Below are 144,179 nucleotides of genomic sequence, written 5' to 3'. Positions count from 1 at the left end.
AGCAGTAGTGCTACAGGGTGCCTGATCACCCAAAATTACAATTCTCTCCTTGTTCTGCGGCAGAGGAGCTTTTGTCCCTGCTGGACCTGCTCACAGTATTTAATTGTTCAAAAAAGCCAGAAGATAAGTATGGACATCCCTTTGGTAGTGGTTTGTAATAAACACACCTGCTACCAGCCAATAAAATATTTGCAAACTTCTCTGGCATTTGCTAAGGATTTGCTTGTCACCTTCAATGTGTATATAATTTAGATGGATTCATCAGTTTTTGTATCATTACTAAAAAAAAGTTTTTGTGGCCAAGCACTGTAAAAGCAGATTATACTTATGAGTGATGTATCTGAGATAGCAGTAGGGTCTGCATAAAAACTTGGGAAAAGTCAATGGGATACGTTCCAAATGTCATATAAAGCACCCACGAACGCTGAGACTGACTTGCTATAACAGCTGTTGACTGTCTATGAACAAGTATTGTTTTTACAGCTGGATGGCTGTTCACTTTGACGATTAGCTTAGGAGGTTCATCTCCTTCCCCATTACTTTTATTCTTTTTTTTCAGAAATTGCATATAAATACTCACCATACTATGGCTGCAACGTATATTTAATCAGAAACATATGTTTCTTAATTCTGCTTTTACGAATGAGCGACAGAAAATGTTTCATGGGTCAGTACATTTTGTGTCCACTTTGGGCTACTGCGATGGTCAACATCACATCAAGTTACAAAGTGAAACAGGTAAGATCAACTGAAGAGCCATTGGCTGCTAACATTTTAGTGAATCTTGGCACAGTCCTACCTTCAAAATGTTTCAAATTACATCTCATTAAACCCTACCTTTCCACAATACTGCATTTAACAGGACAGTCCCAATTTACAGGCATTGTAATGCCGAACTGCACCAATGTCTCCCTTCTGCAGGCAGTGGGGTTCAAGGGGCTGTAGAATTGTTGGAGGTATGTGCTGTTGCACATTACGGCTCCTACAGGGCCACCTCACAATGATCTGTAACTCAACTTTGCTAAGTAGCTCTTCTGGTAAAGTCCTGCTTCAAGCATCACCTCCAACCTTGGTCTCCCACCTCTGGCCACTTCATCCAATAAAGGTATCCCAGAGTGAGGCTCTTCGTTCCGCTCCCTTGAAGATGCAACATGATTCTCCAGGGGGTTGGGCTCACACAGTCAAAAGAGTTCCTCGTGTGGAAGTCAGTCCCATTGAGGAGAGCAGAGCAGATTGGGCAAGGATGTCAGGAAAAAGTAAAATAAACAAAAAATGATGATGACATGATATTAGTGGGGGAGGGGTGGCAAAAGTATACAAGTAGGTGGGGGCAACAATATACAAGAGGGGGCTAGCTGGGGTGTCAAATAAGTCAATACTAAAGGGGGTGCTGACTGGGAATATAACTACAAAATGTAAAGCTGGCTGGGGGTTATACACAAGGGTGTGGGGGCATCAACTTACAAGGGGGCTGGCTGGGGACATCAAATAAATCAATACTAAAGGGAGGCTGTCTGGTGGGATAAATACAAAATGTGGGGCTGACTGGAGGGCACAAGTACACATGGGGGCTGGCGGCAACAATACACAAGGGTGAGAGCTGTGGCCATCACATAAATCAATACCAAAGGGAGGGGAAAGCTGGGGGCATAAATATACATAGGGCTGGCAGGGGGTGATACACAAGGAGCAAAAACGCAAAAGGGCAGTCCACGACAAAGCAGTGTGGAAAATATATATTTTTATTGTTGTAGCTTAGCCCGTCCAGATGTCGCAGAGACTGTCCTGATGTGTGTTTGTTTAGATGTAGGTATGGGAGAGCCTGTCCTGGTGTTTGTGTGTCTGGGTGTCGGTGTGGCAGAGCCTGTCGTGGTGTCTATGTGTTTGGGTGTCGTGGCACAGCCTGTCCTGGTGTGTGTGTTTGGGTGTCATTGTGGCAGAGCCTGCCCTGGTGTGTGTGTTTGGGTGTCGGTGTGGCAGAGTCTGTCCTGGTGTCTGTTTGGGTGCCGGTGTGGTAGAGCCTGTCCTGGTGTGTGTTTGAGTGTCGGTGTTGCAGATCCTGTCCTGGTGTGTGTGTTTGGTTGTCCGTGTGGTAGAGACCTGTCCTGGTCATCTTTGGTCATCTGTTTCCTGGCACTTTACTTACTGTAGGAATAAATTGAACTATTTAATTTTTACTTATCCAGAGATAAAAAACCCTCCTGAACTTGTAGTCACTTCAGTGAACAGAACTTTCTAGGCCCAGAAATCAGTGAGTGGAAAAGTATTGTGTTATTAACTCTATTTCAATCTGCATATTTTATTAAAAAGGATTAGCACTGAATTGTTGTTTCAGGCATCCCACGTATGGTGACTTATTTTTAGTCTACTGATATACTCCCAATCCCTTTACATAAGATTATATCCTATACTATCTGCCGATCTGCCGAGCACTGATGTCATCTTCATCCAGGACACATTTATTTCCATAAAAAGGCCCACCAAAATCCTCAGCACCAAGCCCATGTTGCTCTTAATTCGGCCCTGACTTTACTTACCATTCATAGCCACAAATACATCAAATGTATAGCTTGCAAGTCAACAACATTGTTTTTACAAATTCATATAATATTCACACCACATCAATTTAAATAGCTACAGTCATGCTCAGTGTACCACAAGAGAAAGCCTGTCAGTCTCAGAAGAGCTCTTTGCCCTCCAACTGGATCCCATCAGGTAGAGCCTTTTGGGTTTGAGTGGCTGTGGGACTTTGTGATGATCCTCCAAGACTGTGGACAAATTTTAAGGGTGCACAAGCAGGATAACGAGGTAGCCGGAGTTTAGGATAGTTGTATATCAGAGCTGAGGTCAGGAAGCCAGAAAACAGAATAGTCGAAGGATTACACAAATCTATAAATGTTTCATTACCTATAGGATATTATTATTCTTTAAAAGACAATGTTTTCAATAGGACAACAAAAAATGTGCAATACATTTTGGCTACCTATATCCAGTGACGTATCCCAGCCAAGTTCGTCTAGGTCCACGGGCCTAGTACAAAACTGGGGCGAAGTCATGCCTACCTGGTGTCCTGCCACACAATGGGCAAGTTGCAAGGGACATCTGTGATCTCCTCAACCGGTCTATTGACGCTGTGGATGCTGAGCTGGCTCAGCACAGCTTCCATAGACTTCATTAAAAGGTGTGCAGTGTCTTTTATTGTACAAGGAGCACCGACCACAGAGGTGGAGGGGACTGGAGTGCTCTAGGTTGTGCCTAGGGCGGCCCAAAGGTATACGGCCTATATCCTTCACCAGGCTTGCACAAGTCCTTGTAGGCTACAATTTGGCTACCATTTTGGACTTTTCAGCTTCAGCGTAGGAATCTCAATTAACAAAGTAATTGATGCACAGACTTCCTAGCCTGTATGAGGCCTTCATTGAGTTGTGCAGCCCTACACAGTATTGAGCACAAGAGACTATGCATTTTTCTATGCAAAAAATGATTTCTTGTTTGCATGTAACTTTCACAATATCGTTTTATTATTTACAATAACTAAAAAATTGATTTTATAGGAATTTGTGGTACCTCTCCTTGCTGCAGTAAAGTGGTGTTTTTCCAGGAACTATATAAAAGAATTGAAATGTGGAAGCCTGTCTTTGTTACATATCCAACTAGCTCTAGAAGTTCAAAGCCTTTGCTTCTAAAGCAGCCAGCAATGCATGCTTTGTCTAGTTTCTCTTTGCCTTCTGGATGCTTTGAAAACTGGAATCATGTTGGTCGGCTATATTCAGTAAGACCCATTAAATCACGAATAGTCACAAAAGAAACCTTGAGCGATGCTGAACAAGATTATCCACACAACTAACAAGAAACTTATAGCTCTGAGTGTTACATGTGTGCTGTACTTACAAAACTGAACAAAACTGCTGATGATGTACAGTGCACTTATGCATGCAAAACTATTTAGTGAAAACCTCTCGCTGTTACTAAGTGTAGTTTTCTCAGCTTGTGTTTTAATATGGCAACTAGAAATGGTTCCTGGTAGATTCGGATTTTGTTGTTACTCAGAGGAGAGGTCTTATACTTTTGTATTCTGTAACTAGTTGTCTGAAGCTTATAAGACTAACACATGTGGAAGGGCTGGAGACCAATTTATACAGAAACAAATGGTACAAATATGCACACCATATTCCGGGGATTCTGCAGTGAGGACGGTGGCCGCAGAGGGGTCAGCTGGGAAAGCTGCCCAAGGTAAATATGCTGTTGGATGACAATACATGAAATGTTCAATTAACTGTAAATTACAAATTTTCCTGTTCTGAATTACTTTTCCGCCCCCTTACAAAGGCTAAAAGGAAACTCTAAAGCTCTAAAACTTAATTGGGACAGAAATGAATAGAGAGGAATAAAAGTGGGCCGGAATAAACATGAAGACCTAGAAGCATGCATACATACTAACATACATACTTGCTCTAACAACCTCACACTCTAATACTGTATACTTACACACACACATTCTTTCTTCTGCTCCTACTCTTACTCTCCCAAGTGCCAAAAACCCTAGGCTCACCCCCTGACACTCCAATACAATGATACACACATTCAAGATAACAATATACGTTGGCACACACTCTCTAACGCCAAATACTAACACACACACTAATGGTAACACTAACTAATTCACTAACATACTCCAACACCATACAGTACCAGGCACATATATGCTTATATCATACACTCACAAACACTAACAAATTACAATAACACACACACGCTAACACCATGCACTCATACACAGACATGCTAGTACCATACACCAATACACAACGTAATTACCGTATTGGCTCGAATATAGGCCGCACTTTTTTCCCCCACTTTAAGTTTTTAAAGTGGGGGTGCGGCCTATATTCGGGGTCTAGCGCCCGACGCCCGGGACATGCAGTCCCGGGCGCCGGGCAGGCAGCGGGGTTAAGATACAGATCCCCCGCAGCGGTGCAGGGGACCTGCATCCTTCTCCCCGATACGCTCAGACAGCCTCCCCTGCCAGCACTTCCCACGGTGGGGGGGGTGCCGGCACGGGAGGTTATCTAAGCGTTTTACCTCTGCCCACCCCCGACTTACCGGAGCAGACTCCCGGGTGTCTTGCGGGGCCGGCGGGAGACATTTACGCAATACGCAAATGCAACTTCCGGTAACGGTACCGGAAGTTGCATACGCGTATTGCGTAGATGTCCCTCGCCGGCCCTGAAGACACCCGGGAGTCTGCTCCGGTAAGTCGAGGAGGGGGGGCAGAGGAGGACAGCGGCAGCGGATCGCGGGGAGGGAGGACAGCAGCAGCGGATCGCGGGGAGGGAGGACAGCGGCAGCGGATCGCGGGGAGGGAGGGCAGCGGATCGCGGGGAGGGAGGGCAGCGGATCGCGGGGAGGGAGGGCAGCGGATCTCGGGGAGGGAGGGCAGCGGATCTCGGGGAGGGAGCGCAGCGGATCGCGGGGAGGGAGCGCAGCGGATCGCGGGGAGGGAGGACAGCGGCAGCGTATCTCGGGGGGGAGGACAGTGGTAGCATATCTCGGGGAGGGAGGACAGTGGCAGCGTATCTCGGGGGGGAGGACAGTGGCAGCATGTTTTTTTTGGTGCTTTTTTAAAGAAAAAAAACTTTTTCTTTAAAAAAGCACCAAACTTTTAGGGTGCGGCCTATATACGGGGGCGGCCTATATCCGAGCCAATACGGTATATACACACTAATGCCATACATTAACACACACACCATACGCTCACACACGCTAACACCACACTCTTATATACATACACACATTATCCATCGACATACACTAACACACACTGACACACTATAAACATATATTCACACACTTACACTATATATGTATACACACACACACACACTGACTCTAACAACAATACGGTACAATAGACATACATACATATGTACGTACACACACAGTGACATACAAATATATCTACACACACACAGTAACATATATTTTCACACACACAAGCATACTTACACACACACATGCTAACACACATAATAACATATTAACCCACACACATAGAAAAACATACATAAATAGAGTAACATACTTACACAGACTAACATCCTTAAACACATATTAACATACATACATATAGTAACATGCATACACACAGTATCATACTTGCACACATACTAACATACTTAAAGAAGTATACTAACAAACATATACATACGATAACATACTTACATAGGCTAACATCCTTACTTACACACACATATACTAACATACACACATACTAACTTATTTGCACCATACTCATTTACACTTGCACACACACAACCTTGCTTTGTTGGCTCAGGAGGGCATCGACAGGCGCCAGAACTTCTGCTCCCACATGATCCTCACGTACTATGTCATAATATCCAGGCACTCAGACACAGCATGTGGCTCGCTGTGCAGACATAGCAGTTTGCCCAAATGAGGGTTGATGGAGCTGGTGATGGGGCCCAAGGGGACCTCCTTTACGCTAGTGTCTCTATTGACTTCTGGTGCTGGCTGCTTCAGTTAATGGGTGCCTTGGTGAAACTGTGCGCCCAAGCACGGCGGCCTGGTCGTATCCTCCTAATGGTGGCCCTGGGGTTAACTTCTTATATGTGTCCAACTATCTATGCATATATAGATATTTATTTTTTTAATCTGGAAATGCCACTACATGTAGTTTCTTTAGTGAACTGTAAAATGTACATTTTGGGAAAGAGACACACTCAGGAACATATGGATTCTTTGTGGTACACAGAATTGTATGTTTTTTTATTTCCACCTATTAAAGTGTTGTTTTGCTTCCATAGTGCATCAGACTGTAATCGTTGCAAAATAACAAATAAACATTAAAAAATAAAAAACTCTAACATGTTAGAAAAAAAGCCAGAGGAGTGAGGGTTAAAATGGAGCACTATTGGAAGAGTGACCTATAAACCTTACAAAGGTGTAGTGTACTTACGCTGTAACCACAATGGCATGCACACACATTGAGGGTTTATCTGTTTGATAAACAAGGAGTGACCTGGTTTCTGTACTACTTAGTAATTTGTGAACCAAGAAACAGAGATATGAGAACAGAAGGAAAAATAAGAAAGTGAAGGGATGTGGAAATAAAGTGAGATAACTGCACACAAAAAAAAGTGCAGTAACCTGGGCAGGGTCGGATGTCTAACCCAGAACTGCTACTAGAAGATGCAGAAGTATTAACGCCGTGTGGCTACAATTAACAATATGCAAAATTAACAATAAAATCATGCGTACTCTACTGAGAGGGTCTTGCCTTTTATGCAGCTAAGGGAATTGATATAAATGTAAAGGAGTGTTTGGACAAGAATGATTTTATTGCAGATAAGTTTGTGTGCGTAAGTCAAGGGACCCGGATGATAGCACTGATTTGTACTAATTATAGCTATGATTAGAGAGTTACATAGTATACTAATTGTATACTGCTCTACTGAGCTTGACAGTAAGGAAAACCAAGAAACCAGGTTCCAGTGTATTTTTATGTGTGTGTAGAGGTCTCCTCTTTCCATAATCCATTAATATGTCCATTGTCAAAATTACTAAATTCAGTCTTTTGTGTGACCATCAAGTTAAAAGAATCTAGAATGTGGAGATCTATAGGCATGTGGGCACAACAATAACCTCTATGCACCCATGGCTTGTGTCACTCATGTCCTGACTACCAATGTGAATATTATAAAAGTAAATATATACGGTAATACCTACTCATTTAGTCAACAAATAAGCAAAAAACTGGTGGGCATGATTTGCGTGTGTCAACATCTTAAATATACCATTAGCCTATTTGATGGACTATGGACTATGCGCTATCACCATAACAGTTTTTAGCATTGCTAAATTTCAGTAAAACCACCAGCCACGTATTTACATTGGGCAATACCATTGGCCACCCCCATGAATCTATTGCTGACTGAGCACTAAGACATGACCATACAGTGCTGTGAAAAATAATTTGCCCTCTTCCCGATTTCTTCTATTTTTACATATTTGTCACATATACATGTTTTACATGATCTAAGTAATTTTATTAATAGACAAAGAAAACCCAAGTAAACATAAAATGCATCATATTATGATCATATTATGTACATTTGTATGTAAAAATAACCCCGTTAGTTTCTAAATCATCCAATGAACCAAATCTAAAGAATAAATTCGGTCCAATTTCACTAGACACACCGTGGCATGATGCCAGTCCTGCTTAATCGAAACATCAACTAAATAGAACTGTCTTGCAAAGTGAAGGAGGCTAAAAGGTCCCAAAAAGCAACACATGATACTGCAATCTAAAGAAATTCAAGGGCAGATTAGAAACAAAGTCAATGACATCTATCAGTCTGGAAAGGTTTACAAAGCCATTTCTAGTGGCCAGCATACCAAAATTCCTCCAAGTGATCAGAGACGACTCATCCAGGAGGTCACAAAAGAACCCAGACTAACTGTCAGGGCCTGGGTAATCAGGTTGGGTAGGAGCTTCATTGCAGGAGATACTTGGGGTTCTGTCTGCACACGACGATGCATGGTAATCGAAGGATAAGACAGACAGGCACAAAGGAATACACCACATGCAGAATTCCATGTAATGTTATGTATTGTATATTATGGCAGGACAAGCAAATACAGGTTAAACAGTCTCTTAGCAAGAAAATGTACGTATGGCAAGAAGGCCACTGGCAGGACAGACGGCAGGAAGCCAACTGGACAGGGCTGAAGGCAGGAAGCCCACTGGACAGGGCTGAAGGTAGGAAGCCCACTTGGCAGGGCTGAAGTCAGGAAGCCCACTTGGAAGGGCACAAAGTAGGAAGCCCACATGGCAGGGCTGAAGGCAGGAATCCCACTTGGAAGGGCACAAGGTAGGATCAATACATGATCAGGTACACAGGAAGCCAGGAACCAGTCAGGATCAGGTACACAGGAAGCCAGGAACAAGTCAGGATCAGGTACAGGGCCAGAGCAAAACGGTCCTATAACTTCAATGCAAAGGCCCCTAACAAACAGGGGAGTGTCCAGATATAGGCCTGGTCATTAGGTCAGGTGTGAATGACATAGGCTTCAGGTGAGGGAGGCAGGGTAATAAAGCCTGTTGGTTAGGTCAGGTGTGGTAATGGCATAGGCTTCAGGTGGGGGAGACAGGTACAGGATAACCAAACACAGCTGAACATAAATACACAGAACATGGATTAATTACATAGCGAACGAAGGGTTGAACTTTAACTATCCTGCAGTCAGGATAGAATCCTGACACTAACATATAACGAACTGCAGGCCTCACTTGCTTAACTTAACAATTCCACAATAAGAATGAGACTGTGCAAAAATGGCATCCAAGAGAGAATTGTAAGGCGAAAACCACTAAAGACCAAGAAAAACACAAAGGCTCGTCTTACATTTACCATATTGTCAAATATTTTGGATCATTTCCGTGGACTGATGACGCAAAAGTGGAACTTTTAGGAAGACATGGGAACGTTACATCTGGCATAAAACTAACACAGCATTCCACAATGCTTGAATATCATAGCAACAGTCAAAAACAGGTGTGGTAGTGTGATGGTCTGGGGCTGCATTGCTGCTCCAGAACCAAGGAGACTTGCCATAATTAATGGAACAATGAATTTTACCAGAAAATCCAGAAGGAGAATGTCTGATCATCAGTTCAAGACTTAAGCAAAGAAGCAGAATAATTATCAGACGCACATAAGGAAGTCCATCTCTGAATGACTCAAAAGAAACAAAATGAAGGTTTTAGAGTAACCTAGTCAAAGTCCTGGCTTGAATCTGTTTGAGATGCTGTTGCATGATCTTTCCAAGGCAGTTTCTGCTCAAAAAGCCAAATTAACAGTCCTGTCAAAAAGACTGGCACAAAATTACTTCACAGCAACATAAAAGACACATTGCTATTTATCCCAAACATTGGACTGCAGTTGCGGCCACCAAGGGTGGCACAACCGGTTAACTGGTTTAGGGGGAAATTACTTTTTCACATCAGTGATATAAGTTTTGATGAACTCTTTACCTTCAATTACTTAAACGATCATATAAAAGCTGCATTTTGTGTTTACTCACATTGTCTTTGTATTCAAATTTACTGGATGAGCTGAAAAATTGAAAAGTGAAAAATATGTAAAAATAGAAGAAATCGGGGAGAGGACAAATACTTTTTCACAGCACTGTAAATTGGAATATCCTTTTTCTGGGGAATGGCTTTCGGGCATAGCTAGTCTGATTTAAAAAAAAAATCTGTCATTATGTCATCTGAAGAGAATTGCTTTAGCAGATGTTTAGTTGCCCATTGAATATCAACCCACTGTTTTCATTCAGTGATTTAAATAAACACATGACATCATAGAATGTGGTAAGTCTATAGTGTTCAATCTGCATCCTGGCTGAGAAATGAGTTTTTGGGGCTTTATGTTTCAAATGCAATGAAAATGCAATGCAATTGGTATTTTTTCTTCTGGGATTTTGTATAAATAATGGAGGCGGCTATGTGCAAATGTCCCTTAAAAGCAAAGAGTAACTTGCACAGCTGTTATTTAAAAAAAAAAAAACTAACCATAAGTAGTTATTTTAGTTTGTCAATCAGAATAATTATTTTACAGATATTTGGTGTCAGCCTTAAAGTTGTCATTTACTGTATTTTTACACATATCTACTTGAGCTCTGTGCCCACTCACCATGCTCTGGTGCTTCAGCCACTCTATAAGTAAGCCATTGTTTTTTTTTTTACTTTGTAAAGACTGAAACTTAAAATACACTAAAGTAGTTTCATTTATGTTCTTCTTTGATAAGGCTGTCTGGGACATTAAACTGTCCCTTTAATATCGGGAAAGCCAACAAAATCTTGACCTGGGCCCAGCTCAGCAGGAGAGGGGCCAGCAGAAACTGAGCTGGAGACGATTTTTACCTCCTGGCCTGAAGATTTTGGGCCACTACCAGATGCCTTTCCTGTTCGTGTTACTTGCAGTTTCACATATTTTTGAATCCCTTACATCAGAAAAAATGGGCAGATGGACTAGATGAGCCAAATGGTTCTTGTCTGTCATCAAATTCTGTTTCTGTATAGCCACCAGAGTGTTTAATATAATAAGGGCTTTAGCTGCTCGTTTCATGCAGTCCAATTTGGCAAATTAGCATTGGACAGAATAGGTTCATGTACATTAAATACATTATTTGGGACCCTATATTATTGAGCCTCTAGTTTCTGTTTGTCTCCTGAGCTAACTGGCATTCTGACTGTCTCTGTGGGGATCAGTGATAGGAGGGAGTGCTGCAAGGGAGAGAAGAATGACAGTGGATGTTAAGGATTGAAGCGGAGGTAATGGTTGTTGGGGAAGGTAGAATTGTTCAATGGCTTTTTAAGTCTTTGTTTACAAGCAAAGTCTGTGACTGAGACTGTGACGAATTTTGCTTCTGAAGCAGAAAAGCCCTTTTAATTCTGTATGAACCAAAAGGGCCGGAAACTAAATTCATTTTGGAAAATGAAAACTAAGCAAAAATTGTGTCCGAATCATCCTTGGTTAGTGCCACAGCTCTAATCAAGGATCTTAGTTAACCCACTTATACTTGACATAATTATGTGTGTTTTAATGTTTTACACTAGTAGGAGGTATCAGACATTCTACTTTTAATTTGACATTACATGGTTATACCGATCTGTTTTGATGTATGCATCATTCCTGGCTATTTTGGGGAATGTAAAACTGAAAACAAGGATCCCTTATGTTTCTGATTTTGATCTTAAGAACAAGCCACTATTGATATTTAATCGGATGCTTGATGGTCTATTTATACAGGTTCGACCTATAAAGTTACATCCTGGGGTGCAATCCTAACTAAATAACCAGTAATATCAGCATACAGAAATACTGGATCTGAAATGAACAACAATCAAATTCACTTTGCCCAGTTTATATCCTGATGATACCACCATTAATCCAGTGGCAATGCCCTCCTGCTCTTATATATCCTGTTTTTCATATACATGACCATGCCTCATAATGCATCGATACTGGAAATCAGCAGCAATCATTTATACACCAGGACTGGCTAATACAAAAACCCTTTGGCTACTGGACCTCATACTGGACCAACAATTTTAATAGTTTGAACAATTAATAAATTGAACAATTAATAGTTTGAACAATGTTATTGATTTTACAAAAAGAAAAGTTATTACAAATTGCAGTTAATGGCATCATATATGGCTCACATTGAATCTACACAGTTTATTTGGTGAGGCCCCGCACCCTTCCACACGCAACCGCATGATTGGCTGGCATGAGCGGACAAATAAAGACAATAAGTAGAATTATTAACCACCTTCTACATCCCATAAACCTTTATATTTAATTTCAAGGATTCAATTTTGGAAATGTAGATTGGATTGGAGAACAGCAAAAGAAGAGGCCTTGTTAAGAGCTTGGAAACTATTGACCAGTAAGCCTAACATCCACAGTGGGAAAACTGTTTAAAGGAATATTAAGAGATGGAATCCAGGACTTTGTTCCGGGTAACAACATCATTGCCCATAGTCAACATGGATTTATGGGTGATAGGTCATGTCAAAATAATTTACTGACTTTCCATAAAATGTTGAGTTTCAATATAGGCAAATAAAATAATATAAAATAAGTAATGCAGTGGATATAATATACCTACATTTTGCAAAGGTTTTCGATTCCATGCCTCAAAATAGGTTACTGAGTAAACTAAGGCATATCAGATTGGAAAAAAGTATTTGTACTTGGATAGGAGCTGGTTGAACAGATTACAGAGGGTGCATGTTTTCCAGACAAAGGAGTGGAGTGCCTCTGGGTTCTGTCCTTGGGATGATTCTTTTTAATTTATTTATCAATGACTTGGACGCAATGTCTCAATTTCTGCAGATGACATCTGAAGGGGATTTGGACAAAATGGGATGATGGACAGCTGATGTGCTTTAAAATAGATAAATGTAAAAACATGGACTTCGGTAAGAAAACTAAAATGCTAAGTCTGACTGCATTGAAGTCAAGAAGGGTTTTTTCCCTTTGAGATGGCATTACTGTTACTGGTTTTTCAAGATAAAATAATAGGGGTTTGTGGAATGGTTGAACATGATAAACTATATGTCTTTTTTCAATGAATGTCTTTCACAATCACTGAAAAATGATTTCTATGACGATGTGAGGGCAAAACAACCATTGTAACGGGACAGAGGGCAATCGACCTTGCAGCTTTACTTGCAGTTCCATCCGCAGCCACTGGGATGTGTAGCGTACCAATGACTTTGGGCAGAATGTTCAGCTTGTTCATCTTGGGGAGTGTGTGTTGGGCAGGTCCACAGTGATTGTGTATTAGGCCTATTAGTTAAATTTTGCCAGCACTCCCCTGCATGTAATTCAGCCGCTAGATAGCATTTCTGCGAAAAAGTGTGAAAAATGGAATTGAGGATAACCTGGAATCCAACAGATTCTTTGTCTAAAACTGCCATAAGACATTGACAGTCTGGCCCATTGATGTCTTCTTCCATCAAATGAAATATAATCATCTCAATGCTCAGTTTATAAACAAAAGCGCATCATCTAGGTGAGTATGTTTTTTACGAGAACTTTGATAACCAGTTAGACTATGAGCTTTTTTGCTCAGTCTTTAAAGGATTTGTTTTTTTGTATATTTTTTATATTTTTAACCTCAACCATAGAAAGGATATTTATAATAAAAATGTGTGGCAAACATAGAAACATAGAATGATGCAGCCCATCTAGTCTGCCCATTTTTTCTTATGTAAAGACCTTAATCAGTCTTTGGTCTTGTCTTCGTTTCAGAAAAGATTTCTCCATTTTTTTTCTATTTGAGGGAGGTCTACTCTTTTCATTGCACTAAACAAAGAGCAATTCTTTGTGGATACTTGTGACTGGATCCTTTAGTGAATGTAGTGAGAACGGAGATGAATTCTGTCCCTCTACCTCATTAGGAGAACTTTAAGCTTTTCAGAAATGTAATTTGCTTTGCCAACAAGGCTTCACTTTTTTGCCGAGCTTTGCATATAAAAAGAAGAACAAATGATTCTCTGATCCTTTTTAACTCTAATTGAGCAATTTATTGAAGTGATGTAACAGTTTAATTTTTCTATAAATCTTTCTTTTTACATTCGGGAAAATTATGTGATTTTCCAAATTTTATCCCTGGTTGACCTATTTTATCTACCTGTTGGCATTTAAATGCCCGTATGGTAAAGTGCCAAAATAACACAATGATAACAGTGGATCACAGAAAATACCGATTGGAATCTTGGAGGAGGCTGGCCACATAATTTACTACCCTTATATCCATGTAATCATGTGTCAGGAATAAAAAGCAGAAGTATAAATGAAATGTCAAAAAGACATTAGAAAATAACATTATACTAAAGATGATGTCAAACAGAGTTCATTTTGACTTGACATTTTCTGGCTCTCAGAAAAAGTGCCTCTGGCTTTTTGCCAATTTCCCCCCTTATTAATGAATTCCATAGTGGCGAGGAGTTTTGCTGGTGTTGTACTGACGGCGATGAGTTGTTTGCCAGAAACTTCAACTGCCAAGTCAGAATAAAATATTCCTCTTTCTTTTCGCTAGTTTTGTCCAAAGAAAATACACAATAGAGTGTTACTAACTTACTAGGGGTACACAGGCAGATTGATAGATATTATCTTTCAATTTAATCGGTATATTTGAAGAAAGAATGAAAGTGTTCTGGATAACAATGGACAGTTACTACACATAATAGAAAACATGAGTAATTACATTTCTTTTTCTCAAGAGAATACTATGAAAGTGGTCTGGCTTAATGTTAGCACAGCATGTAACTGCATTGGAGCCCCTGGGAATTTAACAGATCTGCCAAGGAGGCTCTGGGTATGACTGCTGATTACCAGGGATCCGTCGCAGCCTTTTACCCTCTGGCTGAGGAAAATGGCATTAGCCTCTCACTTACTCTCTGGTTCCACAGCACTTTTCACTTTTGCCCTGCTAAAGTTTACAATGTGGCTAAACCCTGCCCCATCCAGGGCCTGTAATGAAGATGGAGGGGAAAACCTATAGATCAGCATACCCGAACATTTTTCTTAAAGCCGATCTGTGACTTTTCGTGAATCCTATACTTTACAGTTCTATACACTAAATAATGAAATGTACCTGTGTCTACAGATTGCAATGAACAATATATTTGCTAATTAAAAACTTACCATATGTGTATACAATGAGGAAATTAATCTTCCTTTTCTCGGGGATCTACGTGATTATTCATTAGATTTGGGAGGCGGCAAAGTCTTCGTGTTCATCTTCATGTTTGTCTTTGGTAGGAAAAAAATCTTCATATTCTACGAATATTTGCCCGTGTTAGTTTCCGAATATTCAAATATGTTCTTCCTATTCATTTTTCTCCGTTTTCTGTCGGTTTTCTACCCTAAGTCTTCAGTGGTATAGCAAGGGTTAATGCGGAATTTAAAGGTCTGTAAGAGTGACTATTGTTCACCATCAGGGGGCTTGTCTGGCAGCTGCTCTTCATTGGTTGATGCCAGACGAGCGACCAATTAAATCCTGGCCAAGTTGCTCCGAGGTGTTCCTTGCTCTGGCCTCTGCCAGGGGGACTAAAATCTCTGTTCCTCCCAGGCCAAGTTGCTCAGAGCGGTTTTCTCAGGACCTTTGAATCCTGGAAGGACCCTACGGATTCCCGTTTTAACCCCTGCTATGAAAGACTAATGAAGACTTAAGATAGGCTAGAAGCAGTGATTTTATGGAGGGAAGGGTTCAGGGAGATCAGCTAGGAGATATTTAGTGATTTTGTCTTAACTTATAGGGTAGCCCAGTATATATACGAAGACAAACACGAAGAAACGAAGATTCTTCTTTTTGTGCTTCTTCGTCTTCATGTACGTTTATCTGCCACCATTTTTCGGTTTGAACAACCAAAATACGAATGTACAAGTCTATTATCCATCCGCATTATGTTACCCCTTAAATATTGTTATGTTGCCGATTGTTGTTGATTGGTTTAGGCAGCCTTTGTGATGGTGGGATGAAGAAAAGGGAGAATTTCAGGACAGGAAAATGCTTTCAAGGCATCAGTAGTTCACCTTAAAGATATAATTTAGCAGTTGAGAAATTTTCAAGATGTTAGCTGCTTAATGTCCCAGCTTTGTGGAGTCTCCAAATCGTTCAGTCTTCATGAGTAATAGTAACCATTGACTTTGATGGCAGATAAGAACCATTCCACCCGTGTAGTCTGCTCATCTTTCCTAATGTAAAGATTCACACCCTGAATCCAGGGCCGGCCGAAGACTTAACGCCGCATGGGGAGAAGTTTAAAACGCCGCCCCCCCCCGCCGACGCCGGGGGGGGGGCGTCATTTTAAACTTCGCCAACGCCATAATCTACGATCCCCCCCCGGTACTTACCTTTAAACAGTCCTGCGGCGAGTCTCCCTGCTCTGCCACGGTGCCGGCTTGTAATGCTGAGCGCCGGAAATTGACGTCACTTCCGGCGCTCTGCATTACAAGCCGGGACCGAACAGGGAGACTCGCCGCAGAGGAGAGAGAGAGAGGGGCGCCGAGAGGGTAAGCGAAAACCACTCGGTGCCCCTCTCTCTCTCTCCTCCGCTTCAAAAAACAAAACAAAAAAAAAAAGCGCTTGGGGCGGCAAAGTGCCGCCCCTTCTAAAGTGCCGCCTGGGGCAATTGCCCCAGTCTGCCTCATTATAGGGCCGGCCCTGCCTGAATCAATCCTTGGTCTCATCTTAGATCCAGAATAGCCATATGCCTATCCCATGCATGTTTATATTCTCACTTCTGCTGGGAGGCAAAAATATATCCACTGCCAAGAATTTAATAGATTGTTCTAGGAACAGCTACCATAAGGGACAGTTCTTCCTAATGTAAAGGAGCTGTCTGCATGGAATTCCACAGATTAAATGAAATGGAGAGGATTATATGATGAGGCATGAAGAACAACACTGCCAAAAATGTCCTTTCAAAGCAGGACAGTGTGTGTTTCATTAAAACTGAAGGAATGGCGAGCAGGAAGTGTGAAAACAGAATAATATGCTGCTCATAGCATTTAACCATGAAAAAACCCACATCCTGACTGAAATGCTAGTAAACCGTTATTAGCATGAAAATAGCTGTTTTCAGACTATGAAATTAACTATATGATTAAGACATAGCACTTTTTGTCTATTTCTGGCGGGACAGAGGATCGTCCCTGACTGGCCACAAGCTGTTCAATTGATTCTATCAATTGAAAATCTATACTATTTTGCACAGAGCACACAGCTCCCTCATGGCCTCCTTACACGGTAGCCTCCTTGCTGTGCGGTAAAGCTGTGTGCTGGGATATGATGTCATATAGCAGGGTACTGCTTTAATGCCTCATGAAGTGGTAAGGTTAGTATGCAGTCTTGTAGCACCTCTAACCTTGTCCCTTTCCACCTCTACCTACATCCCCAATGTATGCACATGTTATTTTAAAATACACACACATAATTGGTGTATTGCATCATTATTATATAATATATCATTAATAGGAAATAAAAAAAAAACATTTTATCGTATAAAAGTTTTAAAATCGTAAAGAAAGCCTCTTACATTAAGAATATGTGACATAACCGCTAAAGTTCTCATAGAATTTGCATCGACCCACAGTGGGGACCGGCTGTGATGTTAGGAATCCATAGCAGATAATTAATGTAAAAGGCTTTGTTCAAGATTTTGCGATTAAATGTTTAAACCTTTATACGATTAAATTCTTTTTTTTACTTTTTCTTATTGATGATACATGACCCCAATAAATGCAAGATAAATTAAGATTAACTGTGCATCATGCCCGATCTCACTGAAAAACCCATAGAACAAGGATTGCTCTTTACCTGGTGAGTGATTTTCATACCACCTACATCAAAGTGCAATATTTTATATATATATATATATATATATATATATATATATATAGATTTATTAGAATGACAACATAATTGTATGAGTACATATGTTATTTCATTTATCACTGAGGTGTCAAATATACTTTTGTATAGATCAAACTTTTCTGTGCTCTAATTTGATATAAAGCATAAAATTTCACTGATTTGGAATAAGCAAGCTAGTTTTGTATTTTTTTAGAACGTGTTGTCAAAATCCAAAACAGAACTGTGGGAAGCTTTTTTCCTAATATATTTGTAATGCTCTATATATGTAATCCATGAGTTATAAGATATTTCATATTACTCTCCTTATGTTGCAAGTTTTATATAAATAACCAATAACATATTCTTGAAGATCTAGTCTCCCCCACCAGAATTATTGTCTTAATGAGAGGTATGTATGCACCGCTTGGAAATAGAGTTATTGCACAAATCCAATTTAGTAAGAAAATGTGATAAAATCCAGAGTACAGTTTTAAGCTGTAGGAAATCCAAACAGTATGAACATTTATTAAATCTGACACGTCGGTGTTATATATCTTGCTGAGTTCCTTAGATACCAGATTAAGAGCACATGTTTCAGTCCAATCAGGGTTAATCAGTGACTTCAACTTCATTTTGCACACCCTCAGCTGTAAATGGTTTATGCACTTTGTACATATACATAAATCTTCTGTATGTCAAAATGTCCAGTTGACTATAAAAACTCTGTTCAGCGGAGAACTTCCATTTTATTTAACATTTGCAACTCAATGGGGAGGCAATGCTCTGCAACCTTTGTGTGGGAAAAGGTACTGCATAGTGTATTTTGCCTCCCATGATGCCCCTCTTTTGTAGGTGGTAGGTGTTTGGCTGGCATGCCCAGATTGGTCATCTGGAATACCAGGCAGATGCCCATTTTTCTGGTGGCTGATGGGGCAGCATACTTACCGATACTGCCATGCCGGTGGCAGATTGCATCCTGCTGGATATGTGCAACTGCATGCTACAACAGTATAAAAAAATTAGGAGGAGAGGACCTCTCAATGTCACGGTGCGGAAGATTTTTTTCCTTTCTTTTTTGTCGAGGGGGCGCTAGAGAAGTAGTCCGCACAGGGCGCCTGAACACCTAAAGCCAGCATGTATGCTGGCTTTAAAGTGCCAGGGCTGCTTAGACATCTCCAGTCTGGCCATGTTGGTGGGTAATATCTTTACAGTCTAAAATAAAACTGTGCATGTACAACAGAAAATGTGTTACTAAGTTTAAAGAAAATAAGTTATTAATATAAAATGGAAAGCAGTTGTCCTCGTATTTGTTATGTATGTGTGACTTGCTTAACTGACACATCTGGAGCATTAATACACAATGCTTAATTGACGTTCTTTAGTTTAGGAAATAGAAGAGAAACTACTATGATTTACTAAATGAGTTACACAACCTCATAGGAAGAAATTCCCGGCATCTTAAAATGGAAGGAATGTACCTTTATAATAGAATAAAGTTTGGATTAATTTTGGAGTCTGTGCGCAAGTATCAGCTCATACTCTTCACAGCATCATAATGCAAAATAGTTTGTTTTTTTCCCCTGACCCTTTTTAAAGATGTTGGCTATATATTATTTTAACTTAAAATTTGTAATAAATACATGTTAAGGAAAATAGTTTGAATTTACATTAAATTTGAACACTAGTGTAAATACTCTATAGACCGGTCACTCTCAAGGTCCTCTCAGTTCCCATGACTAATTTCTGATGACTTGCAAAGTTGGTCAGGCACTGGGATTGGTTTAAGAAACTATGGTATTTGGGCAATGTTATACACTGTTACATTTCATAATGTAAAGGGCAGAGTTTGCCATCTAGTGGCCTAACCATCAAAATGAATTTTGAATATTTAATATTAAAATCTGATTTCCTTAATGGTTAATATCATGGAGCTAGAATAAAAAAATTGTCTACCTGAAATTATGATTATTTTCATTCAGCACAAAAAATAAACAGAACTGGCTTAATGTTGATAGCAGTTAACCAAAAAGCAGGGCTGACTTTAATATTGGACCCTAGGCAAGCATTTTCTTGTAACCCCCTTCACTCCCTAGGATGCAAAAGAACCCACAAAACCAGTACTTGCCACACTGACTCTGCAGGTTTGGAGGAGACTGTCAGTCAGTTTGGTTTTCCCTCCTTCTAACCATTGCATGACTAAGGTCTGCTGAGTGACCCGAAACAGACATGTGAGCAGTGGCCAGCTTTAGGTGTTTAGGTGCCCTGTGCGGGCCACCGCCGTGGTACCCAGAGCAGCTACCCCTTTTGCCCTGTGTTAAAGACTGCCTGACCAAAAGTTACAGAGTTAAAAAGATCACCATACTCATGAGAAAGACAAAGGGAATACTATTATGTCTCATATAGCCACATTTAGGGGATTAACATAAAGTCATGATGCCATGCTGTTGGGTTTGCAAGTGAATGTTCCAAGAATCATTTAACAGTTCTGTTGGATGTGTCTTTTGTATAGAGATGGACTGGCAGGTTGCACAGTTCTATCTGTTGCATTGTGAGCGATGGCACAATAGATGGGCATCTGTTTCTGACCAGAGGAAGGTTGGCTGGCTATTTGTATGATATGACAGGTGATTATACTAAAATGTCTGAGTATCTGGTCCTCAGAGAGTATTGGTTGCAAGTCCTTTCCTATATCAGAAAGCTGAAATAAACTTCATGCACAGTATACTAATGACATTTTTACCATTTTAATGCTACCACCAAAGTTGGACCAGGACTGCAGGGGCCTTCTTTACACTCCTAACTGAAAGACAGATTGCAGGCAGAGTGAAGCGGGATAGAAGTACCAACCCTGCCGTTTAAGGCAGAAGCAAAGTTAGCGTTTGTAAACTAATTTTTCGGAGGTCAGTGAAAAACCAATACTGCACCTGCTATTAGTTCTATGACCTTAGCAGGTCAATGTTTAAAAAAAGGTCACTGTCAATATTTTCTCAATGCCAAATGGAGATACCCCTAACATGATTGCAAAACAGAATTTTAACGTAATGGTACAGGACTGCATTGTATTCTTTATAGAGAATCAATCTTTATTGGTGTACAGCAGATGGAAAAAATACTCTTTTTTTCAGTTTGATCTTCATTAAATATATTTGTCTTTAATTACAATAATGGGTATGCTCAGATAAATGTATACACAATCTTATCTTCATAGTGTACATTGATCATGTGACATAGAACATGCCCTCCAACAATTAAACATACAACATTTGCTCAAGGAACTTTTAGTAGGTAAAAGCACACTTGGTGGAAGAGTTTGGCAACTTGACACACAGTAGCAGTTTACACATAGATGAGTTAACGATTGCACCAACTCAGGGGCAGGCTCAGAGCACATGGACTGGCAGATATATGAATTGATACTGGCATGATGGGAGCTGAAATAGCAAATATAATACACCAACATAGGATAGTGGCGTTTGGTATAAAGGAATGTCATTGGATCTTTTGCTACAGCTGTGAGATTTCTTATAATAGCCTTGTTTGATGGTGCACATCATTAAAGGAACATGGCACTTTTGATTTATGTGAAGCTGCTCCTTTAACAGATTTACATGGCTTGAATATGGCAACGATATCCTTCTTAAGACTCATGTCAGCCTGCCCCTGTTAACATCAACAGCAAAATAAATTCTGAAGGAAGCACACATCATGCTTACACATATATAAAGGAGTGATGGAAATTCTCTAAAAGTCATCTACTAAAATGGATTGAAAGAAATAACAATATTCTTTGAACAATACATTGTCATAATCTGCAAAAACAATACAATAACAGAAAGGAACGCCAGCCATGAGAAAGTAACTGAGTAACTGAGTTCATATAATAAAAAGAAAAAAGATTTTTGGAAGTTGGGTCAAGTGCCCATATAACCTGCAATCATATTTTAAGGGTAATCTATATAGTGAATTATTCTGAAATCATTTTCCAGACTCAGGATCCCTGCGCTCAGTACTATGATATTCTAAGTAAAAATGTCATAAGTTAGAAAAGAACATTTTTACTATTTTATGTAAACTACACTCTGAGCGTTTGTACAAGCTTAGTCATGGACTGTAAATGATTCCTTGTACTGGGAGGTTGTACGTAGCACAGTGAATGGCAGATATAGTCTCAGCTAATTCCCCACTAACTGCACATTGCTCTAATATAGAACAATGACTTGTAGGTAGACTATTATGACTAAAGTGTGTGTATGGCTTACTTCCTTGGACATTTTGTTATAATATACAATGGAAATAGTATTTATCATTTTTATGTGTTATATATTTATTTTGTAGGCTTGATATAGTGAATTTGGAAAAAAAATATGACATTTGTGTACACCACCATTCCTGGGCTAAGGAATGGGTTCTACTTGGTACGATACATACCTAAAATAGCTTCTTGGTAGAAGGACAAACTTAAGGAGGTGCCATATCTGCAAGGCTTGTGGAGAACCCCCAAGCAAATGCATAGATGTATTTCTCAGAATCTTCTCTATGGATTCTGCATGAGTTTTTGTCTCAGCCTCAGTAATTTGCAGAAGCGTTCATCAGAAGTTAATTGTGGAGCGTTTTCTAGCACTGACTAATTTTTAAAGTTGATGCTATTAGTTAGGCCCAGACCTAGTGTGGCAGGACAGGTGGGCTGAAGCTTAAAGGGCATCTCACTTGTAACCATCCTTGAGATGCACTACCTTCTTAGGCAAAACACCAGGATAGGATATATCCCAAAGCAAAATGAGAAAACTCGGCTGGAGGTGCTTTCCAGGGTCAGGTCTGGGGTAGGGTACCCTCATAAATAGGTCTCTGGTTTTAGTGGATTATATTTGAAATATAGCTCAATTAAGCTGAAATTCCAAGTGAATATTTAAGGTCCTTACAGAATTGTTATAGAAGGTTAATTACAGGGGCCAGTTACTGTTCAGCAGTTAGACAGTGAAAGGGCATTCTCGGATACTAAAAAGAGTCAAAGGTGATTTGTACCTCAATGACCAAGGAAAGACAAGGTAGAATAACGACTATACAGTTTGAAGGCTAGATGGATAGTCTAAACAGCTGGTGAAAGGTTAAGGTTGTACTGAAAATCAGGGGTTAAAAGGAAGTCAGTACCCTTTTCAGAGCTAGCAAAACAAATCGTAATGTAACATAATAAAGGAAGCTCAAAATAACATTTGTAGCTGATATGAGTGTTTCATTCTCTTACAACTTCTGTTTTGCTTACTTTTGTAACAGTATTGATATTCACTTAGTTGCTGTTAGCATACGTTAGCATTGACACATGTAAACAGGTCAAGCAGACAACTATATAATGCAAATACATGGATAACTTACTATCCAGAAAATATATCTTACTTTATCAACTCCATCGCATTGTGTTTGACCAATAAAACCTTATAGTTTGTTTGTATTAAGATGCTATCAAATTTGACTTTATTGTTTTCTGCACCATTGTCCAGTCGTAGAGATAACTTATTTTCATATGAACATGGGTCTAATACATGTATGCTACATAAATGGCGCATTCTATAAAGCCCATGATAACATGGTCTAGAGAGGGGAGGGAAGGATACTTGTGATGTGTATTTGTTTTCCAGCCTAGAGCTAATAGAGATTCTGCTGGGTTCCATACCGAACGTATATCACAAATCACAAATCACAAATAATTGAATGGCAAACCTCACACAGACTGCAGTGGAAAAATGAAATAAAAATAGTGATTGATGTTTTCTCAATTAATATAACAGGGCCAATATATCTTTCTTTTTATTTCATTTTTCCATTGCATTCTATCATTATTAATTTACTTGCGATAAATGTCTGTCTCCAAATCCAACCCACTTACTAGTTAGAACTAGTGATTTGATACATTATATAGCAAAGTATGACATGTAATATGCTAATTTCTATAGAAAAAAAAAGCACAGCAGCTTATCTGCCAACAGCTAAAGCACCTGCTATTAAAATATTGTTTCCCTTTAAAAATTGTTCACCTTCAGTTAATAAGAAAACATAGACTCAATTAAGTGGTTATTTCTAGTTAGCATTTATCCTCTCAGGCTGGGTAAATAAGAAAACATCAGAAATCAAATTTAGGATAAACTACAGACATTCAGAATTATCCACAGTCCAAATTTGTAGGTGTCATAAAAAAACAAAAGTCTTAAGAAAATTAAAAGCATTGGAAAAATATATGATTGCGGTCTATATCTACAGCAAGGATAATTGTAGTGAGAGTGAATGTTTCAATGGATTTCTCAGGATTTGATTTGGCCAGGGTGATCACTGCAGGGAAATTCAGGAAAAGTAACGTAATATTACAGATGGCTTTTGTTTCCGTTTACATCAACACCTGGTTTCTGGTATCAGGAAGTCGCAGTCCCACTAGACCTCCACAAACAAGGACAGTAGAGGCCAGCAAGATCGGAATAGCTTTGGTGATTCCAACAAGTGAACCAAATATCAAGTTCCCAAGTACAGCTGCTGCTTTGCATAGTGCATTCAAAAACCCAAAGCCGGTTGCCCTGTAAAAGAAAACAAACCCAAAAAATGAGAGAAAAATCAACATATCTATTGTTAAAAATAAAAGCTAAGTTTATTTCACGTGGAATAAAGAATGCAGAAGGAAGAATGTTCTGGATGAAGGTCAAACACCCCATCATTCTGTGGAGACTATAATCGGCTTTAAAATGAGATTTCAATGCTATAACATATTTTAACTGAATGTGTAATTCCCATTAGATTCATATGTGTTTGTTTTGGAGCAGATATGTGTGAACATAGTGTAACAAGATCTGTAAAGCAATAAGGGAGTTACTGATGGCCCATGTTACTTCCTTATTACTGGTCAACACAAAGATCAGTGCTTTTAATGACACATAACCTCAGCTGAGTGAACCAAGGAGCAGGGGATGGAATGAGATCCCCCAGATTCTTCCCAACAGACCATCAGGGACAGCTCCCGAAGCCCCTTTATGATCCTCCCCACTCAACCTTGTTAATGGGAATTAGACTTCTCTATTTGTATAACATTTAAAAAATACACCCAGATTAGATTTCTATATAATTTAGTCTTTAAAAAAAATACATCAATCACACACTATAAAGTAAAAGAGGTTTTAAAATTGCTTAAATTAGTATGTTTTTCCTTCCCAAAATGACTTCGTTTGAAGGTTCACAGAAGTAATTAAGTGTAGTTAGGGCAATTTAGATGTATTTTGAACACATCTCGTTGCTTCATTAAAAATTAGGACGGCTTCCTCCTTTTAATTTGGAAGTAAGCACTTTCTTTGTACAAAACATAGGTTTTGTTTCGTGTTACCTTTTGTCAGTAGGGTAGAGCTCCACAGTAACCACATCAAGGGAATTCCAGGCAGAAATAGTAAGACCATTGTAGACGCACAACATGCCAACCATCATAGACTCACTGGTACCAAACCACAGCAGGAAACAACTGATACCAGACAGCACCATCGAGCCTCCTGTGCAAATATCAGACAAAGGACACACGATTAGGCTTCGCTCCCACAATTTCCTTGTTCGTATTACTTTCTTATTGTCTCATTAATAATCAAGTAACATAACAGTTAAATGTGCAATATCTGCATCTGTAACATCTGGCAATAGGGAACCATCAGAACATAATGGGTTATTCATTTACACGGGGGGATCAAACAAGATAGGTTAAACTCAGACTACTGTTTAGCAAAATGTTTTAGTAGTTAAAGTATGTTAGTAGTTAAAATGTTTTTTCTCAATAGTAGCTATCAATCAAGGCCACTAATCGTCTATGGCAATATAGGTTTGTTCAATTTTACAGAAAATAGAAAAGCATTACCCCATGTCTGATACATTGATCATTTCTATTTGGTTTCTGAATGTAACAAACGTTTTTCCCTCCTCCCATTTTAAAATTAAAGATAACACTATACCTAACATTGTCAGTCGCCCAATCTTGTCCATTAGAAGAGCTGAGACAATGTTGCCTGGCAAAACAGCCAATGTCCCCAGGAAATTAACAAAGTAGATCCAGTATGCACTGTAGTCATCATCAAAGGTAATCTGACATCCAACTTTAGGCTCAGTAAATGTGCAGTTATCCAGGTTACTATCAGTAAACTTGTACTTCTCAAGGTCTGTAGGAATAAATGCAAATCAATTTAATGTACACAAATGTATATTTTTAATATAAAAAAGTATATAAAAAGTATACAAAATTATATAAAAATAATATAAAATAAGGTATGTATTAATACATAAACAAGTTTTTCAAAGTTTTACTTGTATTGCTTAAAGGGTGATCTAGGTTTTTTGTTTAAATATTTATGTATCAGCATGGAATTTGTATCTTGATGGTGCAGCATTTTAGGTTAAAAGGTCATATACGGTGTATAATGTATAACAATACTGTCAAAATTACTAACATAGGTGCTAGATACCACAGAATGAAACAAAGACAAATATTGTATAGTGAAAATGGTAGAAGACAGTATTTTTTCTTACCCTATTCATAATAGTTTTTCTATTCATAATATTGCAACCTCAATATAAAGACTATATTAAAATATTTACACCTTGTCTTTTTCGTCAGGGATTTTTTTTTGGAAGAAATGCATTTGTAAGATAAATGTATCCCTTTTTTTTATTTTTGGTGGTGCTTTTAACAATTTTGGTTATATAAAAGCTGTATTATCTTTATGCTTACATTATACAATAGTATAAAATGTTGATAATACATTTTGAATTCCCCTTTTAACTACAAGTGCCTATTCAATATAACAATTATTTTGTAAACTATTTTTTAATTATTTTATTTAGTAATTTAGTAATTTTTTCCCAACACATGCAAATATAAGCTGCCCCTTCTGTTATATAAGATGTTTTATTTTACATTGACTTTCCCATTTTTTTTCCTTTTTATTCGGAATAATTTTTTGATATTTAACTCTCTAGAAAGGGTAAACTTGTTTTTAAACATTGATTATGAATGATACTCTTTTTCCCCACAAGGTGTTGCTGTATTCATGTACTTTCTGTTGGGGAACAAATCCGTTAATAATCCTTCTCACATAATGATAATACAAAAACTTGTGAAATTATTTCTTAGGAGATGAAAGTGCACTGTTTCGTAGGCAATCTTAACTTAATATTGGGATATCCAAGTTATCATAAAACAGAATTTACCCACCTGTGTTGACAAAATGTGAATTTATAAAGGTGCAGTTCTTGAAGTATGTGTTTAGTGAAGTGACATCCTCAAAGTAACATTTCTCAAAGAGAGAGTCTTGGAAGACAACTGACTTAAACTTCATTGACAGGAACCTGTCCAATATAAAGCATTCATGTAATTAATGGTGTGTATTTTCTAATACAGAGATTTGTAGTAGAGTTGACCATTTCATCACAACCCACAGTGGGCTTCTCCTGTGAGAAGGGTTGGCCTGTCCCTGCATAAGGGATAGCAGGGCTCCCTTCCCACCACCAGGACTTTCTCTTCTACTCATGTTTTTCGGTGGCAAAGATGGCGCAGACAAGCCATTTGGGGTCACCGACAAGCCATTTGGGGCAAAAAAGGTTTCAGACAAGTTTTTTTGTTAACTGACAAGCTGTTTAGGCACAAAGATGGCGCAGACAGGACGCTTGAGGGCTAGGGTCACCACATTTTATCTATACCATTAAGTATGGAGCGGTTGAGATTAGGCACACCTGTATATTTCACATGCACACTGATTCATGTATGCACACACCATCACATACACATAAAATGCATTTCATATTATTAGGAAGACTTGGGAACCATGATGATTTCAGATCTAAAAATATATTTATATTATAATATACATACAGTGATTACCAGACATGAGCAGTCTCACACAATTAACCCCCTCCATTACCAGACATGAGCAGTCTCAGACAATTAACCCTCTCCATTACCAGACAAGAGCAGTCTCAAAAAATGAGTCCCTCTATTACTAGACATGAACAGTCTCAGAAAAGTAACTCCCTCTATTACACAGTCATACAAACAGAGAAACACACTCACTCACATATGCACACAGCAGGTTTCTTACCTGGTGCAGGCTGCGGCTTACACAAAGCTCCTTGTGGAGGGACTCAGCCAATCAGGAGAGGCTTCTGAACTCTCTGCTAATCAGGAGAGTTAAGAAATCTCTCCTAAATGGCTGAGACCCCCTTAACCTAGTAAAGGCTTCTACTTCAGCCCCACTCTATTTAGTGGTCCAGGGAAGAGTTTTTTTTTCTTTTAAAGAGAGAGACTTTGTCTCCTTGAGCAGACCCCCAGGAGAGCTGGGCCCCTTACAACTGTAATGGTTCTAACCCTTGATGGCGGCCCTGAGGGATAGTTAGTGAGAGACTTCTTGGGGCATTTCACGTATTTAACTATGGATTTTACAGGTCAAGCTAGCTCTTCTTGCAGGAGGAGATAATTGTGGTTGGGCCTTCATAATACATAGTGATATCACGGCATTGATCATGTTCAATTTGCATGCAAATTCCCAAGATAATGACTACACCCAAATATTCATATATCATCTGTTTCATATTTTACCCCACAATTGTAATGTTATTCAATTCAAGAAAAAATGCAGCGGTTTACTCTTTGTCTACTTTTTGATTTCCATATCATTATGGCTAAATGCATGCATCATTTCCCTTTCTTTGTAAGAAACCACCATGTTATAATTCAAAAGGTTAATATGTATTTGTGTAAGAAAATAGGATATAGCTATATTGATCCAAGAGAAAATGAATATTTAGTAGACGTTGATATCTTTCATTAGACCAAAATGTAGAGTTTTTTTCCCTCCAGATATAAGTATAATACACCAGGGTATGTTTTTTTGCAATTCTTTTACCCTATTGTATTGTATATAATGCGTTGCAATTAATAAATATTTCATATTCTAAGTATATAATATCATAAAGGGGAATACATAAAAACAATAATTCTACAATTTCATATTTAAAATTCCAATACACTGTAACTAATTTCCCATGCCTCTTAAATCTTTTCCTTCATTCGCAGAAGTGAATTAGCTTCTCATTGCTGAATGCATTTGTCTTTCATACTGAACTACTTCTCTCCTCTGGTGCCTTATTAAACATGCCTTCTAACCACTTCAGACACCTCTAGAGTCCTTTCACAGCCAAAGCCTCTCATTGACTGCCCTACTCATTAATCACAAACTCTCAAAAGCTCCTATTCTTAATGCCTTTAAGTCCGGTTTTTGTTCTTTAAAAAAAATCACCTACATTGATTGAACCACAATTCAGCTTTTGTTGTGTCGTGTAATGTAAAGAAGACAAAATAAAGTGCAGTTTTTTCCCTTCAATTGTACTTATTACACATAAAAAATCCCCAAATAGCAATCTGGTTTTAGTTCACCAAGTTGAAATGCAGAATGGATATAAATATAGCGAAGAATAAACTCAGAATTAAAGGTAGGCTAAAAAAAAAACTTCATGTGCAAAATATGCTGTTTGTAAGTCATGGTTTTGGGCTGCAGATGGTGCTTGCAATCAATAACAATGGTGTCTACAATGCTTTATTATTATGTTTTATTGCTAGAGTATGTGACACAGAATATTTAACGGTACCTTAAACAATTTAATAACTTAAAAGCTGATTTCATTTTGGTTCAAGTTATAATAAAATGTTTTGTCCTCTGTAATATTAAAATACTAAATGTTTGTAATTTTCTTCTTTACTCTGAATGTTTCATCTTCTAAAGCCAACACAGCATCTTTTATAAAGCCTGTCAATGTATGGTTTTTGTGTCACCTGATAAGCTTTGCACTAGAAATTAAAAAAGAAAACAATTCTGGAAAGGGATAAGTCATTCAACAGTACTATAAGTTATGTCTCTAATTACTACAGTTACTTAAAATGTTTACATTTAGTAGAGTATGTGGCACACAACCTTAAAAGTGGAAAAAAATAATAAAAAATGGTTTTAAAGAAGTACCTGTCATTGACAAACTCTCCATTTGTATGGATCTGGTTTTCCAGGGTGAAGTTAAAGGTGTAGTTTGAAATATGTTGCCCGTTAAAATTTTTCACTCTTAATGCATATTCGTTCTCTTGTAGGTGTCTGATAACATCGGAAAACCATACTGACAAGCCGTAGTATCTGTAGAAAGAAATAGTAACTTCGTGAAAGCTGTATAGAGTTTGGGATTAAGAGATATGTCCCAAAGATTTATCCCCCCTATGCTGTTCATTTGCCCACCTTCTGTTTACATTTACTTGTGTGGGCATTGTCTTTGGGGTAGGTTCCTTTGGAGGGGCAGGGAGATCTATGGCCATCTTTACATGTTGTTGGGCGTAGGGCAGCAGGACATGACAACACGGCCAGCAAGTTGTCTTTTCTTCCTCCAATAGATGGTCACACAAATGTATATAGGGTCGTACGATAGCAACTGGGTCTACCATTAATAGGAAGGAAAATGTAGCCATGTTTTCTATAATAGTTCTTAAGTATGACTGAAAGCCTGATAAAAGAGGTGGGTCTTTTTGTTAAGGTTTGTAATGATAGTGCCTCCCTGACTGAGTGCCGTAAAGAGCGTGGGGGCGGTGTGTGGCTGAATGCCCAGGAACGTGACTTTGTCTTTATTCTGGGCACTGAAAGGAGAGGTTTGTTGGCCCGGCCAAAGAAAGCAAGATGGACTATTGGGTGAGGATCTCTTTCAGGTACTGTGGAGGTTGATTGTGTAAGGCTTTGAAGGTCAGCAGACGGATTTTAAAGTATGTACGCCATTTGATTGGAAGCCAATGCATGGAGTGGAGAGCAGGTGTTATGTGACATGAACAAGTTTGATTGGTCAATATCCTGGCTGCTAGTCTTTTCAAACTAACCTATTAGCATTGTATGAAGAAGTCAGTAAAATATAGATCTAGGAATGGCAGTAGATATGATCTTTTTGGATTTTGCTAAGACATTTGATACGGGTCCACACAAAAGGTTACTGTACAAATTGTCAGAAATAGGCTTGGGGCAAATATATGTATTTGGAGTGGAACGCAAATAATTGTTATAAATGGAAAATTCTCTTTGTATGGGATAGGTACTCTTTGTCCCTACTGTAATCACATATAAGTACTGTTTTCACACATGTACTTCAGAAGAACATTTAAATACAAAAACAGATAACATACAGGAGATGGGGGCCCTCAACACAGCTGGAATTTTATGTTAATTTTTTTTTTAACTTAATTGCTACTACAATAGCATCCACCACATGAATAGTTTCTTGGCTGGCTGAGGATGTTGAGGGCAGCACCAAGCAGCTGCCTGTCCTAGCGTTATACTCTTACCCAAATGATAGTGTGAGCCATACTACAGTCAACTTGATTGTGTTATCTTTGACAGGGTAGTCAAAGCACCTTGTGAACGTCAACCATATCTGTAAAATAATATGCAGTATTATCAAGCATGTCAGTAAAATTATACATTAAATCATTATACATCACATGACAGATAAAGACAACGTTAATTAGTGGACTAACTAATTACCTGGTTTCATTTTAATTAATTTGTAAAAAGAAGCAAAAATAGCATCGGCGTTGACAGGACCCATAACTGCTCAGTTGTACTGTGTTCTAATCTAGAGTGTCAGTTCTAACTATGATCATATTCCCTTTGGTGAATTGCTCATTAGAACGGTTCCAGCAAAGAAAATTGGTAATTATTCTGTAAATGATTCCAGGTTTTAAAACCACTATGCCAGCTGGTAAAAAATAGAAACATGCAAAACCATTGTTTATATGTTAATTGTGTTAACAGTGTTTAACCCCTTCCAGACTTCATGGCATTGCATACGTATGTGTTATACATGATACAGTGGTGTCCTGTCTCTGTAGAAGATATTCTGGGTGGTCACAAGCAAGTAACACACCTTGAGGAAGCCCTACACTACTCTCAGTAGTGGGTGAAACTCTTTGTGTGAGGACACAGGGGCCAGAAGGGTATATTTGGGACCCTCTCAGGGAACTTCCCACTGTTATTGCTTGCTGTATGGGACAACGTCCCACTCTGCCTCCCCATTATTAGTGCTGTTCACGTTGGTGCAGTTGTTCGCTGGAATGGTGCAAGGTGGATATGGGCTGCCATGCATGGGACACTTGTAGCACTACAGGGATATAATTAGTACGCCTATGCCAGCCCGTGGTGGTGTTACAGTTAAATGGGTTATCAGTGGTATAATTGATAAATACTTGAGTTGGCTCGGTTCCAGCTCATGTTATGGTTAGTTATATGTTAACCCCTTGGCTGCTAAGCCATTTCACACCCTGGTGCTAAGCTAGTTTTCGGCATTTTGGTGCATCTCACGTTTAAACGTGTTTCAAGTAAATTTCTTGGGAATAAACTATACAAACCATATATTGTTTTTTTCAGCACACCCAGCAGATTCCAAATATACCATTTTTATATGTGTATGTCTCATTAGGTTTGCAAAATACAACCAAAAATGGGAAAAAAGTCTAATTTTTCACTTCCAACTCAATAAAAACTAGTTTGTAATGTTATTTTTCTAAACTCTAATATCAAAACCTGTGTTGCTAAATATTTGTAGTAGGTAACCGGTCTAAAATAAACAGACATTGAGAACAGTAGACTGTGTTTTTCTAATATTTTATTGCTAAAAGTTAAATTTATTAGACTATCACAAAATTCATCTTTAAATTTAATGCATGGCTGCCATCAATTAAACAGCTCTAGCTGCCCGGGATGTTAAAATATGCCAACAAAACTATATATTTTTAGAAACTACACCCCCAGCCGCAGCAAATGAGGTCTTATTTGTATTTGTATCACAAATCTGACTTGCACAACAAATAAGTGAATATCACACAAATAAAAATAAAAAATAAATAAAATTAAAAGCGACAAGTTCATTTATGTCTTCCGCACTCCAGGTTTGTCCTAGAAACACATGCAGCCCCTCATTTGATGCGCCAAGGGGTGTAGTTTCTGAAAATATATACTTTATGTACCATAATTTAACTTCCCAGCTGTCTAGAGCTGTCTAATTGCAGGCATCACCCCTAAATGTTTTAAGACAATTTTTTAACAAGATTCTCCAATCTGCCATATCTGAAGTTAAGGTGGTCGAGACATCTGGGAAGTTAAATTAGGGTACATAAAGTACACATTTCAAGAAACTACACCCTTGGAGCTTCAAATGAGGGGTTACATGTATTTCTAGGACAAAAGTTAAGTTCACAGATAATGATGGAATATGTCGCTTTGGCTAGAAAATATGTTTTTTCTAACCATAGCGACATGTTCATTTGTGTTTTGCGCACTCCAGGTTTGTCCTAGAAACACACGCAGTCCCTCATTTGATGCGCCGAGGGGTGTAGTTTTTGAAAATATGTACTTTTTGTGCCATAATTTAACTTCTTACGTGAGCAGTAATGCCATGTCAAGGCTTCAACCCTAATTACTGATCATTCACACGCCTTTCATATCTCCATTCACTCGCAGAAGCACACACCATACTTTCCATACATTCACTCACAGAAGCACACACACCATTCTTTCCCCTTACAATCCCAAAGAGATGATCGTAAAGGGAGAAAAAAATCACTTTTACAGCAAAAAATAAGTTTTGCAGTAAAAATGCAAGGGGCTCCAGGGATGACATGGTTAACTTACGTACTACAGGCTATATGGCTGATTTTTGCAGTTCATCTGGATTTCAAAAATTGCCTTCCTCTACCATTGGCTAAATTTAACCCCATGATCAAAGGGATCATGGGGTTAAAAATTAGTATCGACCATTTTTAAAAAGGGAATGTGACTTTTTATAGCTGTATGATCGCTGTGGTAACATTGGCTACCACAGTGATCATTTAGCTAGAATACTTAAACTTTTTTTTTTTTAAAGTTAAACCAGTTTATATTTAGATAATTTAATTTGGGGGTCTCTAGGCAATTTTGATCTTTATTTATCTGCCTTTAGAGACCCCCAAATCATTTTTTTTACTTTTTTTGTACATTTTAATTTTTTTAACATAATATTTTTTATTCTTTTACAGGCATTATACCGTTGGAAAGGTGAGGCGATTACCTTTCCAACGGTATATGTTGGGGGTCTGTAGCTGCTCAGATGCCTGAGATACAGGCATCTAAGCAGCATGCCCCCATACCGTGAAAACTGACAATTGTCAGTTTTCAATAAAGTTGCGCGGTGACGTCATCGCGTCATTACACGCGACGTCACCGGCCGGATCGGGTGGTCCCAGTGATGCCCTTCAAAATGAGGGGCAGATCGCCGGGCTAGGTGGTGATGGGGGTCCACAGACCCCCATCAAGGTAGGAGAGTGCTAGCGACGGCATGGTGCCGTCGTTAGCACCTGACTGGGACTGCTAGCGACGGCACCATGCCGTCGTTAGCAGTCAAGGGGTTAATATGCTTAGGTAAATTTGCATACATTTGCACAATAAAGGTAACTATTTACAGCATTGTTTAAGAATATGTTGAGTGTCACGGTGCGGAGCTGCAAACTGAAAGCACCACTGACAATTTTCTCCATAGTGACTTTAATAAATGTTTAAACTTAGATTTATGGCGTGGTCTCTCATTTGGGTGGGGAAAAAAGTGCCGACCTAGGCTCTACCTCAGTCTTCAAATAACCACATATATATTTTTGAAACAAGAAAGTTATCTTAAAGTTGTGAATCATTTTTTTTGAGTTTTGAAATAAAATCAGCGTTCACTTACACCATAAAGCTCTGTGCGGATTCTGACAAAGCACCTTTTGTACCAGGTTCCTGTATCTGTCTCTATTTCTATAAGCTCGTCAATTTGTTTTGGAGTCTTTATTCTTTGAACCTGAAAAAAAAGGAATGCCTTTAATCTTCACATTGCAGAAATATATCTCATTGTAGCGAAATACATAATTGGAATATTATATTCTTTGAAGGGGATTGGAGAGGCCTGAAGTTGCATGGATAGAAACTGGTAATGGGACTGAAAAAAAGAAAAAATATAAATAGGACATGAGCGTATATTCCCCCACGAATTGATGCATTATGATCATGAATGTGGGTTTGCTTTACATGCAAATGATTTCATTATATTCTATAGATACCATCTCCCCATAACCAACATTGCATTGTGTATGACTATTGACTACTGAACCGTGCAAACACTTTAGGCAAATTTAAGTTGATATCTGAAGCAAAAATAAAATAAGTACAACTTCTACCTCCACAGTCTTGCAAAATCATTTTTCAAATACATGCGTATTAAAGGATGGATCGGTGAAATAGGGTCGGTGATCATATATGGTTGAGCAAAATGGATTAACAGCAGGGACTGGTTTAAACATGAATTTTACATTTGGAAGTACAGACAATATAAGGATAGGAAGATAATTAGAAATGCTAGTATAAATAGTAATCACTTTTTTCTCAGAGGTAAAACTAAATACCTCTAAAACGATTACACATTAAGGAATGGAAGGCACAACCAACAAGGCCATCTAAACAAAGTCTATCTTTCTGTGTTAATAATTGAATTGTTATGCTAAAGGTGTGACAGTAAAATGGTAAAGTTTACAGAGACAGTAAAACAAACATGGTTGGCTGATCCATACAAATAGCATGACTGGACATTTAATTCAGTATTTGTCCTAAAGTGTTTTTTTTTCTCCAGATTTCTAGGTTGCTGTCAGATCATGATATGGACTGTGTTGATAAATAACAGGAGAATAAGGTTTCAGAGGAATTAGAGTTAAGCGGCTGTCACATCTCATCCAAATCCATGCAGGCTGTCAGGAAGAATATCTGTCACTTCTCTACAGAGCTCTATCTAATTTCCTCTTTCCTCTTCAGATTATAACAATGCTAATCAGGTGGGGGGCAATGTTAAATCAACCCAGGAGTTCCCAGAAATATATCTAGTCATTAATTCCACTGTTATTGAAATGATTTCAAGATAATGATAGGCACATTTTGTACCCTTAGTTTACCCTCTATTCTTCCAGAGCACAGACATTGTATATTAAGAAATATCTGATTGTGGGATTAAGGTAAAACATTTTCTACCAGATAATAACAAAAATCAAGGATGCTGTTTTTAACTGAGATCGTAGTCAAAAGGTGACAGAACTTGCTTAATTTCCTGTCCTGATGTCATCTGAATTTTTTCTCCTCCACTCTGATACAAAAGCAGTGAGGACAAATGAGTTGCCGTCAGACAAACAGTGAGGTGGAAGAGACAGTGAGGAAGTACACTAACTTAGTAACAGAGCATAAATGTGTCCAAAATACAACAATGGCAATAATAAAAAAAAAAATCACTAGTATTTTATAAATTAAACCTTTCGTAGATATGGCTAAAAAAGTATGATTTCTTTAGATATTTACCGTGAAGACTTTTTCTGGTTGTCCTCGGGCTCTCATGTTTGTGTCGTGAATTTGTTTCAGGATCATCCAGGCTTCATCGTGCTTTCCGATCTAAAAACAGCAATAACAGAATAAAATAATAACAAGAATAATAGCAAAAACAAGGCACTATAATCAGTAATAAATGTTTTTTTGTGGTAATTTTAAATAAGCTTTAAATGAGACTCAATATTTCACCTCTAAACAAATGTAACTTGAGGAAGCAGACAGAAATATGGGTCAGATTCTATTCATCATCTTTCAGAAGGATGGGGAGGTAATTTCAGATAAAGGATTCTACAGGATGAATAGACCCTGACCTTTGCCCCCTCCCTCATCTTTTGCCCAGTGGAATTTGTGGTTAACATGGTCCCTGACTGTTTTGCATGCCCTCTCCTGAAACTTGTGAAATGTAAAGTCACATAGGCTCACAATCAACGTTTTTTTCCATAGTGAATAGATTTAACTATATCCATGGCAGCTATATAAACTACAATAGGCATTGCTTTAATGTAATTAAGCAGCAATTTATGTGTACCATTGAATTGTAAGATGGAACATCCATTCTAATAAAAGCTAATGATTCAGTTGCAAATAAAGGGTGGATTATCAGAAATAAAAGCTGTAAAACATTATATCAAAAAAGTTACTAAGGTTGATAGAGGCACACTAAGAAGGGTATTCCCAATCTCAAAGGATAGGAATTCTTCATTTGTATATTTAATATTAATACTGTTTTTTTTTTAAAAAAGAGTATGATATTTGACATATTGCATTGTGTGTGTCATTCTTTATTTATGTTTAACAGTACAGAAGATTGCATTTGAATTATCTTACCTCTAATAGAAACCTCGGACTTTCTGGCATGAAAGTTAGAGCAACTACTGCAGAAACACAGGGAAGTGCACAAACAATGACGAACACTCTCCAGCTGTGGAACTGATAGGCAGATCCCATGCTGAAACTCCATCCTTGAAAACACAAATGAGAAAAATTACGATACTACATAATTTATAAGCCCCTACAGTTTGTTCACCATGGGCATAAAATATAAATCTATTTAGCTATTTAGCAAATCTCTATTACAGTGACTGTATATTGTTAATTCAAGACTGCATACTGTCATCATGACCCGTGTAAATGAAAGAATTCACAGAATTTAATATTAACAAAATAGATGCTGCTATTATTTTTTGATAAATTGTTTAATAAGCTTTAGACATTTTAATACTTTGTGAAAAATAACACAGTGGTATTTTGGGGTTTTGTGAACACCTTGTTTTTTTTTATATTCAGTTTAGTGTTTAAGAGAAGACTATACTTACCGTAAGCTATAGGGTAAGTAATCATTGGACTGGTATCCTTTTATTCATATACAATGACCAGTTTGGCATGCATAGGCCATGCATAGGCAGCTGACTGTTTGATGATGTATTACAGCTAAAGTCAACCAGTTACAGAATACTTTTTGAAAAGAGTATAACATGAGATTTATTATAGGTAACATTGATGGACTAATTAGGCCTTAGGTTTATGGCAGCACCATCAAGGGGATGACAGGCTGCTTCCATAACGTATACAAAAACAAAAACTGTCTGCGCTTCTCACCCTAATAAAGTTGGCAACAAATATATAAACATAATATAAATGAGAGGTTTTGGTTATATGAATTGGCCAAAGCATAACAAGCTCACCCGCCACGTCAAGGCACACTCTCAATAGGGTGAGAACCTACTCTCACCTCCTACATAGTGGGCACACAAAGCAGTTTATACGGCTACCAAAACCTTATTAATGTGTTGGGGGAGGTGCAATTAAACCTCCTCCCATTTAACCCCTGGACAGCAATCTGCAACCAGACTGATGAGGAGCCAACAACCTCAAATATGTTCTTTTCCCTGCTTCCATAATGCCCCCCCCTTTTGCCACTGCACGGACACTAGTATACAATGTCATATCTCAACACACCAGACATATGGTACCCTAAAACATGTATTTTAAACTCCAGTTCAGTAGTACACATTTGAGCTAGTAACCGAGCTTTGTCACAGGTTACTCTATCATATTATTTATAGTTAATTAAATAATGTGTTCGAGAATCTTTGGGCTGGCACTGGCTGTTTTTCTACACTTCAGGCTTGGGCTCGACTAGGGTTGATGCCTGTAATGAAACTTTTGGGATAGTCTCTTATTTAAGGACTCTGTCCTGTGTCCTCCATTGTTGGGGTAGTGACAGTTAAGATGTCCCGCTCAGGCAGATTTAGAAGGCTGTGTGTGTTAGGGCAGTGTATGTGTATATGTGTGTTTATGGACAGGTGTGTGTAAAGGCAGTGTGTAAGGGTCCTCTGCTGTTGTTGACTACTCTTCCAATGATACTCAGTCAGCATTATGGTGGACACCTGGCTGGCTGAGAATCATAGGAATTGTAGTTCACATCTACCATCTGCAGCTTTACTGTTGACTGCACTTCCCATGATGCTCAACCTGCATCATAGAAGCAGTATGTCTGGGTGAGCCTCATGTGAACTGTAGTTAACAGCAGATGATATGACAGGTGTTAGTTGTGAATTAAAAGTCCCATGATGCCCAGTCATGGTAGACACCTGGCTGACTAAGCTTCATGGGAATTGTAATTCACAACTAACATCTACTGTTAACTGCTCTTCCCATGATGCTCAGCCAGCATCATGGAAGTAGTATGTCTGGCTGAGCCTCATGGGAATTCAATGTGTTGGTTATTTTTAATATGCATGACTTTGCTAACAAAAATGAAGCACAATTGCTTGTATTGGTGAGTTCTGCGAGAGCGATTAAAAAAAGTATCCCTCTTTCACATTTTGAGATGTTGGGAGGTATGTTTCTGGTGCCTCCCAGGAGAAAGGGTGTTAGGAGGTTTTCGGAGTTAGGAGTCACTATGCATCATTCACAGTCATACATTACACTCTCAGCCACATTAATCACACTGTACAACACAAACCATATAGGTCACAATAAACCACAAGGATACTAATCTTAGCCCTAGACATCCCTCTCAGCCACATAGATCACACTAATCATGCTTAGCACCACATGTTATGTTTCAAATGTTTCTAAAGCTGTAATTTAATTCAAAACATTATAATTTTATTTACATATATAAAAAGCAATACCAAAAAAAGTTCACTAAACATTTGGTGTGTGTTATGTATTGGGGTATTATGCAGTCTGTTTTGCCAGTAGATGGCAGCATAATGGAAATGCGCACTTGTTCTATTGTGTTGGGTCTCTTGTGTATATATCTTAATCTAATGCATGTGGTAACTGAAGTAAAGAAAATAAGTTATGTTCCACTGCTTGTCTGTGTTTGTGAGCGACATCTACATAACATTCAAACATACAAAAGTGTGCCACACAAAGAACATGGTATATGGTTAATATTTTTATATTTTATCCAAATATTAAAACCCTAAGATCAACAGCCCTTTGCTTAAAGTAAGATTAGTCCTCTGCCACAAAAGAGCTTGCAGAGGAAGGGAGTTAACCTAGAATTCAAGGCGAAACAGAACTATACAAAAAACAAGAAACCATGTACATCAGGGGTGAGGAACCTTTTTTCTGCCAAGGGCCATTTGGATAACATCATTCATGGGCCATACACAACGATCAACTTAACAATTAGCCCCACATTGTATATTTATCCCACCAGACAGCCCCCAGGCAGCTCCCCTTTTGAATTAATGCCCCATTGCCCCCAACACCCTTGTGTATTGCCCCGGCCAGCTCCACATTGTATATTTATCCCACCACCCATCCCCCCTATAGTATTGTTTTATGTGATGCCCCTAGCTAGCCCTTATACCCCCTTGTGAATTAATCCCCCATACCCTCATGTATGGCCCCCAGTCAGCCCCACATTGTGTATTTATACCACCCAGCCAGCCCCTCCCATTTAGTATCATGTCATCCCTGGCACCCAGATTGCATCCACAGGACCTGCCTAGCAGCCAGACTGGACTCATAGGGCTTGTCATCTTTGCCCCCAAACAGCCTCCCTGTGGCATATTTGTCTCAAACAGCCTCATTGTACCATGCTGCCCCACCACTTGCACATCCATGCAATTACAAACATATTTATTCACTCATTCACAAATATTAATTTACAGTTACTCATGCATCCACTCATCACCCACAGATACTCTTTCACAAATATTCCTTCATTCAGATACACATTCATTCATTCACTCATTCGCAGATACTCATTCACATATACTCATTCACAAATATTCACTCATTCAGATACTCATTCACAAGTGCTTACCTGCAATATGTGGGATGTATAAATGTGAACCCAATTCCCTTTATCAGGTTTATATATCTCATATTCTGTAGAGTAGTGCTTTGCATGTGCTGACCAGCTACCTGTCAAATGTATGTGTATGTGTGTCTTAGACAGCTTATGTGGTCACCCTTTGGTGCACACAAGTTATCACAGTCAATTCTTCTCACAAGGACAGGAGAGAAAATAGGCTTCCTCTGCACATTTCACTGCATGCATAGTAACCTTTACCGCCATCTGTTATAATGCTGCATTCATCAATGTTTGGCCCAATTATCTATGGATCATATACCGTACTCACATCTGCTAAATTGAAAGTTTTTGTGATTATTTTAACAGCTAGCATAATTCGTTTCCTTAAGATGATTGTCTGCTGACCTATCATAATTGCTTGGGAGCTATATTTACTTTCCTACCTTCAGATGCCTTTGTAGTTGAACCATTTTTATTGTATAGTGGCCCTTTGCATTTTTTTCAAAATTACCTGCCATGCACATTGTCACTTTAATCCAGATTATAAATGCCACCTTGCGTACAGTACGCTTATCCCTGTCATCCTTTAGCTCACAATAAAGGCAATGAGCGTAGATTCTTAGCCAGCTATAATCATAGTATAGTGCAGAAACAAGCCTTAATAAAATGATTAATGATCTATGGCCATTTTCTACTTTCAAATATTTCTTCTGCGGCAGCTGCATTGTGTGTGTATTTCTCCCTTACATAAAACTATTTAACTGCAATATTTAGCCCTTTCATCTCCAGAGGCATGTGTGTCACAGCCATCTGGCATTCAAAGTGTTAAGGACCTCACATTGGCCTTTTGTGGTTTAAAGCTCACACAATTTATAGACTAGACTGTTGAGTTATGTCAGGTTTTAAAGGGGGGCTCCCAATATTCAGTAATATATTTAAGTATTGCGTATATACGTAATATATAATGCTTCAGCTAAAGCCCCCATTGTAACCATTTTTTTTGTTGCCCTAATGCTTCATGCCAGTATGATCTTTGTGAAAACTGTCCTCCCTACCTGTAAAGCCTCTAGGCGATCAAAACAATGGCATCCAACTTCCTAAAAACAATCCATGTTATGCATTGAAAGGTGATATAGGGGGCATCTGGGGGTAGGCTAGTACCCCCTTGTGAAATCTGAAGTCTTGCAATTGTTAAACGAGTAATACAGATATAATTTTGTAACCACATAATACTCGGTAGTCATTGGACACCTTTGAAAACAGACATAATAATACCACACCTATAAAGAGACAGCTTCATACAACAAAATCCCATGATAAAGAATTTGATATTAAAGCATGAAAGAGCCCAAGCCAATATCGAAATATGCTAGCAAAAAACCATATAGTAATGTAACAAGTTATTACGGGTAATGGGTGAGACACACAATCACATATCACAAAACAATTAACAAATAGAGGTGAGTTATATTTAGGGGAAATCAATGTTTATTAGGCATTTTTTAGTAAAATCCAACAAAGGAAAGGGGGGGTACAGAAAAATAAAAGGGAGGGGGGACACGGATGAGGGTACAGTCCAAAGCCATCACGACATATGCAGTAAGAAACAGTATACAGCACGAACGGTGTACATTCGAGAACAACACATCTGGGTCAACAGCATGACAGCGGAAGCATCATGATGGACCGATCAAAAACGGCACCCAGAGAAGTGACATCGACGTGGCCCGTGACACAACAGGATGTGGTATATGTGAAGGGCTCCGAGTGGAGCGGGGCCAACGAGCCCGGCAAATTATAGAGTCGGGGACAACTAGGAGCTGGGTTCAGCACAGCGGATGAGGCACCGCGAGCAACCGGCAAGTGGTATCGTGACGGACCGGGGAGAGGACAAAAAGACAGAGAATCCAGGAAGGGGAAAGGAAGACAGAGAGCTGAGAATGGAGAAGGACAGGTGTGGGAAGAAGGTAAGAAAAAAAAAAAAAAAAAAAGGGGGGAGGGGGGGTGGGAAAGGCAAGGTGGGATTCTACGGAGCAGGCGTGGTCGCCAGGAGAGGGCGGACCTCGGGGCCCGAGAGGTATTGCACCCAATGATACCAGAGACGAAGATGTTTCGCAGACCTATCATCCGCCGAGCACATCAGTTCCTCAAGGACACGTCTTTGCTCCACCCGCAGGATCCACTCCCGAATCGAGGGCGGGGCAGGGTCACTCCAATGCAGGGGGATTATAGATTTGGCCGCCACCAGGAGATGACGGAGTATCGTAGATTTGTATCAAGAGACAGGATATGGCATATGCAGCAATAGGAGGAACTCGGGGGTGAACGGCAGCTGTCTGTCAGAAAGGGCTTGGGCGATGGAATGGACCGTGGTCCAAAACGAGAGCATCTGAGGGCAAGACCACCATAGGTGAAGGATCGAGCACGGGGAAGCCCCACACCTCCAGCATTCATCCCGTATGTCGGGATTGTATCGGGCTAACGTGGACGGAGAGCGATACCAACCAGCCAAGAGCTTATAGGACATCTCCTGGTCCCTGTTATTGACGGAGCACTGGTGAGTGAGGATCGATATCTTATGCCATTGCCCCTCCGTAAGGGACAGGCTCAGGGAACTCTCCCATCTCCCCACATGGGGCGGAGTGAGGTGAATTATATTTAATGTCATACATGTCTAATTGGAGGTTTATTTCAACTTTAGTTGCTGTTTCGTTTGCTGTTTCATTGTCAAATGCTGTTAAGTTACGTTACCCAAGGTCATGGCGTCCACATGATTTTTTCCAGGGGAAGGCAAAATATCCTCCCCACCTTTCCCCTCTACCACCCCAGTTTACAATCTCTGGGTGGTAAAGATTAACCACAACTTCCCCAGTTTACAATATAGTAATGGAAGACTGTATATCATGGTAACTGCAGTCAACAACAAAAAAGTCAGTGTGTAGTTTAGGCAACCACAGGCCCAGTCTATAACGACAATTCCCATGAAGTTCAGCTAGCGATATGGCTACTGGACAATATTGTAGATGCAGTCAACAAAAGTTAGTGTTTGTAATGTAGACTAAAAGTCCAATCAACAGTTACTAGATACTATTATTATAATAATCAACTAGCAATGTTCAATGTTGCTGATGAACATCATGGGGGTTGCAGTAAAAAAGAGTTAAGGTTGTGTAGTGTAGCTCTGTGATGCACAGCAAACATTCTGAGGTATTGCAAAAAAGAGGGTACATAAAGTCATGGAACCCAAACATGAGACTTGCTAGTTTTGAAGCAGTTGTGACTAATATTTGGCTCTTGGAGTGCTGTTATTACATTTCGTTGTAATTGTAACTTGTCAACTGACCATATAGGCTATGCATTATGAAGGTCTAGTTTGCACCTGTATTATGTATAGCTTGTGTGATAAGATGACACTGCTTTCTTAACATGACTCACATTGTATATGTGAATAAAATATCTCTCGGTGGTATTTATCTGAATACACTTCAAAGGGTTATCAGTGGAAACCATGGTACCAATGAGCCATGCATTGCCCTAATTGTTATAATATATAAAAGTCTGCCTTTGGCAATATTTATTATAGCAATTAATACAATTATATAGATAGCAAATATAATGTGTCTAGTCTCATTGAAATGTATCATGGAATTCTTGCTATGCAACGCTTTGGTGAACAGTTTGGCACATATAGGCTTTTTTTACATTAATATTATATTTTAACCCGTTAGATAAATATTTAAAGAGTATGATCTAAATACGGTGATACATATGACACAAAAGAATATCTTTATTATATGGACCAGTTGCTGAATTATACAAATAAATATACCTTGTGTGTATTGTATTTTTTATCATATTTGTAAAACACCATAATATTCAAACACACTATATTTAGAATTTGAGAGATATTTGGGAGAAATATATAATGGTGAATATGCACACTTTTACTGGTAAAGCTAGGCCTGTTAAATGCTCTGAAGGACTGGTTCTTGATAGCCCGTACACCCACCTTTAAAATCTGCTTGGGCAGCAACCAAGAGCTATATTTCTACATTTTGTAAAGAAGGCTGATGTAAAAGTGCAGCATGATGCCACATGAGTTCAGATGGCAGTTGCATACCTCTGATATATCGCCAGCTGGCCTTAAAGTGCCAGGGCCAATTTTTAATCTTACTCCAGTCCTGGTTCAACAGTTCAGTTTTGATTGATAGGAATCGGGGTGGCTATGAGTCCCTATTTGTTCAGTATTAAATTCACTATAACTCAGCAGCGTTATTGGAAAAATGGGAGAGAGGAAAATGAGAAGTGACATCCAGCTCCTGACTTCATAGGGTTTTTCTTTAATTCTTTATTTATATTTTCGAGTTTCAATTTTTGGATACATCACAAGGTGACAATATTAGATTTCCTACACACACTTCTGCCCTGAACGTGAGGGATTATACTGAAAATGGACCGGGCTGTGTTATGTACCTCTATCAAAATAATAGGTTTTAACTATATAACTATTTGTTGGTTAATATCTGATGAAATTACCCTACGAAGACATACAGTATACGTCATAGTTTAAGTTTGGTGGTAGTGAATGGTTATACGATTTACAAGAAGAGCTAGGACAATGGGATGAGAGGTTTTTTTTTTGGTTTTTTTTTTTGCACTGTTATCTGTGCAATATGGATAGAGATCCATCTGAGGACTGAAGAATGTTTTTTATGCCAGTGATGTCACAATGACATCACTTAGCTCACGTAATCGTTTATTTTTTTATTATTTTTAATGGGTTTTTTTTTTTACTTTTTTCAGGTGGAAACATTTTCTCACTCTCTTCCCTGTGATCCCTCTGGACTGATCACTGTGATCACCAAGAAAGTCTCCATAGACTTGCATTGGGGATTGCAATGTGCGCCATCAGCCAGTAGGGTGAGCAGGGGACAGACTCTGCAGGGGATATGCTGTTCTCTGCTTACCTTCCGGTCGCTGTCAGTAGTGGAATTAATATTTCTATATGTTTTCTGTTCTCTGGCTTATGTATAAGAAAGCCATCGAGTCGCAATGTAGTAAAAGGTATCTTGAAAAAGTATCATAAAACACAAAAATAGCAGGCTATGGTCAAATCATGTTATATTTTTTTAATTCATTAAAGGAAGGTATCCCCAAAAATTATACCAGTTCTTAAAAAAGATGAGTGATTGAGAAATGCATAAAGTCTCTCTCTGTGTGGTGAAATATTCCACAAATGTCCTTGGCAAAAGTGCATGTTACTATGCTCTGTACAATTGATGGCTTTTGTAACTTTTTGGTTTACTGCTTTAACTTGTGTTAAAAAGAAAACATAGGATAAGCCCTGGAAGAGGAGGAATCCCGGGAAGGGTGACTGGGGCTGCATAGGACCCAAGTTGAAAAGGGTAAGGTGCTGGTCAAGTAAATCAGATGTCAAATAAAGTTCGTCAAACGGCTAAAGCCATTTCTTACCCGTGCAAAACAAATAGATTATAGGACCTCTCCCAGGTGCAGCCACTCTGGCAAGAATAAAGAAATGAACAACCGCGTGAGCAGATAGCTGCTGAGCAGTCCGGAAGGCAGTAATAGCGATGATTAAGCCCGTGGGGCAAAACGCGTAAGATGAGGATTCTCTGTATCGCTCATATGGCTCCTCAACAGGAATAATAAAGCTTGTTGATTTTACGTTCGTGTGGATACATCTCTGTTTCTCCCTTCCCTAGTGCGCCGCAGCTATCTGCCCACGCGGTTGCTCATTTCAAGAAAATCAGATGGGCTGGAAAAACTGAATGGTGGCAAAATTCTCTATTTAGGGGAAGGGGTCATATATCGCCCTAATTCTATGTAATTGGTTGGATTGGCGGTTCAGTCAGGATCGTTGCCCTAGTATAATGCAGTAGCATGCCATTTTAGGTATGACCTTGCTTGTGGTGCAGAAGCCTTCGGGGCATGTGCAGGACACTCGCTGGGCAGAGTGCCTCGGTGATACCAGTTTGTTGCCACCATGCTAGTGGAGGACACCAGTGCCTTCAGCGCCAAAAGTGTGGCAGCAGTACGCCTGTACCGGGGTTGTTCATATGTTCTGCTTATTTTTTGCACTTGGATAAGTGTTGGTTGGTTAATAGTAATTGGGTGTTTATTGTGACAAAATTTTTGGCATGTCAAAATTATTTAACAGAGGGAAAAAAAATGAAAAAAAGTTTCAAAATGAATATTTTAAACATGGCAAAAACGTGGCAAATATGTGAACATATGCACATGAATGAAACACAATGATACCACTAACCAAATATAAGAAAGAAAGGATATATATAGCCATATGAGCTGAAAAGATGCTAGAGTCAAAGTTGATACCTTTTATCAGACCTGGACTGGCCATCTGACATGTAGACCGGTGCCAGATGATGTAGGTTACTTACCATAACCTCCACTCACTGGAGCCACACATACCTCAGTTAGCCTATTATCTGCCAATTTTAAATATATTATTAGTAATCAGATAAATGGTAAACAATTAGCCAAAGCATGGGCACCAGCTGCTATCAAGCAGCATTGCCCACAATGGTAAGCAGTATACTTATATACGTACGCGGGTGGGCATAATTAGAATCATTTGAAAGCTAAATGCTGCTTTATCCCATTAACCAGCTTTTCGTATATGGAGATAAAATTTTATCTCTAGAATGCTTTTGCAAATCTTTAAAAAAATAGATATATATAGTATCTTTTTTTTTCTTGTACATCGTCTGTGAGCTATTCAAAATATATAAGAGCTTTGTGAAGAAAAGTTAAAATATCTGCTCCTTTCAGCATACAAAAATGGATTTCTGATCAATAAATGCTTACTATTTCAATCTCTAAAACCCCTACACAGGCTCATTAAGATTATTGAACTGTAAAGAGTAAGAATTGTCAAGGTTTTTTGAAGCTTTTTGAAGCAATGTGCCATAGCATAGACAAGATGCACAACATTATTCTTATAAAGCATCTTTATATGAAATGTAATTAGCTGTTACATAACATTACCAAAATAGAACATACATTATTTTTAAAAATAATTATGTAAAGAAAATGTTGATGTACCGGTAGGGTAGGTTAGCATTATACGCAGAGCCGGCCTTAGGTGTTCTGGCGCCCTGTGCGGACTACTCGTCTGGCGCCCCCCCCATCCCAAAAAAAGAAAGGAATCAAAACTTGTAACAAAACCCCAATCACTATATACTACGCCAAACATTGATGTGGTGTAGGCCTACCACTTCATTGTCTGGCTTAGTAGTAGGGATGCACCGAAACGAATTCTGGACTGAAACCAAAAGTGCAGCATTTACCTGGCCGAAACCGAATATGACCCCCCCACACACACACCATAACACATAACAAAACAATTAAATAACAATATTTTTATATATATATATATATATATATATATATATATATATATATATATATAATTAACAGCAATCACATTCTTATCATGCCCGCAGATTCCAGGATGTACTCGTAGACTACCTGGCATGATAGGAGTATGATTGCCCTATGTACCCCGTCTCACTCCATTCTCCCTATCTACCCCCTCCTAACTATCTACCCTCTCCCTCTTTGAAGTTCACTTACCTTTCAGAAGTCCTGCGGTGAGGGTGCAAGGCCTCTGCCTCCCAGCTCTGCCACTGTATGGAACAGTATAGAGTGATGGGAGTTATGATGTACTTTAGAGCATAATTATATAATGAAAAATACATTGGAAATGGTACAGCATAACACCCATCACTCTCACACCCTTACCAATCCACACACATACACCAATCCACACATATACACCAATCCACACATATATACCAATCCACACACACATACACCAATCCACACACATACACCAATCCACACATATACACCAATCCACTCCACACATATACACCAATCCACACACATACACCAATCCACACATATACACCAATCCACACATATACACCAATCCACACATATACACCAATCCACACACACATACCAATCCACACATATACACCAATCCACACATATACACCAATCCACACGCATACCAATCCACACACGTATACACCAATCCACACATATACACCAATCCACACATATATACCAATCCACATGTATACCAATCCACACATATACACCAATCCACACATATATACCAATCCACACGCATACCAATCCACACAAAAAGACCAATCCACACATATATACCAATCCACACACATACACCAATCCACACATATATACCAATCCACACATATACACCAATCCACACATATACACCAATCCACACATATATACCAATCCACACATATACACCAATCCACACATATACACCAAACCACACATATACACCAATCCACACATATACACCAAACCACACACATACACCAATCCACACATATACACCAAACCACACATATACACCAAACCACACATATACACCAAACCACACATATATACTAATCCACACATATATACCAAACCACACATATATACCAAACCACACATATATACCAAACCACACATATATACCAAACCACACATATATACTAATCAACACATATACACCAATCCACTCTCACTGTCACTCTATGCTTTCCTACCTTTCCTCTTTCAGTTTCTTTGCCTCCTCTTCGCTCTTCTTCTTAGTTCTTCTGTCTTCTCTTCTTCCGGGTCAGAGGGCACGGAGACCGGTGGGCGCGGCTTCAGTGCTATGCGCCGGGATCTGACAGCAAACCCCGGCGCACAGCAGCTGTTGCCGCGGGGATCACAAGGGAGCGGTATCGGAGGTCTGTTAAAGACCTCCGATACTGCTCCCTTGCGAGCCTGCTCCTCCAGCGGCGGACATTACTGTCCGTCTCTGGAGGGGTGCCGGGTGCCCCCATACTGGCGGCAGCGGACCCCGCGGCGGCAGTGGCGTCGGACCGCGCTGCGGCGGACCCCGCGGCGGCAGTGGCGTCGGACCGCGCTGCGGCGGCGGACCCCGCGGCGGCGGCGGCGGACCCCGCGGCGGCGCCCCCTGGAGTGTGGCGCCCTGTGCGGTCGCACAGGTCGCACACCCCAAAGGCCGGCCCTGATTATACGTGTCATTAAGCTTTTCCAAGCTGAACAGTAAAAGGTTAATTTTGAAAACAATATGTGCTTGAACTAAGAAAATGTCAATATCATCCATCTTACAGCTAGTATGGAAAGACCTGGAGATATAATCCACCCAATGACTAAAGCTTCCCACAGTCTCCCATCCAATATCACCTTCTCACTCTAGTGATTACATGGCATGACTGTATGAATCACCAAGAGTGATGGATTGCAAGGCAGGAATAGTGAACTGAAGCACATAAAGTTAAATTTACTACTGCGAATTCTCATCTGCTAACAAACCTAATCATCACAAATAATAATAGTATAGTATAGTATAGTATAGTATAGTATAGTAATGCACAGTATTTTATTTAAAGTTTAGAAATGGAATCAGTAAATAATATATGTATTCTTTTTAATGTACTAATGCATTTTATGTATTTTTTTTATATATATGTGGTTTCAATGGCAATAGCTTAGTTAGATTGATGCCTTCAGCAACATATACTGTATATATGTACCGTATTTGCTCGAGCAAATGCTCTGAAAAATACCCCTCGTCTTGTAATCGGGGTCGTCTTCTAATCAGACCTCAACTAGGTCTGACTATGAGACTAAGATCCAGATCCCCCGCAACGCTGGGGGGGACCTGGATTCTCCTGTATGGTAACCTCACCTGCTTCCCCGCAGTTGGCGGCGTCTATCACCGAGCGCCAGCGAAAGTGCCAGCAGCAGCCGAGGTTGCATACCTTCCTGCTCCCGGGATAGCCCGCCAACTGCGGGGAAGCAGAGCCGGTTGGGGAGATTGCTCCAGAAGCAGGACCGGGACCCGGCGGCACTGTGCCGTCCCAAAGCAGATCCGGTAGACTCACCTCTTCAATTTTCTGGAGGAGGCGGGGCCTAGCGGGGTCACACATCGTCATGCTGAAATCATGTAGGAGCTGCAATAAGCGCCTGCTGAGGCATTGCGGTGAGTGAAGTGCCTGAGTGGGTATATTGGTGTCTGGGTAGGTAAGTGTCTGGGTAGGTAGGTAAGTGTCTCGGTGGGTAGGTAAGTGTCTGGGTGGGTAGGGAGGTGTCTGGTTGGGTAGGGAAGTGTCTCAGTGGGTAGGGAAGTGTCTCAGTGGGTAGGGAAGTGTCTGGGTGGGTATATTAGTGTCTGGGTATGTAAGTGTCCCCCTATATGCCACTCTGTCTCATGATATGCCTTTTAACCTCCTAAATGCCAGAGTGGCATATAGGGGGTTAAAAGGAATAACACGGGGCAGAGTGGCATATAGGAGGGTATAAGGCATGCCTGGGGCAGATGTGCATAACTGGCGGCAGATGAGCATAACTGGGGGCAGGTTGGTAAATAAAAGGAAATTAAAAACAAAAAAAATGAATTATTATTTACTAGTAAACATTTTTACCTATAGGGTCGTTTTATAATCAGGCATTTTCTTTTTTTTTCCTAAATTAATATTTAGATTTTGGGGGGTCGTCTTATAATCGAGCAAATACGGTATATACATACATACATTGTATTTGATATATCTATAGATATAGATATATAGCTATTACTTCAAAAGTTATTTTGAAAGGGATTACAAATGAAACCCCATAGCACATTTTCTAAATGTATTAAAACTCACAATGAAGGAAGGGATTATGGCCACCTTTGTCAAGTACCTGCTCGTGCAGTGAGGATTAACTATCCATGTTTCAATTTACAAAGGTTATATATTAAAGCTGTTCGGTATTGTAGGAAGCTGAGCACCCAAGGCAAAACAATAAAACTGGGTAAAAGAACTGAGTGAACATAAGTGAAAATATTCCATAAAAACTATATTAACATCATATTGTTTATCTAAATGGAAATTGTCAAAAGCATTGTTGTGCAATGCGAGACTTCCCCAAGAGATAGGGGTACTGTGGACAATCTGGCATTAGGGTGGTACGTGGTTGACATCCTGGGTCCACTTGACCAACAATATATCTCATAAGTGGTTGACACTAGAAGGGTTAAACAATCTCCAACTATCATTTTGAAAAGGTATCCAAGGAAAACAGGCTTTTCAAGGGGACTGAGGTTTTATAATGAAAAACCCCATCTGGAGTTAATGTTAGACTGACACCTTTTGGAAATCTCATTACAAGGATCTTGGCACATGATCCAATTGAGCTCACTATATGGTTGACTGAACCAGCGTCTACAAAGATTTATATACCCATAGCTGCCCTTGATTGATTTTGGCTTGATGCTGGTGTTCAGTTAAAGTGCTATACACATAGTAACCTCCAACAAAAAATATCAGGAAAAGGAAATTTCCCAAAAATAAGCAAAAATCTGTCAATGAGAGCTGAGCAGGGTGAAGGGGACATTACTTTTATACGGCCTTGCAGGTGTTATATCATCCTTGTAACTGAGAGAAGCTATTCAGGAGCCTTCAATGCTCTTCTTACAGAAGTACTCATGTTCACGTACTGGTGACTTGAGCAGGACATGCAACAAACAATGAATTCAAATGAAGCAATGAATGAGAGGGGCCTTTTGAAATGAATATTAAATCCCACCTTGTACAGCTTTTGTTAACTAAGGGCTCTTAGTATAAGACACTGTAAACAATTTAGTGCAGCTTATGCATAATGAGTTAACAAAGCCTGAAAAAAAATATCTGTTCACACGTGGGCTGCTCAGTAATTACTTACAAACCTCCTAAACATTCAGATGCGTCTTTTACCTTACAATGCATTGAAGGTGGGCGGTTATTACAGCTCAGCCCACACAATGGCATTTATAATGCTCTAAACAATACATTTTATCAATTCATGCAGTAGCATTATAAAGCAGTGTTTCTAAGAGATACTCTCATAAAGACAGGAGATACATGTGTTTTTCTTCTTTAACTATTTCAACACAAAAATAAAGTAGTATGTACAATCTGCTTCAGACATGCTGTACTTTCTAAGTGATCAGGTAGCTTGTGGGAGTTATAACTACTAGATTTCTTTGTTTTGTTTTTGGTCCATTCATTTTGGACAATGATTTTCACATCCTGCCCTTTTGGTTCGAAAGCAAAATTAGTTGTCTCTCCCTTCTTCTCAGACAGCTTCCATGTGCCTATCACGTTTTCCAAAGGTCCGCTTCATCTCTTGCCTCTTCTTGTACTTCTGTACATATGAGATAGAATGAGTATGCGAGAGAGAGTGTGATAGAGCGTGAGTATGAGAAAGTATAAGTAAGAGTGAGAGTGAAAAAGCAACAAAACTTAAAAGCAAATTTGGAGCTCTCTGCTTCGTTTTAGTTTGTTTCCTTGGGGGTCCTTCCTCATTTACGGACATTCCACACACTTACTCATACTCACTAACACTCACTCCATCTCACCCCACTTGCACAATTACACATCCATGCTCACACACACATACACATTTGCACATCCATGCTCACACACATACACGATTACACATTCATGCTCACACACAAACATCCATACTTATACACACACACAATTACACATTCATGCTCATACTAACACAAAATTAAACATCCATGATAAAACACACACACACAGAAGTACACATGCATGCTCAAACACACACACAGAAGTACACATACATACTCAAACACACACACAAGTATATATCCCGCCCCTGCTTACCTCTCACCACTCCAACAGACCACAAAGCATTCCTGTCTCCCTGTGCTGGTTCAAAATAGTTTAGAAAGGGTCCAGGTCTTTCTAAACAACTTTGAAGTGGAACGAGGAGACAGGAAGAAGGGGTTGCAGGGATCGCACCAGGCTCCCTCCAGGCACAGGCCCGTCGCAGCTGCGACCACTGTGTCCGCTGCGACCTCTGTAGTTATACCAGTGATTTCCCTGAAAAAGAAGGTGACAGACTTTTTCCAATTTTGGTTTCTAGTTACTTCCTATTAATGGAATCCTCAGTCTGGTAAAGGGTCTCATGTTAAATGTCATGTGCCTCATATCTAAAGTATACAGGTGAGTTGGCAGCCTTCGTGAATGTCCAACTCACATATTTACAATTATACTCACATTCATACTAGATGAAACTATATTTAGCTCGCATCAACTCAACAGATAGGCTTCACATCCAACCTCCTCTCAAGCATCCTATTGTCAGGTGCCAAATAAAGTTGCAGAGATGCTTGGAGGTTATGGTCTAACCTTATTAGGTTCCCATTCAGACAGATGTAGAATAGGAGCAAATTTCCTCAATTCTTTAGAATTGGGAAGAGGTATTTGTCCTAAAACTCCTAAATATTGGATTGGCCCATAAATAATGATTCTCTTTAAAACTCACTATGCAACTTAGATTGTCATATTGCATGGTTTATTGTAAATTGAGTTTAAATATAAATGATATGTATATTAGTTTACAAAACATTGCACCTTATAGTGTAACCGTTTTAACCACCGCCTTTAACTGTATCCACTTGTGTTTTATTTTGAAGGTTTATGGGTACTGTTAACATACAAACACTTAATTTATGTACTGTAGTGTTTTATTGTTGGTGGTATTGGGCGTTATATGTGTGAAGCTTTAGCCTCTGTATGTTTCTTGTACATATTTGTTTTACTCTTTGCAGCTATGAAAGCAAAATCTGAGACATTTATATAAGAAATGGAATTCTAACAACAAAGCAGTACCTCACTGGATTAGCTTGTTTGATGTCATACCATCATTGAATTATTTTTTCCCATCTAGTGGATACCAAAGAACCCAGTGAACCAAAATAAAACATATATTATTAATTTCCATTTAGTGTTCATTTTCTTCTTTGTGTATCCCAGTCCCTTATGACAAACACAAACCATTGTTCCTTGAAGAAACCCTTCTGGCTAATGGCAGCCTTATATTGTGTTTCTCAATTTCTATGGTGTGCACTCAACCAGTAACTGAGATGGGAAAAGCTCCTGTGCTCTGTGTAAGCAGCCATGTCACGCATGGGTAATTTCATAGAGTGCAAGCATTTCTGTAATGACACTCAAGAGATGACAATACTACAATATAGATATGTCAGATGTTCCAGCATTGGCAATTTTATTCAAGAAACTTAGGTTCTGAATTGCATCATAAAAAGCAACTATAAATTACGTTATGTATCTGTGGAACACAATTCTATGCACTCTTCTTGTGGCTGATAAGTTTTTAAAGGACACTAAACATCAAGTTTAAATGTGTTATGCCAAAGGACCTACACTCACCGGCCACTTTATTTGGTATACCTGTTCAATTGCTTGTTAACAAAAATAGCTAATCAGCCAATCACATGGCAGCAACTCAATGCATTTAGGCATGTAGACATGGTCAAGACAACTTGCTGAAGTTCAATCCGAGTATGGGCAGGTGTTTGCGTGTGTTTATGGTCAGGTGTATGTAAAGGCAGCGTATCAGGGCAGTGTAAATAAAATAGCCTCTGCAAAAAAATAGCTGGGGGGGCACAATTCTCTTGTCTCAGGCGCAAAAGGAGCTAGCTATGGCTCTGGGTGATGGGCATGGATGATTGCTTTGGGCATTAAACTGTCCCTTTAAGTATGAAAATATTGTGTGCTTTTTATTTGGTTGTTATATTTGTAATAAAAGAAATAAAAAACAGAACCTACATAAAACAATACCCTGTTTGCTATAAAAATACCAAGATCTTTGGTGCAACATCCGCCTGCATTACAGTTTATATTGTCTTCCAATCACACACAAGTCTTGAAAGCAGTGTCATTAGCCCACTTTCAAAGCAAAGAGATTAAAAGAGATGAAAAATCCTCCCAGTGCCTGTTATGAAGGCTGACCAGGTGTTTGCACCTGCCTGGGTGAAATCAGCCAGCAAGAACTTCTCCTCAAAGAAGCAGATATCAGCCTGGGCTTGCTAATCATTTTACAAAAAAACACAGTTTGTTTGAATTGTATTATGTAAATTCTTGAAGAATATAAATGATGATTTGAATAATGATACATGTATTTTTTAGAAATCGAAGATTATGACAGGCAGCTTCATGAATTTACATTTACTGTACTTGGCTGCAATGTATGTATAGATGTTTTTATTATTTAGGTATAACAGGTATGCTTAGTGCTTTATAGATTTGTGCATTCGGATGTTCCCTTCTCTTTCGTGGCAAATCCGTCCGTCAGAGCACTTATGCAAAAGGAAGGAGTCACAAGAACAGTCTCTTCCTCCTTCCTCCAATCGGTGGAGAGGGTGTGCCAGGAGGCCCGGTTCACAGAGGAGTGGATGAAGAAAGATGACACGGGGATAGACAGATGAAGAAAGAAGAAAGAAGAACAAGAAAAGGCAAGAAGAGAAGTGGAACTGCAGGAAAGGAGACAAGGACACAGAAGCAGTCGGTAGAGAAGGTAGGGAGAAGTTAAGACAGAGCGTGAAAGAGAGTCAATAAGAATGTGAGAGAGTGAATGAGGGTGAATGACAATTTATCTTGCTTCTGAATGGAAAACACCCTCATAGAAGGGCAGGAAATTAAATTCATTGTCCAAAAACAAATGGACCAAAAGCAAAAGTAAATATTTGTCCATTTGCAGTAATATATTAAGTATAGTAGTCATACAGATATTTTGATCAGGATACAATGGAAGTAAGTGATATGAAATACACTAGAAAAATAATTCCTTGTACAATCAGTCCCTACATGTAAAAGTCCTATAGAATAACAATATCACTAAATCCGTACAGGATCTTAAAACATTTAATAATAATCATGACTACATTTTATAGATTTTGAAACTTCTACTTTAACAGATTTTGCCTGCCCATAACACAACAGATTTTTTTAGTTATTCACCATATTCCCTGATTTTTTGCTGAATCCTATCTACTAAGGTTTACAATCCAAAGATTTCACTGAGACCACGATCACTACAACAGCATGTAAAAAAGAAAGTCTGATTACTGCCACTCTTCAATGCAATTCCTGATTCTTCTATATTCTCTTGACACCACTGATAATTGTTTGGTCTTCCAAAGTATCCATTACTTAGGTCGCCATGACATGGTTCTTTTGTTGTTCGCATACTAAACATTTAACTATTTTTCACCCTTACTTGTGCTTTATTCTATATATGCTAAATTCCCTAAGGATCAGGTGTGAAGACTCTGAGTATTGTTAGTATATATTGGATCCTGAACAAAATATACTTAAAACGTATCATTCAGTAATGTATGAATTGCAGGTAAGTTGTGCAGGGATGAAACATGTAAAGGTTGACTGTCAGGAAAATGTATTTGTAGGGGCTGTGAGGGCATGGTTTTATTTTCCTTTGCGTGACACTTAACTTTAATCCTCCTCTGCTTCTCCAATAGACTCAAGATCCTCATAGTTTGCTTTTTTATGTTTTCCTACTTACCATAATGTGGAATTATAGCCCAAGCCATAGCGGATGCGTAGATCCCACCAATCATCCAAAACATGCATAACCAACTTAAATGTTCTCCTCTCTTCTCCCTTGCAAGCACTTCAGAAAAGTAAGAAAATGCTGTGGGAAGTGCTCCTCCGATGCTAGAAAAAAAAGAGAGAATATAATTTTCAAATGAGAACCTCATTTTAGATTTAGGTAAAACCAGCATACCGTTATCCCATTTCTCCCCATGGTCTTAAAGGGACCAGTAATGCAGATGATGCAAAATACATAAACAGTTTATACATAGCTTAGTGGTGATAGCAGTACAGCTTGGACACAGACAATCACCCCAAAAGCACTTGTTATGATGCTGTACGTTCCTGACCTCTTTAACGTACAAAGTAAAATAAGGCAATCTTATTTTTTTACCTTCCAACCTGTACTACCAAATACCGCAATTGAATGCTAAAATGTTTTTAATGCTTTTCAATTTTAGGAATAAAATACCAGTATATACTAATTAAAAAAACAGGATAAAATAAAGTCTAGAATCAATACACAGTAGCACCGTTCTTAAAGGCAAATATCTATTAACATAAATCTGAGTGAATTACATTTGTTTTTCCGGTATCAATGCTATTGGTAGTTATTAGATGGTAATAGGCAGGGAACATGCAGGAAGTTTGTGAAAACTGTGCTGAGCTGAGCCTTATGAATATGCATAAGGGTCAGACAACAGGAAGTGACATCATCCCTCAGCAAGGGTCAGAACGGCAGACACTGGGAATAGAGTGCAAAGCAAGCACATAAGGTGTCATGATACAGAACTGGAACAAATAAAAGTTGACTTAACAGAACCTTTGTGGATCATTCTTCATACCAAAAAGGGTGAATAACACAAAAACTAGTTGAAGAGTAGGTGTGACAAGATGCTGCTCCCCTGCTCGGAGATTGAAGAAACTGACCCAGGGTTCCAAGCTTCACCTAAAGGGTCAAAGCATCCATCTTCCAGGTTATGTCCATTTGAGAGACATTATCTGACATTTAGCATTTAGTAAATATGACAGTCTAGAACACATACATGGCTTATATGTAGCTGACTGAAAACATATCCTCTGAAGTGCTTTAACTGTTTTTGTGCTGGCATGGGACATTTCCTCTATTACTTTTATATTGTGAATTACTTTAACAAGTTCCTTCTAATCGGTGGTTTTATCCAACTTCCAGTGCCTGGCTACCACAAGCTTATCTGCCATCAGCACACTTAATAACTAACTTCCTATGCTGGGAAATTTCACTGGGAAAAGGTGAAGAAGGGCAATCTAGGGACAAGGGGCCATGTTATATTGGAATAATTTGCTGATTAATCTCAATATCCCACTACAAAATTCCTGCAGGTTAGGGTACTGCCACTGGAATAGTTCCCATACCTCCACACTTCCTCCAACATAAAGGAGATGATCACGCAAAAAGTTTGGCTAGAGTACCATCATATTAAGTGTTTCCAATGGGCTGATGCAATTAGACACGTTACTTGTAGTAAAAATAATCCTCTCATATTCTTCTTCCTAGAAGTGACAACCCAGGTCACTCTCGCACTTGGCCACATAAGATAGTTTATAGGGCTTTTATAAGTTGTGAAGAAAGGTAACATTATGAAATGGCCCCTATTATGATGGGGACCTTCAGACCCAGCTCTTCCAAATCATGCCAAGGAGGGAATCTCTTTTCAGCCAATCCATTGGCTGGGACAAGTAGTGCCAGACCTGAAGATGTTTTAATTTGTCTATCCTGGATGTTTGTCCTTTACTAGAATTTAGCTGCTTTAGATAGTATGGCTGCCTGATAATATGCTCACAGTAGTGGGACTCTCAGACCCCCCATATGAATTGGAGGCCATTGTATTTGCCTTGAGATTCTAAGCCTCATATTGTTTTACCACTTGTTCAAACAGGATACGGGGATCAAAGTCAGGATGGTTCTGAACACATACAATATCTTAAAGACTAAATATAAATTTATAACTGCTATGTATCCCACCCACAACAGTTCAAATGCAGACTATGCACATCTGAACCCAGCATTGCCACTCTGCCCCCCCAGATATGCCACTCTGTCCCCCAGATACATCTTATACCGCCTGATATGCCACTCTGCCCCTCTGATATGCCACTTTGCCCATCTGATATGCGATTCTGCCCCCCAGATATGCGACTCTGCCCCTCAGATATGACACTCTACCCCCCAGATATGCCAATCTACCCCCCAGACATACCACTCTGCCCCCTGGCATGCCACTCTGCTCCTCTGATATGCCTTATAACCCGCTATATGCCACTCTGCCCCCCCAGATATGCCTTATACCTCCCAGATATGTGACTCTGCCCCCCAGAAATGCCACTCTGCCCCCGACATATGCCACTCTGCCCCCGACATATGCCACTCTGCCACCCTGATATGTCTTAAACCCCCAGATATGCCACTCTGCCCCCTGATAAGCCACTAATAGCAAAAACCATTTCATTCCTTTGCCAGATATAGATGAGTCATTTTTTTCCTCTCACAAATTTTCTGGGTTAGTTGGTTGGTTGACAGTAATTACAAGATTACAAGTTACTTTCTCTGGGATCAGGCAGGCTTAAACAACGGTTTTGGCAGCATTCCCAGAAAATGTGGTCAAGGTTAAAAGTGTTAAGCATTCAGAGTCCAATAAATCTAACAGGGGCTGCTATTACATATGAAACTTTCCAGGAAACAATCAATGAGAGGGTGCAAAAGGTTACATACAGCAAAAGAAAAAAAGCCGAAAAAATGGTTAACCATTTCAATGTCAGACATATCTATACTGAACAAATCTAAGGTCACTCTAAAACTAAACTTTTGGTGGAAGTTGCAGTAGTCCAGACGGGATATCACAAGAGAGATTTATATTTTAGTCTTTCTTCTGTGAAGAATGGGCAGATTTGAGAGATGTTTTTCAGGTGAAGGTGGCAGGATTTGGTGAGAGACGGGATGTGAGGAATGAAGGAGAGATCAGAGTCAAGTGTCTGATCAGTTGGATTGTGGAGTTGTGTCAACAGTAAGAGAAATATCAGGAATTGTGGACATAGCAGATGGCGGTATAACCATAAGCTCTGTCTTAGAGATGTTGGTAAAGGGATACTGTCCATGATACAATTCCTGAAAGACAGTCAGTGAGTCAAGTTAGAAGAGAAGATGAAAGATGAAATATAGATTAGGGTGTCATCTGCATATAGGTGGTATGTTTTTACGAAGTCAGGTCTGGTCAGCCGAGTTAACCATTAACATGATTGACCACTTACAACAAGTTTTAGAAGTTTAACTTTAATAAGACATTGTATTTGATATTGTGATCAATTGGGAACTATTTACATAACTTAGTAAGATGTTTAGAAATTTTTTTTGGAAATACAACAAATTTCAATATTATAATATATATATATATATATATATATATATATATATATATATATATATATATATATATATTGTGACACAATACCCCTTCACTCTGGTACTCTGTCCGGGAATCTTTACTCACACACAGTCTTCCAGGCTGCAGAGATGGCTCAGACACGAGGAGGGTAAAATAAAAGGCGGGGCCTGTTTTATTTTGTCACCACAGGCATTACAGAAAATAAAGAAATCAAAACAAAAAGCCTTGCTCTTGTGAGCACTAACTAATACACGGTTCTCCAACCTAACTGCAGTTGGACGGCTTATCCGTTCCAACTAAACAAAATAACAATGTATGCAATATTAGCAGCTCTCTACCTCTCTCCCTCTCTCCCTCTCTCCCTCTCTCCCTCTCTACCTCTCTCCCTCTCTACCTCTCTCCCTCTCTCCCTCTCTCCCTCTCTACCTCTCTACCTCTCTACCTCTCTACCTCTCTACCTCTCTACCTCTCTACCTCTCTACCTCTCTCAGGGAGCCAAATGATCTCTCTTGCACTGAGATCAGCAGGCTACTTAACTGCCTCTCCCATTAATTAGTGGAAACAGGTGAGTGCTTAGGAGAGTATTCAGGAATCTCCGGACTGGATTCTCACCTGCTGGTCTTCGGCTGCTCACAAAATGTGGAGAGGAGCACTGGCCCGGCCTACTCTTCAAATGCTCCACACAAATAACAGACATCAATAATTCCATTATTAACAAGACATCTCCCTGGGGCTAGTAGAAACTATTGTGGGTAACCACCCTGCAAAATATAAGGGGATATATACATTCCCTCCATTATCATCCCCTGCTTTCTGTCACAATATATATGACAGAAAGTTGGCTCAAGTAATGTATTCAAATTTGTGGAGGTAAAAAAATGGTGCAAGTTCACGTCTGTGCCCTAGCTGTGATGGATGATGTTTTACAAAAGTAATTTATCAAGCACTGCATGGTAAGTTGCTTCATCAAGTATGCTAATAAAACTGACTTTTCAAGACATTATACAGCTCAGGAGTTGTTGAACTAAAACGCCAAGAATTCTAAGCCAGTCAGTGCCTAGCTTTGGGAATAAGTTGATTCAGAACTTGCATACTTCTGCAAGATGTGCTTGCATGATAAAATCAAATTCAATTATATATATTTATTAACGGCACTATATTTATTAATGCCACAGAAATGTATTCTAAACGCCTCAGAAAAATGTTCCCATACCTCTTTATTTTTACTCTGTTGCCCATCTGTGCTAGTGCATGCCCATGACTGGCTCCCCAGACCCCCAGAATTAAATTTAAACTCATGACCTTTACCTACACAGTCCCTCTATACCTACGCTCATATCTCCAAATACTCTCCTTACTACCCTCTTTGCTCTGTTTGCCTTTTAGATTCCTCACCACTAACTTCTTCACATAACCCTTACTTAGAACACCATTTTCTGAGCGGTTTTCTGGTCGCCTTTTCACTATGAGTGTTTACAGACGACAGAGAGAAAGAGAGGAGAGGACAACTAAAAGGAGAGAGAAGATGGAAAGGACAGACAAGAAACAAGAACAAAGAGAAGGGGAAAGAAATGAAAGAGAAGAATAGAGAGAGTAGAGAACTCAGAGAAAAAAGTCATGTAGAGAATGTAGAATGTAGAGAATGGATATAGATGAGAGGGGAGAGAAAAAGGCATTGACATAAAAGAGAAATGGGAAGGGAAAAAAGCAATAGGAGGAAAGAGGGAAAAAGAACAATAGAGCGCTGCAGGCAGTATCAGTAACCATTTTCTTTCCACAGAACTTGTTGGCAGGACTGTGGGCCATCTCTACGGTTTAAAGATTTCCTGCATATATACACTTCGAGAGGTTAACTCAACTTGTGTTATGTGTATCAACTAGAGCATGCATAAAACATAAACTATTTAAACTATTTCTCTCACTCATGCTGAATATTGTGCCTTCCTCTACAAGTGTACCACCACTTTTCAGTGCACTCTGAAGTGAGGCAACCAGCCACTTTCTCTTTAAAAGGCTGCTCAGTCCCCCACCTGCGGAATTCTGGCTAACATGACCACCGACCAAGCATTTCATGGGACATAAGGAGGTACATATGGGGCCTGGGACTTACTTTATTCTGGTACTGATCAGTTTAAACCCTAGCAAAAGGTATTGAAGTCTCTGTCATTCTTTGTGGCTAGCCTCAGCTCCTTCCTCCTATAAGGAACAGAGGAAAGAAAGGTCCAAGGGGGCCAGTCCTATGAGGTTCACGTGCATGCTGGTAGCATCATTCTTGAACAGAGACTTATATTGGATAGTAATCAAAGTTGTGTAGTTTAGATTCCCTCAGTGTGCTTTTGCAACATGTGGATTATGTAGCTAATCTTATCCAATTTATAATCATTAAATTGGTGTTATTCCTAATGAGTACCTAATTCTCATTATCATGCATATTAGTAAATATTCACATTTGTTTCAAATTATTAGGATGCAAATTTTAACATGTCGAACTGCATTTCAAAATATTAATAATTTATCCATCTTAGAATAGTCATATAGTTTCAACATTCAGGCAGAAGTGGAACTCGGAGTTGAAATGGTTAACCTACAGATACAATACCATTTGAATCAAAACTAATAAGTGTTTTCTGGGATTAATATTGACTTTGAATTCAACCTAATTTATAACCTGTCCAAATTTCCATTATCTTAAACATGAAAAATGTGTATTTTTGAAACTGACAAAGCCCAAGAAACAGATCTTCACATCATAAATCATTTGTGGAAATCCAATAATACATTGCTGTTACTGTGGCATATAATAGTCTGTGGTATTTTTTTTTTCAGATAAATAAAATAGCATTGGACTTGCAAAATGATGTAAAAAACAAGACTAGACATTGAACCACAACCTTTTTAACCTGAGAGGCACTGTTGTAACCGTGTCAAATAAATGTTGGCTGCTACACAGGTCATATTGTAGGAAGAGTGGTCATCAAAGGTCCAGCCCCAAGCTTTGTGTAGGTGAGCAGAATACTTTAGGTAGAGGAAAGGTATAGTGAACAATAATCAAGTAGCGATGGTGGCCAACCATTGACACTTAATATGCTGTGGATGTTTTCTTCCCCATAATACTTAGCTAGCCGCTGGCCATTCGGCTACATGGTTACTGGAGACCAGAGCAGCTGGGAAACCATTTATAGATCATAAGTTTGGGTCATAGCTGCACAGCTAAAAAACTGAGCTATAAAAGAAAATTTAAAATCTGGTACAATACACAATTAGGTGTAATACACAAGCTCAACTGTAAATACAGTATGTTTCATATAATACCATACATTCCATATAATATAACAAGCTCCACAAAATAGTGAAGATATGTTCACTGCTGATTATTTTCAGTAGCTGAAAATTAAAATAGGTAAGATAAATTCTTATTTTACAATGTAGGCTCATAAGCAGGGCTGTCATAAGCCCCCATTCTTGGCAGGAACCTTCTATTAAAATGCTAAAAGGCTAGATTGCAAGCTCATAGGCATGGTCGTGAACTCATATTGTATCTTTGTGTGTAAATGTATAAATGTTAATAAATAAAGAATAATAAAAGTAATATAATTTTTTTTAGAGCCCCGCTACTTTTTTACCAACTGGTAAAAATTGCAACTCTCTTGCATGCTCACTTAAACTCCCACTTTCAGGACTAAATGCCTAATCCTAGCTAGGCTAGAGGTAACCATGCCAGCAGTGGTGTACTTTGCAGACCTCCTGAGAAGGTGGTTTGAGGAACAGGCCAAAGGAAGACATTAAACTATACGTGCTATTCAGCCTTTTCACATTGTGCCTAGAAATATACCAACTAGAAAATATACCAACTAGACTTAGTGCATTAGTATTTGGGTGACCATGAAAAATAACACGAACGGTGGATTTTCGTTTCCGAAGAAACAAACATGGCAGCGTCAAAACGTACACGAAGACAAAGACACACAACACAAAGAATCTTCATGTTCATCTTCATCTTTCTTAATATCTCCAACTAATCTCCCTGGTCCCTTCCCCCTCTAGCCTACCTAATTTACGCACCAATGCAGGGGTTAATGGGAGTGGAAATCCGTAGGATCGCACGAGGAGTTAAAGGTCCGTGCAAGCGATTCTGCATTGGTTGATGCCAGAGGAGGCCCCTGCCAGCGACCAATAGAGTCACTCTTATGGACCTTTAACTACTGTTGACTTCCCAGGCCAAGTTTTAGCGTCAGGAGTGCAATTGACTCTATTGGTTGCCGGCAGGGAGCTCCTCTGGCGTCAACCAATGAAGAAGCTCCCTGCCGGCGACCAATAGATTTAACTCCTGGAGCAGGGAGAATAATGGTCTGCCTTCAGGAGTTAAAGGTCTGTATAAGCAACTCTACTGGTCGCTCGTATGGACCTTTAACTCCTGGAGCGGGGAGACCATAAAAGCGACTCTACTGGTCACCAGCAGGGGGCTCATCCAACATCAACCAGTGAAGAGCAGCTGCACTTCATTGGTTGATGGCAGAGGATGCCCCTGCCGGTGACCAATAGAGTTGCTCGTATGGACCTTTAAAATCCTGGCTCCAAAGACCCAATATTAACCCCTTCAAAATAAAAAAAGAAAAAAGAAACACGAAAAATGTTCACGAATATTCACCCAAACCGAACACAGGAATGGGCGAATATTCATATAATATGACATTTTTTTCCCCATGAAGATGAACATGTAGAGTTTGCCGGCATCCAAGTCTAATACCAACCATACCTCACTTATGAGGCCTAGGAGACATATGACTAGGGTTGTTGGATCCTTTGTGCAGAGGAAATTTGCCACACATTTTGGTTCTAGACGGCCCTTGTGAGTAGGGTTAGTGTGATATGTAATATTCAGGTTTTCCTGAGAAGGGATTCACCATAGGGAAAGTGATTATAAATATTGTCTGTTCTTGGCCAGTCTCCCCAATTTTATAACGTAATAAGAAACAAAGCATGGCTATAATATGACGGCGATATAAAAGATTTCTTGAGATGCAACGTTGCTGCAAACCCTATTGTTTGCAGCATACAAAAACTCAATGATAAACAAAAAGATGGCACTGCAGGAATCTATGGAAAGGAATATTTTCTTAATGATTCTTCAGTGAGTCATAACTGACCCAGACAGTAAGGCTGAGGCACTGATTCATGACACTATAAGAAATATGTCATATAATTTTAGCTTTTGTCTTGTTTTTCCAGACACACTGGAATGCAATTATCAAAATAACCGTCTGGTTTGATCTGTGAGACTGGGTGCCAAGAGGATACTGTACCAAGTTTTCTCATTGAATGTTGCGGCAAAAAGCAACAGTAAAAGAGCTAAACATGTCAGTTACATGATATTATGCATTATCAACATCCAATACCAGTGAGCTTCGTCTGTAAGAATGGCTAAGATGGCCCTGGATAAAGCACAGCTACCTATGTATGATGCCCACTTAATATGCATTGTTCTTAGAAGCAGCTTAGAGCTTACTGCTGGAAAAGCTCAACATGTTTGGCTCTCCATAATGCATAGAAGTGAGTTGAAAATGTATCTTCTCCTCGAATCCCCAAAACTACTCCATTGTTTCATTTTTTATTGCAGGGCTCTATTAACACAGAGGACAGCTAATTAACACATAAAAATCATATTATTACCATTGCTAATGGTGGGTATTTGTCCGTATAGTGTATCTGCAGATATTACAAATGTATCGGGACTCCAATAGTAACACTTACAGTTGAAATATCTAGCAGGGATGAAATTTCACGAACTGGCAAAGGTGGCATCCTCTCACTGTACCACGCTTGAATTCACTGAGCTCTTCAGAACAACCCATTTTTTTTTATAAATGTTTATAAATACACTCTGAGGAAGCCTGTGCTAGGCGAAACGCGTTTGTGTATTATTTTATATTAACCCTTTGTTGGTTTTTATTGTTTTTTATTACCAAAAGTTTAAAATAAATAAGTTTTTTTAAAAAACTTTTTTATCTTGCTCCTGGACCTTTTTTAATTTACAAGACAAAATATCTTGTCAGCCACAACTATATCCTTGGTGGGGATTTTACCACCTATGCGCTGAGGAGTGAGCAATTCTATCATTGCTCACCAAAACGGAACTGTGGACATTCCAGACTGCTTCAAAGGCTGAGGCTAAAGAAATTCCAAGGCAAGGATTATACCACCTAAATGCACATCTTGGGGCTAACTGAAGAAGCCCATATTACATAGTGCTGCCAAAGAAATCTTTAAGGCGAGGATTATATCGCCCAAGCGTATACTTTGGGGCTAACTGAAGAAGCCCCCACCAAATGTGAGTAGCCCTTTGTGGCCTTCATTTCAAACAAAAATAAGCTTTGAGACATATTGCACTATTGTGTTTTTCTTTCTTTTATATATCTCATACACATCCGTGAGAGCGCAGCCACTAACCCCCTTGTGAAGTACTCTACCTGTCTAAGCCAAGAAGAGGAAACCTTGGCAAGTGGTTCTGCTGCTACATCATCATCTACAATAACTTTGTTTTAAAAAGGACTTTTTTTTTTTTTTTTTTTTTGTTGTTGTTGCTTTTAGCGCTTTTATCCTACCCCTTTTAAATGTTTATAAATGCTGACTGCATGGCTAGGTGCTTGGTTTTATACATCTATGGAAATAGGGTCTGATTGAAACACTTAAATTCAATAATTAAGAGGTGTGTCCCAATACCGTTGTCCTTATAGTGTATATTCATTCAATCATTTAAACTGTAGCAGGGAAAATCCATAATTCTAATGGCAGTCAATACTTTCCTTCAATAGCTTCTTTTAATTACAAAAAACATCACTAATCAATATTTGTTTAAACAAAAGATTTTCAATCAGTAATCATGCTATGGTCCATGAGCTCCCCTTTGTAAAATATTAGGTTGGTCAGATTGCAGTTTAATAGCATTTAGGACAGTGATTTCCAGGGAGCCGTTGTATATGTAGGCCAACTTCCAGGTCCAGGGGGTAAGTACAGCTGAAAGCTGAAAGAGGCCATGCTCTTGAGATTATAGTATTAACACACAGTGCGCAAAAATATTGTGTGTAAAGTATGGGAAGTGTGTTACTTCCTGTTTGTGCTCACTGCAGTGTTGCAATGAAACTAAATTCTTTTGGTGAATGTCAAACAAAAACAGAACTTTAAAATAAAGTCCCTGAATTACCTCCCACATGTACATATTTTTCAAAAGTAGAAAGCCCAAGATTTAATTTAGTGTATCTCTACACTTTAAAAGCAGCTATTTTACCACCAATCTCTGCCAAAAGTTTGCCAAACTTTGCCAAATAGGTAACATCTTTGGTGATTTTTCCCACACAGATTGCAATTCAGGTATACTATGTGTTCAGCAAAATCGCTTGAGTGATACCACCAATACATAGGTTTGTTAGATTGCTTGTTGGCTAAAAGGTCACATTTGGAACATGTGCGTTTCAGTTTTTAATGTGGAATTTTGTCATCTTGTGCCCATGTCCTATTTGGCACATTTTTGAAGCAGGCCAATTTAATTTACCCCAACCAAACCATACATTTTTGAAAACTTAGACACCCCAAGACATTTCAGTTGCTGACATTTTAACACTTTCAATCCACTAATGTTACCACCAGCCTTTGTCAAAGTTTGTGGTAGTAATTAAATCACACCAAAAAATTACTACCGCATTTCTTTCGTGTTGCTGAATTCTTCAATGTCAAGGCATTGCAGCAACAATGTTTGAGCAAAGAAAGCGACTGTTTATCACTTTTTATTTGAACGTCATTACATCAACATGGCAATGGTGTTTCAAATTACCCAAGCTATAACCTCATAGTTATTCAATAAACCCCAACATGTAACAAAAATATCAACAAAACAGCAAAACGAGGAAAAGTTTCTTACCCAAACCCAGAGAGTAAGCGGCAAACAAGAAACAGTCCGTATCCCTGAACAAAGGAAGAAAGGAATGCGAAAAATCCATTGACGGACATACAGATCAGAAGAGACTGCTTTCTTCCTACTTTATCAGCCAGTCCTCCCCAGAAGAAGGCTCCCATCATCATCCCCAGGTATACTATGCTGCCTGTGAGAAACATTGAGGTTAAGAAGAAAGGCAATCAGTTAGAGGTGCTGTACCATTAGAAAAAAATGTGCAAAACAAAATACAATTTTTAATATCTTATGCATACAGTTTTTAGTATCTTAAGCGAATAAATCTTAACAGATCTCTAAGAGGCTTATTGCTATTTGGTTGAGGACCAACCCTGTGTACAGGTTCTCTGATAAAGACATTTCAGTGAATGCTGACAGATCAGAGCTGGATGCAACAGGGAAGAAAGACATCCATATGTTCTGTGTTTAGATCAGATTTGCAACCTATAATCTAAACACAGAACATATGGAGCATAAAAAAATTTGCAAAACAAAATACAATTTCTAATATCTTATGCATACAGTTTCTAGTATCTAGTACTAGTTTCTAGTATAAAAGCGAACAAACCTTAACAGATCTTTCATATTTAATCACATAAAGCAGCACAAGTGCATGATAATTAAGCAAAAATGGTAATTGTGCAAAATGTTATATGTAGAAATAATTTCTGTGAATGGTTTGGCATTCAACAGAATTAGAAATTATGTTTTGTAAGTTTTCTAATGTAACTTTTTAGTTAGCACCCTCATCTATGGTTTGAGATCCTATGCTATACCACCGTACATTTCAAATTATATGAGTGATATGGAAAGGAAAATAGAATTTTAACAATCTTGTAAATGAGTGCTTGTAAACATAATTTCATTTGGGTTAAAGAGACGGTTTAAAGAACATAATCTTCCATAGGGGAAGTTGCACAAAAGAGTACTGGAGCTCTCAACTGTTAAATCAGACCTGGACAGACCAAAAGTATAAGTGATTGTAATGCTTGCATGTACCATGCAATGGTGTTAAAATGTTAAGTAAAAAAAAAATTATAGCAAGGGGATTTAAATAAATGTACATCTAAAAGATACACGCCATCTTTCTACCCTGGATCTACTACAATGAATGCACTGGTCTCTTTATAGAGAAGCAAATCATCCCTAGTTCTACACATGAAGAGATGTTTTATATATAAGTTGTATATCTACAGATTCATTTTAAGCCTCTGCAAAGCATGGGGAGTAAGCACAAGAGGTCTTTGCCAATATTGGATTTTTTAAGTTTAAAAAAGAGATGGTGTGGGGGGGGGCAACAGAGAGGCTTATTGCTATTTGGTACAGGTTCTCCAATAAAGACATTTTAGTGAATGCTGACGGATCAGAGCTGGATGCAACAGGGAAGAAAGTAATACATATGTTCTGTGTTTAGATCATAGTTACAAGATCTCAAACTGAATAATACAGCGGCAGATAGTGACAGTCATTTCTTAAACAGATTAATAATTTCAATGGTGACCTGTGAGACCTACTAAATGGCATGCTTTATAGATATACAGACAAGGGATAATTACAAGACACTGGGGCAGGCATTTACTGTATTCGTATGGCATTGATTTGAAAGACCTTTACTACAGACATGCAGGGACAATGAGTCATTTGTAGGAGTCAGGCATTTCTTAAGCCCCTTACAGAACATGTCCTATGGTTAGCTTCAGCTAAGAACATATAATTTGTTGGAGTATTTTGTTCTATCCAAAACACGTAAATGAATGTATAGGTCAAGTACAGCTAGAATATCTGGTATAATTGGCGTATCTCATGATAACCTGTCATGCTTAATGTAAACTAAGATCCCAGAAGGCCTGTTTCCCAACCTCATGAAATTATAATTCATTTCTTCCTTTTAATCTTTGCTTTTTTAAAGCCTTTGTGAATATGTTAGGTATCATACGGTTTATTTCTTTTAAAAAAACACACTCCAAAAATGTCTATTTAAAAATTGCTAATCCCTTGTTTTTTTCCTACTGTCAGGTTTCAAATATTCGAAATTTTAAAATGCACAGTACCATGGTTAGTCAATATTAACATTTAACGTCTTCATATCTTTCATTAGATCAGTGCACAGATTAGGAGAATGTCTCTTTGTATAAGGATCAACGTGTGGGTTAATTTTAAAGATAAGATCATTTACAAAAAAAGTCCTAATACCTTTGAACGCCAGACTATCTATGTATAATTTTCATCTCTACAAGGTTTCATAGCATGCAGTGAGTCCTGTATTACCAAAGGTATGTTTCCATTTCTTTTCATTAATACAATCATAGATAAACTCCTGCTGGCAGTGCATTTAAGAACAGCAACGCCAAGGGATGTCATCGCAAATAATAGATTGTACTGTCAAAAGCAGACCTTCCTCCGAACAGCTGTTTGCTCAGATAAGGCAAATACATATGAGAGTAACAATGAACTAGTGAGCCAGTGACTTCGTACAAAATGAGCTTTATGACTCCAGGTTTTATGAACATTATATATCTACTAATATGTTTTTTTTGCCAAGAGACTTTACTTTATGCAAATTAGACTCACAGCTTTATTACGGAATTAGTTGATTGTATTTTATACTTTTTCCAAATGATTCCTCGTTACTCAAAATACGTTACTCAATGGTAAATTAATGCAATTAGGTGTAGAATAGTACAAGGGGCAAACCATGCCTATAATGCCCCCTCCTACATGCCTGTGATTGCTAACATGGATGCAGTTCAACACCGTAGGCAGCTACCTAGTTCATCCATAAGGATGGCCCTGACAAGGAGATATAATGTCCTTTTCACATGACACAGCAGACATTAAACACTGGAAAAAGTAAAGAATGAAGAAATAATTGAAAGAAGAATACAACTGATGGGAAAATCAGCAGTCTTGCATTAATGTAATTCAATGTAACTTAGGAAAGTGTTAAAGATCAGCAAGGTACAGTATGTCTGAACGGTGCAGCAGTGTAAAATGCTGCTTTGTAATTTACATGGCTGCTGACTCCTGAAGTCTCGAGTGAATGAGCACCTTCTGCCAGGAGTGCTGAGTATCCATAAATATATATGCATCAGGAAGAATGTGCTTTTATTACATATCTCCCATGGGGCTCCTTTCAGCACTAACCTCGATTATGACCTCGCCACAAACACCAAGCAAATGGTAAGATCTTAGCAGTGTTTCTTTTTATGGGATCCCTTCACTAGGACTGACCAAGTGCAATACCCCAACTCCCGCCCCAGACATGGCATACCTATATTATCTGTTGGTTTTCTTCAGAGAGCTGGAATATTGCCTCTTATTCTGGCACTCTACTTTAGGTCATTTGAAAAAGATACTACTTACATCTGCACAGACCTCCACGGTATCAGTGACTCACAAGGGAGGGCATCTTCTGGACTGTGGGACAGGTAATGTCGGGTGGCCCCATCAGCCCCTTTGCCATAATGTATGCCCCCCCCAGTCAGCCCCCCTCCTGCCAGCTGGAAAATTGATAGCTGCAGTGAACTAAGGGGGTCAATTGACTACTGTGTGATCAGCCTATAGTGAAGTTGCTGTCCTGCATATGTGCTGCCTTTGGCCCTTGCCATACTATGCTACTGGACTCTGTATTGTTTTTCATAGAACAGAAGACTTCAGGATTCCAACTCTTTTAAAATTAAAAACGGGAATCGCTGTTCCTTTAATGCAGAGTAAATGATCCAATGTGCTGTGAATATTAATGTACTGTTATTTTTGCTTAGTCGATACTATACATAGACTGATCCGCTTAATGTATTCTAATACTATTAACTACACATTCCAACATTACTATCATTCAGATCATTATTTGGCTTGATTGATCAACAATGTAAGTTTAGCCTGCAAAGCAAATCCAAAAGTGACTGGACTGCATCCAACACAGACAAAAGCTATTATTTCTACCAGGAAGCACCATCTTTGTGAATTTCATTGAAAACCACAAACTATTTCTTTACGATTGCACAGATGAAAAGGGATGCATAAATAGGAACATAAAAATAGAATTAGTACAACTTGGGTACCTGAATGGCAGCAAATATCATTTTTGTTCTCTTTTTAAACTCTAGAAATTAACTAGGGACAAAGTAAAAAAAAAAAGCCGCAGTGACGCAGTGGATTGCTTAGGTCCCGTTTTTATGATACCCCTTATTCTTATCATATTCTTAGTAAATAAGGAGGCACTCTTAGCCCGCCCTGCATCCCTGGTAATTAAAGAGAGTATTGTAACTCCATGTCCCAGGTCCCAGGCTGTAAAAGAAGAATAATTCATCAGTACCACTCTTAACAAGCTCAGAGCCCCAAGTGCAGACTTAATAGAGGACGTGACAAACTCAAGCCTTACAAGTTGCCTATAACAAAGCTATACTAGCTACAGACTGATCTCTCTGAGAACAAATGGAGAGTTGGGGAATGTGCCAGTACTCAAGGTAACTTTGGCCAAATGTCACCAAATTCATCAGCACAGAAGTCAATTCAGCCATGTGTGGGTCTGAATAGACCACTTGCTGCCACTGCTAAAGCCCTGTGGGCTTGTTGTTCCAGAGGATCATCTGTTTCAGATGTTTAAAGCAAGTGAAGAAATTAATTTATGCAGGTCTTTTTTACAAAAACATTTCGTTTTTGATGAAGCACTTAGTTCGACAGACTGTATTATGTATAAAGAAAGAAATGACAAGGTGTAGGCTGCACAGTGACAACAATCACAGAGGCAATTCAGCTGCTTGACAAGTGCAGTAATTACACAACCCACAATCACTGTCAAGCTCTGCTTCAGGAACACACTAAAAAAGCCCCAAAATACTACGTTTTTCCAACAAAGCAGAAACTTTTCCCCTAATTTCACAAAAGTGGTGTTTTGCAAAGCATTTCAGAAGCTCAATATTTAAGATAGTGTTTAATAATTAGCTCTTTAGAGCACTTTAAAAGAAAGTCAGTGCACAGACGTATGTGTACTGTCTACCTAGGATGCTTCTCTGGTAGGGAAGTCTACTGTTACCAAGCAAGTACACATAGGAGGGAGCCCCGTAGTCATGGCTCAATAAATACCCAAGTAAGCCAAGGGCCACCACTTGTAGGTGTGAAGGAAAATATCAATCTTTACTCAATATCTCATCCAAAAGTACAGATATTTTTCACAATGAAATTTAATTTTAACCAATAGTATCATCAATACTATATTTTTTTTTTTCTGAAGATAGATGTAATCTTGCCAGCAGGGTCCACTTTACCTAATATCTCTGTCAATTCTAGCTTTGCCATACCTTTTAAATATACATATTTTAAAAAGCACTGGGTAACTTCTTGGTGCTATATAAATAATAATAACAACAATAATAATAATACTAACAATCCTTAATGAATATACTTGAGTGAGACTACAAGCAAAAGCCTTTTAATAACAAGCAAAAAATGTTTTAATAAAGAATAGAGCATTTATAAATGTATTCACTTTTTTAGAAACCTAAGGTTTTATACAGATTTAGGAATGTCTTTTATTCAAATATTGGTAGTCTACTTTTTATCAATGAGGCGTAATCTAAAACAGTTAAAAACACTTTACAAAGTTTTGTGTTTCTGTCTCACATGGCTAAAAACCTTTAAGATCATTTACTTTTTAAAAGGAAAGATTTCAATTTGCTCTGGGGTACAGCCTGATGGCACGTGAAGCATTACAAGGCTAATGAAATTTAGTAATTGGATTCCGACCTGCCAGTCCCCTGAGAAACATACACTGTGGGAGAGACTCTGATTGGTGATTTCCTGACAGATTAGAACCTAGAAAAAGTCGGGTAATAGTCTTCCTCATCAAGCATTTAATAATTACATGTATTATAAACATTGCAATAAATACCAAAGTTTGAAAAAACTTAAACTATATTAACCCCTACATTTTTTGGTAACTATACTGGAAGAAACAAACTTACGTCCTAAGAGTCTTCTTGGCATGTTTTTCCTATCAAATGGAGAATTCACTTTAAGATAGGCGTGTTGTCATTTAAAACCCTAAAGGACCAGGGACCCTGTTACCTGAAAGAGCTATTAACACCCTACATCCCTGCTCGCCCCCTCCGATCCACACATATGTCTCTTCTCTCATTACCCAAAGTGCGCACAAAATCCGGCTCCAATGCATTCTGCCATGCTGCTCCCACATTCTGGAACTCTCTACCACTTTCAATCAGAGAGGCTCCATCTTTAGAGACTTTTAAAAAAGACTTAAAACCCATCTTTTCTCCCAATCCTTCAGATAATTCACTCTTGCTCGTATGCATATACCTGTAAAGTGCTTTGAGTCCCACTGGGAGAAAAGCGCTATATAAATACTTGTTGTTGTTGTTGCATGTTATAATGCATTCGTTGGGTCTTAAGGAAGTTAAGCCAGAGTCTACAATAAAACTAGAGCTGATGATGGCAGCTAAACCTTACAGCTGTCTCAGGTCACAGCAGGGAATACTCCCATCCTGGAACCTCTCCTGCAAGTGGGTTTGCAGTAATACAGGCTAAGGGACTTGGGCGTTAGATTGGTGTACATGCCAGGTGCTTGCTTGTCCATCTCTTTCTTGTGCTGCATCAGGTTTTAGTATAAGGCCTAATTCCAGATAACACAGAAACATTGGGGCAGGGTATAGATCCCAAGTACGTCCTGCTGTTGGGGCCCAATATCTCCACATGCTTTCACATTACACAAAACCTCAAGCCAGTGATACTACATCAAGTATGTTGGAGGTACCTAAGGCATATACTGTATAGCAGTTGTCATTAGTGCCAACTTTAAAGGGCTCACAGGTGCACTAAAAACCTTGTGGTCCATGAGAACTGCCCTTAACCTGCACTACAGGGGTCTGCATAATGCCTGTTACTGATGTTGATGCTTGACAACTCTTGTTGGCATTACTGTGTTTCCATGCGTGCTACATGCAACATCCCACCACACTGTCAACAAAAGGAGTGTCAGCTGGGGTGACTTCAGTAGTTATTTTCTATTAGGACAAGTTACATAAAATATAAATAGTTATATATAAATATAACTTAATTCTTCAATACATGTTCAATATGGTATAACGTGTATGTTTCTGTGTGTTTTTTCAGTTGATAGCTGATGTCTGATAAATCATGAGCATCGTTTTAATTAATCATTCGGTTGTCAGTTTTGTCAAAATATTTAATTGCTAATTACATTATTTATACTTATATTATTTCAAACCAGCACTTCTACAACACATTACAGCTTGCTATATCTATCTATCTATCTATCTATCTATCTATCTATCTATCTATCTATCTATATATATATATATATATATATATATATATAAACAGAGCATTATTATGTCCAGAATATGTTAAACAGACCACTGATGGAACCCTAAAATCTATAAGGTAGTTCTCAGTATGAGGCAAAAATATGAAAAAGGGGGCATCTTAAAAGTGTGTTCACAAGCCTTGTAAGCTGGAAGGAACATTTTATTAACTAGAACTTTATGCTTTGATTATAGAAAGGATATTTGATTTTTTGATGATTACAGTTCATATGTTGGATGACCACACCACGTGTAATTGTCAGGTATCTGGACTATGCATGTTTGTTGCAGCCAATTGTTAGTATTTTTGCACAATAACAAAAAATGATTACAAAAAAAAACTGGAGACCTAGCTTGCGCACAAACCTGCTTCAAATAACGGCTTTGTGTGATGTGCCATGCATATATTTTCAGCATCTAAAAATTAGAATTAATTATATTGACGGAACTCAGGGAGAAAATCCTTTGGCAGCAGGTTCTTGTATTTAGAATTGCAGGTGGTGTGTATTACATGGTAATTGAACTATTACTTTAATTGTATTCTTGCCAAAAGGGGGCAAATTCCTACTTTAATTGAAACAGTTTCTAATTAAGTGTGCTCTTTTGTTGCAAAATGGCTAACAACACTCTTTCTATTTTCAATGCGATACACTTAGTTGATTCCATGAAGTATATTTTTTATACTATCCAGGGAAACATGTAAGTATTTACTGATGTAAATAATACCATTTTTTTAAACTAATTTTATAGTAAAATGTGCGGTAATCCCACTGATTTCTGTTCTATTCTGTGACTTGTGATGAATTTTGTATAAAAAGTGTGCTTATAAGGTTTTTTTATGCACTTAAATATATAGCAATCACAATGTTGATGGAAGCCACACTGAATCTTGATTTGCTCTTTTATCTTTAAAGTCTTCCTTAGAGGTTATATAGTATACCTCTGCTGCAGTATTTTACATTTAGTACCTTCCTGCAGGAAAACTGTCTCGTGCATCTGCCTAGAGACTGTGTGCATCTACTTATAATGCTTTTTTTCCACATAGATGGGTTCATTGACTTTACCCAAAGGCACTCAACACGCTGATATAATCTTGGATTGTAAAACAGGTTTAGTGCTTACATCAACAAAAGAGGCAGGAAAGGCTATAGGAGCCTGTGTACAGGGCTGGATTAACCCCTTTCAGGACCAACGCCTCTCCAGTGACCCGTAGAGTCCCTTTAGTGACTCTGAGAAGCATTGGGATCCGGAGAGTTTCCAGGTATGATTATATCCTGCAGAAACACTCGGATAATGCAGCCACATCCGTGGAGAAAGAGCAGTGCAGAATCTCTTTCTCTGTGAATCCATCTGCAATATTATGGCTTCTTGGAGTACTTCCACAAAAAGGATGGAGCCACAGCAGCCACCACAGGGACAGCCTCTTCCCCTTTTGCGTAAAAGCCCTAGGATGCCAGGTTAATGGAGCCAATACGAAGGAGAAGCCAATGAAGAAAGAAGACAGAAGACTAAGAATAAGCAAGAGAAGAAGCAGAGCTGCGGAAAAGGAGAGAGTGTGGGAGAGAGTTAATGGGAGTGCAGGAGAGTTTGAGATAGCATGAGATATATATATATTTTAGGGGGGATTTTTTCACTTTTTTTATACATTTTTTGAACTTTATTCATTTTTACACTGCTCTCTATCAATGTACAATATATGGATATCCACTATTACATTACCAGTAGAGTTCCACAGTAATCATGGGGTTCGCCTTAAGGGTTCCCCTGTACAGAAATTATCTGGATCCTATCGGGAACCCTATGATTGATATTTGCAGCTCTGTGACAAGCAAGTCCTACATAAAAGGGATCTCTGGTGAAGACAGTAATGACATCACTAGTGGGAAATGCCTGAACTTTAGTTTGGGCATATAAATCCTCTTTGGATGTTATAGAGCTTAGTTAGGGTGCCATTAAATTCAATTGACTGCTCAGGGCCACAAATTTTGACAGCCTGATATTTCCTGCTGGTGCAAAAAGGCCATGACGTAGGAGATATGTCATTGGTCATTGAAGACATATCATTTACATCCACAGTCCTTAAAGGCTTAATCAAAAAGCACATGAAGCTATTGTGCAAGAGCCCCTGGGTGGTAGGGTAGGTACTCATCCTCTATTATACTTACTTGACTGTTTAGCCCAAACTTCTCCACTGCTCTCATGAACTGTGCTGCTGTGAACTCTCAAATAATATGAAGGACTATAAGACACTACCAGAGAGGAACTGACTCTACAGCCAGTATCTAAATTACCTGATTACCCCGGTGAAGAGCCAGCTCCACTCTCCCAGTGCCCATCAGCATCCAGACAGGGAACTTGCTTTTAATCAGAGTATACTTTGGCTTTTCATCCTCCCTCTTCTTCCCTCTGTTCACTGTCCTCTCTTTCTTTTCCCTTCATGGACTAGTGTGTCCAGTCTCCAGGTGCACAAGTACTTGTATACTGTAAGGGATGGCAGCCCCCTGGTTACAAGGAAGTGTCTTTAAGTGGCTGATAGCAACTCTAGGCACTCATTTTAGAGGAGCTTACGTGTCTATTTTTTTCCACTCAACATGAACATGGTGCGAGTTCATGAAGGAATGTAAAAAATCTACAATAAAATGTTTCTGTTTTATTTTTCATTAATATTTTTTTTGTCGAAATGGAAAAACAGATGGATGCAAAAAGGGGCTCTTTGTATGTATGCAAGCGCTACAGGGCCCCAATCTCCTTAATCTGGCCTTGCTTTATACTTTTTCCTACAAATACTACACACAGTGTTATCCATTTTTTTAGACAATATTTATGGAACGGAATACTATGCTATTTCAACATTTGTTTTATCTGAACATTATTTTAAGTGTATGTAACTGTTCCATGATACATGTAATGTATTCATTCAACATTAAAAATATATATGGTGCTGATCTCAAAACCTTCATGCCTTCAATGGCTGTCCGTGGTAATTAAAATCAAATGATGGCACTGAAATGCAGTGTCTAACCAAGGCTACATATCATTGGATTCTCCCCAGGTAATTTGCTATTAAAATCCTGAGCACCTGTGCATCTCTTTCTGCCAAAACCGTGGTCACGCCTCATATGGAAAGAAAACATCATCTCTGAAAGCTGGAATATGCATTCAACAAATATTATGTTAAAGAGCATACAACTCTCAACCATTGCAAAGCACTAGGTTAAAAGTGTGTTTAAATCCCTAGTCCTACTCATAACAAGCATACCACCCCTTTGGGACTGGGGCTCTTTTTATTTCCTAAGAACAAGAGGTGTTTTTTTTCCCATTTTCACCATATGTTTGTGAAACCATGATTCCTCTTCCTTCCATATTTGATGAATAAATTATACATGATTTTGTTTGGGACAAGTAGGACCTTTTAAAATCATAGAAATACATAAAACATAATAACTATTAGTGATAATATATACAAAACAAATAATATTGTTGCCTACAATTCTGTCTATAGAGTAGGTGCCACAGCTGACCAATTTGTGTTCTATAACATTCTCTGATTGCATTAATATCCCACATACATATTCTTTATATGTTCAATGTTCAACATATTACCCTATATTATACATTTACTAATACTACTGGTTTAAAGGGGTTTGGGAGTAGTGATATTTATTTATTTATTACAAAAATTAGCTTTTTTAGGATCACACTTCTAATCATGCTTAGCATGCTTAGCTTAGAGTGATGGGAGTTGTGGTCCACAAAAACATGTATCACACTTGTGGACATGTGGATTTACTGGTGAGATTTTATTTTTAGAATGATTATATGGTTAAACCTCTTCTTATATATTTCTATCCTTCCCTTTTTATCAATGTCTACCCTGCAATAGTGTGTGTACCGTGGCCTAGGTGGGCTGCGTGTGCAATCTAAATAACAATCAGAAAGTCACAGAAGAAACCGCTAGTATTGAAATTGAATGATCTTTCCATTTCACTTTATAATATGTTTATTTAGTGATTTATTTCTCTGCACCTGTGTAGCTGCTAAACATTCACAAGTCATTCCTATCTCCCCATTGCAGCTGACAAAGCATTTCCTCCAATGAATTTATATGCATCCATTCCTACATGTCTATAACCAACAATTTCCAAAATGGAATAAAAAAGACATCAGAACTCTAGCAACAAGTTTAATAATGCAATGTTTACAATATCACACTATACTCTTTGCACCTGTCTGGGCTAACATCAATGTGGAAAAGCTCTACAGATAGGAATAGACCTGCAGGAGTATTTCATGGCCAAATGGAAATATGCTTAGTACAGCGGACTAATTACAGGCTGCATCTATGGTTGTAAGAGCTATAACTGGGGGGAAATGTACTACATTGCAATAACAATCTGAAAGCAGAAGTATGTGGTCATACTGTTTGTGTATGTGGTCATATTGTTTCTTTTATTTTTTATTTGCTCACCTAGATTAAGAACTTAATTTACAAGCAAAAAGAGTTTGTGATTAATAATGCCCAGGTTGATGATAACCATTAGGATTAATTAGGGTAAATATCACATTTTTTGCTATTCTATTTGTACATGTATGTTAACAAATGTTTTTACTTAGTTTTTTGGAGGGCTTAAGCTGAATGTTAATGTTCAATAAAAGGGTAGTCTACATGTACCATCAGCATACCTGGGAACTTAGCAGGGCTGGCTGTCTAGGTATGTGTATGTGTGTCTGGGTGTGTTAGTGTGTGTTTTTGGGTATATGTTAGTGTGTAAACATGTGTCTTTGGGTACATTTGTGTGTGTGTGTGTGTGTGAGGGTATGCTAGAGTATGTGGGTATTTTAGTGTGTGAACATGTGTCTTTGGGTATGTTAGCGTGTGCGTGTCTTTAAGTATGTTAGTATGGGCGTCCTTATGGGAGTGTTTTAGCGTGTGTGTCTGGGTATGTTAGTGAAAGTGTGTTTGTCTGGCAATTTTAGTGTGTGTGTCTGGGTATGTTATTATGTGAACAAGGGGCTTTTGGGTACATTAGTATGAGCATCTTAATTAGCGTTTGTTAATGTGTGGGCCTGGGCATGTTACGGAAAGTGTATGTGTGGGGGGGGTATTTTAGTGTGTGAACCTGTGTCTTTGGTTAGTGTGTGGGTATTTTAGTGAATGTGTGTGTGTGTTAATGTGTGAACATGTGTCCCTTAATTATGTTAGTGTGAGTGCCTGGGTATGCTAGTATGCATGTGGGTATTTTAGAGTGTGAACATGTGTCTTTGAGTATGTCAGTATGTCTGGTTGTGTTAGTTTGAGTATTTGGGTATGTCTGTATGTGAACATGTGTGTAAGTGCTGAGTGTCTGTGTGCGTGTGTGTTAGTGCGCGTGTCTGGATGTGTGTGCTACAGCAAGTGTCTGGATGTGTGTGTTAGTCTGAGTATCTCTCTCGAGGTCAGACCCTGGATCCACCCCTGAAATGGGGCAGAACCTGGGTGGAGAGCGATTATAACTAAGCCACTGCTTCCTGTCCAGGAACTAAGGACATTAACCCAGAACCCCAGGAGAGCAGCATTCTATCAGGATACTCCAAGTAAAACCTTGTAGATTCCCAGCTCCGGCCATCAGCATATGATATTAATGTTAAAGCAGGAAGAACTCCTCATTCTTTCCAGCTATTCTTGTACTTTGAAGACAATGCCAACGTTCCCGATGGTCTGGTAGCATAGTGAGCCAATAATACTAATGAAATACCATCCAGGGGGATTTTTTTCCAAAGTGGCTATTTTAGTCCTCTTCCCCTGTCTTTTTATACATAGAAACATATAAACATTCAATTCAATGCCAGATAAGAACCATCTGGTTTGCCCATCAGGGCTGGATTAATGGTGGAGCACATGGAGTGATTGCTCCAGGGCCCTAGCGTTGTGAGCGGCACTGCAGCAGTTGCTCCAAGGTATTGCTGACCTAGGGGAGTAACCCAGCAGCCACACAGGACATATTTTAAGCAACGGGTCCTTCTCCTCATGCTGTGCATACTCTGAGTAGAGCCTCTAACTTTGTCAGCAATTGGGGAGTTAACACAGATGATAGCAGTGTTATTGAAAAGAGTTCTGTGCACTGATAAATATGTAGAGGAATGATGGATGAAGCAAATAGCTGTACAGTGATAAATGGAAGTAGATAACTTCAGGTCATAAGAAAAATACAGTGCAAGCTTCCAGACAGAGCAATAGATGAGATCGACTTGTTCATTTCTGTGGAATACCGTTCATACCTCTATTCCAACAAAGGAATGTACTACATATTCCATGAAGGCAGCTCCTCAGCAATAATCAGAATTAACCCCTTAATGACAACGGCTGTACATGTACGGGCTCAAAATGCATTGTTTTCAATGGGTTTAGAGACTGCCCATTGTCCTTAAGGGGTTACAATTTCCACTACTGAACTGAATTACCATGTATCTTCTAGCAATTGTGCACCTTGTTTGTATCATCACTCTCATCATATAAGGTTTTCTAAATAATTTTAAGACCCAAGAGCAACAGGCATGTTGTGCTCTGTCCTGATCAGAGAATAATACCTACACCCTTAGAAAGAAGATATAGGTAGTAAACCAGGCTGACCAATGAATTGCTGTTATAAAGGGTCATCAAAATGCAATGCAACACAATAAGTAGGGTTTTAGTATTAGATTCGCCAGTTTCTTTTGTTTGGTCAAGGGGGGCAGACTCCTCTCAGTAATATGACTTTTCTCTTTGTGCAGATATGTATTCCTGCTGAGATAATGATTAGGGAAAGCTGGAGAATCTATTTCACTGAATAGAATTGGCTTTTATGTACAATTTTCATTGTAATCTGTCTTTGATGGAAAAAAGAAGAACTCAGAACAATATGTTTCAAGTATTTCCTTCCCATGTGTAAGACTATATAGCCATTAAATCAGTCAATGTGAAATTAAATTCAAGCCACATGGATATATTCTTCTGCTAAACAAGAGAGACAAGAGGAACAAAAAAAAATGATATGCTTCACCTAAAACCTCACAGAGCACTGGACTGAATTATGACATTATCCATTTCCATAAATTACTGTCAGTAAGATCTTATCTATTGTTTATTTGCTGTATATATGCATTGTCATTTGATATATCTGTCAAAAACTGGGAACTATGTATTAGGAGAAAAACTGAGCAGGTAGATCAACTATGACAGATTATTTCCCCCAAAGACTAAAATAGTTAAGTCTGTATAAATTTAACAAAATAAACTATTGTAATTGGTTTACAAATTTTAAATATATTTTATATGTAGGGCCTTGGTATTTTGCTTTAATACCTTTTTGTAATTACTTGGCAGGAAAACTATCTTCTCAACTCGCATTGAACTGCTGGGCCTTACCTGGCCATCTACACTGGGGTTATTGGATACTTGGTTTTTACTTTTAAATTGGGCATTTGTTAAAGTTGGAATTAATGGAATATTGTTTTATTTTAATTTTGTTGTTTTGGATCGGGTGGAGTCCTGCTCGGGCACCAAGTGTTGCCAAACAAGAAGATTGTTTCATTTGTTCCAAGGGGACAATTTAACAAAATTTGCAGATTGTGTCAATTTGTATGAATCTATGAAAACCAGGCTAGAGCCCTTATGAAATGGCTGAAAACTAAGCAAAAAGGCTCTCTATGGCAATATGGCGGAGCTTCCAGTGATGCCCCCACCCTCTGATTGGAGGATTGGGAGAGAGGATGTCAATGGAAGCTCCACCATTTTGCCCTAAGATAACCTTTTGTGAACATCCACCAAAATAGCAGAGATTCTGTTGATGTCTGCTTCCCTTATTAGGGGTTGGGGTAGATGATGTCATCGGGGGTGCCACCATTTTGCCCTAAGATAACCCTGTGTGAACTTCAGCCAAAAAAATTAGCTTCCAGTGATATCCTCTCCCTTTGATTGGAGGATCGGGGGAGATAAAGTCACTGGAAGCTCCAATTTTGCTCTTAGATAACCTAGTGTGAACTTTAGCCAAATCCTGGAGCTTCTGGTGATGTCCTCTCCCCAATCTTCCAATCAGGGGAAAGGACGTCACCAGAAGCTCCAAAATTTGGAGCGGCAGGTTACGTCCGGGACATGCGTTAGAAGAAAGAAGAGAGAAAAGTGAAGCTAGAACAGAGGCAAAAGGAGAACAAGATGTAGAACAGGAAGATGTAAGACACAGAATCGGAGCTGTGGGACACAGAAGCAGAAGAAGTCAGCAGAGAAGGTAGAGAGACATTCAGAGAGAGAGCATGAGAGAGAGAGTGAAAATGAGAGTGTGAGAGTCTAAGAGAGTAAATGTGGGCATGTGAGTGTGGACAACAAATTTCCTTGCTGAAAATGAATGTACAAGAAAGAAACCAAAAAGTTTCAGGACAGATCAAGGATATTTTTTTGTCTTTTTCTAGATGTGTGCAAAAGATAATAAAAAGTTGAATGTGATGAACTTGGGTCTCCTTCCACCAATTTTGTATACCAATGCCTGCTTTGCATCTAATATACATATCTGGGAACTTCTCCCTTGCGGGACGCGGCCAGGACTGCACACTGACGTCAGCGGGCGCTCCAGCTGACGTTGGTGGGTGGTCCTGCTGACGTCGGTGGGCGGTCCTGCTGCCATCGGTGGGCGGTCCCGCTGACACCAGGGGAGTTCCCGCTGGCGTTCATACTGACGTCAGGGGGAGTTCCCGCTGACGTCGGTGGGAGTTCCCGTTGATGGCAGCGGGAAACACCCCCATTTAAAGGGGTCTTGACCCGGTGAACCAGAGGAGCAGCGCTCGCCCGGCAATCTCCGGGTCAAACCCGGAGTTCCCAGGTATGCTTATATAATTCTAGAGGGCAGTGCTATAGCTGTTGTGGAATCATAACATGCATAATGCTGATTAAGCTTCCTGTTAGTTTTCACTGCATTAGACAATAGAAATTCTGAATAATCTTAGCAACACTCACACAACACATACTTCAGTATTTGGTTGTTTTTTTATTTTTTTGTTTTCTTTGGCATGTATTACGGTATAAAGAAAACCACCTTTGTTAATACAGTTACAGCTCTGGTCTGTTGAAATATTTTATCTAAGTAAGCTTTCTAGTCTGTGGAAATAACTCATTTATATTCAGTATTAAGTTATTCTGCAACTGCATCACTAGAAGACCAATTTCTAGCTAATTTATTCTATGGAATTATCCACTTAGAGTGAACCACACTGATCTTTATAATACCCTCCCTGTGCTTACTTGGGGCCATAATTATTATTCATTACGAGCAAAAAAGATATTGCGAGAAATGTAGCTGTTAGTGTGTTTACGTATAATCCACTACCAAAAGGAGGCTATGATAAGCCTCTGTTGCAGCATGTACCTGCCTGTCTGCGGTTGGTTTATGGAACGAAAGCTAAGCTGACACATCTGACCTCCAGGGAAAGAGAGGAAGCTGATCTGACAAGAGACACTTGCTTGTCAGCAATGGAGCACTGGTGTAATCTTTTTTTTTCTAGTGCCTACTTCTGCTCGAGTGGAAACTCGCATAGATGTCTGGTGAATATAAATTGCTTACCCAAACAGAGAGTAATGTACCATCTACAAAAGAAATTAATGTTCTGTCCTTGACCAAATCTAGTTTGGAACAAAGACACTTAACATCTTTGTGGTTTCATGAAGAACAGATATTATAGAAAATTGTATGGGTATACTTAAAAGAACAAGAAATATATATATATATATATATTCTTTATTCTGACCCTGTTAATGATGGACAATATGGACAAAAGTATTGGGACACCTGACCATTAAACCAACAGGGACATTGCATTCTAATTACATAGACATTAATATGTAGTTGGTCCTCTTTTTGCAGCTATAATGGATTCTACTGTTCTGCGAAGGCTTTCCACAAGATTTTGGAGTGTTTCTGTGGGAATATTTGCTAATTCCAGTACACCATTTGTGAGGTCAGGCACTGATGTTGGACAAGAAGGCCTGGCTTGAAATCTCCATTCCAGTTCATCGCAAAGGGGTTCAACAAGCTTGAGGTCAGGGCTCTGTGCTGGCCAGTCAAATTCTCCCACACCAAATTCATTCAACTACGTCTTTATAGACCTTGGCTTTGTGCACCACTATATGGACAAAAGTATTGGGACAAACCTCTTATTGAAATCAGGGTTTGGGCTAGGCTTTTCCAGCGAAGGAAAATCGTAATTCTTCAGCATTCCAAGACATTTTGGACAATGCTATGTTTCCAACTTTGTGGGAGAAGTTTGGGGAAGACCATTTTCCATTCCAGCATGACTATGCTCCAGTGCATAAAGCAAGGTCCATGCAGACCAGAAGAGCAGACCAGATAGACTAAATGGTTATCTGCTGTCAAATTCTGATTCCAAAGTTGGCTGGAAACTGGTAACCAGCTATAATTTTATTCGATCGATAGAGAACACACAGTTCCATTGGATTCAAGACCACACTTTTGTGTCCCATGCCCTTTACATGCAGAGGGACAGTGCTGCATTGGTCCTGGACCTTTCTCTGTATAGCTACAAACTTGTGTAACTTTTAGAACTAATCATGATGGTTTTAAATTGAATGATACAATTGAATATACAGTTATATGTACAAATATGCCTGGAGGATACTCTGGCTAATTAACATGTAACACAGCAAGGTATGACATTTGCATGGTTAGGTCAGAAGGGACAATGTGCAGCTGTTGTTGGAAGACACATTGACTGATGCATGTAGAGGCTATTGATACAATTACATGGATTCACTTTGTAGTCATAATGATGCTGGTTGGATCATTCTATAATGGTTATATTATGTAGGAAGGAACCCTCTGATTAGGGATATATATACGGTATGTATTAAGTGGACTTATATTGTGATTTTACTTTCAGTTATTTGTGGAATGTGTGTCATATTTTGTGTCTTAGCCTACTATATATTTGTATCAACCTGTGGGTTATTTAGGTTTTTTTGTGTGGATTGTTTGGGTTCATTTATTGACTAAAGGTACCTAGTTATATCCAGGGGAGAGTTAGCAATGGGGCTAATGTTTCATGCCCCTGGTGGCTAGGGGACCCCACTTGCTGTTGTGTTATTTCTGGAGAAGCCTACACTGTACAGAAGGAATACAGTACTTGTGAAGTGATGTGAGAGGTCAGATAGGGCCAATTGGTGCAAGGGGCAGCAGGGCCTCTCTTGCAGCAGGGGTATTATGGTTGTATGATCAGTAAGGGCAGAATTAGTTTCCTATTTTCTGACATGTGACAGGATGTACCAGTAAGAAGCTGCTTTAGTGGTCATATGTTACATTCAGTAAGAGGGGAAGCTGCATGGCTTTGAAGGGAAAGGAAAGGCTTAGAGTTATGGTGCCAGGATTCCCCAGCCTGGAATCTGCAGCTTCAGGAACAGATAATCTGCAGGTAGGAGCTTGGTGTGTATGCAGGTGTGTATATGTATTTAAATGAGGTATCTATGAATGCATGCGCTAGAGCCTTCTAATCAGAACTGTGTATATGTACGCATGTGCATTATTTAGGGGTCTCGAGAAAGACCACGTGTCTTTCAAATATAACGGAGCCCTGTTGCTGGAAAGAGCACTTAGGAAGCAAGCGTTGCTCAGGCGATGTTGCTAAAATGCCTCGATATGTTGTTTCTTGGTAAATCTTTTTATTTTGAAAAAAATCAATCAAAAATTTTACCTCTTTGGCAAAGATTGGAAAATACTGGTGGTAAAATGGCTGCAAAAAAAGGGTCAAGTTGAATACCCTGGATACTCTACTTTTGAAAAATATGTACATGTGGGGGAGTGATTCAGAAATGTATGATAGATATCAGTGTTACAATGTCACTATAGCTAATTTTCATACTTTTAAATGAAACAGTCCTGTCACAAAAGGGTTAAATATGATTCCTGGGAAAGCCACTGTCTGGGGCTTTCCAGTTCTAAGCTGAATTGTGTTCTAACTGCCTATGAGTGAATAAAAAGTACCAGAATTGGAATGCACTGTATGTGGATTATGGTTTATGGCATATGTTTGTGTTATTATTATGATTTTATCAGGTTGTCTACTGGTGATCTGTTGTGTTTATATTTTTTGGCGAGAGAGAACATATACTTCTCAAGACCTATGCAAGTGACAATGCTCAGCGGACTGTCTGCCATGACAGCAACTGAAGAGCATCAACTTTACCTATACTTAACCCCTTCAGTCCCCTATGGACGTACCGGTACATCCAAAAAAAAACGCATCACAAGAATCCCCTATGGACGTACCGGTATGTCCTGTTCTTCTTGCCCTTCTTTATATAAAAAGCATTTTTCACTTTATTTAACCCAGATGTTAACATTGCAAAATATTGAAACAAAATATCTCTTTGTCTGGATTCTCGGTATATACCGCTTTTGACTCTGAACCAATAAAATACTCATTATTATAGTATACAGGATTGATGGTATTAACTCTATTAAATCTATAAAAGGAAATTGATTGAAAATAGAAAAAATCTTAGGAAGATTTCATTCTTGTATATACTATGTATATAAGGTCCTTGTATTATCACATTCATTAACTGCCTTTCACTTTGCGATAAAGGAAGATGAATGTGGCTAATATATGTTGACAGTGAGTAAAGAATGAATATAGCCTTGTTTCAATTTTACACATGAAACAGATTATACAATATAAGTGTTTCATGTGAATTTCTGCCTTTATATTCTATAAGTGTGAAGTGATATAAAAATGTTGCATTTAATTAATGAACTGTAAAGAATTGGAGGAGCCATATGATATTTTAATGCACTGTGAAAATTATTAAACATTCCAGTATATAAACTGCATTATGAAAAACACTGGTAAAACACAAAAAATCTATGTGTACTACTTTTTTAAGTGTGGGTTTCCATTAGAATTTGTGCCATGGAATGTTTGAACTATACATTTGCCCATACCTGTTTGATGGCAAATCAAGCATACGCAAAAATCAAAGAGTATTTGTGAATCTGCCCAATGGATTACACCCTTTCCCGTTTTTTGTGCATTTAGTCATCTTGAGATTTTATGAGAATCATTTTCTCTGTAAGAAACCTTCCCACATCAGACATTCTATGTTTGACTAATCAGCACTCTAAACACCTTCGGTGAGATCAATTTTTTTTGAAAACCGTTAATATTATGATATTCTGTACATGTTTTATTGAAATATATTACACCGGTTTTTATTCCTTGTGTATCTATATTTAGTGTGTATAAAGCATAACCATACATGTGCAAATATTGCCATGACTCACAGAAATTTCCCCCAAAGGTATTTCAAAAAAATAAGCTTTTTAAAAAGTATTTTTTTAATAACATATAACGCTCAGATATTTTGACACAGTTCTGAATCATGTTCTCATATTACATGAATGTGCACTGCCTTTCTCTGCCTAGTTTCCTAACTTTAGATATTTAGCTGCAGCAACAAACTCAGTTATTATGCAAGAATACAAAACATAATATTTATAAATATTATAGCAACACAATTTCCTCATCTGCACCTGGAGCAAAGTGAAGATGCAGCCTCGTAAAATCACTTCTTCTTGCTTCAAGTTGGTCTTTGCTTTAAAGCCTTTTCTTCTTCAAGCCAAATAATGAACATATTGCTATCCCTGTGTATGCTGTTAGTCTAATTGTATTTCTTTGTGCTGCTACAGTACACATAAGTAGATTAGGTCTGCAAACATCACTAATGGATCCTTGAAAATTCCTTGCTGCATTAGACTCTGAGATCAATCTCTTTTTTTTAAAGGCTAATATAACTAAATTAGAAATTAGTCTGACTATATGTATCAAACCACAATCCATCAGACTGCGGAGAGATAATGAGAGTAGAGACGTAAAAAGCAGAGCTCACTTCTCCTTCTATACTAGTATGTCTTTTATGTGCTCATGTTATTGTTGATAGTAATCTTATTGTTAAATTGGTATTTTCCTCTTAATGCTATAGTGCTACAGATTCTGCGTGTGCTTTGTAAATAAAATGTAAAAATATTGATATTACAATTTTTCAAATGTAAAAGTATACCTAGGCATTATTGCAAAGCTAATGGGGCTGGGGACTCAAGCAGTAACATATTTATCTTGGGCACTGCAGAGTGCCAGTATATGACATCATATCTGGCCCTCCATGTCCTTAATGCTTTGTAATGCACCCTATTGAGGCTCTACATAACCTTCATAGTGTAAATGGGCCCGTTGGGGAGATCAGAGATCTCTCTTGTATACGGGGCATTAAGCAGTGGCACAGTAGAGGAGCAGATCACCCTCTGCTGTGCCAGATGGCCTAAGCTAGAATACGTTGCTGGATTCCAGATGATTCGGTAATGTGTCGCTGCAAGAAGATCAGATTAATTAATGCTGGTTAACACATAGACTTAGTTTGTCAGGAATGAGAGGAGCATGTGTCAGAGCCTAGATTAAGCACCCTCCCAATCCTGACACAAGACCTGTGTTTCTACAGGGTGAGTTGGCTTGCTTTGTCCATGGGCTCCCTGAGCTGGTCCAAGGTCTATTTGTGATATTCCACAGCTAGTGTACTTGATTTCCAGGACACTTGGTCTTAGAGTTGATAGAACAAAGAACATAGAGAATAGAGATAGAAAATGGGAGTAGGAATGAACTGATTCTTAATTATAGTTTTAAGCCTTTAAGCTGAAATGGTTCAAAGTATGATAATGATTCCAGTCCTTTAAAAGTGTTTCCCAAAGCATAATGCTGGAGAACTAGCGACTTTGATGGTCAAACAGAGGCAAACCATTGCATAGTAGAGCCCTATTCACAAGCTTACAGTGTGTAGGAGGCACATATGAATGTAATAATCTCAATTTGAAAAGCTATTAAACATATTTTTTGGAATTATTAAATTGTACACAAACAATAATGCATTATAGTAAACACTGAGCATATTCATTAAAATTAAAATAATTACAATTTTTATTGTCTTGAACAAACATTGATAGTTCTAGACGTGATTTAACTGGTATTAAGTCAAAAACAAATTTCATTAGAATAATTAATTATCCTGCGAGAACAAATCTCCAGCTTAGTAATGGGTTCTACAATAAGACAGCTGGAATTTACAGCTTCATATTTCTTTTTCTTACAAAGTCTTAACATTCATGCATGGTTTTCTTGGTAGACTTACACAAAAAAAGTCCCAGACCATATGATGCAAAAAACTGAGACAAAATGTTTAAAAGGCCAGCATAAAACGAGTGCATAAAAATTTCTTATCTCTTTTGACCATGAAAATGTTTTGTAAACCAACAGAAAAATTAAAAAAAATGTGGAATTTTTGTAACTTCAATTCCTGTGTTTTTTTAAATTTTTGGTCATACAGTATATCTACTCAATGGTAAAAACATATGATGTTGGGTATTCTTAGAAGCTGAAGGTGGCTAAACACATTTCTGGGGTTTCTGGTTGTGGGATCATATATCTTGAGTATATATATATAGGACTGTAAGCTCATTTGAGCAGGGCCCTCCTCACCTGTTGTCTCTGTTAGTCAATTTGTTATGTTATATACTACTTGTTATGTCCTGTCTACCCATTGTACAGCGCTACGGAATTTGATGGCGCTATATAAAATAAATCATAATAATAATATTGAGTAACATTGTGCTGTCAATGGTGTCAATAGATGTGGTGTTTTGATTGCACAATGGGAACTGGAAGACATGGTACTGATTTGTTTGTTGTTCATTTCCAAATGTCCATGCTCTGCTGCTTATCTTTAAGTCACCACTGTCTGGGGTTCTATGACTGAATGGAGCCTATGATGGGAGAATACATGTGTAACATATGGAGAACAACCTTGTAAGATTTCAGCCAACTTGCTGCCTGGAAATTGGCTGTTGCTTAACAAGATCAGGTGGCTTGTCAATGACCTTTTAAGAGGAAACAATCAGGGGATAGAGGTGTATCCCACTGAAGAGCTGATTGCCTTGAGTACTTCAGAATGCATGTTTCTTTTCTACTTAAATTACTTTGTGCTAAAATAAAGTGTTTATTTTGTATGCAAACCCTAAACAAATGTCAGTTTTAAAACACATCTGTTCAAATTGTCAGAAGTCTCCAACATGCGACAACAGAAGACTGAATGCAAGTATAATATGTTAATAATGTAACATAAATTAGACTTACCAAGCCACCCTGAGCCTGAATTAGGAATGCACATATCTGTCTCTGCACTAGGCAGCACAAATCCAACCACAAATACTTCTACTCCATCAGCCATTAATGCCATTCCAAGGACAAAGAAGAGAGTCCATTGAAAACGGCCATGTCCACATTCTTGAATTATTAGCTCATACTGTTGAGCCAGTTCTTCTTCATCTGCTTTCCTTTCACTTTCTAACTCACGTTGATCTTTATATTCATCAGAGATAGGCTGGCCCAAAGCCACCAAGCCATCTTTAGCCTGACTCATGCCTGGTATTCCTTGGTATTCTCCTTCATACATCTCATCATCTTCATCATGTCCTTCTGTTGCTTCACTAGACCCTTCATCATCATTACCTTCTTCATTATAGTTTCCATGTGCATATGGCTCTTCATTGGGGTACTGGTTGTTGGATCTGTAAGTATACCCATCATGATCTACTTCCACTACTCGGCTTGAACTTTTTGATGTATGTCTCTTTGCTTCCTTGGCTATATCTTTAGCACCTCTTACTAGTGAAGTCCTGTCCCTGTAGGAGTTTTCCATTGTTTACAATTTCCAAATACTAGTCACTGTCGATCTGTTCTGGAATTGGCTCAGTGCTTTTGTTGTGCAGTGTATAAGATAACAATTCTCAAGAACACATCTGCAAGGCAAAAAAAGAGAAAAAAAAGCTTATTAAGCACAACCAGTTAAGAATGGGCAATGTTTCCACAATTACAGTGCAAAAGCTACACATACATGCTAACCAATTAATTTGTATAGTTTAGTAAGTACAAAGAACGCTCCACTTATGGATTTTAAGAGTTCTCTCTATTTGATCCATTAGTTTGTGGTTAATCAATTAAGGCTTAAATATACAGTATAGATGGCATTAAACCTTAATAATAATCAAACAATTATTTAGTCAGGAGCTGTACCTTAATTTAAAATTTTGTGGCCTTTTATTGCTAAGAAAGAATTATTGGTGGTGCAGTTGTGCCGCAAATTGCTTACCCCTTTATTAAGAAAGTCAAGATTTAGTAGAGAGCAGAGGTTATTTACATGTATTCCTATCTGGAATCTCCAGAATGGAGCTTTTACCTACATCATGCTCATGGAATGTCTGGGTTTATAAAATTTGAAAGTAGACATAAGGCAGGGTTGAATACTTTTCCTGTCTTGCTTGCCTTCTATGTTATAATAAGAAAGAAAACAATATATCCGATCATTGCAGAAGTTCTGAGAAATTAACAAAAATGCATTTGAAACATTCTAGGTTGCATGTCTTACAATATGGTTTGGTGCCTAACCTGCAATGGGACCTTAATTTTACACACTATAAACCCAATAAATGATTAAAACAATACATGTATACGGTATATTGTATAGACTGGAATGCGCATATGCAATTGCTTAACTGGAGATTAACAAAGTTCATTTTATTGAATCTAATGGTACTTAGTCAGGAATAATGCTTCGCTGCAATATCATTTTTATGAACTAGAACATTAACCATAATTTAATGAACTGAATAAAAAGCCACTGTACACATTTTAATTATAATTATATACTACCGCAGAATGAATACATTTATTTATTTTACATATATACAGTAGTATATTCAGAGGAGATTTTTGCAGTTATGCTTGTTCTTAGAAAAGAGTTTTAGTTTACATAAGTGTCATTTTTGTGGATTTGTGTGTAATAGCAAACAATATAAAATGAATTAAGTTAGCTGTTTAGGAAACCACCAAAACCACCTGTTGGATGCACTTGGTGCCAGATAATCCTTTAACATTTAAGAAATGTTTATACTGACAAGATTTGGCAGGGATAAATGATTAATTGTTTCATAATTCATATCGCTTATAAAACACTCAATTTCCCTGTAAAGTAGAAAATGGGGAAATGTCCAAGACTAGATTTAAATAATAGTAGGTAGAAGTGAGGATTTGGTCTTTGGGCAGCCCAGTAATACCAGTCTAAAACATTACAAACATAAGGTATGCTGCTGGGTTAATAGAACTGTTACACTGAAAACTATTGTGTACACTGCAGGAGCTAAAAAAATAAGTATATTTATAAATACATAAAAAGATACATTACAGTGTAATTTATAGACTAATGCTAGAACATAATTGGTTATTTTGGATATTCGTGGGAAAAATAAAATTAATAGAGAAGCCACTAGAGAAGCAGGGCTGGTTGGGGAGATCATGAATCTCCATCAAACCACCCCAAAATATAGGAAGGGTGAGGTCTATTCATGCAGACCTCATGTCTACTGCTCCCTCGTAATGCTACCGCCAATCATGGGCGTAGGAATAGATCCCCCCAGTAACTCATGCGTTAATGAAGAAATCCCCCCCCAGGGCTGTAGGGACCCTCCCAATAGAAACGCCGCAGGAGGAGAGAGAGGGGTGCCGAGCGGTTGTTTTCAGCAACCGCTCGGCGTCCTTCTGTCTCCTCTGCTCCCTGCCGCCGCCGCCACCCGCCTCAACGCTGCCCCGACTGCAGTGGTGGGAGCGTGAGGCATCTGTCTCGGTGCCGGCTTTTCACTCTGAGCGCCGGCATATGACGTCATATGCCGGCGCTCAGCAGTGAAGCTGTGCGCATCGCGGCAGAGCAGCGAGGCAGAGGCCTCGCGCTCCCACCACAGGACTGCACGGTAAGTAACCTACAAAGGGGGATAGGGAGAGGGTAGCTAGCGAGAAGGGGGGACAGGAAGAGGGTAGCTAGCGAGAAGGGGGGGCAGGAAGAGGGTAGCTAGCGAGAAGAGGGTAGCTGGTGAGAAGGGGGGTAGGGAGAGGGTAGATAGTGTGAGAAGGGGGTAGGGAGGGGGTAGATAGTATGAGGAGGGTGTAGATAGTGTGAGAAGGGGGTAGGGAGGGGGTAGATAGTATGATGAGGGGTAAATAATGTGAGAAGGGGGTAGATAGTATGAGGAGGGGTAGATAGTAAGAGGAGGGGGTAGATAGTGTGAGAAGGGGGGTAGATAGTATGAGGAGGGGGTAGATAGTGTGAGAAGGGGGTGAAGTGGGGATAAAAGTAACAAAAGGGGCTAGTAAGTATATTGAAATAAAGAGTTAGAATGAATGAATTAATATGTGGATGAATTGTGTGAATGAGTAAGAGAATGAATTAATCCACGTGTGGATGAATTGTGGGAATTAGTGAAATAATGAATTAATGTGTGGATGAATTGCTTTAATTATTTGTGAGCTGGGCTGTTTGGGGACAAAGTTGGCTCACGCTGGGCTGTTTGGGGACAAAGTTGGCTCACGCTGGTCTGTTTGGGGGCAATGTTGGCTCACACTGGGCTGTTTGGGGACAAAGTTGTCTCACTCTGGACTGTAATTTGTTTGTGTAATCTGAGTGCTGGTCAGGTTATATGTGGGGAATGTGGACACCAGGGCTGGCCTTTGGGGTGTGCGACCTGTGATCTATGCCTGTAATTTAGGGAGTTTCTATCTTTAATGCTATTCTGTTGATCCATATCTGCTACGCTATGTTTCCATACAGTATTTATATATATACTTGCAAATATAGGGTTTGTATGTCTTATTCAGTTAATCTATACATGCATGTGGGGATCTGATGGGGGAAAATGCTGTCCCCCCCAGATTTTTAGGGGTTCCTACGCCCATGCCGCCAATAGATGCTGAGCACAGAAGTATGACTTCATATCCCAGCCCTCATCATTGAAGCAGAACAGAGCTCTGCGGTAAGTTAAGAAATGTGGAGACAAAGGGAGAGATAGATAGAGGGAGACAGTTCAAAGGGTAAGAAAGAGTCCGAAGGGGAAGACAGAGAAAACGAGCAGAGATGGGGGCAAATGGGAGCAATAAAGAGAAAGAACAGAGATACAGAGATAGATAATGAAAGATGCGAAGAATTGGGATAGATAGGAAGAAAAGAGAGAAATAAAGAGGAAGAGGAGGAGGGATAAAGAGAAAGTGAAGAGTTAGGGAAAATGGAGATAATGAGAAAGAGTGGGTAGTGCACATGAAAAGTGTTTACTATGTTATTGGCCCTGCTGGCCAGGCTTGCCCATTGGGCTTAAATTCACCATCTCTTGTAATGTATGTTTCATCATTTCTTAAAACATAAACGGAACGCAACTGCATCCAGCATTGAAAACAATGATGTGGAATTAAAAACAAACTTGGTTAGACATTTGTATGAATAAATTGGAAAATTGAATCATTAAAACATATTTCACCTGCTATAGTTCTGAACACAATATGTCCCAAGTAGAAATGTTTTTTGAGTCTACATGAGCATGTTAAAATAAATCCCCATTGTTGCATTATCTGGGAGTGAGTGCCAGAAAAATGGACCAAATTCTACAGGTCAGAGTTGGGATGGCTGTTAATTTCTTTCTGTCCTCGTGTCAAGTTGTCTTTCGCTACTAGCTAGCCTAAACTTTTACATTTAGTCTCCACAAAATAGCCAATCTTTTACATAAACTTGAGAAAGATTTACAGGGAAAAGATGTACTCCAGTCTACAAACAAAGAATTTGAAGGCAGATAAGAACCATTCATCCCATCTAGTCTGTCCAGTGATGATAGTTATGTAATAGCTTCTAACAGGTTATCCTGTGTACCCTACTATAGCCTGGGCTCAGAGATATAGACACCAAGAGCTGAAAGGGTATGTATTCCTAACTTGTTCCTAACAGAATATATTATATTAATTAAAGTATTAATACAACAAATATGATTTATCTGAATCATCCGAGAAACAAAATATTATTGTCTAATTTTGCCATAATAAAACATGCAAGTCCATAATGTTTTATAAAATGTTAAAGTCCAAACACTTATTTTGTGAAATATTACAGAAATCATATTTGCATGCAAAGTGAAAATTCAATTGAAATTTGCTTTCGCATAAAGTAAATAAAGTATAAACCATAAAGTATATTTCTCCACTGATAACAGTATATGTCAGATCTGCATAGAAGGTGCTAAGAGAAGTCAAATTGATTTATGGGTCTGTTTCACCCAATGTTTCCGGACATGGATCCGCAGTAATGAAAAGGCTTTGTAACAAGATGACTTCACTCTGTAAAATGACATCGCACCAGACAGACACGAGCAGATGGAAGGTAATGGTAAATCTAACAGATACTGTAGTTAGTTTTATCCATTCAGAAAATGGACAAACCTCTAAGCTTCAAAGAATCCAACAAAACTATTCAAGGTTGCGTTTGTATCAAATATTCTTTTTAAATTCTAAAAGAAATCATCACAGAAAATGTCTGTGGTTTTCAATTGATTTGAAATACACATTTTAACTCATCATCAAAAGGATTACCTCTAATATTGTATGGGGGATGCGCATCCCTTTTTAACTCATAGAGCTGTACATAGAGATATTAATGACAAAGCCAAAATATTTATCTGATCATTTGAAGAAGTAGGTGAGTTGAAGATTATTATTTACACATGACAAGGGATGGATTACCCCTTGTTGTTAATGTGATGATTATATTTATAATCCTCCCATGTGTGCTTGCCAAAACCATGCAAAAAAACAGAGAAAAAAATGGCAGCTTATGTTTAATGGCTGTGAATTGCATTACATTTAGACCTTAACTGAAATAACTGTTACTTCTACAGATCTACTTATCTTTTTTCAGCCTGTCTATAGAAAAACATATCCCATCAAGCTTGGTGTTTCCTCTAAGCGGAGCACCCCTTATATGCAAAAAGAAATATTTTTTTAATAAATTCACAATTATGTTCCAGATGGACTCTTTGGTGACTTTTAGTAAGACATTGTTTAAGAATATAAAAACTATTCATACAATTCACCGTAGACTCTAATATACTGTATCACACTCTAGGGTTCACTATAATTATTTCCTTTTCATGTTTAGGAAATATTATGCCCCATTACCAAAAGCTCGTTTGAGCAGGGCCCTCCTCACCTGTTGTTCTGCAAGACATATTGTTATCTTATATACTACTTGTTATGTCCTGTCTACGCATTGTACAGTACTACGGAATATGAAGGTGCTAAAACAATAAAAAATAATACAAAATAATAATAATTATTTTGCTATTTTAACATTGGCATGAATTAGCCTTAATAATTTAAAATGTGTTTTATTAAAGGGAGTGTTTATCACCTACTGATATTAACTGAAGTCTTTTGTTTGGTTTATGTATCCTCTTTAACCAACATACCTTTCAGGGTATAAACTAGGCAATACTTTAGCTCTAATGTTATTTATGTCACAAGGCACTAATATACCTCCAAACTACAACAATAATAGGGTCACTGCTTTTCATTTGCTTATATTTTTGAGTACATTGTAATTGTACACAACTATGTAGGAGAAGCACAGTTATATCTGCCATACCCATACCTGGGAACTCTCCGGGTGAAGCACCGCTTCTCCGGTTCTCCGGGTCTAGACCTGAATCCTCCTACCTTTAAATGGGGGTGTTTCCCGCTGCTATCAGTGGGAACGCCCCCAACATCAGCAGGAACGCCCCTGATGTCAGCAGGACCTCCCACCAATGTCAGCGGGACCTCCCACTGAGGTCAGTGGGCAGTCTTGCCGCGTCCCACAAGGGAAGGCTCCGAGTAGCCAGAGCCCAGAAGTTCCCAGGTATGGTAATACCACAGCTCACCCCAAACCAACATGGTCAGCATATTTTTTTAATATAATTTCTGAAACTTGATGCATTTACTTACTGTAACTGGACCAGCAGCAAAGGGGGTTGGCTTTTTAGGAAGAAGGTTTAGAGCAGATAGAAAAGCATTTCAAATACTGACCAAAGAGGTATTTGAAAAAGTTAACAGGCTAAATGGGAAATGTTAAATCATGAACAACTAATAGGAGTAATTTGCATTGCAGATGGCAGAAGTCATAGTCTTAAACTAGAAGGTCAGATAATGATGTAATGGAAGGAAGTTCTACTTTACTGAGAGGGTGGTAGATAAGTGGAACAGTCTCCCTGCAGATGCGATAGTGTTTAATAGACTGAAAGAATGTAAATATGAATAGGATAGGCATATGACAAGACCATGGATTGGTTGAGGTCCCACTTTTTACAACAGGGAAAATGGGCAGCCTAGATGGGCAAAATGGTTCTTATGTGCTTTCAAATTCTATGTTTCTAAGACAGAATATAGATGTGGGCGCAGAGAACAACTTATGGTGGTTGATGCTGAAAACAGTATATCTAACATAAAAGTAAATTGATTGGCTGTGCTTTGCTTAGATTACAGAAGAGATGGGTAGAACATCCAGAATATGTGACTATAGAGTATAACAGGGAAATCCATGCGGTGGAGGAACAAGAAAAGATAGCGTTTGTTTATGCCTTATCCTTTCGTCTTTTTCAATTTCAGTTCAGTAAATTAAATCTGGATGTAATATCTACAAATACATAATTTATGTTTATCATCAATTCCAATTAAAATCTTTAGCCTATATCAGTAGAATATGCTGAAATTGGATTTTTTGCTGTACAGCGGTGCACAATTGAATGTTTGAGTAGAACTGGCCGTTAGGTTTACCTTTTTTGGTAGGAAAACATTGCAAATTAAAAAATAAAACTACATTTTCACTGCTGGCGATTAGAAAAAGTGCTTTAGGGAGAGTAATACAAATACCTTAAGTCCAGACTCAATGGTTCAGTGAGTGCTGCTGAGATATCCATCATGAATTAAATTACCAAACCATTTTACAAGTGTAGTTTAGAATAATCTCATACAGCAGTTGTTATTTAATATAAAACCAATCAATATTTTACACCTGGGGTTGTTCCATCATATAAAACTACATTCTAAGTAATGGGCAACAGTATGAGATTAACTCAGCCAAGAGCAGGTAATGTTAAATATCACCATTCTGGAGTCTTACAAATGTTTGCTCAGCTGTAACATTCCATAGGGAAAATTTATATCGGCATAAAAGACTATTCCTTTTTTACGTAGTCTTCACCCAAAATGTAAATCCAAATGGCTAGTTGCTATATATATATATGTATATATATTGTGGTAAAGTGTATGGGAGAGTGGTTGATGGGATATATATCTCACCTGGTTACCTCAGCCAGGCATGGTAGCAAACCCAGGTGCTCTCAGGTGAGGCTTCCTAAGCTCGTTACTGGGGAGGAAGCCTTAAAAGAGAGGGCTGTTAGGTTTGCAGAGGAAGGGAGAAACTGAATGAAGGAGCAGCTACAGCCAGCGCTGCAGCCCACCAGGTATGAAGCTTTACCCCATACAAAACTGGTTTCTTTGCTTTGCGTCAGACCTTAGGCTGCTAGAGAGGTATCCTGCTGTTTAGTTAGAGCCGGACAGGCTTATAGTTTGTTTTGTTTACAAGGTGCTCTGTGACTACAACATCTAAATAAACACGCTTTTACGTTGGAAACCTGTGTGAAACTGTCATTGCCGCCCCATGCGTGAGCTGTCCCCCACAATATATATATATATATATATATATATATATATATATATAGTCTGATTATTTTTGTTAAGTGTTATGCGGTCCTCATAAACCCATCATTCTTGCCAGGATCTTTGCATGAATTTGGCAATATCACGGACAGGGTCCTAACTCCTGTTTAATCTGAATGTGTAAATATATTTTTTATTTATTTGTTAACCACCCTATATTTAAATCATACAGCGCTGAAGAATCTATCAGCTCGTAACAAATAAATAAATAACTCAAAAATGGTAGCAGGACCATAAATGCGATTTTATTAAACATTTAGGTGGTCTAAAGCTATGCGTGTTTCTGTACCTTGAAAGCAAAAATAGCATTTGATATAACAAGTGTGGCAGCCTTTTATTGCTGGACAAATATTTATAGTCCCGAGGGATGATTCTGTCAAGCTATAGGGCAATATTTCCTTATGTGCTAGAAATCCAATCACTTAATGAAATTCAGATAATCTTCTAACTGATGTGATTCCCAGTAGTTTCAACGTATCCTGCAGCCCTGGACGCCATTATCTATTAACACAAACAGGATTCATTGCAGTTTGCGATACTCCTGAACATTAACATACTTAATTGAATGGCTTATATTATCTAGCTAGCCATCGCATGGCCTCAGCTACTGGCAATGGTAAACATTTGTACCTTTGTGCTTTCTATATTCAAAGAAAAGCTATGCTGCTATCGTTCTAATTACTGTCCTTGTGTTTTCTTAAGCAATTGACAAAGGTCATGGGTTTTTTGCATTTCTTTATTTAACATTGGAAGCAAAAAGTAGAGTCTATGATGCTTAAAATATGATTCTGGTACAAACTACTTTTAACAAGAAAAGTAAGTGGTCTTAATCAATGGAGTGGTCCTGCTGATTGGGCATTTCAGCTTCTTGCGGTACTGAAAAGCCTACTTTTCAAACCTGATGATATCTACCAATATTCGTCTGTGAACTACAGACCTGTAAGCTTAACATCTGTGGTGGGGTAATTGTTTGAGAGTTTACTAAGAGATGGAATATATTGTGAACAATGATATCATCAGTAGGAGTCGGCACGGTTTTGTGAAGAACAGATGACATCAGACCAATTTAATTGCATTTTATGATGTGTTGATGACACAAAATTAGGTAAGCTTATAAAGTCTGATCAGGATGTAGCGTCTCTTCAGAATGATTTGGTTAAACTAGGGGACTCGTCAAAAAAGTGGCAGATGAGATTCAATATAGATAAGTGTAAGGTAATGCACTTTGGTAAGTATGCAACTTACACTCTTAACGGCATTGCATTGGGAAAAGCAGAAAATGAGAAGGACTTAGGTATAATTGTAGAGCATAGACCTAGCAACAAAGTGCAGTGCCAGTCAGTGGTTGCAAAAGCCAGTAAGGTATTGACATGCATAAAGAGGAGTATTAAATCACGAGATAAAAATATAATTTTACCTCTTTAAAAAGCAATGGTGAGGCCTCACCTTGAATATGCAGTGCAATTTTGGGCACCAGTTTTTAAGAAGGATGCTATAGAGCTGGAGAAAGTGCGGAGGCATGCTAATTAGAGGAACAGATATTTTAGTTATGAAGAAAGACTAGAAAAACTGAACTTGTTTTCACTTGAAAAGAGACGTCTAAGAGGGGATCTGATCACATTGTACAAATACATACAAGGTCAGTATAAACAGCTCTCTAGTGATCCATTCACCAAGAGGTCTCTACAAAAGACACGAGGTCATCAGTTGAGACTTGAGGAAAGGAGATTTCAGCATCAGCATAGGAAAGGGTTCTTCACAGTAAGAACAATAAGAATATGGAACGCTCTGCCTAAGGATGTTGTGTTATCTAACTCTGTGGAAATTGTTAAGAACGGCCTGGATGCTTTTCTGGCTAAGCATAACATAAAGGGATACAACTGCTAAAAGGACAGTCGTATTGGAAAATTAATCCACGGAGTAATCTGATTGCCGATATGGAATCACAAAGGAATTTTTTCCCTGTTGTGGCATAATTGGTAATGGCCCCAAGTAGGGTTTTTTTTTTGCCTTCTTTTGGATCAGCTATAGAACTTTAGAACTTTAGAAGCAGATATGTGTGAAAGGTTGAACTTGATAGACTGAAGTCGTTTTTTAACCTACTATACTACACTAATTGACATAATAATTTCCACAAGATAGAGCAGCAATTGCCCATTCATGTTCCAAGGTCGCATGAATCCAACAGGGGAGTAGGCTGACCAACATACTCTTTTAATTGGGGATGATCAGGAAAAGTGTATACTACATTAAAATCCTTGCTGCTTTGCATAATGCATTTTTATTACGTTCTTCATTTAAAGAAAGCTGCTGACCATCCTGTTGTAGTGGGTATACTTTGATTACAGTAAATAAAAAGTACACCACCTTTACAAACATGGTGCCATTTGAACTGTGCAATTTCCTGTAGTTCTTCAGTATCCCAAATCAGTGTAATATAAAATATATATGAAACTGTGATTGTAGAGATATCTTTTATGCGGATAAGATTTCAAACTTATGTGGTTCACTACTGCTTTCTTGGCCTATGATTTAACTCTTTTAGTGCTTTCTTAGAATCTATTTTAGTTTGTTTTTTTTTACTATGGACTACAGTTAGAACAGGGATTTCCAACGAACACATCAATGGAATGGTATCATTATTATAACACCGTTAAGTAACCTTGCAGTAGAATTGGCTTTTGTATACCTGATTACTCCATCATTGATGTATGACTCTAGACAATTGTTAATTTGATTTATTGTGCTTTTTAAATTCTTACATTTCTAAATCTATTTAAGAATTCCATTCTAACATTTGTACACAATTGTATTCTGATAAAGACAAGTTAAATACCCAACAGTAATGTGATGCTTTGTTCTTGCTCCCATAATGCATTGCCCGATTAAGCGTGTGAGTCTTGTGTATTTGAACCCACTCATTGGAGTAATAACATGTCTTTCAGTTATAACATTTTATATATATACCGTACATTTCCTAATAGTATAATATCTAAAGCGATAAACCTGTATATATTTTGTGTATAATGTATAATTTTACCAAAACAACTAAACGCTTTAGTTACAGATTTTACAGACTTCTTTGCTTTGTGCCAAGGAAGATGGATGCTTTTTTTAAACCCTCCTTTGTATCTGGGTTGCTCCACACAAGGTAGTCTGTCACTGTCAGGAATACTGAAAGCTCTAATGGGAAATGAGATACAAGGAAGGAGTTCTATAACAAATTGCATTCTTCACTAGAGAGTTCTTTAGTGAAACCTTACCGGACTTGTTTAAGGCTTACTGTATTTCCCATTTAAGTGACCCAACAGCGCATGAAAATCCTAATAACATTTTAACTAAATTTCAGAATATTTAACATATATAAATTTGTCACCTCTAACATTTCCGAAGCTGAGTAACGTGATTACAATGCTATCAAATTCCCTTTTCCCCATTAAGTGTATAATATGCATAAATCCAGTATGTGTTTATAACATAGGCGGTATTAACGCTATAATATAATTAACTACAAGATCAGTGTTCCATTGAGTTCAAGGCCTGATAGATTTATCATCTAACCTGTACACAAACTGCAATTGGGCACTTGGCTTAAAAAAACAGTGTATTCATAATTTAAAATCATTTAAAGCAGTCTTTGTAATATATTATCTCTACATAGTATTACATATTATTTAGTTTTCTTTTTTATGTATAATCTAAATCAAGAACAAAATTACTGATAGTGCCAACAAGTCATATATTTTAAATTCATTTGTGGAAAATGTACAATTTGTTTTTTAAATGTCTATCTTGTTCACATAAATCTTTGGTACCATAAAATATTGTTACATTTCCTTAAATTAAATCAATTCATCCAATCTATGCTAACATACAGGATATTTGGAAAATAGATGTTTTTATTGCGTCACTAAAGTCATTAATGATTACATGTGCACAAGGGAAGCTGCTATCTATGTGGGGAGAGATAAGTCTCATGGTGTTTTTATCAGCACCTTAATTATAGATAACCAGGAAGTATATGCAAGGTTTGCTTTTTTTCCATTGTCTTCGGCTTTTTCATTTGACATGTTTTATTTCTGGGTTGGTTTTTGTTTCTGTTTAGGGATTACAACATTTTTTATGAAATGGTACGCTTAACACATGTTACAGACAAAAGCATGTGTCCCTCCCCTCGCTAATTTCCTTACAAGAGATATGTTTGGCTGAACACACCTCCGCGCACGTGATATACTTATTGCCAGTCGGCTCCAGCCCTGGCTCTGGAAAAGCTGTAGGCAGAGGTGATCTCATTGGTGTGATCTCATTTGGGGAGATTTAATAGAAGTGCTTTCCTGCCGCTAATTGGCTGCTTCAAGCAGCCAATCAGTGGCAAGAAGTGTCGGACCAACTTCTATGTCAGGTAAGTGCTTTAATATGTTTTTCATATTCACAGATTACTTTAACATGCATTCTTTTTTAGTGGAGCTGTCAGGGGCAGTAAACGGACCTTATAATTATATTGTATAGTGTCACAAGGTAATCAACCCATTACACAATTTATATGAGAATACAAAGGATCCAGTATGATATTGGAACTGCATTTTATTATTATGTATTATGGAGTTATTGCATCAAGAATAGGGAATATACACTAGTGTTACAGGTGTAAAACAGTCCTCCAGGTCACAGACATATCCTTACTTCAAGATACTACTTGTCATATTGTTTGGTACCTTACAAAGTAATTGTTTGCGTGTATGCTTATTAGATATATGCTGGAGTTTTTAGTCAAAGTTAATACCTTTTATTGGCCCATCAATAATGTCCCAAAAGTTTAGGAAACATTATTTCTTTTTTCTGTGTGGCCCAATAAAGGGTTCCTCCATTTTTCTCTTGGTGTAATATACGGCAATGTCCTTTTTTATTTAGATTCATCCTTGGAGGATTATGTCTTTTTTGGGATGTATTTTATATCCCTACTGCAGAAGGACTTTTATACTTTTTATTATATTGTCACTAATATTTTGAAGACACAGGGAGGTGTGTATCGGAGTGTACATCTCTATGTCCATGCATGACAAAATTGATGTTCCTGGCTTAGAAGCCATGTTTAGCAGATGTATTTAATGATATCCAAAAATCAGCTATTAAAACAACAATGATGATACTGCCCACCTTCATCATCTAGCTTTCCATTCAGCAAACGGAGTCACTGAACCATTTATAAGGTGAGATTTTGAATGAGGTATAAAAGTACAAGAACAATTGAGAGGAAAGATGTTGGTTTGTCAAATGTCAACCCAAATAAAATCATTTTGGGGATGGTTTAAGTGGATGGACAGCATTTCCAAACTAAAAAGGCAATAACATTAATCACTTCTTTTTTTATCTTGAATGTGTTGCCGTCACAATACTTAGTATTACGAATACATGAGTAGATTCTCGAACGTTCTTCATTTTCACATTTTTCCCAAATGTTCCCCTAATACCCTTCAGCTAAAGAAAAATCTTGCACTGTGATCAGGTCCTGCAACCATGGATCGTCTGTGAGACATAGCGTAAGTACCTCAGCAACGTAAAGGATCGTTATGGGGTGTTTTATGTGATGCAGCGATATTCGTGAGATAGAAATTACATTTCTGTCCAGTGGTTTATAACATAAGAATGATTCTGCCGATCAAAAGGAAGTCCTATACGAGCTTCGCACATACTGGTGCCTTATCTGTTCATTCTGGATTTCTCACCATAGCCACTCCCTGTTTTGGTTCATCGTGACATGATCAATTGAAAGCACTGCACCACAGTATAATGACGCAAAAGAATGCAAATTCTAAGTGATTCGCCACCCACCTACCAGACACAATTGTGCGGTACAAGGACGCCTAGCAATTCTAGCAGCCTGTGGATTAGAATCACTGCTTCTATCTGCATTGGCCATACCATATCATCGAAATAATACAGCTAATTATGCATTGTATACATTTCATATCGGCTGGGTTTTTTATACTGTCAGCATATTTACCAGAAAAACATTTTAAGTTGTTTTTTGTGTACCTGTCTACAAATACATTTCAAATACTGGCACGCTAATTGTAATTCAGTTGATAGTAAGGTGTTGTGCACACTTAAGGATATCAGTTGTTCTGACAATGATCTACCGGATTGAATTCAGTTCTAGGAACAACTCAGCCCCAGAAATGTTTGTGGCGGCTGGCTTCATTTTATGGTGTTTGCAAACAGATATATTTGTAATTGAATTGATTATGTTCAATGTTATGTTCGTATGAATGACATTACATTATGTACATAGTTACAGTCTCTTGAGCTTTAAGCAGAAGTGCATAGTATTGACATCAAACTTCATTGTCAATTATGTGCTTCATATAAAAAATATACTTTTTAAATTGGTAATTAGTTAGAAAAAAATACATTTAATATTGAGTATTTTAAGTTTTTCCAAAATATGTATTAATTTTACACTATGTATTTGCTTATTTAGCTTCCTTTTTTATGTGTTTTACCAGTGTACGATATTATATGATGTAAATGATTAGTTAACTGTTTATGTGCAAGAAGGGTGTTAACACATTGCTTGGATTGCTTCAATAATTTTCATCAATGTATTACATTTGTATTAAAGAGATAGTTAACTATTGTTATAGTTGAAAAATGTCCCCAAGAGCATGTCAAATGTTCACAATTTTTATAAAGCAAAATTCCTTACTCATTTTTCATAATTTTTTAATATGTTTTCCAGAAAAAAATTGGAGGCAGAGAAGAGTACATTTGTTGCTTTTTAGAATCTATTCATAAGTGCGCCTTGATAAAAAATAAATAAATGAAAAAATTCAAAAAGCTAAGGCACATATGCACAGAGCTGGTACCGTGATCAAGAATTCTTTTGTTAGGAGTGTGATTTTTTTTATAGTGTAATTTTCTCAATGGTAACGCACTGCGGAGTGCAAAGTCCTCCAGCAGTCAATGGTAGGTGGTAAATAATAATGTCTACATAGAATAATTTATGATATGATGTAATGGTGCAAGGGCAATCTGAATCATTACACAGGGTATCCTACCCCAGTTACAATCAAAGAGGTGAAGAAAACAAATACGTCTATGAATAAATTTTACCATTTACTATATAAACCCATTATTTCAGGTTAACACTCATTATTATGACTATAATTTACTTACTATGAATGATGTAAAATGGTTATATAATACATGTGCTACAAATTTGCAGATTAATTGTATGGAGGGGTTCATCTAGGTATACATGTGTGTATACATTATAAGGAATGTTTTAGTGTAGCATGTCACCTCAGCATGAAACATGGGACGTTTTTGACATTTGGAATAAATGAAAATAGGATGAAGAGCTCAGAATATATATATAGGACTGACTTAACTACTGAGTAATCTTTTTTTAGTACTCATGAAATATCCTAGTATTTCATTTGGTACCATGAATGAACTTTTCTTGTCAAGTAAATTAATTAATTAGACCTTCAAGGAACTCCCCTAGATACAGTGACAAAGGAGGGACCTCCAAACTAGAAGCGTCCCTTTACTCGTGCATCCTGCACTGCAGTTCAATGCAGCTCACACACTCACACTCACACTCACACTGCTATTTCTATTTTCTTTATTCAGAGTCTTGCTATATATATATATATATATATATATATATATATATATATATATATATATATATATATGTATTATGAATGATCACTTGCTGGAAACGTGGCTAGTACCCAGCACAGGAGACTCCCTTTGACGCACACCGCCTCTGGTAATGAGATTTGCTGTGCCCTGACACCTTCCCCTCGCTGTGCAGATGGATGACAGATGACGGCTCACAGGGAATGAGTCAGTCTTAACCGAACCTGCAGGTCGGGCTTAACCCTGTCTGCACCAAAGGGTCCTTGACAGGAAAGTAGTGCAGAGCGTTTAAGCGGTGTGGGATGAGCAGGCAGAGCACTTCTCTGGTTCTGCAGCATGAGCTCTGCACTTTGAGCCAACTACTAGACTGCAATAAGTTTCATACTCAGGCATTCTCCTGAAGGATTTCAACCATAGCAAGGTTCAGAACAAAATCATATCTCAATTAAATCCTTTAAAATAATGATCACTTCGTAACATAAAGCAGATTTACGATCCCTCGCTGTGATTTTAACAAGCATAGTACCAACCACATATGTCATGGGGGTATATGTATAGAATAAAATAAGTGCAATGAAATGCAATTTAAAAGACATTAATTTGATTTACTACTAGTAATACCATGAGTTAAGCACTAGATTTCTATTTTCTATATTTTGTGTTGCTGCAGCCAATCTGGGGGTATGCTCCCAGCAACTGACAGGTTAAATGATTTGCCCAAGTGAAATAAAATAACGTTCCAAAAGTCTTCAAAATTAAATATTAACCTTGATTTCATAGACATAGCTTTGCAAAAAGTTGCTAAGAACATGCAATACCATCGCTGCTTACAATGGACCACAAAGCTCATACAGGACAATTTATAGATATGGGGTAGTTGCAAAAGTGGAGAATATAATTTGCCCTCTTCCATTCCACTTACCTCTTCACATCAGCAGATCACCATAGGGCTTGTTCGATCACCTCGAGACAGTTGCCTCCTGTGAGCACATCAGCAGAAGCTCGCAGTGCAGGGAGCTGTCCTCCTCTCAGTGCTGAAAGGCCACCAGTAAGGGATGACTATCAGATTGGGTGGATCTTACTCTGCAGTTTTCCTCTGCTGCAGTGCTGAATAGGAACACTATAGAGAGAACAAATTCTCTCAATCAAGCACACACAGAGACATGCCTTCTTTTTTGCACTGAACAAGAGGTGAAGTAAAAGCGAACAGATGGAATGGATAGGGAGGGGAGGTCTGTGTGTAATCAATAATTGAAATGCTGGGAGTGGAGTGGGCAATCCCAGCTCATAGTAGGAAGCAGCCTGGAGCAGTTGTGGGGGAGGAGTGAGTGCAGACACATGGGGTTATCAGTTATACTTGAATAATTTGATGGTATGCACTTTGTTTCTAGTGAAAATCCTATTTCTATATGTGCACAGGCTAAGAGGAAATGGACCAGAGACAGGACACCATAGGGAGATATGCTGATAGAAGCTCTGGCATTTTGCCATCATGTTGAATTTATCAGATCTGTTTTTTCATTTTTACAAAAAAAAAACTTTTCTGAGAATATCATAAAGATTTTAATTAAGTAGAAAAAAAACACAGACTATCCTACCTAAGATTTTATGGAAGGTTTATCATTAAATGGTATTTTGTATGTATATGTTGTATGTTCTGGACAGTATGTTTTTAAAATTGCCAAAATGCAATTGCACATCTATATGCTATATTGCATAGAGACATGCCTGGCATAATTATGACATAAATGACATAAAATTGGTTTAAAATAAAATTAAGCACTATATATATATGAATGTCTTACTTAGGTTTGGTAAATTGGTCTGGTTTACTCACAAAAACACATTACATTTTATATGTTGCTCAAATCGGTATCCTATGTGCAAGGCTGTAATTTATTTAAGTCATCTTAAAGGGGTGAATTCTGGATTGCTGGATAATGTAAATATGAAATTGCATTGTTTTGTATTAGGAACACAGTTAACAATGGTTACACTAACCAGAGAATGTTATATTGTGAACTAAATACTACATATAGACTACAGAAAACATAAACCAGAAACGGTCACCAGTTAATAAATATAGTAAAATTACTCAAAACATTTGAATATATTATTTAACTTTTCATAGGTTGCAGGGTTGCAGTATGAATGTACAGATTCTTTATATATTTTACCGGGATACAATATATAGCTGGTGATTTGGCATCATTGAAGTTGTGGTTCTGGTTCTGGAACTTTAGTGCGATATACATTGTATACCATGAGAATACATGTGTGATACACATGATAAATAATTTATGTATTTAAGTGTGTGTGTCTAGGTGGCAGCCTCTGATTTAATTGATTAATGAATGTGCTTTGTTTCAGAAGAAATATTTCAATGGCCTCAAGGTGCAATAAAAGACTTCAACTACTAGACCCTGCAAGTTTCTCTTACTCTCTTATTTCTTAATACTACCTGTTCTGTGATTTGACTTTGTCGTTTGTTACCCTAGAAGATCCCTAAATCTGTAAACATTGTCACAAAATGTAATTTTTTTCTTCTTGCCCCCTGTTTTTGGCCAGCCTATACCGGTTATTTTATTTTGTTTGTAAAACTCCAAATGCGGCATTTTTAAACTGTTTGTTTCCAATCACCTCCTAATGGAAGAACATTTCTTTGGAGAGCACAAATTTGGCATCTAGTCATGTTTCCATGAAGTCAGAATATGTAGTTTGTGAGATGCTAAAATATCTATGTGGACAGGCAAGATATTTTGTACCAGATTAACACATACATGTATATGACTTCAGCACAGGGAATTGATAAAGTAATGCTGATAAACTGTCACATCTGGCTCATACACGGGAACCTAAGAGCGGATATAGGCAACCAACTGGGATGGGAAGGACCAGAAACTGAAGTAGATTTCATACAATTGCTCTGTAGTACGCAAATTGAAAATGTTCCCTCCTCTTTGGAAAGCAGGAAGTGTACCTATGCAAGGAGCTTTAGGACTAGAACCAGTGACCAACACCAGGAAGCTTTGTGGCCACCTGTATTTCTGTCGTCATGCCCCCTGCTATCCTTGTTCAGGTTCCTGACACACCTGTGGCCAATCTTGTCATCAGTGGCATTTTTTATACCAGTGTTCTGTTATTGCAGTATTGTTTGTGTTATTGCTTGATTTGTGCATCCTGGCTTTGACCCATAGCTCTGGACTGGGTTTTTGTCCCGGTCTCCCGTCTTGGCACTCTGTTTGGATGATTTATTGGACTGTTCTAAGTTTATGCATCTGTCTCATTCCAATGTACTATGACCTTACTGCATATAACCTTGGCTTGCCTGATCTCAGTCACCCCACACTCCGCTGCCAGTTTCCTCAGTCCATCTGCCAGTCTCCAGACTGCCGTGTGCGAGTTCTTCAGTCCCGTCAGTCCTGTTACTGTAGATGGCGCTTAGGAAGAAGCTAAAAGCTGCAGCAGACAGCTGTTTGGAACCAAGCACTTCTATAGTCCTCTGCCTTACACAAGGTTCTGAACCTGTCCCCTGCACAGAGACTACTGCCTAATCCAGTACCCATAGCAATGACAATTTGAGTAGAAAACACATATAAAAAGGTGCTGATTTCAACGGAAGCAATCTACTACAGCACATGTGCACAAAGTGCATGACCCTGCAAAGTTTACAATGGAAGGCTTGCCTGGAACAAGAAGCATTACTATAGTTGGTTTCCCTGTAGCCTTTTTTCATGACAAACTGCTGGCAGTGGTGAAATTGCACCAGGTCCAAACTACCACTTGGACAGCCTCAGATTGAAAACAGGGTATAGAGGAGAGCAAAGCACTTAGTAGTATACTCTTTCTGTTCTAAAGCAAGTCACCAAAGAAAAGGGGCATAGTGAAAGAGTAATGTGATTATCACAGAGGTCTGTGGGATGAAGAAACCTATCCCTACTGAGACATCTCGGTCTCCCATTGGCAGTTCTTTGAGAACCAGCAACCGACAGGGAGCAGCATCAGAGTTTGCTGTTAGGGTCCAGAAGCACCTTCAGCTTTGCGGTCCATGTGTGCCCCTGGAAGTGAAATTGGTAATCATGGGTCAATTTCCAGAGGATATGGATAGAGAGGAAAACCGGATGGAAGATGAAAAGGTCTCCACCTTATATAAAGACTAGCTCTCAACATAGTCTAAAGCTGTCTTATCACAGTTTTAAAAAGTTTAGTGATGCAGAAAGTTACATAGTTATATAGGCTGAAAAAGACATGTGTCCATCAAGTTCAGCCCATATCTGTTAATTGCTGTTGATCCAAAAGAAGGCAAAAATTTGCAACAAAATAGGGGGAAAAAATCATTCTTGACCCCAGAATGGATCAAGAAGCAGAACATTCCACATCCTTATTGCTCTTACTGTAAAAAACCCACGTGTCCTATGCATAGTCCTGTTTACGACAATGGTTTGTATTGGCCCCAAAATTATTTATATAATGCTATCATATCCCCTCTGAGGCGCCGTTTTTATAAACTAAACAGATTTAACTTAGTTAACCTTTCTTCATAACTAAAGTGTTCCATTCCTTTTATTCATTTTGTAGCCCACCTCTGCACCTTTTCCAGTGCTATGATATCCTTCTTTGCACAAACATATTTAAGGTGTGGTCTTACCAGTGATCTATAAATGGGCAAAATTATATTTTTATCCCATGAATTGATGCCCCTTTTTATACATGACAATACCTTACTGGCCTTAGCAACTGCTGACTGACATTACACATTGTTTCCTAGTTTGTTGTCTATAACAATTCCCAAATCCTTCTCATTTGTTGATGAAGCCTTCAAGACTTTCAGAGGCACTGCAGATGCCCTCACACAGACCCAAATGAGTGTGTCAGAATTCTTACAGGAAAGCTCTTAGGCAGAGCAGCAGAAGCCTACAGAGCCATTCCTAAAAAGACTGTGAAGACTTTGGGGAGGTTAAGTGGATTCTGTTGGCAAAATATGCTGTTTCCCCTGAAGCTTACCACCAGGGGTATGGAATATAGCAGCATACCAAATGAACCTTACCGAGCATGGTGGGATAAAATGGCAGTCATCACAGTGGAAGATGAAATCCAGCTGGTGCTGTTGGAGAGATTCTAAAAAAAAAGCCCAGCGGAGGCTTGAGCAAATAAGTTTTAGACTTGCGCTTATTTATTGGGATTATTCTATGCACTCAAAAGTCAGATTCCTGTTAAATATAAAAAATCCTTTAAATCGCCCTAAATTAGGCAAAATGAATAATATATTTATCATGTTCATAACTTGCCAAGGTAGGCCACACAGAGCTTTCCCTCTTCTTGAGGGATGTGTCAGGGTTTTTGCCTACATGTACTGGCTTTCCTCCTCCTCATGGCTTTCTGTTTGTTAGGCTGCACCCCCTTCCTCTTACAACTTTTGTATCCAGCTAACCCCTCCTCTTCCTTCAGGCTGTAATTATTAATTACCCAGCTAGTTCAGTTGCCCTTTTGTGGTTAGTGATGGGAAGTTCGGATCATTAAAGTGAATCGGATCATTTCGATTCGTTCACTGAAATGATCCGATTCATGATCCGGATCTTCGGATCACTCAGTGTGTCTGCACGGAGTTACTGTTTTCCAGTAACTCCGTGCAGGCACACTAACGATTGGCCCCGCCCCTTTTTATTATGAATCCTCCCCCCTGCCTCCAGTGATGTCAATGAAGGCAGAGAGTCGTTCAAAGATTCGGATCTTACAGGGATCCGAATCTTACAGTGATCCGGATCACTGTAAGATCCGGATCATTGTAAGATCCGGATCATTGTAAGATCCGGATCATTGTAAGATCCGGATCATTGTAAGATCCGGATCTTTGAACGACTCTCTGCCTTCATTGGCATTCTAATCATTAAGAGAATGTCACCATACTGTTATAAATAAATATATTAATAATCACTGCCCCCAGGATTTACATTCCCCTTTACCTGCAACTGCACCTTAAGCTAACTTTATTAAATTAATTAAATTAACCCTCACCATTAAATTAACCCTAAACACCCCATCAACCATGACTGCCCTAAAATTAACCCTTAACACACCATCAACCATGACTGCCCCTAAAATTAACCTTTAACACCCCATTAAGCATAACTGCCCCCAAATTAACCCTAAACACCCCATTAAGCATAACTGCCCCCAAATTAACCCTAAACACCCCATTAAGCATAACTGCCCCTAAATTAACACTAAAGACCCCATTAAGCATAACTGCCCCTAAATTATCCTTAAACACACCATTAAGCATAACTGCCCCCAAATTAACACTAAAGACCCCATCAACCATACCAATTTATTAGGTAATTTATCTGGAGTACATGCAATTAATTTAGGGGTAGTTATGGTTAATGGAGTATTTAGGGTTAATTTCAGGGGCCGTTATGGTTAATGGGGTCTTTAGGGTTAATTTCAGGGGCCGTTATGGTTAATGGGATCTTTACGGTTAATTTCAGGGGCAGTTATGGTTGATGGGGTAGAAGGGTTAATTTTATGCTGATGACTGAGGGTTAATTTAATTAATTTAATAAAGTTAACTGTAGGTGCAGTTATAGGTAAAGGGGGGCAAACTCAGGGGAATCTAAATCCTGGGGGCAGTGTGAACATTATTAATGTATTTATTTATAAAAGTATGGTATCAGTAATATTCTCTGAATGATTCGAATCTCTGTAAGATTCGGATCCTTGTAAGATCCGGATCCCTGTAAGATTCGAATCATTCGACTCTTCGGTTCATTCGACTCTTCGGTTCATTCGACTCTTCGGTTCATTCGACTCTTTGAACGACTCTCTGACTCTATGAGTCATCGTTCCTATGAGAATTAATGAGCTGTAACCTGACCCCAGAGTGCTCTGCAGATGACTCACAGCTCTAGGATCAGGTTACAGCTGCATGATGATTCACAGACTGAACCGCTACAAACGAATCGTTCAGTCTAGTGAACCGACTCATCCGGATCACTAAAAAGAACCGGATCAAATGAACGATTCGTTCATGATCCGGACATCACTATTTGTGGTTCCAGACGCGTGAGTGTACACTTCCAGTGGGTTTCCTGTGTATGACATGACATGACCTGGCCTGTCTGACTCCTATTCTGGTGCTGACTCCTGCCTGATTTTGGACAATGACGTGGATTTCTGGAATCCTGACCTCGGCCTGACCTCATTTTTAGTTTATTTTGTCTGCTCTTGCTGCAGTTCTGCTAATGACTACATGGCCAGCTCCTCCTTTTATCATGCCCCCAATAAATTGTATGCGCCTGAAATGTTGAGGACATAATATAGGGATTCGAGTATTGTGTGCAGGACATAGTAATGTCTGTGCTACTATGCTACAAATTAGATTGAGGGCTACGCAAGCCAGTTCAGAACATCAGGGTAATGAAGGGTGAAATTAATTCTTCACTTCTTGTGCAGTGTGGAAGTATCTTTAAACCCTTTCAGTACCACAGTGGGAGTCATTACATATATTTAAATGTACAAATAAGATGTTTTTTGTTCTTTTTACTATGATGTTTACAGCTAATTATAGTAAAAAAAAATTGATAAAGGCTGAATTATACCAGCAGTATTTTGAATTACAGTTTTTATTACATAATTGAAGAAGTAGATACTCAGTACTTATAGGAAGTGACTATGGAAGTGTGCTGTACATTTTAATTTAGAGGGACACTCCTGCTATCATATGTGCTTTAATTCATACGGTAGCTGTGTGCAAGTTCCTTTTACAAATGCATAGGGGAATTCTGCAGAATCCCACATTTGCATTTGCCCTTTTCCCTTGCCATGAACGTGATACACTAACATATAGTCAGCTTCAGCACTGGCTTGGTAAGCAGCCAATCAGTGGCAAGAACTGTCAGATCCTTGAGGTATTACAATATTGCATTCAGAAAAGGAGCAGTAGAGTTGCTCGGTCCCGCTCACGTCGGTTTGCGGTCCTGCTGACGTCGAGGAAACTAGGGCTGCAACTAACGATTATTTTAATAATCGATTAGTTGGCCGATTATTTTTTCGATTAATCGATTAATCGGATAAAAAAAATGAATGTAAATTTTTCATTTATTTAAAATAATTTACTAAACAAATGATGTTAAATACAAACAGCAGAATAAAAAAACTTTGATAATACATTTCTTGTCTTTATTTCCCAACCAGCCCCCCAATATATGCACATTTGAGCCCAGGCTTGCTACGCTGCCTCCCAGACATGCCATGCTGCCCCCCCACATATGCCACGCTGCCTACCACAGCACTCCACGCTGCCTCCCACATATACCACACCACCTCCCACATATGCCACGCCATGCTGCCTCCCACATCTGCCACTCCACAATGCCTCCCACATATGCCACGCTGCCTCCCACATCTGCCACTCCACGCTGCCTCCCATATCTGCCACTCCACGCTGCCTCCCACATCTGCCACTGTGCCTGATACGCCTTATATCCCGATACCCCACTCCATCCTCCCCAGACATGCCACCCTGCCTCCCAGACATGCCACTTCTCTACCCCCAGATATGCCACTCTACCCCCAGATATGCCTTATACACCCTGATACACCACTCCGTCCTCCCCAGACATGCCACACTGCCCTCCCCACATATGCCTTATATACTGTATATGCCTTATACCCCCAGATATGTCACTTCACTGCCCCCAGGATTTAGATTCCCCTAAATTAACCCTAAACTCCCCATTAACCATAACTGCCCCTAAATTAACCCTTAACACCCCCTTAACCACAGCATCCCCTAAATTAACCCTAAAGACCCCATCAACCACAGCATCCCCTAAATTAACCCTAAACACACCATTAACCACAACTGCCTCAAATTAACCCCAAACACCCCATTAACCACAGCTGCTCCTAAATTAACCCTAAACACCCTATTAACATAACTGCCCCTAAATTAACCCTAAACACCCAATTAACCATAACTGCCCCTAAATTAACCCTAAACACCCCACTAACCATAACTGCCCCTAAATTAACCCCCACCTCCCCTAACTTTCAGTAGCCCAAATATATATATATATATTACATACATATATACACATATATATATATATACACACACACATACACATATATATATATATACACACACACATACACATATATATATATATATATCTACACACACATACACATTATATATACCGTATTGGCTCGAATATAGGCCGCACTTTTTTCCCCCACTTTAAGTTTTTAAAGTGGGGGTGCGGCCTATATTCGGGCTCTAGCGCCCGACGCCCGGGACATGCAGTCCCGGGCGCCGGGCAGGCAGCGGGGTTAGGATACAGATCCCCCGCAGCGGTGCAGGGGACCTGCATCCTTCTCCCCAATACGCTCAGACAGCCTCCCCTGCCAGCACTTCCCACGGGGGGGGGGGTGCCGGCACGGGAGGTTATCTAAGCGTTTTACCTCTGCCCACCCCCGACTTACCGGAGCAGACTCCCGGGTGTCTTGCGGGGCCGGCGGGAGACATTTACGCAATACGCGCATGCAACTTCCGGTACCGGAAGTTGCATACGCGTATTGCGTAGATGTCTCCCGCCGGCCCCGCAAGACACCCGGGAGTCTGCTCCGGTAAGTCGAGGAGGGGGGGGGCAGAGGAGGACAGCGGCAGCGGATCGCGGGGAGGGAGGACAGCGGCAGCGGATCGCGGGGAGGGAGGACAGCGGCAGCGGATCGCGGGGAGGGAGGACAGCGGCAGCGGATCGCGGGGAGGGAGGACAGCGGCAGCGGATCGCGGTGAGGGAGGACAGCGGCAGCGGATCTCGGGGAGGGAGGACAGCGGCAGCGTATCGCGGGGAGGGAGGACAGCGGCAGCGTATCTCGGGGGGGGGGGGGAGACAGAGTGGCAGCATGTTTTTTTTGGTGCTTTTTTAAAGAAAAAAAACTTTTTCTTTAAAAAAGCACCAAACTTTTAGGGTGCGGCCTATATACGGGGGCGGCCTATATCCGAGCCAATACGGTATATATATATATATATATATATATGTACATATACTTACAGTTAGATGAGTGTCACAGCCATGTGGTTCTGGCCTGGAGAAGGAAGGGGCGGGGTCAGTTGTCACAGTGATTACAGGGAGGGGGAGTAAGTAGGAGCTGCTGCTGTGAGACGGTGAGTCAGACTAAACGGATTATATAATGAGGGGGATTTTTCAGAGCGTTTGCTCTGAAAAAACCCTCATTTTATAATCGATAATAATCGATTCAACTAATCGATAATGAAATTCGTTGCCAACGAATTTCATTATCGATTATTATCGATTTTATCGATTAGTTGTTGCAGCCCTAGAGGAAACGCCCCCATTTAAAGGAAAAAATTAGCGGGAGCGGGGCGTTTCAAGACCCCACGACCCGGAGGATTCGGGTCTTGACCAGGAGGAGCAGCGCTCACCCGGCAATCTCCAGGTCAAACCTGGACAGTTCCCAGGTATGCTTATCACATAATGTTTTGAAGCTTGATGCAGAACCATTGCAGAATTTAAGATAAAACTAAAACTTGCTATGGCATATGTTCTGCAGTTAAGCAAACAATATCTTAGCTGATGAACACACGCTATAGCTCTTTTGTTTTTCTTACGTTCAGCAATAGTTAATATAAACCCTACAGACACCTCACACAGGGCTTACTTTGAAGTCTTCCTGGTTTTGACCCTTGGCTTGTGACCCGGTTATTTATCTTTGCTGCCTGCTTTGACCCCGGACTGCAGGGCCGGCCGAAGACTTAACGCCGCCTGGGGCGAAGTTTAAAACGCCGCCCCCCCCGACGTCGGTGGGGGCATTTTAAATTCCGCCGACGCCATAATCTACGATCCCCCCCCGGTACTTACCTTTAAACAGTCCTGCGGCGAGTCTCCCTGCTCTGCCACGGTGCCGGCTTGTAATGCTGAGCGCCAGAAATTGACGTCACTTCCGGCGCTCTGCATTACAAGCCGGCACCGGGACCGAACAGGGAGACTCGCCGCAGAGGAGAGAGAGAGAGGGGCGCCGAGCGGGTAAGCGAAAACCACTCGGTGCCCCTCTCTCTCTCCTCCGCTTCAAAAAAACAAAACAAAAAAAAAGCGCTTGGGGCGGCAAAGTGCCGCCCCTTCTAAAGTGCCACCTGGGGCAATTGCCCCAGTCTGCCCCATTATAGGGCCGGCCCTGCCGGACTGTGACCCCGACTTCTCTTGTGGATTTGCCCTCTTGCTTAGGTGTTCTGGACTTTGTTATATATTCCTGCGCTACGCTCCACATCCCAGCCTGACATTGGCAGAAGAGGAAGTGGACAGGAGAGAAGCTAGGGAAACATTCTGAGAGTGTGAGAGAGAGAGCGAACACATGCATACATTTTACACAGCTAGAGCCAAAGGGGAAAAATACCCTAAGTATTTTAATTAACACGCCCACCCTATATGCCAAGGATTTTAACTATTGTGGCCGTTATAGGGCAAATGTTACTGTGCATCACTTTCAGCAATAGTTAATAGTATAATGATTACTACAGTAATCTTAATTCATTAGGGTCTATTCATTAAGATGCAAATATATACAAGTGTAATGCATGTAGGTTGGATATATTATTATTTATTATTATGCCTATTATTATTATATCGCCATCCTATTTGGCAGCTCTGTACAAATTTCTGTGGGTCCAATTCCAGTCAATTAACAATGTTTGATCCGCCACCAAGTTGTACATAGCCAAAATGTGAAAAATTGGAACCCCTGATATTATTTAAAGTTATAGAAGAATTCGCTACATTTTCCAACTGGGTGAGCTAACAGTGCAGATATCAGAAAGTGACGGAAATCAGGAGCCGTGGAAAACAAGCAGGGTCACAAAGGAACTAGATCAACAACAATGGAATGACACTGGAGAAAGGTAGGACCATCCAAGGCCAAAGGGTAACTGGGTATTGCTATTTAAAAACAAGGAGCAGTTGAAGCTGATATATTGATCCTCTACAGGTGTGGTATACCTGAGAATGGAGTACAGCAAGACGTCTCTTGATCTGACAACTGGAAAACAAGATATGTACCCTTCTACACACAGTCCCTCCCACTTTACCTCATCAACGAGTGCCAAAACTGCTTGTAATGGAACCAAAAAGGCTTGCTATGGGGGTTACTACAAGTGGTAAATAATGGACACATTTTCATCCTTTTTGCAGTTTACTTTCGTCAGTTTTGTTGGAGATTACCCCCTTTTTAATTGATTCATACAAACCCAATTTTCGTTAAAAATAAAAATTGTACGAAAGGAAGATGTCAGGGTAGGAACTGTACTACTTATCAAGTAAACCTGTTTTCCTTCTTCTCATCTTAATAAAAGGCTAACAGTAGTAGGTAACTTTCAAACATTCTCCATATACAGCACAGTGATATATAGCAAGTGAGATAAACACAAATATCCCTTATGCCTGAGGTGATAAATTTCTTTGGGTTTACTTTGACAAAACAATTCTTCAAGTAAGGAACAGATGCTGAAAAACACATAGATCTATAGTAAGAAAACAAACAGTGCAGTGCAATACATCAATATATTTGTTGAAAGCAATTTTGGGTTTCCATGAGTTCAATTATGAAATGTTCAACATTAAGTCTTGGACATTCAATGACAGTAGTGAAAGTATGTATGTATGTATGTGTATACAGTGTGTGTGTGTATATATGTATATTACACTTGTGCATTCAGATTCATGTGAATTGAACATGAATTGAATTTCCGCAAATTTGTCAATTCGTACGAAGCAACGAAAATTAAGACAGACCCCACAGGAAGAGGTAGAAAACAAAGCAAAAAGCTCAGAATTTTTATCCGAAATTTGTGGGCCCTTTCGCTCCCACTCTCACACCCTCTCCCACTCTTATTCTGGTTCACTCTGTGTCTAATGTTTTCTAAATGTTTCCCTACCTTCTCTGCCAACCACTTCCACTTGTGCATCTTCTCTTGTTCATCTTCTCTCATTCATCTTTGTCCGCATCTCCCCGGACATAACCCGTTGCGAAATTCACCCACAATGGCAGTACTTCCGGTGATGTCTTCTCCCCTGATTTGAGTAATCAAGGGAAAGGACATCAACGAAAGCAGCATAATTTGGGCGGTAGTTTACCTTAGGGCAAAATGACGACGCTTCTGCTGATGTCCTCTCCCCTGTTCCTTCAATTGGGGTAGAGGACGTCACAGAAAGCACTTTGATTTGGGCGGAAGTTCGCAGCCTTTGATTTGGGCAAGACTGGAGGATTGGGGGAGAGGACGTCACTGGAATGAAATTTGCCACAGGTTATGGTCCCAGAGATGCGGACGAAGAGAGAAGATAAAGAATAAAGGAGGGAAGAACAAGAAGATGCAGAAGTGGTTGGCTGTGAGGCACGGAGACCACCTCCTACCTCGCCTCGGGGACCGCCACCCCGAAACGCTGCTCCCAACCGCCGGTTTCTCCGCGGCACGGCTGCACTGCCACGAGGCAGGCCGCATCCTCAACCTTGTGGTCAGCATGTCACCTTCACACATGAAAAAACTAACGTTTTAACAAACCCTTTTCAGAGCATTCTCAATACACACTCAGGTTGCTGGTCCAAAAATGAAGGCTCTTAATCAGCTGTGTCTGCTCCTTTTTTTATTCAGCCTGTCTCATTAATTAGTACAGCAGGTGAGTAAAGCCAATACTCAGTACTACTCCTGGACTGGAGTACTTTACCTGCAGCTGCCAAGAATTTATGGAGTGGAGCAAGAGTCCCATACTTTTCTCCAAATGCTCCACCCTAGAGACTCAAATTTAAAAAGATTTTTAAAAAAGGTGTATTTTTTTCTATTTTTAACTTCTCATTGGTTTTGTCATACTCTTGGTGCTGCAGGATTCCATTGCCCTTGTGTTTTTGTTTCCTGCTATCAAGTGCATTCCTTTGTTCCTGAGTGCCTGTGTATGACCTGGCTTCGTCTGACTACCCTCCTGATTTCTGGCATTTGTACCCTGACTTTGCTGCTCTCTGTACTCCGGACTCTGTCTTGTCTGACTACCCACTTTGGTTCCTGCCCCTGGCTTGTCTTTTGGTGTTTTGCACTATATGTTTTGTGTCTATCTGGTTCCTTGTCCATTGAAGCAAAAGGCTTTGAGTTTTCATCCAAAATGTATGTATTCTTTCACTCCCACTCTCTGAATGTCTCCCTACCTTCTTTCCCCATCGCTTCCATGTATTGCAGCTCCGCTTCTGTGTCTTGCATCTTCTTGTTTTTCTCTCTTCTTTCCTTTTTTGCATCTCCGCAGACATGACCTCCTGGTGAACTTCCACCAAGATGGCAGAGCTTCTGCTGACGACTTCTCCCCCAATTGTAGGGGCAGCATAGATGATGTCACTGGAAGTTTCGCCATTTTGCCCTAAAATAATCTAGTGTGAACTTCTGCCAAAATGGCAAAACTACTGGTTACACCATCTCCCCTGTTCAGGGGAGAGGACATCACTGGAAGCTCTGCCAGGATCTGAGAGTGAGTGAGAGAAAATGTGAGAGTCGAACAATGAATTTCATTCCTGAATTTAAAATGACCTCTGATTTTTATGAAATGAACAAAGGAAACAGAATTCCTTGTCTGAAAATGAATGGGTCGAAAAGAACCGAAACATTTGTCTGAATCGTTTTTGGCCAGTTTGCACATGTCTAGTGTATTATATTGTTTGTATGAACAGAAAGATGAGTCTTTTCATCTTTCTAAACATGTGATGTCATAATCCCTATAAGAATTGTGCCCCCCCCCATATTTTGTTATACTTGTTGCAGTTCAGTCACACCTCTGTTCATTTCCAATATAACCCTGTGTGCGTTAGCCTTTCATCGGCTTTATTGCGGTATGAAGCTGTGACGGAACCCTCCATTCACCGGGGTCCCTGGAGAGGCCTGACTGCCAGCCTCCTCTCTACTGACTATGGGCCCTGACTTTGTAAAGACTTCTGTGGCTACCCCCAGCAGTATATCATCTCATCACTTGCTGAGGGGATTATCTACAAGCAGGATCTGCAAGCAGGGAGTGACCGCCATTGTTTTACTTCAATATCAGGCCCCTCCACGCCAAGGTGCACTACTATGTTGTCGTCCCCCCTTCCCCCCATTTCCACCACTACAGACATTTACCCCGGCCATCCCTGGAACTGATTTCGGCCAGTATTAGATAGTGGAGGTTGGGACCCTATTCTATTGTTAATCCCGTTACTGCCCCTGTTATCTCTGGAAGGCAGATTAAGGGGGCGGTTTGTATCCCAATATCTTGTTTTATGTTAATGTGTGTTTTGCTGGATATATCCAGCCCTGTGTGTCTCAAATAACACACAGGGTTTATACCCTACACAGAGTCTCGGCTAGTGACTGGGAAACCAGGGAATGTGTGTTGTGCCAGACTAAGGGAGCACAGGTCAGCGGAGGTAGTCGGTCGGACTATCCAGCTCCGTGACAGAAACTCCAATTTCTTATCAAAAAAATCTTCTTGTTTTTATTAGCACTACCTTACGTGCTAATTTTCGACATATTGGTGGCTCCTCCTGTGCTATTCCCAGTAAAAGACTTAAAACAAATCTAAGTCTGAATTGGACTTTTGTTTAAGAAGGAACAGAATCAAGTTAAAGCATATTTTTTGGTGTCCTACAGTGGATTTAAGGCTCGTCTTGTTACTTGTTATCCTGCTATCCTGCTGATATTCTCGGCTAACCAATGGAACATCTTAACATCTGAATGGTAATTATGGGGTTATTTTATCAGTTTTCTAAAACATCAGACTCCGTTTTAGATTAAAAAAAAATGAAAGGTTAGAATATATTATTATTATTATTATTATTATTATTTATTGTTTTATATAGTGCCATCAAATTCCGTATCGCTGTACAATGGGTAGACAGGACATAACAAGTAGTGACATAACAAATTGACTTACAGAGACAACAGGTGAGGAGGGCCCTGCTCAAACGGGTTTACAATCTAGAGGGATTTAGGGTGTATTCCACAATAGGTAACAAGTGCCATTGTAAGGAAGGAGAAGCCACACTAGTGTAAGTATTGCATTAGAGGGACTAGGAGAGGTGAGCTAAGGGAATATGGGGGGTGTTAATGTGCAATATTATAAGCGTGTATACATAGAAAACAGTCTGTTGCTACCAGAGGATGGAGGTCTAGACGAAACTCCCCAAAAGTGGAAGTAGAAAGTTAGTAAACCAATTTATTTTTGTACAAGCTATATAATATTTTTTTTGTATTCGTAAGTGTGTCTGTGGGGGACAAACAACATAATGCTTTTTTAAATTATTAAACAAAAAAAGAAATCTCTGTGTCTGTGTGTGTTCACAAGTTCAGCTCCCCAGTGTCGCCTCTGTCCTCATTCAGCCCCTCCCAGTGTCACCTCTATCCCCTTTCGACCCCCATGTCATTGCGGTCCCCATTCAGCTCCCCAGTGTCACCTCTGTCCCTATTTCAGCCCCTGTGTCATTGCTGTCCCCATTCAGCTCCCCAGTGCCACCTCTGTCCCCAGTCAGCCCCTCCCAGTGTCACCTCTGTCCCCAATTAGCCCCTCCCAGTGTCACCTCTGTCCCCATTCAGCCCCTCCCAGTGTCACCTCTGTCCCCATTCAGCCCCCCATGTCATTGCTGTCCCCATTCAGCTCTTCAGTGTCATCTATTAGCCTTTACAATTTTCCTGCTGCGGAGTACTATAGTTCCCATAATCCTCAGCCAGTAACTGGCTGAGCATCAGGGGGACATTAGGTTTTGCTTTTTTTTTACCATCCTTTGTTGCTATTAAATTTACTTATGTTGAACCACATTTGAATCATATGTGTATTTTTATAATGAATATTATATCAGGAAAATCAGGAAAAGATGGGCATGTATGGCAGGCTGATTCGTGGCACAATGGGCCGCTTCACTTGACTTGCCCTCCAGGCCTTAGGCTGCCAGCTCTCCCCTGGGGTGAGGGCATTCCAGAGGATAGGGGCAGCCCTGGAGAAATCAGTAAGCATGCATGAGAGCTAGAAATCAGAGGAGAGGATAGAAGGAGATCATTGGATGGGCGGAGAGACCGGTGTGGAGTGTATTTAGAGATGAGTGAGGAGATGTAGTGAGGGGAACCGATGTGAAGGGCTTTGAAAGTAAGAGTGAGGATTTTGAAATGAATCCTGAAGCGCACATGAATATAAAACTAGGTAGAAAGTATAAGTATGTTTGCTGATTGAAAATCAGTGTTGACCCTTAAGGAAAAGGATAAGAATAAGAGGATTTACATTTCAGCTTTTACTTAAGGCAATTTATATTCTATGTGGGAGTTGTAACGCTGACATACCACACACATGTGATATCTATGAGTTTATGGTTTAAACTCTTGATTTAAACTCTTGTGTTCCCGTTAGATTTGTGGTTGCAGTGGGCCAATTGGAAAGGTGTTAGGGGTGTCTTTAATGTGCTTTTATGGAATATAATAGTCTTTTTGGATTAAATTGAAATTTGGGACTTCTATTGTCTCTCAAATGACACATGGTCCCAGTAAAGAGATCAGTAAGAATTCTAACAGTGTGCACATGTTCCAATTTTGACCTAGCAATGTCTAATAAACATGACTTATGCATGTGGCATATTGCTGTACTCAGGAGGTGTTGCTTTTTTATAAATCAACAGTTGTTTCTGTACTTGCACATACTCAGGGAAAGAAACCTACTGAACTACTGCAATTGGGAAAAAAGACAGAAATCATCCAGTCAGGTAGTTTGTTAATTGCAAACACCCTTTCCAACAGTTGTTACTAGTTAAATAAATAGAATTGCATTATTAAAACAAATGCTGTATTTTTTTGAGAAAAGGCTGACCTAGGTCACCAAAACCATCTATGAAGTCATTTTTGACAGATTTTGCTATGTAATAGACCTCAGCATAAGAAACTACAAAATTACCCATTGTTGCAGGTTATAAAATGTGTAAAGTGGGTAAATTCCCACTCAGCAACATGTACAAAAAATAACAATAAAATAAATGAAATGGGGAATAGTATAGGATTCATGGTGTTTCTGTATAGGGCTGATGGCTGACCCGCGACACTCCATCATTTGATGACTATGGTTTGTATAATACAGATCCAGCTAATCTTGTATTGATCTCAGTTGTCGAAATGGCCATAGATCTATTTACCTTCTGCGCTTCCTAGGCCTGACCTACGACTGCGCCCTCAGCCTCCCCATTCACGGACGATGTTCTGCCTGGATTAAAAGCATGTAGCCGTATCTTGTTAATTAACTAGTAATGCATTTAAAAAGTGAAAATACAGGCACAATTAAAAAAATTAGTGCATGCAACACACACAAGAGCTAAAGGTCATGCCAAGGTTAATTGTACACTAGGAAGAAAATATGGCATTCTCAAAGTAGTCGGAGCATAATAAATTAGATTGCTGTATAGACACACCACCACATTGTAGAGTAATAATTAATCTTACATCACAATGACAAAAATACTCTCTGAAAGCCTTAAGTAGGACTCTGTTAAAAAAAATAAATAAAGGAAATTAGGTCTGTACGGCGGAACAAATGATCAGCACTAACAAAATTAGGGGTACTTTTGTTTGTTATAGATTTCCATGATGCAATTAGATTGCTGAACAATTAAATAAAACCAAGTTAAAAACAACTATGTCTAGAATGTAATTAATTAAGATTAGGAATGGGAAAGGTTAGATTTATTTTGGGTAAAATCAAAAAAAGGTCCAGAGCCTGGAATTAAATACACAGTTTGAATTTACACTATGGCTTGATATACTTATTGTAGATGTGTGACTTGCGTTTTCCTTGGTTAATAAACCAAGCATGATGGATTTGTAATGTAGTTTCCCACATTGGATTGCAGATTGACAATAGGACCTTTTACTGATCTATTTTTACTGATCTAATCTAGCAACAGTAAACACTATTTTACTCTTAGTTGAACACAAAAAATGCATATTGTGTATAAAACAAATTGAGTCTTTTGAAAAATATGTCAAGTTACACAAGTAACATTCACACAGACTCAAGACTCTCGAACATGCCCGGGCACTCACACCAACATAAATACAGACACTAACACAACCAGACACACTACCATAGCCAGACACACACTGAAATACACACACACTAGCATTGACACACACACACCAACATACCCAGACACACACACTAACGTAGCCACACACTAACATACCCAGACACACACATACGCAACTCAATTATCCTGACAAGCTTCATCCTGTCTTCAGTACAACTACCCCAGGGAGGTCACCAAAGTGACCCTGCTCACCCCCTCCTTCTTCTTGTAAGTCCAGAACTCAGTACTTACCCCTTTATCTCTACTCCTGCATGATGCCACTGTTTTTTACAGAGGTGGGTGGCAATTGCCCTGTTAACCCGCCAATACACCTATGTGGATACGGTACATTTGTGCCATCATATTTATTCGGAAAATTGCAGAATGAGCTGCCCCTTAGCAGATGTTTAAGGGCCACTCAGGGGGCCATATGATTAAAAATGGGACAAGAGGTCCCAAAAGGTCAGAAATGTGGTGGTGCAAGTGCATCTTATTGACCGGCTGCAGTGTATTTGTTATTGATTTTCTCCATGCTGAATATTAAAATCCCCATGAGCATTAATCAGATTATATTCTTGAACCATGTAAAATGATTGCATCACATTTACTAGTAAAATGGAAGCACCTATGACAGCCATCGTCCTCTTGGAAGAGAAAAATGCTCAGCTACTAATTTGTACTAAAATAGTTCCAGAACAGGATGTTATTAATGAATTCACTATGAATGAGTAGGAGTACTAAATGGAGGCGATTAGTTAAGTATGTTTTGGAAAGTTTTTTGTATCTGTCAAATCAATAAGAAGAATTGTTTTTTATGTTTAACCCTGTCTATGTGGGACTAAGTAATAAACTGGTAGATTTAATTTGCTTTAGGGCAAACTTTGAATTTGTTGAAGCAGTGGTGGCAACAATTACCGGTATTTAGGATGTTTAGAATTTCTGAATGTTTATTTCAGCTTTATTAAGCATTTTAATAATCCACAGATGTTCAATTTTGTCAAATGTACCAGATCAGAACTATTAACTACAAAAATGGATTAAACGTCCAGTTGGTGAACTAAACCTCAACTCTATCATCAGCATGCAATACAGTATCAGTGAAAATGCATTTAGCATTATGTGCATCATGAGCATTGTGACATATTTTCTCCTGAAAATGTCACAATGCACACTACATTTCAGTGATCAGAAAATGGTAGGTTTTTTTTTAACCAATTTCCCACATGTAAATGCTCTCATGGGATTTGGAACAAAAGCCAATAACATTTTTGCACTGGAGCTCTGAGAGCAGAAGAACAAGTGAGACACTCACAGTATCGGGATAGTTCCTTTATTTATAGAGTAGCTTCAGCAATCCAAGATTTTTTTATTCCTATGTAACACTATATTTAAACCACACAAAAAATAACTGATATCTTGCATGTTATATTTTAACCACAGAATACTAAGGACATTTGACTTTTGTAGACTGTGTAAGACCAAAAATACTACTTACTTGTGGAAGGAAGTCAATTAATTACTATGGATTGCTTATCAGTAAACACAAAAGAATTGTAAAACATTTAAATTATGTAAAATCAATATAACCTACAGCAGACTGGCACTGCTGTTTCTGCTTCTTTATTTAATTACGAATTTAAATTTTCTGATCTTCAATTACATGAGTCAGCCACTTTAATATGTAAAGTGGAAGACAAGACCAAAGAAAACCTACTCAGTAGGAAGTTTTAAAAATATTGTAGTTAAGATAGATATAAGGGTTCCAGTATGACTCTATGCCTGATGCAGACAGAGCATACATTTCAGTGGGCAAAAGAGAAGCAGTAGTTGGGTTCCAAAAAATGTGTGTAAGGTTGTAGAGGAGCAGGTAGGACAGGGACAGGGTTAGGTTGAATGTGCCCTGAATATAGAAGGAAGAGGTTTACCCATTATTACTTCTGTAAAGACTCAAATTTGAATTGGTCCTTGGCCATGTCTTATATTCAAGACAGCCTTATACATATGCCATGCATGTCTGTGCTAACCTCTACCACATACACTCACTGGCCCTTTATTATGTACACCTTGGTAGTACCGGGTTGGACTGCCTTCATTCTTCATGGCATACTTTCTACATGGTGGTGGAAATATTCCTCAGAGATATTGGTCTATATGGACATAATGGCATCATGCAGTTGCTGCAGATTTGTCAGCTGCACATCCATGATGCCAATCTCCATCACCTCCCAAAGCTGCTCTATTGGATTGAGATCTGGTGACTATAGAGGCTATTGGAGTCCAGTGAACTCATTGTCATGTTCAAGAAACCAGTTTGAGATGATGTGAGCTTTGTGACATGGTGCATTATCCTGCTGGATGTAGCCATCAGAAGGTGGGTACACTGTGATCATAAAGGGATGGACATGGTCAGCAACAGTACTCAGGTAGGCTGTTGTGTTTAAACAATGCTCAATTGGTACTAAGAGGCCCAAAGTGTGCCAAGAAAATGTCCCCCACACCATTACACCACCCCCATCAGCCTGAACCGTTGGTACGAGGCAGGATGGATCCATGCTTTCATGTTGTTTACCCTCAAGTCTGACCCTGCCATCTGAATGTCGCAGCTGGAATCGAGACTCATCGGATCAGGCAACGTTCTTCCAGTCCTTCATTGTCCAATTTTGGTCAGCCTGTGCGAATTGTAGTCTCCGCTTCCTGTTCTTAGCTGACAGGAGTGGCACCGGTGTGGTCTTTCTGTCATCTTTAGCCAGTCTGCTCATTCTCCTCTGATATCAACAAGGCATTTTCGTCCACACAACTGCCGCTCACTGGATATTTTCTCTTTTTCGGACCAATCTCTGTAAACCCTAGAGATGGTTGTGTGTGAAAATTCCAGTAGATCAGCACTTTCTGAAATACTCAGACCAGCATGGCTGGCACCAACAACCATGCCACGTTCAAAGCTCGGGTTGAACTTCAGCACGTTGTCTTGACCACGTCTACATGCCTTTAGGTTGCTGCCATGTCATTGGCTGATTAGCTATTTGTGTTAACAAGCAATTGAACAGGTGTACTTAATGTGACGTTTGCCCAGAGATCTATAAAGTTACAAATGCACTCTGTTTGCTTTTGTGCCACCCCTTTGTTGCATTATGGGCATTTGTGGGCATATGCCCCCATCACCTAAGTTTGGTTAGTAGTAGTAGGGAAGAAAGCATTAAGTGACAGTTTAAAAAGTGGATCAGTTGCATCGTGGACAAAAAATAAAATCAATGCATGAAAAGGAGTGGTTTAGAAATGGTCCAGTGGCAGTGTGGATATACCAGGAAGAAAGGGAGTCATAATGGGGTTGATGCAGTTTGCTGGGTGAAGTGTGTATCAAACTGGGGGAAAGCATGATAAATAGATATATATGCGTGCCTTTCCAAGCACTTTACATAAATGCTTGTTTGTTAGTGCTGCATGGGCCATGAGAAGGTACTTCTTCCCCACAGGTTGTTTACTCTCCTAGCACCCAAAAGGTTGTTTTACCTCACCTTTCCTGCTTAAGCTGACAATCAGTGACATGATATACCGTATTGGCTCGAATATAGGCCGCACTTTTTTCCCCCACTTTAAGTCTTTAAAGTGGGGGTGCGGCCTATATTCGGGGTCTAGCGCAGGCAGGCAGCGGGGTTAGGATACAGATCCCCCGCAGCGGTGCAGGGGACCTGTATCCTGCTCTCCGATACGCTCAGACAGCCTCCCCTGCCAGCACTTCCCACGGGGGGAGTGCCAGCACGGGAGATTGTCTAAGCGCATCTCACAGATGTTCACCGGCAGCATTGTTGTTTAACAATGTCCCTTGCCGGGAATTCCCACAGGGGGAGTCCCGGCAAGGGATATTTTTAAAGCACATCTTGCAGACGTGCCGGCAGCGGAGGTTGTTTCTGCTCGCATGGCTGCTGCCGGTGAACGTCTGCGCGAACAATCTTAACAACACATAAAAGATGCATGTATACTAGAAATGAAAACAAAAAACACTTGTTAATAATAGTACTTTCCTATAATTACTTTTAATCCACTGTCCAGTGATATTCTTGTTCCTCCCAGTAATTCAAAACATCAACCATAGAGAATTTTAGTAGAAGATAAAGACACAGTGTTTTATTCCATTGTGAGAGAAGGTGTTGAGATCCCTGAACTGAGCGGAGAATTTTTCTTATACGTTACATTTTATGCAGTTTAAAAAATGCATTCTCCTTGCAAGTAAAGTTTTAATAAATTATTAATGTTTTCAATTTTAACAGTGTTGCACTATTGTATCGATTTATGTTCTTAAAGGCCCTATTTGCCTTCTACTATCTCTATGTTTTTTTTTAATTATGGGGAAACAGCTTCTTGATCCAAGGAGAGATCTGCCATTCAAGAAGGATTTTTTTCCCTAGTTTGTGCAAAATTGAAAAGAGCCACAACTGGGTTTTTTGCCTTCTTTAGGATCAACAGCAATACATAAACAGATATGGGAAAGGCTGAACATGATGGACGCATGTCTTTGTTTTTCATAAAACATTATACAATGGGATTATAATGGACAATACTTCATAGCATTCTTTATAAAATACCTACTTTAGAGGTGGGGTAAATTGTTACCTAAATTTCCTGAACTGGTAGTCTGGGTCTTTCTCCATTTCATGATAACTGCACTGCTTTCCCTTTATATTGCTTTACATTGACAAAGTCTTGGGGGTTAATGTAATGCAGAATATTCTACTGGATCGTGCAATTCCACTCCGTGATACCAGACCTGCATCACCAGGTTTTCCATGATCTCAAGGCACTTGAAGCCTTTCCCACCAACTGCACCCTGTATCTGATATTTACAATTTAGTTAACAAGATTTTTCCATTAGCTAATTATACTAATATATAAAGTGCTTGATGTGCGCATTTCTGGAAATTATTCTCTTCAAGGTTGTGTGATGCATTGATTAGCAACTTACTGCAAGAGAGTTAGGGATGAACAATACGTTCATGTTGGATGACTTCCAAGTTTCTATTCAAGATAGAGATTAGCATAACACTGTGTACTGGTACATTCAATCTCATTTATAAATACAGAAGACAACCCATTCTGTTCATAGTCTATGTGGGTTTCTTTCATTAATGAAAATATCTCAACTCTTGAAAAAGCAATACATATCTTTTTATCTGTATTTATGGTGTGTTGCAAGAGTATGAGGCACATTTTCTTAAGGTCTGTGGGGTACAGTGACTTGTACCATAGTGCCAAGACAATTTCTGAGTCACTAGAAAATTACAGGTTCTAAAAGAGCCCCCGCCTGAATAAGAGTGGATCCATGATGCAAACCAAATGTTTCATAGACCTGGAGGTCTCATGTGTTTAACAGCGCAGAGAAGACTTCTGCCAAAAAGAAAACCTTGTGTTTTTCCAGATGCTGATTGGTAGCTCAAAATAATATAAAATACAATTAGAAAATTCAGGCATTAGTAGATGGAGCAGGAAGCGTACAATGGCTGCTTGCTACAATGGTAAGCAGTGGCATCATGTTGTCATCCTATCTATTGTGAGGTCAACTGACCAGTTGACCTCTAACATACAAAATGTACCTTAAAAATGGGTCAGAATGCTGACATTGTATATTGCACGTGGTTGCACTGCAGGGTGTCGTATCTACGATCTATAAGTGTAAAAAAACTGGACAATTTCTAGATAACTTCTATCTATTTTGTTTTCTTAACACAATGGAATCTAGCCCCTTGTTATGTGTGTCTACCCCGCACTAAGTTGTGTGCTGTTACACACGGTTGCACGTAGAACCAACAAAAAAAAAATCTAAGATGAGCCTGCAAAATGAATGAGATGCCAGCTCAGACCATATGTTTCTAACCAAGGTTGATCAAGCTTGAAATGTGGAGCACCCACTCTAATACAAAAGCAAAACTATAACCAAAGGCTGGCACTGAAATATTAAATATATATATATACTCAAAATTAGAAGGGGAAAACAATATCAAATATATAAATAAAACATTAAATAAAAAATATACAAGTCAAAATATATCAGAGTATATAAAATATATCTCTCCTACTTATGATGTAGATAGTAATTGATCTAGTTTGTTATATAAATAAATATGCAAATAAGTCAAATAATCCTTTACTAAAAAAAAAAAAAACCGGGATACAGCAATACAGCGTACTGAGAATTTAGTCTTAAGGATTTTTTAGCGGCCAAACTGAAAATCCAAAATACGTCCCGTTGATTGAGATGAGTGATCACATCACCACCTCTAGGGGGATTAGTGAGCCATGACTTAGGCAAGTACAATTTTCCTTTCCATATATTTTATTCTTATTTAAGAAAACACTGACTCTTTTTTGTTGGATTGAGAAGAAGAAGAAATAGAAAAATATTAACATGAGTGGATAAATATCAATATATTTTCATAATCCCACAAATGGGTGAAAGACCGGCAAACCTGTCATCAACGGCTAAGCACCAGCCCTACACCAAATGTTATTCTTAACCCCTTAGCCGCCAAACACCAGCTCAGAGGGCCCAATGTACTAATCCAATAAGTACCACCACCTGCTGGCTAGCCGTTGAAGTGACCCCATTACCAACAAAACAATTCTATTTACTAGGCCGGACCCCCCCCACACACACCTTATGTATCCCCTTCACCGCCAATACCAGGCTGTGACAAAGACGCAAGAAGAAACACGCCCACCAATAAACAGGGCGGGCGGGCTTGTTCAGTAACGAGTTTAACTAGTTAACTGAATGAAGATGTTATATCCTCAACTCATGTATCTTTTATACCTTTATCAAATCCGGTGACCTCTGTTTCACCTTCCTTACATCCTCTCCACAACCCTGCTAATTACATTAACCCCTTCATGGTCATGCTGTACTGCCCCAGTCATGCAGCTCTTTTAACTAATTGTCTCCAGGGCTTCTATTCAATTCCTATAAATATAAAATATTTGAAATCGCCGTTATTACACACAGCAAAATGTTTACCAAGAGGAGAGGTAAGTGTATGAAATTCAATGCTAATAAGATGTTCCCTTATCCCTTCCTTAACCCCTTCATGACAATGGCTGATTTAACATTTCTGTGGTGCTCGTGTTTAGCTGTAATTTTCTTCTTTCTCATTTACTGAACCTACGTAAGATATATATTGGGATTTTTTCAGGACAAGAAAGGATTTCTTTAGATGTTTTTATATGGATTGTATTATATAATTTACTATAAAAAAGTATAAAATATGGTGAAAAATTTACTTGAAAAATATTTTGCTCATGTCTAAAAAAATAATGAAAAAACCTGCTAAATAGATTCTACTATTTGTCCTGAGTTTAGAAATACCCAATGTTTTATGTTATTTGCTCTTTTTTGCATGTTATAGGGTTATAAGTGCAAGTAGCGTTTTTCTATTTCAAAAACATTTTTTCCACATCTGGTAATCCTGTCCCCATGCGCTATTTGTGACATTGATGAAGCTGGCCAATTCAATTTTCCCCATTACACCATATATGTTTGAAAACTAGACACCCCAGGGTATTTCAAATGGCAGTATTTTAACCCTTTCCATGCACTAATTTTACCACCAGCCTTTGTCAAAATTTGTGGTTGTATATTTTTGTGTTTTTTTCACACGCATTGTACTTCAGGTATGAATTTGCCGCTCAATTTGCCCCATGAAATCATTACATTTTCAAACTAGACTCCCCATGGGTATTTAACGTGCCAGTATTTTAACTCTTTCCATGGGAGAATTTTTCTGAAGATATAGCGCTAATTTTAGGACTTGCTCATAAAAATAAACTTTATATATATATATATATATATATATAATGTCAAAAAATTGAGTATTGCAGAGTATGCGGTGATACCTTTTTTATTGGACTAACATAATATTAAAAAGACAAGCTTTCGAGAGTTATCCTCCCTTCATCAGGTCCGAAGCAATACTAATCAACATGATAGAGGTTACAACTTAAAACAAGTGATGGTATAAGAGAAGGGGGGGTTGAGTGGGGTGTCGTAAATAATAGGTCTGGAGGTGAGAAATGCAGAGAGGTATTTCTGCATTTCTCACTGGACTAATACGGCTTCCCTCTTTTACATATATATATATATATATATATATATATTATTTTTTTACATTTTGTTTGAACTGAAAGGTTCCCCTGATGGTGACATCAGTGGGGAATTATTTTTACATGTTACCAAATTTATTTATTTATTATTTAATTTGTTTTCTTTAATTTTTTTTTCAATTCTATTGACTTGCATGGTTGAATGCAGTACCTGCAGTTCTCAGGAGACTTGTTCAAGGATGAGGCAAAATCTTTGAAAGTGGTGGTTGTGACCTGTCAGATATTTTATGCTAGAAAACATGTATTCTATATATTCTGTATTTACATGAGCACAAAATGGAGTCAGAGCCATTTTATTTTATTTAATCATGTAGTGATTATTTCTTTTTGTCCTTGTTCCCTCTATAATTGAGAACAAAGGAGTATTCATGTATAATGATGTTTCAGCGTATATATGATCCAATTAATGTTATCTTCCATGAGAAAGTTAAGGAGTAGACACTACATATCCTTAGGAATGTAAATTGGAATGGGGGATACGTCGTAAGACCACCAAAACCTAATTTACTACCTAGGAGGCAACATCTGGAGATATGGGTGACTACAAAGACCTGATTTACTATCGAGGAGGTAACATCTAAAGATAAGGGTGACCATGAATGAATTCCTAACACATATGTAATGGTCTTAAGTTATTTCTTAGATCAGAGCGTCTCTCGCTGGTAAATCAAGAAATTACAAGGATGTAAATATGAGTAGAAGTCCTAATTATAATGGGTAAAACCCACCGTTATGATTGGATAATTCCAATCAAGAGGTGGAGGCTATGATAATAAGCTATGTCTTTAAAAGCTTATGTCTTTAATAATTTGGGGTCTGACCTTAAAAAAAACGGAACCTAAAAGGCTGACCTGAAAAACGCACCCTGAAACAGACAGACCCTGACGGACTCAATTCATTTAATTTACCCCAAAGAATTGGAATCTCAAAATCCTGGCACCATAATCTCACTCTTAGAATTACTTTGAGTCCCAACCTATATAACTTTTAGTAAGTTATATTTCTTTCCACTTAATTTCTTGCCACTGAACCTGGATTAACTTCTACAAGGACCAGTTGGACAACAGCAACAAGTGGTGGTAAATATAATTGTTTTATTATTCTAAATAGAGGTGAATTTTGTCTTCTTCGTATAGAATTCCCTGTTTCTGGGAAATAGTATATTGCATTATTGTATATGACGGCTTGTGAGACTGCAGCTTATAACCCGTGATAATGACAATAATGAAAAGGTATTTTTACCTGTAGATGAAGTTTGACATTATTTGCATCTATTGGGAATTTCACTAAACACTCTTAGACATTATTAAATTATTTTAATTGTCATATTAGTTAAACTAATATAATAGAGTTAGTGATCTTTTTATTACCGCCCTGATTATCATTTTTGGTTGCTGAGTGGACTGGAAATTAATTGTGTGTGTTAGACTCATAAAGTGTTCATTCATATTGATAACTTTCGATAATATACCGTATTTGGATATACTGCAATTTGACATGTTTAAGAACTTTGTATTTTATATTCTGCACTGTGTGACTTATATATCGATTTTATAAATTGCCTTCACAATAAATAATATTTTTATTGACTATCGTGATAATATCTATCTAATTTGAATTATAATTTTCGGCGATCTGAAAGGATTTAGGATCGGAGATAAAATATAGGGTATCTCCTTAAATTAATATTGTGGATGTGGTACCGCAATAATTGGTAGCGTCGTTATTTTACGTGTGTGATAAAATATTGGTTTTGCCGATTTTGTCTCATTAATATCCCTAACATACTTGGAGGCACTGCTGAGATATTTCACGTAAAAGAATAATTCAAATTATTGATATACGGTAGTTGTTGTCATTTTCGGTTGTTTCACATAGTATATTTCTGGTACTGTGTATTGCATACTGATCAGTGCATAAAACATGTCTGTATCTAGCAAATCGAGTGCCACTTCTGATGAAGATGTTTCGATGTACAAAGCACAAATGCTGGTACATGTTAATAACATTAAACAGGATATTATGAGAGGTTATCATAAAAATATGAAAATCAAAGAGACTTATGGAGAGTGGCTCCAATCCCTTAAGGATGATGTACAAATGACCCTAATAAATGAATGGTCTGAAGGATCACCCTTGGTTGGAAATTTGAATGCTATTGTTCAAACATCTGATTTAAAGGAGAGAGAAGGGTTAATCTTATCATCCTGGCCCTATTTCTTTGCATTGGCTTCTCGGTTGTTGCGAGATCGTGAAACTAGAGAAAAAGAAGTGTCTAGTCTCCAGAAAGAGGTGAATGCTTCTAAAGCAGCCCTGGATCAGTTAAATGATACCCAGGCAGAGTACAAACAGTTGAGACTAAAGTTTGATGATTTAACTGATAAGCATTTGGCACTTCATGGCCAGTACCTTGATGCTAAGAGCAGGGTAACTGATTGTCAGTATGATCTTGTTAATTGTCGTGGGGAGATACGAGAACTCCAAGCCAAATTGTCTAACCAGGATAGTGTGCAAATGCCTAAGCTATCTTTGTTTGGTGAAGGTGATGAAGGGGTTAAAACCCACACCACCGTAATAGAGTCTGCTGTTCTGAGTTGTAGTAAGCAATTACAAACTCTACAAGAACAGGTTAATCAGGTGGCTTCTGTCCAATCACAGTGGAATCATAAGGTTAAATGTTCTGATACACGCGATTCCTCTGATTCTGATGAAAATCAGGAGAGTGATGAAAGTGATGGTGAATCTTCCGTTTATTCAGAAGGTCATGTTTCAGGTGAACCCTCTGTGATGTTACAAGGTGCCAATACGGCCAGAACACACAGATCAGACGGGCGCTCCCGTAACTTTAAAGGAGCAGTAAAGGGTACTAAGAAATTACCCGTACCTGTCTATGATGCCCCTAAGGTAATTAAATTCCTTAAGGAGACTGTTGCTGAATTTTCTAAAAAAGGCGCAGCTAATATTGCTGACCATTTAGAATCATTTGAAAGGGCAATGCAGTTTTTGGGAATGGATGATGATATCCATAAGAAGCACTATGTGTCGTGGACTTTCTCAAGTCATCACAGACATTACTTTGAAGGTTTACAAAGTATGCGAACCCTATCTTGGTCTAAAATGAAATATGAGATTAAGATTGAGTTTGGACAGTATAAAACTGTCTCAGCCGCTAAAAAGGCTGTGTATAATCTGAAATGTAGGCCTCACCAAAGTCCTAGAGAGTTTTTAACTGTTCTAAAGAACGCTTATTCTCTTACAGAACGTAAGCCCAGATATGATTCTCGAGAATTCCGTGATCTTTTCTTCTATGCAATGCCTTCTCCAATTCGGACAAATCTTGCTAGAGATTATGATAGCGATTGTTCGTTAGACTGGCTTGTTAATGAATGCATGACACTGTATACAGTATTGCATGCCAATGATGATTTGCCTGATAAAAAGAGTCAGAAATTTCATGGACAAGAGGTGGCAGAAACCCAAGTCCATCTGGGATTAGAATCACAGAAAAAGAGAAGCTATGCTGAGGTGGTTAAATCCCCAAAACCTCAGAAACAGGAATCGGCTACAGCCTCACCTGTTGTCAGGCCTAAAACTCCTAATGTGGAATCCCAGGATAACAAAGGAAAAAGTCCTACTGCCAAAAAGAATCCACAGTGGAGGAAGGGTAATTCCCAGTGGAAGAAAAACCCTCAGGCAAGGAGGAAATTTTACAGGACTAATAGGGACAGATCCAGTCAGTCTGAGTCTGATAACTCCCAACAGCCTCAGCCAAATAACTCCAACCCTAACAGGCAGTACAGGAATGGGAAAAACAATTTACGTCATCATGTAAATCAAATGAGTGACCAAATCAAATTGTTAACGGAGCAAATGACTAAATTAAGTCAAACTGTGGCTACAGCGACCACCAATCCTTTTTTAGGGGCAGGTCCTGTCACTATGCCAGCTCCCCCGCAATAGATCATAACGAAGTTAAAGCCGATGTGGCAATGCAGGGATGGTTATCAGATGATATAATTCCTAACCCTGTTTTACTTCCAGATCCTCATCATCTATCAGATGATTGTGTTAATAATGATGGTAAAACCTACGTGGTCCCTCCACTTTTGGCTAGGGGGGACGTGTCTGTAACTTTTTCTTCTATATTGCAGCCAGACCAAATGAGTCCACAAGCTAACTTGTCTTTAAAAGCACCTAGTTCCCAGGAACCGGCTCTGAAGGAGTTAACCGATGAGATGCCGACCGCTAGTAACAGCTTGAATGCTAAAGACATTCCTGAGAAGGAAGAACTAGTGGGTAAGAGTGTGCACACATCAGTACAGGTTGGAACTACTGCCGTGACAGGTAACATATGGAAGACAAGTGATATGCTGACACATTCTAAGTTCTTATGTGAACTAGAAGAATATGAAGGAAGATATTATGTTTCTGTAAATGTACAGGATTCATTGCCACAACCCTTCATGGGGTTAATTGACACTGGGTCACAGGCAACTATATTGTCAAATGTGTACTTTCAGAAGGTAATGGACTTAGCAGCAGAAAGGCCGAAGCTAAGAGACTTTCCAAATACTCTACTGAGTGTTGGAGGTAATTCCCTTCATGTCTTAGGTTCTACCTGGTTAAAATTTACCATAGGTAATAAGACCTTGAGACACCCGGTAATAGTGGTAAATCTCCCCTATGACCGATTGATTCTGGGTATAGATATACTCAGAAGACTTAATGTAATCATAGATTGCGTGAATGGGATTGTATGGTCACAAACCAAAGTACCCATTCCATATGATAAGTCTCATCAGCAATCCAGGCGTAATTGCCATGTGATTGAGGAAAGACCAGACTCTATTGAAATTCATTTTAGGAATAGTCAGTCATCTGATGTTACTGTTTTGCAGGTTAATGATTTTATTTCCCCTGCAGATGATCATTCCATAAAAGTTCAACCGGAGAGGATCCGAAATGTCTCTCTGGAAGGCGATGTTTTAACCATTTCTCTTCACAGGAATTATGTGGAATCTGTGGAATCAGCAGGTCATGTTCAATTCCTTGACAAAATTGAAAGGGTTAATAACAATTTATTTTTTTCTGTTCAAGTGAATGATCTAGGGAGAAGTAAGAATGCCAAGCTGAACTTGGAGATCGAAAACAGCTATATTAGCAAGAGTCTGTTAAAGCAGATCGCTAATCCTAAAGTGATCCGGTATCTTTCTCCCCAAGACAGGTGGATCCATAATCTGGACGGCGAATCGGATAGCCATAATATTATTGCAAAATGTTTATTATCCATTTCTATCGGAAATAAGACAGCCAAACATTTGTTTCTGGTGCTGGACGAACCTCGTTACCAGATTTATGTGGGCAATGATATTATACATCGCTTTGCTATCAATCTGGATCTGATTAATTCTAATCTTTGGACCAGGTTAAAAGGCGATCCTTGTGAATTTCAGGATGAAGATGAAGCACTGAAATCGGCACAGTTATTGCCATATGCAGTCAGTGTTCAAATTCCTGAAGATGTAACCATTCCACAAGGGAGCAGTAACTTTCTTCTACCCATACAGGTTAAGAAAGGCCAGAGATTGAGAAATCCTAATGCATTTATCTGTTTATCCAACCGGATGCAGCAGCTAGGTATCATGGTAACACCCACACCAATGGTAAATATTCATGGAAACCCTATTTATGTTGTTATAAACAACATCACACCTCATAATATTACCTTATCCAAAGGTACTGTTGTAGGTTTGGCATTGGATTCAGAATATTATACTTTTGGATTTCAAAATTATGTTATAGGTCTCATTCCTGAAGAATACTTGACAGAAGAACAAATAGTGGAACAAACGTTTAATTCTATTCCAGAAGGTTTATTTACTATCCAATCTGTTTATCCTTTCAGTATAGGTGAAGGTTCGTGCAGGATTGAAGAATCCTCCATCGTCTTTGACCACCTAATTGATGAACAAGAATATCATGACCAAAAGAAAATTAATCCACCTGGAGAGGATCTAACCTCTAAACTTGAGGAATCCTTTGAAATAGGTCAACCTGAAGTTTTTCCTGGATTTCAGGAAAGGGTGGAAGAACAGATATCCATGGCTGATGCTTGCGCTAATGACAGTGAACGTCAACAGTTAAGGGAAATTCTAATGGAGTTCCAAGAGATCTTTGCCAAAGATTCTTATGATTGTGGTTTTACTAATCTTCATGTCGCTAGGATCCAGACTGATCCCGATCTACCACCCGTATGTATCAAGCAATATAGACTACCTTTAGCGTCCTATGATGCGCTACAGGATATCATTCGGAATTTAAAGGACCGTGGCATTATCCGTTCAGTACACAGTTCGTATAATAACCCCATCCTAGGAATTCTGAAACCTAATGGTCAATGGCGTTTGTGTGCTGATTTAAGACAGCTAAATAAACGTGTGTATATGTCTGGATGGCCTGTACCCTACATAGACCAATACTTGGTACAAATGCAAGGATCCAAAATATTCACTGCCTTAGATTGTGCCCAGGGATACTGGACTATTCCGGTACACAAGGAGGACCAATACAAGTTGGCCTTTACATTTGGAAAACAGCAGTATACTTGGACCCGGATGCCTTTTGGTTATATAAATTCTGGTCATGAATTTGCTGTATTCATGCATAAAGTTATGCCTGATGCATTTGAAAGGGGAACCTTGGCCTACGTGGATGATATTTTACTCAAAAGTACTTCTTTTGATAAACATATTCTGGAGATCCGACATGTTCTTAATCAATTAAGAGAGGCAGGAGTTAAACTCTCATTACAGAAAGCCCAATGGTGTCGCACCAAAGTCAACTTCCTTGGACACGAGGTAACTTCTGAAGGGTTAAGTCCACAGAAGAAGAAAGTTGAAGCTGTTCTGAATGCCAAAACTCCTACTAATGTCAAAGAATTAAGATCGTTCTTAGGAATGATTAATTATTCCCGTAAGTTTATTGATAACTATGCAGAAATAACAAAACCTCTTTTACAGCTGCTTAAGAAAGATGTGAAATGGAACTGGGGGAAAGCCCAGGACAAAGCCATAGCTGAGCTGAGGAGAAAACTCACTCAGGCACCCTGTTTGGCATATCCGGAGGGAGGTAAGCCTTTCTATCTGGAAACAGGATTTACTAACTTAAGCCTAAGTGCGGTTTTGTATCAAAAACAGGACAATCTGAACAAGGTCATCGCATATGCAAGCAAAACCTTGTCACCTGTTGAAATGAAATTCAACAACTGTGAGAAAGCTTTATTGTCTACGGTATGGGCATTACAGAATTTTCGGAGCTATATCCACGGCGAGAAGATTATTGTAGAAACTGCTCACCAACCTCTACAATATTTGCAGAGCGACAGGATACGAGACGGTAATCTTTCTAACAGTAGAATTACTGCATGGACTTTATTCTTACAGGGATGGCCGTTAGAAGTCCGTTATAATCAAAACAAGAAGAATGTAGTTGCCCAAGGACTAGCAGATCTACATGATTGTGTTGCTCTACCTCTGGATGATAACTCTACTGGAGATGATTTCCTAGAGGAACAATTACTTTCTCCTTATAAAGCTTATGACGAGGAATATTGTCGACCACTATCATGTGTATACATAGATGGTTGTTCATATCATACCACCATTGATAATGAACGGAAATTGGTTGCAGGTATTGGAATCACCTGGACAGGTGATTATCCAAATATATCTGTAGGATACAGCATTGGTCCTAAAAGCAGTCAGATAGCTGAACTTTGTGCCGTATATAAGACCATTCAAATGGCAATTGAATATGGTGTTAAAGAATTTGTTATCATAACGGATTCTAACTACGTGCGCAATAGCTTTGTCGAGTATCTGCCTAGCTGGAAACGTAACCAAATGCTGAGAAGTAATAATAAACCTGTGAAACATGGTAAGCTGTTTTGTAAGATTGATGAATTGGTAATCAAATATGGTTTGACCATTTACTGGAAGAAAACCAAAGGTCATTCTAAGATACAAAGTATCGATAAAGAAGGTAATGATTTGGCCGATTCATTAGCAAAACAGGCAGCCATCAATGGAGAACTTTTTAACATTGATGATCTCATTGGATCAATTCAGATTGAAGCCATAACTAGACAGCAAGCTAGAAATGAAGTGGACCTTAATACTGCACAATGGAGTCAAGAATTTCCCAATGAGGATCTGATCACTAGTCAAAAGAACGATCCCGTAATTGGTCGATTTTATGAATATATAAAAGATCCTATTGCCAATCCTATCACTGATGATGATTGTAAGAATAATGAAGACTTGCGAATCTTGATGAGATATAAAGTCCAATTCAACTTGATGGATGGATTGCTGATCAGAACATCCAAACATGGCATACAACAATGGGTAGTTCCTACCACCTTCAGAGGTTTAATGTTGCAACACGCACATGATGCACCTACATCTGGTCATCGTGGGGATAAGATCACCTACGAAATATTGCGTGATTATGCCTATTGGCCACATATGCTAAGAGATGTGCAAACTTATTGTCGAGGATGTTTGATTTGTCCGCAATTCCAACCTCATGCTCCAACTCATCGTGCACCACTTCAGAAACGAGGAATGTCTCTACCTTGGTCTGACATACAAGTCGATTTCATAGGACCTGTAACTAGATCCTCAAGAGGTAACAAGTA

The 144,179-nt window shown here is 38.9% G+C and overlaps 1 protein-coding gene across 1 annotated transcript; it reads right to left on the bottom strand.

Annotated features, from left to right (window-relative positions):
* Positions 1-23,756: 23,756 nt before the first annotated feature.
* Positions 23,757-109,375, bottom strand: SV2C (synaptic vesicle glycoprotein 2C). Its single transcript, XM_053447960.1, has 13 exons — positions 109,134-109,375; positions 92,081-92,745; positions 68,517-68,697; positions 57,151-57,302; positions 37,248-37,381; positions 36,393-36,482; positions 34,744-34,854; positions 31,331-31,419; positions 29,982-30,146; positions 27,185-27,318; positions 25,929-26,132; positions 25,319-25,478; positions 23,757-24,521 (listed from the first exon to the last, which is right to left on the bottom strand). The coding sequence occupies exons 2-13, from the start codon at positions 92,643-92,645 to the stop codon at positions 24,338-24,340; spliced, it is 2,169 nt and encodes a 722-aa protein (XP_053303935.1). The 5' UTR covers positions 92,646-92,745; positions 109,134-109,375; the 3' UTR covers positions 23,757-24,337.
* Between the last annotated feature and the right edge of the window lie 34,804 nt (positions 109,376-144,179).

This window comes from Spea bombifrons, chromosome 1, assembly GCF_027358695.1.
Source record: "Spea bombifrons isolate aSpeBom1 chromosome 1, aSpeBom1.2.pri, whole genome shotgun sequence".
Classification (NCBI taxonomy): domain Eukaryota; kingdom Metazoa; phylum Chordata; class Amphibia; order Anura; family Pelobatidae; genus Spea; species Spea bombifrons.
The sequence above is the reverse complement of the archived record's forward strand: the minus strand, read 5'-3'. Positions and strand labels throughout refer to the sequence as shown.

Coding starts and splice junctions, on each gene's coding strand:
- SV2C (XM_053447960.1), bottom strand. CDS start 92,645: ATGGAAAACTCCTACAGGGACAGGACTTCACTAGTAAGAGGTGCTAAA. Junction 57,303..68,516: donor CGCTTACTCTCTGGGTTTGG/GTAAGAAACTTT, acceptor TTTTTTTTCTAG/CATCGGAGGAGCACTTCCCA. Junction 30,147..31,330: donor TGGCTCACACTATCATTTGG/GTAAGAGTATAA, acceptor TTCTTTCTACAG/ATACTACGGCTTGTCAGTAT.